Raw genomic sequence first — 128,155 nt, forward strand, 5'->3', positions numbered from 1 at the left:
AAAGTGCTAGGAAGTGCTACACGCCAACCCTATTAACAACACACAACATTGTCACAACATTGCAAATAGGTGGTGAGAAGGTCATGACCACTACAGTGTGGCAACGTTGGAGCAACCTAACGTTGTTATAAGGTACTTTAGCTGGAAATCATAAGGCCCAGATTCAGTTATACTCTGGTTACCCAGAGGTCACAGGGTTTGGCACCCTCTATCTCCATGGCAACCCACCTGGCATATTGAATGATTCTGGGATTACGCCCTCTTCACCCTTCCCCCGGGTATCCTGCAGGTACCTTGGAGACGATAAACGTATAAATGATGATATTTATAGTGTCACTGGAGATGTACAATCTGTTTTACATGGTAAATAACCGAATAAAGATTAAGAGGAAGGTATATCTAGCTGAATAGATTCACGTTCAGCACTTCATCATGTGAAAATAAAACTGGGTGTTGAATAATACATTGATGTGTCCAGAACTTTATGATCTAAATCGGTTACCAAATGATAGTAAAGTTTGTCCCCATACATCTGCACTTAACACATCATTTAGCCTTAAATCTAAAGGGCAGGTTGATTGATGTCCTCTAATTCCCACTGATGGAATAAACACCCAGCCTAGTCACTGTCCATGTGTTGGAGCTGCATGCTCTCCCATGGCACTGACTCTCTAGTGGCAGCGGAGAGTAATGTGTTATCTTAGTGAGAGGTCAATTGGACAGATACTCCTTTGTGTGTGTGTGTGTGTGTGTGTGTGTGTGTGTGTGTGTGTGTGTGTGTGTGTGTGTGTGTGTGTGTGTGTGTGTGTGTGTGTGTGTGTGTGTGTGTGTGTGTGTGTGTGTGTGTGTGTGTGTGTGTGTGTGTGTGTGTGTGTGTGTGTGTGTGCGTGTGTGCGTGCGTGCGTGCGTGCGTGCGTGCGTGCGTGCGTGCGTGCGTGCGTATATTCAGACATAAGGAAGTGGATGGCTGCAAACTTTCTACTTTTGAACTCGGACAAAACAGAGATGCTTGTTCTAGGTCCCAAGAAACAAAGAGATCTTCTGTTGAATCTGACAATTAATCTTGATGGTTGTAAAATCATCTCAAATAAAACTGTGAAGGACCTCGGCGTTACTCTGGACCCTGATCTCTCTTTTGACGAACATATCAAGACTGTTTCAAGGACAGCTTTTTTCCATCTACGTAACATTGCAAAAATCAGAAACTTTCTGTCCAGAAATGATGCAGAAAAATGAATGCTTTTGTTACTTCTAGGTTAGAGTACTGCAATGCTCTACTTTCCGGCTACCCGGATAAAGCACTAAATAAACTTCAGTTAGTGCTAAATATGGCTGCTAGAATCCTGACTAGAACCCCAAAATTTGATCATATTACTCCAATGCTAGCCTCCCTACACTGGCTTCCTGTTAAGGCAAGGGCTGATTTCAAGGTTTTACTGCTAACCTACAAAGCATTACATGGGCTTGCTCCTACCTATCTTTCCGATTTGGTCCTGCCGTACATACCTACACGTACGCTACGGTCACAAGACGCAGGCCTCCTAATTGTCCCTAGAATTTCTAAGCAAACAGCTGGAGGCAGGGCTTTCTCCTATAGAGCTCAATTTTTATGGAATGGTCTGCCTACCCATGTGAGAGACGCAGACTTGGTCTCAACCTTTAAGTCTTTACTGAAGACTCATCTCTTCAGTGGGTCATATGATTGAGTGTAGTCTGGCCAAGAAGTGTGAAGGTGAACGAAAAGGCACTGGAGCAACGAACCGCCCTCGCTGTCTCTGCCTGGCCGGTTCCCCTCTCTCCACTGGGATTCTCTGCCTCTAACCCTATTACAGGGGCTGAGTCACTGGCTTACTGGTGCTCTTTCATGCCGTCCCTAGGAGGGGTGCGTCACTTGAGTGGGTTGAGTCACTGACGTGATCTTCCTGTCTGGGTTGGCGCCCCCCCTTGGGTTGTGCTGTGGCGGAGATCTTTGTGGGCTATACTCGGCCTTGTCGCAGGATGGTAAGTTGGTGGTTGAAGATATCCCTCTAGTGGTGTGGGGTCTGTGCTTTGGCAAAGTGGGTGGGGTTATATCCTTCCTGTTTGGCCCTGTCCGGGGGTATCATCGGATGGGGCCACAGTGTCTCCTGACCCCTCCTGTCTCAGCCTCCAGTATTTATGCTGCAGTAGTTTATGTGTCGGGGGGCTTGGGTCAGTTTGTTATATCTGGAGTGCTTCTCCTGTCTTATCCGGTGTCCTGTGTGAATTTAAGTATGCTCTCTCTAATTCTCTCTTTCTCTCTTTCTTTCTCTCTCTCGGAGGACCTGAGCCCTAGGACCATGCCACAGGACTACCTGGCACGATGACTCCTTGCTGTCCCCAATCCACCTGGCCGTGCTGCTGCTCCAGTTTCAACTGTTCTGCCTGCGGCTATGGAACCCTGACCTGTTCACCGGACGTGCTACCTGTCCCAGACCTGCTGTTTTCAACTCTCTAGGGACAGCAGGAGCGGTAGAGATACTCTTAATGATCGACTATGAAAAGCCAACTGACATTTACTCCTGAGGTGCTGACTTGCTGCACCCTCGACAACTACTGTGATTATTATTATTTGACCATGCTGGTCATTTATGAACATTTGAACATCTTGGCCATGTTCTGTTATAATCTCCACCCGGCACAGCCAGAAGAGGACTGGCCACCCCTCATAACCTGGTTCTTCTCTAGGTTTCATCCTAGGTTTTGGCCTTTCTAGGGAGTTTTTCCTAGCCACCGTGCTTCTACACCTGCATTGCTTGCTGTTTGGGGTTTTAGGCTGGGTTTCTGTACAGCACTATTGACTGTTCAATTAAAAAAAGGGCTGACAAACGTTAAATATTTTTTTTTGTTAATTAAAGGATTTGCTGTGATTGATCACGATCAACTGCAAATTCAGAAATTGCTCAAATGGAGCTGTAATTTAACTCAAGTTAACTCTGACAGCACTCTTTCAAAATCATGTTTTTGTGGAAAGTTATATGTTTACATTCATTCCAGTGGCAAACACATTCACACATGTTCAAATACAAAATAATCCCTTTTAGGCCTGTTTATTAAATGTAAAAAACCATGGACAGCTAACAATAACAGATGCTAAAAATAGCTGGGGAAAAATGGAAGAATTGTCTATCACTAAGCAATCTAGCAGTTAGCAATTATGCGACCATTAGATACAAAGTTCATAAAGAGTAACCTTTTAAAATACATATCATTATCATGGTTCAAATTTACACATATACAGTTGAAGTCGGAAGTTTACATACACCTTAGCCAAATACATTTAAACTCAGTTTTTCACACTTCCTGACATTTAATCCTAGTAAACATTCCCTGTCTTAGGTCAGTTAGGATCACCACTTTATTATAAGAATGTGAAATGTCAGAATAATAGTAGAGAAAATGATTCATTTCAGCTTTTATTTCTTTCATCACATTCCTGTGGGTCAGAAGTTTACATACACTCAATTAGTATTTGGTAGCATTCCATTTAAATTGTTTAACTTGGGTCAAATGTTTTGGGTAGCCTTCCACAAGCTTCCCACAATAAGTTGGGTGAATTTTGGCCCATTCCTCCTGACAGAGCTGGTGTAACTGAGTCAGGTTTGTAGGCCTCCTTGCTCGCACACAGTTTTTCAGTTCTGCCCACACAGTTTCTATAGGATTGAGGTCAGGGCTTTGTGATGGCCACTCAAATACCTTGAATTTGTTGTCCTTAAGCCATTTTGCCACAACTTTGGAAGTATTCTTGGGGTCATTGTCCATTTGGAAGACCCATTTGCGTCCAAGCTTTTACGTCCTGACTGATGTCTTGAGATGTTACTTCAATATATCCACATAATTTTCCTTCCTCGTGATGCCATCTATTTTGTGAAGTTCACCAGTCCCTCCTGCAGCAAAGCACCCCCACAACATGATGCTGCCACCCCCGTGCTTCATGGTTGGGATGGTGTTCTTTGGCTTGCAAGCCTCCCCCTTTTTCCTCCAAACGTAACGATGGTCATTATGGCCAAACAGTTATATTTTTGTTTCATCAGAACAGAGGACATTTCTCCAAAAAGTACGATCTTTGTCCCCATGTGCAGTTGCAAACCGTAGTCTGGCATTTTTATGGCGGTTTTGGAGCAGTGGCTTCTTCCTTGCTGAGTGGCCTTTCAGGTTATGTCTATATAGGACTCGTTTTACTGTGGATATAGATACTTTTGTACCTGTTTCCTCCAGCATCTTCACAAGGTCCTTTGCTGTTGTTCTGGGATTGATTTGCAATTTTCGCACCAAGTACGTTAACTTCACTAGGGTAGGGGGCAGCATTCGGAATTTTGGATGAAAAGCATGCCCAAATTAAACTGCCTGCTACTCAACCATAAAAGCTAAAATATGCATATAATTAGTAGATTTGGATAGAAAACACTCTGAAGTTTCTAAAACTGTTTGAATGATGTCTATGAGTATAACAGAACTCATATGGCAGGAAAAAACCTGAGAAAAAATCCAACCAGGAAGTGGGAAATCTGAGGTTTGTATCGGACACCATCGGACACTGTGGCTGGATTTACAACAAGTGTATCTTTAAAATGGTGTAAAATACTTGTATGTTTGAGGAATTTTAATTATGGGATTTCTGTTGTTTTGAATTTGGCGCCCTGCAGTTTCACTGGCTGTTGACGAGGTGGGACGCCCACATACCCTAGTGAGGTTAATCTCTAGGAGAGAGAACGCATCTCCTTCCTGAGCGGTATGACGGCTGCGTGGTCCCATGGTGTTTATACTTCCGTACTATTGTTTGTACAGATGAATGTGGTACCTTCAGGTGTTTGGAAATTGCTCCCAAGGATGAACCAGACTTGTGGAGGGCCACAATTTTTTTCTAAGGTCTTGTCTGATTTCTTTTGATTTTCCCACGATGTCAAGCAAAGAGGCACTGAGTTTGAAGTTAGGCCTTGAAATACATCCACAGGTACACCTCCACTTGACTCAAATGATGTCAATCAGAAGCTTCTAAAGCCATGACATAATTTTCTGGAATTTTCAAGCTGTTTAAAGGCACAGTCAATTTAGTGTATGTAAACTTCTGACCCACTGGAATTGTGATACAGTGAAATAATCTGTCTGTAAACAATTGTTGGAAAAATTACTTGTGTCATGCACAAAGTAGATGTCCTAACCGACTTGCAGAAACTATAGTTTGTAAACAAGAAATGTGTGGAGTGGTTGAAAAACGAGTTTTAATGACTCCAACCTAAGTGTATGTAAACTTCCGACTTCAACTGTACATGCACTCAAATAAAAGTGAGTGAAAATCTCACTTGTTTTTGAATCGGTCAAAACAATTAAATTATACATCAAAATGACCAGAAAAGTGAACACAGTCTATTTAAACATGTTATCTCTCGATATGAAAATGTAAAAATGATCACAAAACGGGAAACAGGATAAATATAGAAATAGAGAGCAAGCTTCTCTGTTCTTTTCACTGCGCTTCTCCAACGGTCACGAAATATTGTCGAAGAAGAGGCTCGCGCCTACAGAAGAAGCACTCCGAATGCCTTTCCTAGTGGTAGCGCTATGTACTGAAAACACATATATACAGTGCATTCAGAAAGTATTCAGACCGCTTTACTTTTTTCACATTTTGTTATGTTACAGCCTTATTCTCAAATTTATAAAAAAAAAAAAATGTTTTTTCATCAATCTACACACAATACCCCATAATGACAACACCAAAACAGGTTTTTAGAAATGTTGGCAAAAGTATATAAAAAAAACCCGGAAATAACTTATTTACATAAAAATTCAGATCCTTTGCTATAAGACTGGAAATTGAGCTCAGGTGCATCCTGTTTCTATTAATCACCTTTAAGCTGTTTCTACAACTTGATTGGATTCCACCTGTGGTAAATTCAATTGATTGGACATGATTTGGAAAGGCACACACCTGTCTATATAAGGTCCCACAGTTGACAATATGTCAGAGAAAAAAACAAGCCATGAGGTTGAAGGAATTGTCTGTAGCGCTCCGAGACAGATTTGTGTTGAGAAACAGATCTGGGGAAGGGTAACAAAACATTTCTGCAGCATTGAAGGTCCCCAAGAACACAGTGGCCTTCATCATTCTTAAATGGAAGAAGTTTGGAACCACCAAGACTCTTCCTAGAGCTGGCCAATCAGGGGAGAAGGACCTTGGTCAGGGAGGTGACCAAGAACTCGATGGTCACTCTGATAGAGCTCCAGAGTTCCTCTGTGGAGATGGGAGAAACTTCAAGAAAGGCAACCATCTCTGCAGCACTCCACCAATCAGGCCTTTATGGTAGAGTGACCAGAAGCCACTCCTCAGTAAAAGGCACACGACAGCCTGCTTGGAGTTTACCAAAAGGCACCTAAAGGACTCTCAGTCCATGAGAAACAAGATTCTCTGGTCGGATGAAACCAATATTGAACTCTTTGTCCTGAATGCCAAGCATCCCGTCTGGAAGAAACCTGGCATGGTGGTGGCAGCATCATGCCGTGGGGATATTTTTCAGTGGCAGGGACTCAGAGACTAGTCAGGATTGAGGGAAAGATGAATGGAGCAAAGTGCAGAGAGATCCTTGATGGAAACCTGCTCCAGAGAGCTCTGGACCTCAGACTGGGGTGAAGGTTCACCTTCCAACAGGTCAACGACCCTAAGCACACAGCCAAGACAACGCAGGAGTGGCTTCGGGACAAGTCTCTGAATGTCTTTGATTGGCCCAGCCAGACCCCGGACTTGAACCCGATCTAACATCTCTGGAGAGACATGAAAATAGCTGTGCAGTGACGCTCCCCATCCAACCTGACAGATCTTGAGAGGATTTGCAGAGAAGAATGGGAGAAACTCCCCAAATACAGGTGTGCCACGCTTGTAACATCATACCCAAGAAGACTCGAGGCTGTAATCGCTGCCAAAGGTGCTGGAACAAAGTACTGAGAAAAGGGTCTGAATACTTATGTAAATGTGATATGAAAAACTATCTATCTATCTATTGTTTTTGCTTTGTCATTACGGGGTATTGTGTGTAAATTGATGAGGGAAAAAAACTATTTAATCCATTTTAGAATAAGGCTGTAACGTAACAAAATGTGGAAAAAGTCAAGGGGTCTGAATAATTTCTGAATGCACTGTATCACCATGGAGGACTACAATAATTAATAAATCAGTATTTTTAACGCACTTTAATTATTATACTCATGTAGGCTAAGTAGCCTTTTGACAGAATGGCATTACAGAATTTGCAATTCCACATGTGGAAACATTGCTACTGCAAGATGTTAACACCAGCTTGTCACATGTGAGGAGAATAACACTATTTCACCCCCACATCTGAACTTGCAATGTCACATGTGAAAGTGAGATTTGCACATGTGAATCTGCAAATGTGATTTTCACATGTTCATTTTCATATGTGAAACTGCAATTTACAAGTGAGGTGAAAACATGTTATCCTCCCACATGAGAAAAGGTGGTGTTCACATGTGAACTCTAAATTGAATACATGTGAAAATGTGATTTCACATGTGAAATTTAAGCCATTTCACTTTTGAAAAAGGGCTTTTCACATGTGAAACTACACATTTCACTTGTCTGTTTTGAAAGGGTGGTGCTCTCTCACTCTCTGCATGCAACGATACCGGACCAGGCCATTAAACTAACATTAAAGCAAGGAGTTGCTTCATAAATCCAGATAAATCTGTCTTCTAGCAGAGCTCGTGGACTTATTATAGAGACTAAAGTGATGCCAACTGCCACACCCTTTAAAAAGACTACATGGCCATTTCCTCCCGTCCAATTGCTCAGCTCTAAAATGTGTGTGTGTGTGTGTGTGTGTGTGTGTGTGTGTATGTGTGTGTGTGTGTGTGTGTGTGTGTGTGTGTGTGTGTGTGTGTGTGTGTGTGTGTGTGTGTGTGTGTGTGTGTGTGTGTGTGTGTGTGTGTGTGTGTGTGTGTGTGTGTGTGTGTGTGTGTGTGTGTGTGTGTGTGTGTCCAACATGATTGGAGTGTAGTAGAGAGAGGCCAGCAATGAATCGGACTGTATAATAGGCCACAGAGTTACTGTAGGGGTACCACCACCATACGTTACTGTGAAATATGTTCCCTCATATGGTTCAGGAGGGAAAGCAGTACTAGCAGCAATTGAGCTCTGTAGATCTGCACAGAATGGCATAACATTCCTCCCAGATAAGCTTTGACTAAGCATAATTTTGACGCTAAATTGATGCTGAATTGATAGTAATTTATCAGGCGTCATTGTAAATAAGATAAAAACCTTAACTAACTTGCCTAGTTAAAAAAAAAAGATAATATGGCAATTCTTGGCATATCTATTGTGTAACAAAGCCAAGCAATTCTACCTTTAGAATTTGGCTTTCAGCACTGTAGCTGTATTTTAATTAATTCAAAACAATTTCAAAGAGGCTTCTGGCTGTTGGTAATAGTGGAACTAATCAAGGTGTTCTTTGCTTTATCAGTAGCACCCTTAAACACCCTACCTCTTTAAGCCAATTCCTATTACCATAATGAGATGCCCAGTTCTGTTACAAATCCTTTCTGAATAGCTGCGTACCTAGATCTGAGGAAGAAAGTAGGCCTACAAGGCTATACTCATGAAGGCTGTTCACATTGCTACCTGAGGCTGCTATCGTTTTAATCACAGTATAATAATGAGGCCTTATCTCCTCCTAATCAGCCTCCGCCTCTGAGTGTAAGACCATGAATAAAATAATTTATCACAGTAGATATTCTTCTGGTGTTATGCAAAGAATTTAGAACAAGTCAGGACTTGTTTCAAAGTCTCAGCTGCCCCGTGTAGTTCTGGTAATTCTCTTCGCTAAGCCTAGAGCTACGTGGCCTGATGTCATGTGACCTCCGTTTCTTCCACAGTAGGAATTGGCTTAAAGATCTAACTGTAAATTGTTTTGTTTGTTTGTCTCTTCTGCTGGAGTCTCTTTCGGCAGAGACCGGAGACCCACATATAGTGTTAGGCCTGGCCGACTTTAACTGTCTGTCTCACTGAGGCAGTTGGCAGAGTTAGTGGAGAGTCTGAATGACAGGATTAGCCAACACACACACACACACACAAGCAGGCACCCACGCAAGCACACACACACTACTTATCCCCAGCCCTGCCCAGCCCTGCTAGTACACTGACCCATAATCTAACTAGGTGTGTAGATGTTGCTATTCCTGTCCCTGGTCACTTCTGGAAGTCTCCTGACTGAGCTACTTCATTTGCAAGTGTATACAAACAGAGGAGCACTACTGTTGCCAAGTCTGAATTACAACTGAGCTGAGCTTCAATCTGCAGGTTCTCCAATCAACAATTAAACCCCCTCTAAATTGGCCCATTGTTGCTTTCTTTGCTATATGGAAATATTCATAGTTAAGGACTAGTTAATATTACAGTATGTGTTTCTGGCATCAAAAAATTGGCCCATGCAGGTAGTGTACTATCAGTCTAAAGTACACAGGAAATAGAGCTGTAGTACACAGGAAATACACTTACAATGCTGGCCAACAGGGATGTCTGTCCATCTGGGTGTTTTCTTTGTGTGGGGATGAAGATTAAGCAGATTGTGGGTGGGGATTGTATCCCCTGACCCCTGTCCTACTTTCAGTGAGAGTTGCATTGGAACACACACATAGGATTAGGATTGGTGGATATCGGCTCTCTCATTATTACTCTGTGATGTATTGAGAGGCACTCAGGAAGAAGGCCAATTACCAGTTAGTAGCTAATCCAGAGTGTGGGTGTCATCGGCCAACTTCAGACAACTGCCAAGGTGGATAGAGTGTCAGTATGGCACGGTATTTGTCTAATATAGTCACAGTGATGACGACTACCAGTCAATGGGTCAGTGGCAGTGCAAGTGGTCCTGTGTGGCTTAGTCGGTAGAGCATGGTGCTTGCAACGCCAAGAGTTAAGGGGTTCGATTCCCGCTGTGGCTACCGTATGTTAAAATGTACGTGAGCATGACAGTGATAACAGAGTCTGCCAAATGGAATATTATATATCAAATGTGAAGACTCCAAGTTGGCCCACAGTTATCTCATCACAAGGGCATCTTGTGACATTGAGAAGATGGTGGGTGTGTTTCTCTGCCCAGGCATTGCTGACGCATGCCAGATCTTACAACGCCTGGATAAGGTATTTTACGCATCAGCTAATCACATCATATTTTATCACAATCTGGTGACCGATTGCACAGTCGATGATGTGGCACGTGACCATTGACTGATGCATGCAACATCTGAGTTGGCGGAAAGTGACTGGTCGCGTTGATAGGTAAAATGCCTATCCAGGCATTGTAAGATCTGGCATGCGACAGCGACACATGTGCAGAAGAACGCGCTCTATGGCATGCATCTTGATCTGATTGGCTGTCACAAGCCTACTGAGATGAGTTGTAAAAAGCCTACTACCAGTCAATGGGTGTTCTGTACGTGGGTATGCCAAGCATTCAAGAGCTGAAGTCACCACTTCTTTAACAAATAAAGTGTTAAGTTACTTCCCTCTAGTGGTGAATAACATAACATTATTATCATTATGAAATCTAACTCTCATCTAGCTCCTATCATATAATGAATGGACCAATTCCAGATATCTATTTACTTCAGAGGGAAATGTTCTGGGAGTTGCTGCTAGCAAATTCCCTCACCATATAGAGTTAATTACTTTGCAGAATAGATCGTCCATAACCTTCCTCAACCTTTTCGCATCTCAATTCCAGTGAAACGCAGTACTTATCTGTGCAAACGCTGGCGATGGGACTTGATGATAACCTGTCGAACACATCAAATATGTTAATAGATGCAATGTAATTAGAAGAGGTTGATGAGGAGGCGTGTCCCTGAACACAGATTGGATCCGGAGGAAAATGAAGTGTCTGTGTGTTGAACGAAACATTACATTTCCTTCTCATAAAAGCAGTGTTCCCTGCAGAATGTGACTTTCTCTCCTCAACCATATTATAACCAGTGCGTTTAATCTGATAGTGTTTTTAATCAGATGGGTTGTACATGATGACTGAAACTGATCACTTGTTTGTGTGTGTCTTGAAACTTGAAACTTGTCCTCAATGTACAGCATGGGTGCCACCTTGTGGCAACGAGTCCAACATTACATTGCTGTAGCGCTTTTAAATAGTAAGCTAAGGGGATCAGTGGAATAACTTGTTAACCTAACTCTAATGCATGACTTATAAGCAATATATAGATATCCCAGTTGAAGTAGAAATCTACCAATTGGAGAAGGGAAGAGAATGGAAGAGAAGGAGAGAAGAGAGAAAAGCGGAGATAAGGGAAGAGAATAAGAAAAAAGGAGAGAGAAGGGGAGATAAGGAGAGAGAATAAGAATGAAGGAGTGAGAAGGGGAGAGAAGGGGAGAGAAGGAGAGAGACAAGAACACACTGTATGTCCTCAGTTTACCAAACCTCAGTGTTGTTTTCTTAGTTCTACCGCTGGTTACTCCCCCAGTCATTGTCCAGACCACTAGAGCTCCCTGCACTCTGCCAGGGATGAGTCAGCCACTTGGCAAACCTTTTCAACTCAGCTAGAGGCTCTGACCTGTAGCCATGGTTACAGCAAAACACAGGGAGACCGCATTATCTCACACTACAAAAGGTGACATCTCTCTTTTGGAGAGTTACAACGAGAAACATTTTTTATAAACATTTTAAGAGGGGATATTTCACTTGTAAGATGTAAAAAAAAATATATATATAAAAAAATAGCTTTTTACCATAATAGAGGTGGGGTGAGCACTTTCTTATTGTTTCAATTAAGGACTCTTGCTTTAAGCCACAAGTATAACAAATCTGTCTACCAACATCTCCAAGCCATATAATCCAGTTTTGGGGTTAGGTTATTAACACCAGTATCAATAGCAATATTAAAGACGTTGATGGATAGCTAGCCGATGTGGACAAGGAATGACAGTCACACTCACATCCTGGTACTACAACTCCTGCCCAGAGATGACTAGTCAATGGGAGCACGTGATTGGTTGCTTGGCTAGTCTTTACAGAGCCCTGTCTGTTGTGTCTTCACTACTATCCCAGCATCCCCCACCACCGTGGCTCATCATATGCATCTCTTAAAAATGGGAAGTCACAAGTCCACCAGACCCATCAGACCCAATATGAACACAATACTCTATTCTCTTCATCTTGAACTGTATGAATCCTTTTACTTGACACGTGATACACTGAAATAATGATGCATTCATCATTACACCGGTTTGTTTGTTCTCAAAGGATCGAGAGAGAGAGAGAGAGAGAGAGAGAGAGAGAGAGAGAGAGAGAGATTTTTTTTTAATTCTCAGCTCGGCGTCACTTCGTCAACTCTATCACCTACCTGCCCAACAGTCCTGTCAGGTCATTGGATAGAGGTCATATGATATGATCAGATGATTGTTCGGTATTGGGTGGATTTTTCTCTGAGCTCAGCTGAAATCATCTCGAAAAACTCAACCTCCTACCAATAACATTTTCCAGAGCGTAGTTTGTTTTATGCTTAATTACTGAGTTAGAGAGAGAAGAAGTATGAAAATGATAGATCATGGATTTGACTGGATCAGTTTATATAATCATCTGACTACAATGACCACAGACAGTCTTTCAAAGCAAGCAACGCCGATTTCTTCACACAAGAACAACTGTTTTCAGCGGACAATGGTCAACTGTTGTCAGAAGTATGTGAAATATATTTCGGGAAGAGACAAAGAAACATTTATCATGAAGTAAAAAGCACTTTCTCCCAAATGCTTCCTGAGAAGAATGCAAAACAGATGCTGGCCAGAGAGTTGAGAGAGTTCGTGGGAGGGTGAAGTCAGTAGAACAGGAATTCAATGTATTCTGGAACTTGATCAAAACATTTTATCAACCTCTTTTTAATGAAATGGTAAGGGATTATGTTGTTACTGTAGGTTAAGCTTTTTGTAGCTTATGCATACCTACACTTTAGACACCTCAAATTTAGAAGTCTTAGCTCAGTAGTAAATCAACTAAATCTGAGCCCCTCTCTATTTCTGCTCTAGTTAACTGTAACACTTATCAATCCTATAGTTCAGGCACCTATTCATAATGGTGAAACATGACAGCATATTTCACTTTTTGAACATGATTTTTACATGGATGGCTGTGCCTACTTAGTAGTCCGGGAGTGTACCGGGCACACGTCTGGCCAACTCCACAAGTGAAAAGAAATGTGTTCATTAACATGCACAACCATCCATTTCCTCTGAAACAGGCCATTGTCTCAGACATAACGCTGGTGGGGATTGTGGCAACCAGAAGGTCCAAAGTCTAAGAGATCAATACAAATGGCCATGCATAGAAAATCCTCTTTACAATTACAGGTAAAGTGGTTTAATAACGGTGGAGGTTAGGAAGACGTATAGGGGGAGAGGGTGAAAGGCTCTGTTTGTTTTGCCTAATTCGTTTGACAATAGGCCTGTGCGATCATATGAACATTAGATAGCCTATTATAATATAGTGCAATCTAGTGATATCCCTTTCTTACACATCAGTTGTAAACCTGGAAGCTCAAATCCACAAATTCAGCTCAAAGTCATAATGTCATACAAAAGAATGGTATTCAAACAATACTGTAAATTGACCATTATAACATGGTAAAAGACTGGCATAGCCATCAATGGTGAATTCTGTGTAAGAATACAGTGGAGTGAGAGGGTGAAAAAGAGCCTATTGGTCAGTGTGCTGGACTGGCGGGGTGGTTGACCAGAAGCACTAGGCCCTCCCCACACCAACTATAAAAGCCTATACTCTTTGTCCCTCCACAGCCACTACTCACTCTCATCTGCAAATAACCTTTGTTCCAGTCCGAGACACCCTGGTAAGTCAAGATGTTCTACTGTATCTGCTGTTTCTTATTGAGTTGATCTTAAACTGGAGGCATTCGTTCGTGGACTTTGATTTAGGGATTTGTATAGTGTAATGACAGGCTTAAAAGGTTATTTTAAATTGTACGAGTATCTTGATTACTCCCCGCTAATCACTGTGCTGTCCTTTTTTTGTTGTTGTTGAGAGAGAGGTCTGAGAGATAGAATGTCATCATCTGATGTATTGAAGTTACGTGACTGCTTACAGGTGTAGGATCTTCATGTTTTATTCGCCCTGTTGCAGGTTCCTCCAATGCAGGAACTGTAAAACTTGTAGTATTTTTGAGGTTTAAAAATACTTCGGAAATTTCTTATTTCCACTTTGAAATTTCAGACTTGATTTTCCCTGATGAGAAATGTATCAACCCCTACAAAAATGTCCATTAGTTATTATCCACATACTAATTCATATTTCCTGTTGCTGCAAGACTATTTTCCTGCTGTAGCAAACTCAAATGAATTAAGATCCTACATCTGTACCTGTTGTTTATGTCACATACTAGGCCTAGAGATGAATAGCTTTTTGCTCTACTTTGTAGATCACATTACAAACCACAATGACTGACCTGGAGAGTTCACTGGCCACCATCATGGAGGTGTTCCATAAGTACGCAGAGAAAGAAGGGGACAAGCACAAACTGAAGAAAAGTGAACTGAAAGACTTGATCAATGAGGAGCTACCAGCCCTTACAGGGGTGAGTATATCACGACCATATTTTCACTACAATATTTCACACGTCATTGTTTAAATTGAACATGCAGTTTGGATCTAGGCTATGTTTAAATATATTTACAGACTTTGTTGCACTAAGCTCATGAGGCATTTATACATTATTATTCTAGAATCAATGGGTGAAATGACCATAAAACCAGCCCTAAATATTGCGGAATGCACCTTTAGTCAATCAAATATGACCTTATCTATCTACTGTTTTTGCTCTCAGCAAGTGAAGGACCAGGCCACTATGGACAGTTTGATGGAGAGCCTGGACACGGACGGAGACTCGGAATTGGACTTCCAAGAGTTCATGACATTTATCACCATGGTAACTGTCTGTTGCCATGATTTCTGCGAGCACCATGAGGACGAGTAGCTAGGCACCAGTTAAACAAGAGAGAGAGAGAGAAAGCGAGTAAATTATGAAGTAGGAACTTTAGTTTGATAAAAAACTTAAATGTCAATGAAAACTTTGTATTTTTCCTGTTGGTCCCATTTAGTTTCAATAGGTTTCTTATACCCTGTTTGCCTACAAAGGGCTAACGCACTTTGTTTCATTGCCTGTGTCCTGTCAGAGTTGACAAAACCAAATTGGTTTAGTACTGAAACTTCATAGAATAGCTTTTGCCAACAAAGCATAGAGCACTTTCCTTGTTATACTGTAAAGCTAAGAACCAAGGTAATAGATTCATGCATTTCTGCAGCTCTAAATTGATTCAATTGCTATCACTAACAATGCATGTATAATCAGCTACAGTGGACATGGTTTGGCAAGTAAAACAAGTATCCTCCAGTTTTATTTTGACCCCCCAAAAGATGCTGTTGAATTCCAGCCAATATCTTGAATTGAATTCTGTTTTGATGAAAGTGGTTTTTCAAATTGAACTGTGCTTTGTGAGATGCCATTAAAAGTTTAACATAGATAATCAATAAAGATGATCAAATGAATACAAGCACATACTTTTCACCAGTTACACCATGCCCTTTTCACTTGAGATTCATACAATTCATAGTTCTGTCTCCTGTAGAAAAGTTGTGATGTGTACCCCTAAGAGGCAGTGTTGCTCCATGACAAAAGCATTGGCACCTACTGGATGTAAGGACTATGTCAAATATACTGAATCAGTGACACAGAGAATGTATGCATCTTCCTGATGCATCTTCAGTAAACATCTCTACGCTATCATGACTACGTGCCATACGTGCTACCTCTTGATGTCTGTTGCCAATTCTGTGTTTTAACTGTATTGGGAATGAAGAGACAGTGAAAGCAAAGTCTACCGAGCCAATGGCAACCCTCTCCTGGGAGACCATGTTCTCAGAACGTATATACACGACGGCTGGCAACAAGATGAGGTTTTTCTCTCTGGAAAAAAACAGTCAATCAAAACACCTTTTGGAATGGACACGTAAAGGGTCAATAGTTTGGTGACGCGACGGGTGAAACATGGGCAACATTGATCAGTTAACTGTGGTAGAAGCACAATTACTGTAGATAGGTGATGTACAAATACACAAACATGTAGCCACTGAGAATGGATTCTTCTATCACTCGGAATCAATGGTGCTGTCAGCTGCGTCATGCACCCCGATTATCTGAGGGGGGGGGGCAGGAACCTCTGCATCTTTGCTAAAAGCTGCGTAAAAGATTGAAAGGAATGTGAGTCGTATTCAGTACATTTAGTTCTTGCTTGCTTTTCTGAAGTCTACCAACATGGCCAGCTAAGAGAGTTAAACGAGCTAGACACTCTAACTTGATCGTCTGAAATGGCTTATTCCCGTGGACACGACACCGCTGGGTACAGTATACTTATTGTGGAAATAAAATGTAAAAAGTATTTATGCAAGCGGGACATAAAAGCCTCATTTAAACACCATTCAACACAGGCTGCTGCATCTGGTGCTGAACATAATAATAAGGTATAGAGAGCTGCCTCAGCCCCAGTGTGAGACCAGGAAATAAAGGGGATGGGCAGTGCGCCAAAACTCTGAGGGAACATTGTGAGTTGGCAAGTAGCTTGTTTTTGCTCCTCAATAGAAACAGACATTAATGGCATTTGGGAAAAGTTTAATTGGGCTATCAATCTCTGACGCACTTACTCGATGGATTCCTGGTCCTTTGGACACGACTAGGCAAGATGCATGTGTTGAGTATGAGAACAGACAGCAGAATGTTACTATGCACACCGGTGCATCTGTTAAAACATGCATGCACTTGTTGAGCGAGTGCATGATCACAAAATGCATCCTTCTTACTGGTTGTGGCCATCTTAATTGGCAGGGCCTCATTGGATGATGGCCTGTGGTATATCCCTGCTACCCTTTGAGCGGGCGCAGATGGAGAGATCTACGGACGTGGTGCTGTCGTCTCCTCTGTCAAAGGCTTAGTAAACTGCCTATTAAAGATTCTCTCCGAGGTACACTGTCGCGCAGAGCAAAATGACCTTTGAACCAGGAATGCAACAGTATGTGTGTGCCTACGCTGTTCAGATCTGCCTGTGGTGGTCACACCAAAAAAAAAACGTCTGCTTGGCTATGGTGTCTAATGAGTCAGTCCAATTTGGAGCATATTGTTCAATATAAATGGCAATAATAAGAATCATGAAGCTGCTCATCAGTCCCATCAGACCCTTTAACACATCCCAAGGAGCCGCAGGTAACAGGTGGGCTTGAATATTGTAGAGTAGACGTGTTGTGGAAATGGATTGTTGAGACACCAACAGATGGTCCAAAAATAACTCCAGCTGTTTCATTACTTGAGAGGACTGTAATAGACCTTATTCACGTGGGATATTCCCACTGGAATCAGATCATATATATACACTGCTCAAAAAAATAAAGGGAACACTTAAACAACACAATGTATCTCCAAGTCAATCACACTTCTGTGAAATCAAACTGTCCACTTAGGAAGCAACACTGATTGACAATAAATTTCACATGCTGTTGTGCAAATGGAATCGACAACAGGTGGAAATTATAGGCAATTAGCAAGCCACCCCCAATAAAGGAGTGGTTCTGCAGGTGGTGACCACAGACCACTTCTCAGTTCCTATGCTTCCTGGCTGATGTTTTGGTCACTTTTGAATGCTGGCGGTACTTTCACTCTAGTGGTAGCATGAGACGGAGTCTACAACCCACACAAGTGGCTCAGGTAGTGCAGCTCATCCAGGATGGCACATCAATGCGAGCTGTGGCAAGAAGGTTTGCTGTGTCTGTCAGCGTAGTGTCCAGAGCATGGAGGCGCTACCAGGAGACAGGCCAGTACATCAGGAGACGTGGAGGAGGCCGTAGGAGGGCAACAACCCAGCAGCAGGACCACTACCTCCGCCTTTGTGCAAGAAGGAGCAGGAGGAGCACTGCCAGAGCCCTGCAAAATGACCTCCAGCAGGCCACAAATGTGCATGTATCTGCTCAAACGGTCAGAAACAGACTCCATGAGGGTGGTATGAGGGCCCGACATCCACAGGTGGGGGTTATGCTTACAGCCCAACACCGTGCAGGACGTTTGGCATTTGCCAGAGAACACCAAGATTGGCAAATTCGCCACTGGTGCCCTGTGCTCTTCACAGATGAAAGCAGGTTCACACTGAGCACGTGTGACAGACGTGACAGTCTGGAGACGCTGTTGAGAACGTTCTGCTGCCTGCAACATCCTCCAGCATGACCGGTTTGGCGGTGGGTCAGTCATGGTGTGGGGTGGCATTTCTTTGGGGGGCCGCACAGCCCTCCATGGGCTCGCCAGAGGTAGCCTGACTGCTATTAGGTATCGAGATGAGATCCTCAGACCCCTTGTGAGACCATATGCTGGTGCGGTTGGCCCTGGGTTCCTCCTAATGCAAGACAATGCTAGACCTCATGTGGCTGGATTGTGTCAGCAGTTCCTGCAAGAGGAAGGCATTGATGCTATGGACTGGCCTGCCCGTTCCCCAGACCTGAATCCAATTGAGCACATCTGGGACATCATGTCTCGCTCCATCCACCAACGCCACGTTGCACCACAGACTGTCCAGGAGTTGGCGGATGCTTTAGTCCAGGTCTGGGAGGAGATCCCTCAGGAGACCATCCGCCACCTCATCAGGAGCATGACCAGGCGTTGTAGGGAGGTCATACAGGCACGTGGAGGCCTGACATTACATAAAAGTTGGATCAGCCTGTAGTGTGGTTTTCCACTTTAATTTTGAGTGTGACTCCAAATCCAGACCTCCATGGGTTGATAAATTTGATTTCCATTAAAAAAAATTGTGTGATTTTGTTGTCAGCACATTCAACTATGTAAAGAAAAAAGTATTTAATAAGAATAGTTCATTCATTCAGATCTAGGATGTGTTATTTTAGTGTTCCCTTTATTTTTTTGAGCAGTGTATATTGGCGTCTTCTCCATACACAGCTCATTACATGATAGATCTCGTATCCATCCACTTAGACATTAGCTGGAACGTAGAGATGGGCCCTCCTTTTAATCTCTCCATAATTCTTTGCAATCTAGATTACATTATGCTACTCTTGGTAAACAAAGGGATTAGTAACTGTACAGGTGTTTTTGCGCTGGACAGGATCATTATACGCCTTCAATTCCTGTTCTATTCAAAGATGACAAAGCATAAATTCGCAGATAATTTTTTATGTTTATTTACGATACATGAACTGCTGGTGCATTGTGTGTGTGTGTGTGTGTGTGTGTGTGTGTGTGTGTGTGTGTGTGTGTGTGTGTGTGTGTGTGTGTGTGTGTGTGTGTGTGTGTGTGTGTGTGTGTGTGTGTGTGTGTGTGTGTGTGTTGAGCAATACTGTTCCTGATCCAACAATGCGCCTAGCCGGACAATATATTGAGTTCCACTGCAATTCATTCTGGGAGTTGATCTAGGAGAGCTGTAATGGGGACTCTGTGGGGTAAATTGTATGCCACTTAAATTCCCATCAACCCATCTGTTCTGTTTATTACCCCCTGTTGAAGTTTGGACATTGGACGTGACGTTTCAACGCTGAAATACTCTGGAAAAATCATCTCTGTAGAAGCTACCTATAAATATGACAATGACATACTGTGGGATCAAATGATGCAATGACAATATTCCCTGTGTTAATAGGTTGTTAATGGGCTATCAGCATGTCGCAGTATCAGGCTTCTCGCTTTACTTGTGTCCCAAATAGCACCCTATTCCCTATTTAGTGCACTGATTTTGACCAGGGCCCATAGGGTAGTGCACAAAAGAAGTGCAATATGTAGGGTATAGGGTACCATTTGGGACATATCAATTGTGTCTCTGCAAAACATTGTCGTGGCATGACAGTGCATCTCCCCTGTTGGGAAAAGCAAGGTCTAAAGTGTAAATGGGGAGCATTGTCACTCTGGTGGGTCGATTGCTTGTTCCTTTTCCCATAGTCACCAACTGAGGAACCATCTGTTTCATGGAACTAGATTGGTTACCACAATGGGACACAATGACAATTACTGACATAGACTGACGCAGACTGACTGACTGTGGGACTTTAATTAATGACAGTCAGGCACCAATGGTGACTTTCCTTTCATGATGTACAGTATATGTAAAAAAAAATATTAATATTAACCTCTCCAATGCGAGAAATGGTAACAGCGATCCTAAGGAACCAAGAGCATTAAAGAAAATCCTCGGCATCTCCATTGGGTGATGGTATTGTCCATTGGGTGACTGTCACAGATTGGCATTTATTGTCATGAATCTTGACCTGGAGGCAGCTCTGCAGAGTTGTCACTAGCTAGCACAGCCACAAAGTAATACAATTAAGAACAAAAAGCATTTTTACAATATAGCCAATTTTGACTGGCCCATCTAGTTTAAATCGCTCAGGTCTGCCTCCAGGGAAGATTAGTGACAATAAACGTCAAGCTGCCTGTGGGTCCGGCCGTGGAGGATTTGGAAAATGTCAGTGACAACTTGTTACTTTTTTACTCTGGACAAGTCCCCCACTTTATCATCACCACAAAGGTAAAGATTTGTGTTGCAGGTAAGCCGAGTGATTCATTGAAATAATGAGTGACTGACAGATTAAGAAAACATCGCCCCAGGGCAAGCATAACAGTATGTTCCAGTCCGTCCACCCCTGAGACAACATCAATATTATCAAGTGTCAAATATCTTAAGATCTGTTCTACAGGGAGAAGAATACAAATCTAAATCTATTGAATCAAGTGAACATGAACTCGGTTCCCCGTGGACAAAACTGGTCGGAAGGACATCAGTTTGACCAGGCTGCTGTTAGCTTTTAATCCACAAAAAGCGAAGCTTTAGCGAAAAGATAAGAGTCATGGTTAATGACACCTAATCAGTTGCATTCAATGTACAGAGCAATTGCGTCAACATCGAAGCGTATTTGAAATGAATCAACAGGTTTCTGGTTTGAACAATGAATAGTTTTGCACACTGGTTTGGAGGAAATATTTCCCTTTCAGCCACAATTGGTATCTGTTTTTTAGTAAGGGAGAAAATAAAAGTTTAATTTCAAATCGCTATATATCCATTTTCAGAAATGCTGGTAAATTAACTTTTATTGTTTAAAAGGATCCGACCCTTTGTTACTTACAGCCTCATGCTAATCACATTAGCCTATGTTAGCTCAAATATATAGCATTTTACAAAACTAATTCTGAAATGTATGAATAAAAAATCTGAGAACAGTAATATTTTCCACACACACGAAGGTATCCGTAAGCAATAATTTCTGATGAAAAAACACTTTTTTGGATATTGTGTTCAGGAAATAAACTACACTATAAATCCTGCTGGTCCAGTGATAAATTACCAGTATCATCTATCAGCCATGCAGATAGATCTCCAGTGATCTGTAGTGGCCTTGTAAACAGTGCAGCAGATGCAGATGTGGGCCAGAGGACAGTGACAGCCCCAGGTATGAAAGCCACATGGACATTTAAATCCATAATCCTCTAAATCCCTCTATAGGGAGTGACTTTCACAGCAGGGTGGGACTCAAGGATGATCTCTCTTTTTCTGTTTCCAAGGATAATAAAAAAGTACTAAGTCTGGCCGAGGTACAAGGATAAGCATACGATAAACATACATCAGGCCGATCTGCACCAGATAAGACTACTACTGGGGTGAAAATTTGTTTTTTTTTGTTTTTTGTCCAGGGATATGCTTAATCTGGGTCTGGTAAACTCCTAAACAACATTGTTTTCCTGGTGTTTCTGGTACCATTGGAGCTGTTTTGAGAATGATTATAGCCCCTGACAGGAGAGCTATATTTATGTCATTATATTAATTCCATAAAATCATGCATGTGGGTCAGGGTTGTCATCTGGGGACTATGAAGACTAATCATCAAGTTATCGCTGCATTTACTGTAAAGCACTTGTTTTGTGTGACAATTAACCTTTGCTTAGTGGAGTCATCATGGTTTCATTATGTTGGCATGGCCAGCTGACTCTAGGCTTCTGGAATAATCAACCTTTAACATTTGTGTAATGGCATTTTGATGAAAGCTGCAGCAACATCGGTCATTGTTCTAGTTGTGGATCATTAGGATAATATCGCTATCGTGATGCCATTACAGGCATACAGATCTACAGATCATAGACTGTTTTTGTACAGGCGAGAGGACTATATTCTACTTGTTATACTCAGATTGTATGTCATCCTTGAACAAGTACCGATCTATAATCTGAGATCTTGAATTTGAAGTGCACACTGCAAAGCTTCCAAAGTCTGTGTTTAGCCCCACAAACACTTGCTTTAACGTTAAAACTCTGTAGACACATAAACGAATGACTTACATATCTGAGAGCACAGTTGTACCCTTGGTATTCAAACATCAACAACATAGACAAACTAGGTAGACTTTACCCTTACACAATGCAATCTGCTCAAATGTTCCTGTGAGGTTGCAGAGCAGGTGGAATGTAGAGAGTTATGAGGATAGCTTGGCTTCTCTGTGACATTCGTTAATGTAACTGGCGTCCCCCGGGTTTTACATCCAATCTGCAGGTACCAGCCTGAGGCAATAAAGTCCATTTAGACTAAAAGTAGGCTAAAGTTATCTGGACTGAAATTTCAAATTAATAAAACATTAATGACAATATGATTTATCCAAGGTTGGATGTTCAGACTTTAATCAGATAGCAGGTCTTACGAAGGGTCCTATTACATATTATTAATAGATTGTCTATTGAATGGCATGTGTAATGATGATATCGGGGATATGACCTGCCATTATATGATATTCATACATGGAATCAGGCTATTGGACCTCTATTATAAAGGTTTCTCTATATTTAAAATGAATTGAACACTTAGGCAGTGAATGTCTTTGCCACAAGTCCATCAACAGGTTCCTTGCACATCTCCAATATTTGGAGAAACTGTTAGAGGGCCTGGTTGTTGGTTGTACCGTCTCATGTATAACCGACCCATTGGCACATCATGCCTGGCTGTGTTTAAACGAAGGCAACCAAACTGATTGATCAACCGTCCAAATGAAATAATACTGTCTGCTGCTGCTGCTGCTGCTGGGCAGGGTAGTGGGCAGTTGCGCACTGGAGCTGTCTCATGCCCAGAGCGGATCATCACTCATGGCCAGATCATTTCCCCCCTCGCCTCAACTGACAGCTTCTTAGGAACCCAGCCATATTTCACATTACAGCAATGAAATAGTGAAATATAAATGATAATCTGACATAGACATGTGGACATGCACGGGAAGCACACGAACACACACACCTAAAGCTAATACCCACACACAGATTTGTTTGAGGACACAATCTTGGATGTCTCTGGAACGCTGTATCCTGCCCTCCCCTGGGCATCCCCTTCCATCATGCTCTCTCAGTCCTTGGATAAACAGACATCCCGCCAGGTCCGCCTGAAATTGATTGTGCGTTTGCTGAGATTAAAGTGCTCTCTGGGAACTCGACGTGGGGAGGCTATTGAAAAATGGTAATGAAATTAATGGAAGCATGAACATGCACTGTTACAGAAAACTGTCATAATAACGGTATAATCAACAGTAAAAAAAAAAAGCTTAAATGTTTTACTACGGCATACTGTAAATTGTGTTGCATTGTGGGGAAATTGCTGTGTTTTGAATGGTACTGTAATTCTACCCCACAGAATACAGTACCGTATCTGTAGAAGGCCAAAAACCTTCTGACCACTAGTGGGTGCATGGTATTGTTGTTTCTGTTTGATTAACATATTTTGAGGTATGCCTTGTAAGAGGCTATATTTGTTGCACCCGTGAGTGAGAATGCTGTAACCAATTTAACTCATGTGGTTATGGTGCCCCATCAATTTAATATGTATACCGGACAGAGTGGAGTGGCAGCAAGTCATTAAATGGTTGAGAATTGTAATGTGTATGCTGGGAGTGGGGAAGCAAGTACAAGGAGTGCAAATGTAATAATAAATAGACCATAGTACAAAATTATAATCACGAAAAGCGCACAGTCATGAAAGAGAAACAGAGTCGATAACGCCTCAGGAAAGAACCAAGGGGAGTGACAGATATAGTGGAGGTAGTCAGGAAGGTGATGGAGTCCAGGTGAGTGTCATGAGGCGCAGGTGCGTGTAACGATGGTGGCAAGTGTTGCGTAATGATGAGACAACTGGCGACGTTGAGCCCCGGAGAGGGGGAGCGGGACTAAACGTGACAAGCATTTTGCCATGTCCTTTTGGTCTGTTTTGCCCTGTAGCCGCTGCCAGTTTGGAAACCGTTTTTAAGGGCTCTAGAAGTGCAAGTTATATAAAACACCAAATATGCATTAATATGCTGCAATGAGTTAACACTATACCTAGCAGCCAACCTGCATGCACCAATCACTTGTAATTACAGTAAAATACTGTAAAATACAAACTCCTCCCCTAAATCAATTTCATTCATTCATCCATTCATTCATTCATTCATTCATTCCGATTACGGTAGCATTGACTTTTTTTTAACAGTATAATACAGTCAATTTTACAGTATTGCAGTGTGTGTCATTACACAGTACTTGCTTTTGTACCGTATTTATATTACAGAAGGTGTACTGTAATATGAAATACAGAATTTTACTTGCCACCGAGCTGCCTGTAAATGCAAATCAAATCAAATTGTATTAGTCACGTGCACCGAATACAGCAGGTGTAGACCTTACAGTGAAATGCTTACTTACGAGCCCCTAACAACAATGCAGTAAAAAAAAATACAAATAAAATACGAACAATAAGAAGAAATAAAAGTAACAAGTACTTAATTAAAGAGCAGCAGTAAAATAACAATAGCAAGGCTATATACAGGAGGGTACCGGTAAAGAGTTAGGATACCGGTTAGTCGAGGTAATTGAGGTAATATGTACATGTAGGTAGAGTTATTGAAGTGACTATGCATAGTGTCGTGTCTTTGGCATCATTAAAGTGAAGACTTATTTTATGAAATCAATTCTCTGTAGTTATTATTACGTGATTAAAGTAATCATGTAAATGTAATTAACTAGGAAGTCGGGGAACCAAGGAAAATCTTCAGATTACAAAGTTATAATTTTCCTAATATAACTCCAGATATATTAATATCTGATCAATTAGTCTTCTAATTAATGAATTATTGTTTATCTCACGTTAGTCTCATTCCAAACGTCATAAATTGTTGCTTATCTGCACGAACTCAGCCTTTACTATGGATCATCCATACATCAATTGTCTTAATCATTTATTTACTAACTAACTAAATAATCACAGAAATGCATAAACAAACAACACAGTAGATATGGTAACAAGGAAATGATAGGGGAGGTTCCCTAGTGGGCTAAGCCAATATGACGGCTTGGTGGACAAAGGGAAGTGGGTGTGGACTGAGAAGGGCGGGAAAGACAAAAATGAGTCACTACACAGTTTTTTTTTTTTTTTTTTTTTTTTTTTAAATTTTATCCCCCTTTTCTCCCCAATTTTTCGTGGTATCCAATCGCTAGTAATTACTATCTTGTCTCATCGCTACAACTCCCGTACGGGCTCGGGAGAGACGAAGGTCGAAAGTCATGCGTCCTCCGAAGCACAACCCAACCTAGCCGCACTGCTTCTTAACACAGCGCGCCTCCAACCCGGAAGCCAGCCGCACCAATGTGTCGGAGGAAACACCGTGCACCCGCCCCCTCGGTTAGCGCGCACTGCGCCCGGCCCGCCACAGGAGTCGCTGGAGCGCGATGAGACAAGGATATCCCTACCGGCCAAACCCTCCCTAACCCGGACGACGCTAAGCCAATTGTGCGTCGCCCCACGGACCTCCCGGTCGCGGCCGGCTGCGACAGAGCCTGGGCGCGAACCCAGACTCTGGTGGCGCAGCATAGCACTGCGATGCAGTGCTCTAGACCACTGCGCCACCCGGGAGGCCACGAGTCACTACACAGTTGATAATTATATTAATTGAAATGCTAATCCTTTGCACATGGACGCTCACTCATTCGGGAATAATTGCAATCAATATATATTTACGCTCAGTGTGTCATCGTGATCTCTGTTGGAATCGTCGGTCTTTCTGTTGGAAAGTTAATCTAAGCTTCTCTCTGCTTCCCTGGAGTCTTTCGTGGTTAGAATGGATACTTCAGAGTACCATTCAGAAATGTTCTTATAGTATACTTGTTTCGGCGGTTGTCGGTCTTTGCATGTCAGGTTGACATCATTTCTAGCTGCAGACGAGTAATTAGTATCGAAGATTTGCTCTTATTCTGTCGGGATCGATAGTCTCAGAGTTTAACCATTTCCCGCCGTGTAGCCAATGCTCCACGTGGTATGGTTAGGAATTCAACAACCATTACAACCTTAGCTTAAACAGAGGTTTTTGTGGTCTCTACTCAAACCTTTGCCCCTCAGCTGACCGAGGTATGCATGGTCTCAAGAGGATTTCTTCAGGTGGGTTTTTTATTCGTAACAGTAGAAAAGGGCTGTCCCATGAGCCAGATCACGTCGGTGCTCATGGAGGCATGCCAATGACTTAGTTAAACTTTAAAGGGAATACAATTCTTTCACATTAACAGTTTAAAATCACATTACATCATTTCACAAATAGTTTCATCTATACTCATTCATTTTATACAATAATTAGATGCAAACCTCATAACGGAGGCTCCTGTATTAACAGAGTTATGGTAATGTGGCTGTATTGTCTTTCATGAGGTCACAAACATGAAACAAAACGGACCGGGTTGTAGCTGGCTTCTCCAACGACCGTTTACACATTCTCCAAACATGGATATTGTTCAGTTCTCAAGTTCTGTGATGTAGAAGAAGTGAATTTGTTCTCTCTATGTGTCTCTTTCTGCATGGCCAGGAGGAGAGAGTCTCCTCCAGGAATTTACGACCTTGTAACGGCAGATTTCCTCCTCTTCGTCTGAAGATGGATCGGACCAAAACGCAGCGTGGTAAGTGTCCATGTTTTAATAGAATCAACTGAACATGACACAATACAAAATAACAAAGTGAATCTAACCGAAAACAGTCCCGTGTGGCACAAACACTGACACAGGAAACAAACACCCACAAACCAGCAGTGAAAACAGGCTACCTAAATATGGTTCCCAATCGGAGACAATGAAAAACACCTGCCTCTGATTGAGAACCATATCAGGCCAAATGACAAACCTAAACATAGAAACACAGAACATGGACTGCCCACCCCAACTCACGCCCTGACCATACTAACTAAAGACAACACAAAGGAAAATAAAGGTCAGAACGTGACATACCTGAGATAACAGAACCTGGGTGTTGGAGGAAGAGAGGGGGAAGCCACTCACTATAGCCAAAGAAGGCCACGTCATGACAATAGATAATAACAGAGAGTAGCAGCAGCGTTCTAGGTGGGGGGTACAATGCAAATAGTCTTGGTAGCCATTTGATTAGCTGTTCAGGAGACTTATGGCTTGGGGGTAGAAGCTGTTTAGAAGCTTCTTGGACCTAGACTTGGCACTCCGGTACCGCTTGCCGTGTGGTAGCAGAGAGAACAGTCTAGTCTGACTAGGGTGGCTGGAGTCTTTGACAATTTTTAGGGCCTTCCTCTGACACAGCCTGGTATAGAGGTCCTGGATGGCAGGAAGGTTTGCCCCAGTGAGGTACTGGGCCATATGCACTACCTTCTGTAGTGCCTTGTGGTCAGATGGCGGGCAATTGCCATACCAGACAGTGATGTAACCAGTCAGGATGCTATCGATGGTGCAGCTGTAGAACCTTTTGACGATCTGAGGACCCATGCCAAATCTTTTCAGTCTCCTTAGGGTGAATAGGTTTTGTCGTGCCCTCTTCACGACTGTCTTGGTGTGCTTGGACCATGTTAGTTTGATGGTGATGTGGACACCAAGGGACTTGAAGCTCTCAACGTTCTGCACTACAGCCCCATTGATGAGAATGGGGGTGTGCTCGGCCCTCTTTTTCCTGTAGTCCACAATCATCTCCTTCGTCTTGGTCACGTTGAGGGAGAGGTTGTTGTCCTGGCACCACATGGCCAGGTCTCTGACCTCCTCCCTGTAGGCTGTCTTGTCATTGTTGGTGATCAGGCCTACCACTGTTGTGTCATCGGCAAACTTAATTTGTTGAAGTCATGCCTGGCCATGTAGTCATGAGTGAACAGGGAGTACAGGAGGAGACTGAGCATGCACCCCTGAGGGGCCCCTGTTTTGAGGATCAGCGTGGCGGATGTGTTGTTACCTACCCTTACCACCTGGGGGCGGCCCATCAGGAAGTCCAGGATCCAGTTGCAGAGGGAGGTGTTTAGTCCCAGGGTTGTAGTCAATGAATAGCATTCTCAAATAGGTGTTCCTTTTGTCCAGGTGGGAAAGGGCAGTGTGGAGTGCAATAGAGATTGCATCATCTCTGGATCTGTTAGGGAGGTATGCAAATTGGAGTGGGCCTAGGGTTTCTGGAATAACTGTGCTGATGTGAGCCATGACCTGCCTTTCAAAGCTACAGATGTGAGTGCTACTGGTCAGTAGTCATTTAGACAGGTTACCTTAGTGTTCTTGGAAACAGGGACTATGGTGGTCTGCTTAAAACATGTTGGTATTACAGACTCGGACAGGGAGAGGTTGAAAATGTCAGTGAAGACACTTGCCAGTTCATCAGCGTATGCTCGCAGTACATGCCCTGGTAATCTGTCTGGCCCTACGGCCTTGTGAATGTTGACCTGTTTATAGGTCTTACTCACATCGGCAGCAGAGAGCGTGATCACACAGTCATTCCGGAACAGCTGGTGCTCTCATGCATGTTTCAGTGTTATTTGCCTCAAAGCGAGCATAGAAGTAGTTTAGCTCATCTGGTAGGCTCATGCCACTGGGCAGCTCTCGGCTGTGCTTCCCTTTGTAGTCTGTAATGGTTTGCAAGCCCTGCCACATCCGACGAGTGTCAGAGCTGATGTAGTACGATTCGATCTTAGTCCTGTATTGACGCTTTGCCTGTTTTTTAAATTGATTTATTTAACCTTTATTAAACCAGGGAAAGCCCATTGAGACGCAGCGTCTCTTTTTCAAGGGAGACCTGGCCAAGAAGGCAGCAACAGTCAATACATTACATAATTAAAACATACAAAAATACAATACAACAACATGATCCAGCCTAAATAAAGCATTTACACTCCTCTGTAACAGAGTTTCCCATCAATATTTTAAATTAATGCAGTGGCACTAACATATCTAGATGCAGCATGGATTGTAGATTATTTCATGCGTCTGGTGCACAAGAAGAGAAGGCAGTCTTGCCTAATACTGTGAATGTTCTGGGGACTTTAAGTAGCAACCACCTAGCAGACTGGGTATGGTAACTGCTGGTGGAGAAGGAGACCAGACTACAGAGGTAAAGAGGGAGTTTACCCAAAAGGGGTTTGTAGATGAACACATACAAATGTATCTTTCTGCGCATATAAAGTGAGGTCCAACCTACCATTTGTTACAATGTGCAATGGTGGGTGAGTGACTTGGCATTTGTAATAAAGTGCAAGGATGCATGATATACAGAGTCCAGTCTCTGTAAGAAGGAGGAGGTTGCATGCATATACAACAAGTCACCACAATCAATTACAGAGAGAAAAGTGGCCTGAACAAGCTTCTTTCCAGCCATAAGCGGGAAGCAAGCCTTGTTACAAAAATAAAAACCCAATTTCAATTTAAGCTTTGTCACAAGATTATCCACATGAACTTTAAAGGACATCTTGTCATCCAACCAAATACCCAGGTATTTGTAGGATGACACTTTTTCAATGGATAAGCCACCAGATGTGACAATGCTAACGTTCTCTGGAAGAGTTCTAGCTCTGGTAAAGGTCATGAATTGAGTTTTTTGTACATTCAAGACCAGTTTGAGACCATAAAGGGAGGCCTGCAGTGACTGACAAGCAGTCTAGAGCTCTTCAACAGCCTGAACCAGAGAAGGAGCACATGAATACATAACTGTATCATCTGCATATAGATGTAACTTTGCTAGTTGCATCCCATTTCCCAAATCATTAATACAAATTGAGAACAACACAGGAGCTAAAATGGAACCCTGGGGCACACCTCTATTAATCTCAAGAAAGCTAGACTTGTGATTGTCAGAATATACACATTGTATTCTGTCAGAAAGATAGTTCCTAAACCAATTTACTGCCCCTTCACTGAGAACAATGTTTCTGAGTCTAGCTAGCAACAATTCATGGTGACCTGAATCAAAGGCCTTTGATAAATCCACAATAAGAGCAGCACAACGTTGGTTTTTATCAAGTGCATTAATGATGTCGTTTGCCACTGCCGTAGCTGCAGTTGTGGTGCTGTGCCCCGATCTAAAGCCAGACTAAACCCCGCTCAGTATGATGAGCTTTGAGTGCACTATTCTATTAAATTAAGAAGTTTTTAAAACTGTGAGTTCGGTAGAGATTGCATGGGATCTACCTGCCCAGGGTTTGGTCGCACATTACCAGAGATAAACAATAAAAGAATTACAATATATCTCAGTTGCCCAATGCGTGAGGACTTGTTGGAGACAGCACCATTGTCAATAAAACGAGTCTTTTGACACAGAAAAAAGTCATTCAATAGTTTGAGATTTTGGAAGTATGCCATCAAGTGTATGTCCAGTTGCGTTTGAGAGTGGTACAAATGTAATTGCAGAGAGACACCAAGTTCCTGGTGGTATTCACATGATGGTCAATACCACCGGTGTTCGCAAATTGTAGGGCATAAGGTGAAGATAATTCACTCACCCATTGATCATTCAGCCTATTTAATCCAGGATGACATTGAGTAAAGAGCAGGCACAGTAACAGATACATAATGCCGTTTTTTTTCTTCCCAATCCAATAACCGCTTCTCCTTTCCTAGCCTTCAGTGCGTACCTGCGCTTGCGTAGCAGGCCTTGCGCGCAGACAGATGCTCCTGACACGGTCGAGCTCCAACTCCAGAAAGGTGTCGAAAAAAAATAAAGGCCTTCTCAATCTGAAATCTTTGAAAAAGTCAATTTCGTAAAATAGATAGTGAGATCTAAAAATAATAGTTGTTACATACAGCATCCACCTTCACATAAAAGGTATTTGCTTCTGTAAACAGGATCAGGGTCATTAAAACATAAAAACTCTTTCAACTCTGATCTCAAGGATCACACATAAAAAAGGAAAGACTAATTGGCTACCATCTTGGATTTGAGAGATCCCTCTGCCAGGCGGAGGGGTTTATCATCATCATCTGAGAGGAGGGGTTTTGATGGTTCGTCGGAGGGCATAGCGTGATTTCTTATAAGCTTCTGGATTAGAGTCCCGCTCCTTGAAAGCGGCAGCTCTAGCCTTTAGCTCAGTGCGGATGTTACCCGTAATCCATGGCTTCTGGTTGGGGTATGTAGGTACGGTCACTGTGCAATGCACTTATTGATGAAGCCAATGACTGATGTGGTGTACTCCTCAATGCCATCGGAGGAATCCTGGAACATATTCCAGTCTGTGCTAGCAAAACAGTCCTGTAGCTTAGCATCTGCTTTATCTGACCACTTTTTTATTGATCGAGTCACTGGTGCTTCCTGCTTTAATTTTTGCTTGTAAGCAAGAATCAGGATAGAATTATGGTCAGATTTGCAAAATGGAGGGCGAAGGAGAGCTTTGTATGTGTCTCTGTGTGTAGAGTAAAGGTGGTCCAGTTTTTTTCCCTCTGGTTGCAAATTTAACATGCTGATAGAAATTTGGTTAGACCGATTTAAGTTTCCCTGCATTAAAGTCCCCGGCCACTAGGAGCGCCGCATCTGGATGAGCGTTTTCCTGTTTGCTTGTGGCGGAATACAGCTCATTGAGTGCGGTCTTAGTGCCAGCATCAGTCTGTGGTGGTATGTAGACAGCTACGGAAAAAAACAGGTGAAAACTCTCTAAGTAGATAGTGTGGTCTACAGCTTATCATGAGATACTTTACCTCAGACGAGCAAAACCTTGAGACTTCCTTAGATAATGTGCACCAGCTGTTATTTACAAAAATACATAGTCCGCCACCCCTTGTCTTACCAAACACCTCTGTTCTATTCTGCCAACACAGCGTATAACCAGTCAGCTGTATGTTGATAATGTCGTCGTTCAGCCACGACTCCGTGAAGCATAACATATTAGAGTTTTGAATGTCCCGTTGGTAGTTTAATCTTCTGCGTAGGTCATCGATTTTATTCTCCAAAGATTGCACGTTTGCTAGCAAAATGGAAGGCAGTGGGGGTTTATTAGATCGCCTACGATTTCTCAGAAGGCAGCCCGCCCTCCGGCCCCTTTTTGTCCGCCTTCTCTTCACGCAAATGATGGGGATCTGGGCCTGTTCCCGGGAAAGCAGTATGTCATTCACGTCATGCTTGTCGGACTCGTTAAAGGAAAAAAAGGATTCTGCCAGTTCGTTTTAAGTCATAAGAGACGGTAGCAGCAACATTATGTACAAAATAAGTCAAAAAATAAGTTGCAAAGGAACAAGCAAAAAAACACAATTGGATAGGAACACAATTGGATAGGAACACGTAAAACTTCAGCCTTCTTCTCCGGCGCCATCCTGTGAAATTCAAATTCATGTCAATCCCTTTACAGTGTGGGTCCAGCTTTTGTCAATAGAGAACATTAGAAATAAATGCTTTGGACTAAAGCGATTCTTAGTCAGAGAAATCACATTGTCTGGCTCTACTGAGACTGTGACGTCTAATATATTAGCAAGTGTCGACTCTAATTCACTCAGCAAAGTCATGTTATATCAGTAACAAAATAGAGGTCGATTGGAAATGAAGATGTGGAGCTATGTGTTGATGAACTGTTTCTGACAGACTTCAATTAAATAATTTTTATGTACAGACAAATAAATAGGCCAAAAGTCAATGGTTTCATGTATCGACATGTTGAACAATACAATGACCTCTATAGACGGTAATTTCTATAAGAATAACAATCATCCTTTTCGGAGAGTCTTTCTTTAGTTACCTGTAATGTTGGACATGGGCTCGCAGTAAATGCGTCATATAGGTATATTCTGCTCTCCTTGAGATCTGTGGAAGGAGAGAGGGAATGAGATGTAGCGGAAGGATTTATTTCTCCGGTCATCATTTATACCATATGAAGCACGGGCAGGATCCAGGGCCCTGAGGCAAGGGCAGAACACACCTGATATGAGGAAGAAGGTGGGGAATTCAAGCTGACAGTAGAGGCCGTGGGAGAATGAAGGAGTGGAGGATGGAGGCTCTCTTGTTCAGCGGCTGAGCCGATTTACTGAGTGACTGCTGACTTCCACAGGGCCACTGATATTTTGAAAGAGAAAGCAAAGTACTTTAAGCATATGTTTTCCTTTCAGTCTCCTCCATCTCCTCTAACCGAAGCTAATTATATGGATTTTTTTTCTGTTAATAACGTAAAATTAACAGCCACACAGAATGACTAATGTGAAGGTCAAATTACAGAGGAGGAACTTCTTGATGCAGTTTAAGTCCAGGAAAACTCCTGAGCTGGATGGCATACCAGTTGAGGTATACCAAACCTTTTTTGATGTACTCAGAGGACCATTATTAGCATGTTTTAACCACTCCTATATAAATGGTAGATTACCAGACACACAACAAGAAGGTCTGATTTCATTATTAATGAAACAGGATATAAGTGGGAAATATAAAGATCCAGTCCATTTTAAAAATTGGAGGCCCCTTACACTTCAGTGTTGTGATGCAAGGAAAGTGGAAGGGGGAAAAAGTAAGGAACTTGTCTGTCGGCCCTGCATTAAAGACCAAAATTGTTTAAATAAAATTGTGATAAATAAAAAAGTATATCAGTTTCATTTAAGGGCCAAAACATTGACAGCCGTGCCATATAGATTGCAAAATAGTTGGGAAGATATTTTTGATGTACCGATTCCATGGCACATGATTTATGAACTGATATACGCAAAACTTATACTTTTTCTATTAACATTTTTATACAGAACACAATACTAATGTTTTAACTTAGGAAGAGTTCAGAAATCAATATTTGGTGGAATAACCCTGATTTTCAATCACCGCTTTCATGCATCTTGGCATGCTCTCTACCAGTCTTTCACATTGATGTTGGGTGACTTTAGTCCACTCCTGGCACAAAAATTCAAGCAGCTCGGCTTTGTTTGATGGCTTGTGACCATCCATCCTCCTCTTGGTCACATTCCAGAGGTTTTCAATGTGGTTCAGGTCTGGAGATTGGGCTGGCCATGACAGGGTCTTGATCTGGTGGTCCTCCATCCACACCTTGATTGACCTGGCTGTGTGGCATGGAGCATTGTCCTGCTGGAAAAAGACAATCTTCAGAGTTGGGGAACATTGTCAGTGCAGAAGGAAGCAAGTTTTCTTCCAAGAAAACCTTGTACGTGGCTTGATTCATGCGTCCTTCACAAAGACAAATCTGCCCGATTCCAGCCTTGCTGAAGCACCCCCAGATCATCACCGATCCTCCACCAAATGTCATAGTGGGTGCGAGACGCTGGCTTGTAGGCCTCTCCAGGTCACTGTGAAATTTGACCAGTTGTCATCTTCTGCAAAGAAAATGCTCAAAATTACAATATTCTTATTTGGAATTTGGGAGAAATATTGTCAGAAGTTTATAGAATGAAACAAAAATGTTAATTTTACCCAAACACATACCTATAAATAGTAAAACCAGAGAAACTGATAATTTTGCAGTGGTCTCTTAATTTTTTTACAGAGCTGTATGTGGGTGATACAACCTTCCCAGCTCTGCAGATTTTGCTGCGAAGAGGCAGAATCATTAGATCATAGTTTTGGTACTGTCCATATGTAGCTTGTTTTTGGTCACAGGTCCAGCAATGGCTGAAGAATTGCAATATTTACTTGGAGCTAACCCTGCAGATAGCACTACTGGGTGATCTGAAAAGTCATAGTCAATCAATCAATAATATAATAATACTTTTAGCAAAAAAATATATTTTCAATTTACAATCTGTAGAACAATGACAATAGAAAGGTTCAGAACTTTTGTGAAACATCACAGCACAGTCGAAAAATATATGGCAACTAGAAATTCAATACGGATGGTGTTAAGAGATAGATGGGAGGGGTTGAATGGAGCTGAAGGTTGGGACTAATAACAAAAGATAACTAATGTAAAAAAAAAAATACTGTGCCCGTAAAACGTATATAGGTTAAGAACTTTTTTGAAAGAGCACAGAGATATGGCAAATAGAAATCAAACCGGATGAACAACATACATACAGTGGGGCAAAAAAGTATTTAGTCAGCCACCAATTGTGCAAGTTCTCCCACTTAAAAAGATGAGAGAGGCCTGTAATTTTCATCATAGGTACACTTTAACTATGACAGACAAAATGAGAAAAAAAATCCAGAAAATCACATTGTAGGATTTTTTATGAATTTATTTGCAAATTATGGTGGAAAATAAGTATTTGGTCAATAACAAAAGTTTATCTCAATACTTTGTTATATACCCTTTGTTGGCAATGACAGAGGTCAAACGTTTTCTGTAAGTCTTCACAAGGTTTTCACACACTGTTGCTGGTATTTTGGCACATTCCTCCATGCAGATCTCCTCTAGAGCAGTGATGTTTTGGGGCTGTTGCTGGGCAACACGGACTTTCAACTCCCTCCAAAGATTTTCTATGGGGTTGAGATCTGGAGACTGGCTAGGCCACTCCAGGACCTTGAAATGCTTCTTACGAAGCCACTCCTTCGTTGCCCGGGCAGTGTGTTTGGGATCATTGTCATGCTGAAAGACCCAGCCACATTTCATCTTCAATGCCCTTGCTGATGGAAGGAGGTTTTCACTCAAAATCTCACGATACATGGCCCCATTCATTCTGTTCTTTACACGGATCAGTCGTCCTGGTCCCTTTGCAGAAAAACAGCACCAAAGCATGATGTTTCCACCCCCATGCTTCACAGTAGGTATGGTGTTCTTTGGATGCAACTCAGCATTCTTTGTCCTCCAAACACGACGAGTTGAGTTTTTACCAAAAAGTTATATTTTGGTTTCATCTGACCATATGACATTCTCCCAATCTTCTTCTGGATCATCCAAATGCTCTCTAGCAAACTTCAGACGGGCCTGGACATGTACTGGCTTAAGCAGGGGGACACGTCTGGCACTGCAGGATTTGAGTCCCTGGCGGCATAGTGTGTTACTGATGGTAGGCTTTGTTACTTTGGTCCCAGTTCTCTGCAGGTCATTCACTAGGTCCCCCCGTGTGGTTCTGGGATTTTTGCTCACCGTTCTTGTGATCATTTTGACCCCACGGGGTGAGATCTTGCGTGGAGCCCCAGATCGAGGGAGATTATCAGTGGTCTTGTATGTCTTCCATTTCCTAATAATTGCTCCCACAGTTGATTTCTTCAAACCAAGCTGCTTACCTATTGCAGATTCAGTCTTCCCAGCCTGGTGCAGGTCTACAATTTTGTTTCTGGTGTCCTTTGACAGCTCTTTGGTCTTGGCCATAGTGGAGTTTGGAGTGTGACTGTTTGAGGTTGTGGACAGGTGTCTTTTATACTGATAACAAGTTCAAACAGGTGCTATTAATACAGGTAACGAGTGGAGGACAGAGGAGCCTCTTAAAGAAGAAGTTACAGGTCTGTGAGAGCCAGAAATCTTGCTTGTTTGTAAGTGACCAAATACTTATTTTTCTTTTTTTTTTAATTCATTAAAAATCCTACAATGTGATTTTCTGGATTTTTTTTCTCATCTTGTCTGTCATAGTTGAAGTGTACCTATGATGAAAATTACAGGCCTCTCTCATCTTTTTAAGTGGGAGAACTTGCACAATTGGTGGCTGACTAAATACTTTTTTGCCCCACTGTATGACAGACAAGAGGTTGAGGAAGGACAAGGGTTAAAAACAAACAAAATACGATTACCATCTGCCTCTGATTGAGAACCATATTAGGCTGGACATAGAAACAGACAAACTAGACACACAACATAGAATTCCCACCCAGCTCACGTCCTGACCAACTAAACACATACAAAACAACAGAAAACAGGTCAGGAACGTGACATATATATATATATGTGTATGTCTATGTATTTGTATATGTACAGTATGTATTTATATGTGCATGCATGTATACATATATATATATGACTTGGCTCCCACAAACATACATCTGTAATCTAACTGTACTGCCCTACAGTTGACACGACACTGATAAACCTTTCAAATATCCTGCATATTTCAAAGTTAAAGACTACAGAACTGCTGGTTTAGAAGTTCAGAGAGTGCTACTTCAAAGTGGCTAGATGCACATTACTGCTGGAGTAATTATACGTTCTAGTGAGGGAGGTCACCACCCAAGATAGTTTCTGAACCTTGACTGAAAGGGAATGACACAATAGATGAATTCATTAATCTTTCCTGCCCTCTGCACCCTCCTTCCACTCGTCTGTCTTGCCTTCAGCTTTCCTGATACAGAAATGTCAACAGTGTTGGAGGCTCGAAGGGAGGGGACACTGAGGGTGAGATCACAAAGATGGCAATTCATCACTCCTCCAAACCGATAGATATCTATCACGTTTCAGGTAAGACCCAGATGCAGACAGTGTCGAAGTAACAAAAGTGTATTACTAGTACAGGGACAGGCAAAACAACAGGTCAAGGGCAAGCAGGGGTCAGTAATCCAGATAGAGTGCAAAAGGTCCAGAACGGCAGGCGGTCTCAGGGTCAGAGCATGCAGGGGTCAATAATCCAGTGCGGTTTGGCAAGGTACAGAACAGCAGGCAGGGTCAGGGCAGGCAGAATGGTCAAAACGGGGATAAACTAAAAAAACGGAACTATAACAGACAGGAGCAAGGGGAAAACCGCTGGTAGGTTTCACGAAACAAAACGAACTGGCAACAGACAAACAGAGAACACAGGTATAAATACACTGGGGATAATGGGGAAGATTGGCGACACCTGGAGGGGGGTGGAGACAAGCACAAAGACAGGTGAAACAGATCAGGGTGTGACAGATACCTTCCCCCCCGGACACTGTCTGTCTGAGTGGAGGGAGACCGAGGCAGATATCTGTGCAGGGTCTAAGTACTCTCTGCCTTTCTTAATGAAGGAATTCCAGACCTTTGTCATGGTTGAAAAAGCTGGTTGTATAGACCCCTTTCTGTGTTTGCAAACAGAGCCGCACGAGGGTGATGCGCGCAAGTTGGTGACAGAACACGGGGGAGTTCTTATAGAACGGCAGCAAAAAAAAGCCTCTATTCACATGTTGCTTATGAGTGCATTTCACACTACTTTTGGTTTATAATTGGATATTAAGGCTCGTATGAATGTCCTGCTTAATATAATGTTTGTGTCATCATCAAAAATCAACTGCATTATACTTAATGGCTCTTTGGCTAGCTTTTGCTACTGTAAATGTTGTTACAGTAAATGTTGTCAGCCTATGTCAACGAATGTCAGCGTTCTAGCTAACAACTGCAGATCCAAAATTGTTATTTTGCAAAGACCACAACAAAATATAATCTTAGCGACTGTTCAAGTAATAATCCAAACATTATTGTAAGCATATGAGAACCCCCCAAAAAGTTATTTTGTGATCAAAACATACGGGAGCAAATGGCGATGGCTTTCTTACTGCAACCAAAAGTCGCTCTCATCTGAGCATGACTTCAGTGTGCTGTGTACTGAAAAGGGACCTGTGGGTCATTGGTACCCCTCCTATGGGTTTTATTTTCCAAAAATAGCCTGGAGATTGTGGAGACACTCAGAGAGTGTAGGACAATGTGATAAACAGGAAGCGAGGTGCTTAGTTTGTCTTTTATCCCAAACCATTGTTTAAATGACAGTCGGAGACACATTGACACGTTGATAAATGAGCACATCTGAAAAGCAAATGAGGTGCGGGACACATATCTAAATGAAGGTCATTTGTTAAGGGAGCATAAGGCGTAGGCAATAATTGCTTCTGTGCACCAATGTTTAACATGAATATTAAGATGGGACCTTATCTTAACTAACTTCGAGCATAGTCGTCCCTGGTTATATATAAGATGAAACTCTATGCAAATAGGGACTGTAACGTTTTGATGAAAATAAACAAACTGATTGATAGGCATTAACCTTGAAAAGGTTTCCTTCCAATACTTTTTGCATACGATTGCAACTCTCAGTTCTGTCTTTTCTTTGAGTGAAAGGGTCAGCCCAAAAATATTGCAAGAATAATGTATTTGCCTTTAATATTTTGCACAGTATGGCAGTTTCCAAAAACATTGAATTGTTGTTGCTGCTATTTAGTAGAGGCACGTGTAAACATTCTTACTGTATATACTGTGCACATTTTTCATTTAAGAAGCCTGATCTGCAGGAGGAACATGATCTTGTAATGGCTGGAGAACACTGAGACACAATGTCTGTCCTCAGAAAGGGATTTAGTGGCCAGGGTCACAATCCTACTGTCGCCATGTCCTCTCCACTGGTCTCTCACGTCATCTGAAACTAATTTGTATCATCCTCAGAGATTTGGATCTAAATGCACTATGTACCCTCTGGGACAAAATGCATTCTTCAAGCAGAACTAATGAAGACGCATCACGGAACAGACCACCTTACTGGAAAATGTATTCATTCTTGGAGAGTCAAGTGGCAATGCTATCCTCCCATTTCTTGCAAGTGATTATTGACCATTGTTTCAGTAAATTCTTAAATAGGGCATCATGATACATGATCGAAAATGATTAAATATGTTAATCCAACTTCAACTAAGCTCAGGGAATGTGATACAAGCTCTCAATTTTCGTGTGCATAACAGTACAACAATAGTCAATAATGAATTTTGGGGCCGTAGAGGTTTCCTTTTCAGGCATCCGACATCTTTTCAGATTCCAGCTGTACAAGTCCCTCTGTCTCTTAGGCAGGTATGTTTTGATTTGTTAGATGACACAGGTGAAGGGTTTGAAATGAGAAATGTGTTGGCCCTCAGACACGGGTGAATAAAGCAGAGAGAATTTGCTGGGTCAGTGGAGCAGGGAAACGATGTCTGATGGCTCACCTCTCTTAACCCTTGTGATGGATTGGATCTCTTTCAGCACTAAACTGGTTTTGAACAAGTGAGTTAAGTTCTATTTTTATACAAGCTCACTGACAGTGTTAGTAATCACTCAGTAATCACTTCATTAGTGTGACTGTGTTGATTTGACTATGTTGGGAGGCATTCAAAAACAGTCCAAAGACAGAAACATGAGTTTATTCGCCTAATTCAAATATTTTTCAGCATCATGTCCTTTTAGCTTGAATTATTGTCCAACATTTATCCAGCGCCGCCACAATGTACCGTCTTACTGTGGCCTCTTTGTAAGGTTGTCTGCTTGTTCAGATCTGACGGCGTCTCGGGTTCATTTATCATTACTGATTGATTGAATGTGACTTTGAAACCACAGACAGTATTTGCTCCCCATAGTTAGCCTGACCACCTCAGATTCTAATTGTGCCATGGCCTTACCAGAAGAATATCAAGAGAACATTGAGATCTAAAATTAGGCATTCACGGGATGCCTGAGCTCAGCACAAATGTTTGTCCCGGAATTCTTGTGTTTCATATTCCATTACTGGCGTTTCTGAATTTGAACAATATTTAAACCTAAAATGGAGTTTAAAAACTTCATGTATGTCATTTTGAGAGTTATTTGTATTTTATACAGAGGGTTTAAAGATAAGGTTTTTCATGTATGAACAGAAACGTGATCATGGCATGTCTTATAATGCATAATAACTTCAACACAATGCATTACAGTACATGCAGGCTATACGTAGTGTTACTACATGTTCATAATACACGATTTATGATAACCTACCCCTTAATCCTTTAGCTGAGTTGTTCAGCTGCATCAAAGATCCCAGCCATGAGACCAGCTATAAGCTGACGAAACATGACTATATAGATAAGATGTAGAATGGCTTTCTGCTTCAGCCCAGCTCACATTTCTCCAAGCTATTACTGAGCAATCTTGTCTCTCAATTGCCTCAATCTTGAGCAATCAGGCACCAGAAGGGTACAAGTCTAGCTGATGATGGCTAGCTACATTTCTAATGACAAAGAAAATGAACAGAGAGAGAGACAGGGGATATGTTCCAAATGACACCCTATTCCCTATATAGTGCGCTACTTTTGATCATAGCCCTATTGGCCCTGGTCAACTGTTTTTTTCTGAAACATATACATAGGATGGATCATGGAGGGTATCACACTAATCTCTACAGTGAAGCAAAAGTATCATGGATGGACATGTCACTTTATGACAGGTCTTCTGTTATGTTTACAACTGTAATGGAGGTGGTTTGTCGATCTACACTAGCATTATGGGTAGCCTTGACTGAGTAGACTGAGACCTTGTAGACTTCTGTTAGCTCCCTGAGGGTTTAGCTCCCTGACGGTTCCCCTTCGATCATACAACAACCACATTATTGTAAAATAAGACGTTACTGCATTGACTAGCACTACATTCTTCGAGAAAAAGGGTTCCAAAAGGGTTCTTCAGCTGTCCCCATACTAGAACCCTATTGTGTTCCATGTAGAACCCTCTGTGGAAAAGGTTTTACCTGGAACCAAAAAGGGTTCTTCAAAGGGTTCTCCTATGGGGACAGCCGAATATCCCTTTTAGGTTTGTAAAAGGGTACTAGTCTGTGAATCTTTCCATAATCTAAACCAGAGCTTATCTATTCACACTATCTAGTATACATCTGTAAAGCATTCTGGCACAAGGAATAGGATGTTTTCCACCTAAATCACGGAGGCAAAATCTGCCCTCTGTAGTGCCTTGTGGTCAGAGGCCAAGAAGTTGCCATACCTGGCAGTGACGCAACCAGTCAGGATGCTCTCGATGGTGCAGCTGTAGAACCTTTTGAGGATCTGAGGACCCATGCCAAATCTTTTCAGTCTCCTGAGAGGGAATAGGCTTTGTCGTGCCCTCTTCACGACTGTCTTGGTGTGCTTGGACCATGTTAGTTTGTTGGTGATGTGGACACCATGGATCCTGAAGCTCTCAACCTGCTCCACTACAGCCCCGTCGATGAGAATGGGGGTAAGGAGAATTAGATTAAGGTTAGGAAGGGTTAGAAATAGTTAGCTAAAATTCTACAGTTGTCCCCGACACAACTCGAACAGGCAACCTTTGGATTGTTAGACGGTCGCGGCATACGCACACCCATCCTCCTACTTTGGTTTCTGTCTAAAGTAACCAGACCATTAGTACATATCATACATGTTGGAGGTGCACACAAATACGTATAATATCCTTCATAAGGATCTGAGGCCAGCCTGAAGCAGGAACAAGCAGTAATATATTGTATGTAAGGACAGCAAAAGTCATGGATAGGCAGGAGAGGACATTTTCTGTTTTCCCTCCTTTGTGGGATTCTTGTGGCCAATATTTGGAGAGAACCACACTGCTGTGAGGTTGTCCTTTCCCAATTACAAGCCATCAGGTGAAAGTGAACCTCACAAAAACACAATCTCTACAAGACTTTAGAAAACAATAATAATTGGTTGCTGAGAACAGACTGCCTCAAAGCAACTAAAAACAATGCCACTGTGACCTTTATATAAAATACTACTTATTTTCCCCTTATATTTGCACCTGATCTGATTCACAGCCAATCTTCTACAACCAGTGAGATATGTCAAGGGCAGAGCAGGGTAAAGTATGAATTTAACATATTGAATGCATTTACAGTGGCTTGCGAAAGTACTCACCCCCTTGGCATTTTTCCTATTTTATTGCCTTACAACCTGGAATAAAAATATATATATTTTTTTGTATCATTTGATTTACACAACAGTATGCTTAGGGTCATTGTCCTGCTGGAAGGTGAACCTCCGTCCCAGTCTAAAATCTCTGGAAGACTGAAACAGGTTTCCCTCAAGAATTTCCCTGTATTTAGCTCCATCCATCATTCCTTCAATTCTGACCAGTTTCCCAGTCCCTGCCGATGAAAACATCCCCACAGCATGATGCTGCCAACACCATGCTTCACTGTGGGGATGGTATTCTCCGGGTGATGGGAGGTGTTGGGTTTGCGCCAGACCTAGCGTTTTTCTTGATGGCCAATAAGCTCAATTTTTGTCTCATCTGACCAGAGTTCCTTCTTCCATATGTGTGGGGAGTCTCCCACATGCCTTTGGCAAACACCAAACATGTTTGCTTATTTTTTTCTGGCCACTCTTCCGTAAAGCCCAGCTCTGTGGATTATACGGCTTAAAGTGGCCCAATGGACAGATACTCCAACCTCCGCTGTGGAGCTTTGCAGCTCCTTCAGGGATATCTTTGGTCTCTTTGTTGCCTCTCTGATTAATGCCCTCTTTGCCTCATCTGTGAGTTTTGGTGGGCGGCGCTCTCTTGGCAGGTTTGTTGTGGTGCCATATTCTTAAAAATGTTTAATGATGGATTTAATGGTGCTCCGTGGGATGTTCAAAGTTTCTGATATTTTTTTAAAAACCAACCCTGATCTGTACTTCTCCACAACATCGTCCTTGACCTGTTTGGAGAGCTCCTTGGTCTTCATGGAGCCGCTTGCTTGGTGGTGCCCCTTGCTTAGTGATGTTGCAGACTCTGGGGCCTTCCAAAATAGGTGTATATATACTGAGATCATGTGACACTTAGATTGCACACAGGTGGACTTTATTTAACTAACTAACTTCTGAAGGTAATTGGTTGCACCAGATCTTATTTAGGGGCTTCATAGCAAAGGGGGTGAATACATATGCAATCACCGACCTTTCAATTATTATTATTTTTTTAATCAAATTTTTTGAAACAAGTAATTTTTTTCATTTCACTTCACCAGTTTGGACTATTTTGTGTATGTCCATTACATGACATCCAAATAAAAATCAATTTAAATGACAGGTTGTAACGCAACAAAATAGGAAAAACGCCAAGGGGGGTGAATACTTTTGCCAGGCACTGTATTGAATGCTCATTCACCAGCCTCAGATGAAGGATCTTCATTTGATCACCCCGTTGCAGGAGAACATTCCTGCAATGCAGGACTTCAAACGTGTAGTTTATTTGACATTTAAAAAGGCTTCTGAAGTTTGTAATTTCCACTTTGAAATTTCAGACTTGATTTTCCCTTAAGAAAACCATCCCCAACAAAAATATCCATGAACATAATAATTCACATTTCTTTGTAGCAGGTTACTTTTTAGAATAGTTTTTTTTAAATATTTATGTTTTTGCATGCACATTGATTGATTAATTGATATTATACTACACGATCTGTAATTGGTTGGACTTATCTCACTCGTTATTGATATGGTTTTGTCAGTTTAGACGGTTTAGGTAGTCCCATTTATCAATCTTCTCTACCTTGGCAATCATTCTAACTGTGATTAAAAGTTCAAATTGTTTGGATTTCCCAACTCTAGTGATGAGAAACCGAGGGTTTCTGAAGGCTTCAGGGCTTTCACCAAATTGTGGCGAAAAACGGTTCATTACTCTGAGCTTTATTATCTGTTCACAATGCACATTAGTGTCGTCTGCTGATCAGCAGTAAATAGCAGCGTGTGATTATCATACATATTCTTTTCTCTACTGTTTCCATTAGAACTTTGTGATACAGCGGTAAGTCGTCGGCAGTAGTAGCCTATAATCAGTTGCAATACCAGGTTTCTATACCAGTTTATACCAATACTATTTTTCAAAAACTGAATCTATGGCATTATTTAGGATGCTTATACTATACTAAATGAAACAAATGATTTGAACAACAGTGCAGAAAGTGTGGTTTCAAATAAAAAACATTTTCTAAATAGTGTGCCTTCAACAGGATTTGACCTCATACCCTCACATCCCTGAATAGTCCATAGTTCTACCAGCTACCAGTCAGGTGAACCTTTTTGTCCAAATTCCTAACTATATTTATAAGTACAGTGTCCCGTAGTGGTCGGTGTTTGAAAGCAGAACTGAAAAAAGCACTGGAACCTCAGCGAAATCAGTGGGATCTTGCATTTTTCCACACACAGTCTGAAAGCACGTGATCAAATGAAGCTTCGGACATCGTGATGACGTACTTCTGGTAAAGTGATACACGCATCAGCACACTGCTTCTAAGTTAGCTGCTTAGCGATTTCGACACATGCCTTGGAGCTCCGGTATCAAACGTAACATCACTACCTAACTCTGGCTGGATTCCAATAGGAATTATATAACACTTTGCAAACCAGCATAATATGACTTGCCGATGTGGCCAGCAAACCATGAGTTTCAGACCACTGTGTTATGGTACAACTAGGCTGAAGAAGTATGGTAATGTCCAAAAATATAATAAATAATTACATTTTTATAATAAAATATTAACTTAGGTGCTCACTTGGGGAAGGCTAGAGAACTGAAAGCTCTCAATCCAACAACCATGTCTCTGACCAACAAAACCATGTCTCTGACCAACAAAACCATGTCTCTGACCAACACCCCAAAACGAGTTACTTTAACACCATAGATATTAACACTGAGAATGTGTAACAGCATCAGCTCTAATAAAGTATTAATTTATGTCTGAATTTGCAAAACCCATGGTGTTAGTGGCCCAACAATCTTGGGGTGTTCGTTTATCAACACTTTAAAAAGTGTGAGTTTAACCCAATTTTGGTGGGTTCATATATAATTACTAAGAAAGTGTTAAATGTGCTGTGTAGGAGTGCTTATTCATACTGACTATATGACAGTATAAGCCCATGTATATTACTAATTCTACGCTGTATGCAGAATACAATTAATCCTGGTCTTCTCTGACATCCTGACCTCGGGGGATTAAATCTGCCATTGGTATTTGAATATCGTAAAACCTGTCTCATAGGAAAGAAGACAGTCTTCTGTTTATGTGTATGCATTGTATATTTTCTGTACATTTACTCATCTACTCTGCAGTCTTTTGGGACAGTGAATTTCTAGATGTTTATAGAGGTTTTATAGATGTTTACATTATTTTTGCTGTCCCAAAAAGTATTTAATTTTTCAGTTCTGTGTACTTTTAATTGGAATTTGGGAGACAATAAGACCACGTATCTACTGTTGTGTAACAGACCAGGTAACGTCATTAAAAAGTTGTGATTGACACTCTAGTAAGTCTAATAAGAACGGCACAGGATATGAACAGATCTCCAAAAAAGCACAATAACATGCCATTATCAGAAGTATGTTAAGTAATCAAATTCCTAACAACATCGTTGGCATGCCAATAACTGTCATATGTCACATATAATCTATCTTTACCGTGATTTAATTGGATTCAGTTATCTTTTGTATTAAACCTGAAACTAGTCCTTCAAAAGTGCCTCTAAATTACATGAAAACACAAGTAATGAACAACAAAACGTATTTGGATGGATGGCGTATTTGTCCTGTCCAACCTGAGTTGGTGAACATAGAATAGTTGTTCGAAACCTTCCATCTGGCCTTCCAGGGTTATGGCTGCATGCTACCCACAGAAAACAGATGTTGTCTGGCCTTGCCAGTGCCTTGCCAGGCAACCCAACTGAACACTGCATTATGTTATCTATGGAACAATGCTCTTATATGATCCAGGATGTACTTCAGTGTGTGTGTGTGTGTGTGTGTTTGTGCGTTTAAAAATGTGACAACAACACAGCATGGCAGCAACACATGATAACACAGCATGGTAGCAACACAACATGACAATAACACGGTAGCAACACAACATCGCAGCATCACAACAAGGTAGCAGCACAAAACATGGTGCAAACATTATTAATCACGGAAATGTATTTAATTAGATATTTCATGAGAGAAGAAACCAAAAGTATACATGTACAGAGAGAGCAGCAAGATCTGAAATAGTATCGCAAATAAGTGATTAATAAACAAAATGACATGATTTATGAATGGTTTTTAGACCATCCCATTTCAAATGGATACTGTTATAGGATGGATAACATAACATTCAGTCCAAATGACCTTGCTGGATGAATGGTGCAGAGATGATATGAGATAGATTAGGATTAGGTTTAGTGTATGATGACTAACACGTTACAATGCAATAATCTGTGACAGGCAATCACAATCAAATGCTAAGCAGCGTCTAATTAAATATAGGCCTGATGGGTTTATTATGGCATCTGAACTGAACAATCTATACGCGTCAAAATTGTTGGTCTCATGTTTTGACGCTATAGCGTGAAAGCACAGCGGGATATGCAAGCCCTGGCATCGCTTGGACGCGCGTGGAGCTGTCTGTGGTGCTGAATCTCTTTCTCTCTCTCGCTCTCTTTCTATCTATTTGACGCTTACTCTCTCTCTCACACACACACACACACACACGCGCTTGCAAATGAAGCAGGTGAGATGCTCACTGCGTGCTCAAAATTCTGATTGATTTCCCATTGGAGTCGCGACGATGCTAGTGCGTCGGAACGCACCAGAAGTAACCAGCAATCCTTGATGAAGAACGTAAAGCTATTGTCCTTATAAATAGCGACTTTTGATGATTTTGAAACAACGTCTTTAAGATGATATTTGTGAGAAGGTCTCTAAGATTTAATAACATGGCTTTTACAAAAATATATCGAGGATAGAGCTGGAAAGCCACAGGAACATTCTGAGCGGCGGCGCGCACACGTTTGGACCTATTTTCTGGAGACCACCGGCAGATGCTGTAACGCAAATTGGATAAAATGCCTGCTCTGTTGGCGAAAATGAGCTCGAGAAGCGCCTCGTGGTTCTATGCATTCAGTGTCATTGTTTTGAGTATTTGTGGATCCACACATGCAGCAAGTAAGTCAATTGCAAGTATGTTTACAGTAGACTAGCCTATTCGATATCGGTGTTTAAGGTTGCCAAATATATCGGTCACACTCTGACACTCATCCAACTCAACTTTTGGTATGATATTTGAGAGGTATATATCATTTCCCCCATAATGACTCCGGTGAGCTATTGTTTTAACACATTAGGACACTTGTTATGTGAGGCTAAGAAAATGCATTTGGTGTGCTTTGAATTCATATTCAATTGTCTTGTATTCAATTGCATGGTGTCTATGTTGACTTCAAATTGACAGGTGTTAAATGCTTATTAGGCTACTCAATGTAGCTGTTTTGGAGAAGGCATAGGGCGGCGCGCAATTGGCCCAGCGTCGTCCTGGCTAGGGTTTGGACTGTGTAAGCCGTTATTGTAAATAATAATGTGTTCTTAAAACTTCTTCGGGATCGGTGTCCCGTCATTGTAAATAAGAATTTGTTCTTACTGACTTGCCTAGTTAAATAAAGGTGGTTTGCTGGGACACTCCCTCTTTCCATCACCTGGTGGCAGTGTTTCACACTATTGTTCACGCACGGCATAAAATAACCACGATCCTCTTTCAGAAAGTTGTAATGGCCCATTGCTATCAGTTTTGCCTGAGTCATCCTTCAAAAGCTCTTCAACATCCTCCAACAGTCAGCTGCCTCACTCTGCCAAGCTGAACAGAAGAGAGGGTAAGTATTGCCACGTTCACTGTAAGCAAAATATTGTCAGATCTAGTGAGGGATTTGGCTGTGTTGGCCTGCATTATTAGAATCAGAAGATTCGATTCCGATTGAGAGATTCAGAGTGTTTAATAGTCACGTGTACAGGGTTGCAGGTGTGATTGCAGGGTAAAGTGAAAATCTTAGGCTCCGAGCTCCAATATACAGGACCAAGTGAAATAAAATAATGAAAACGGTCCTAAAAACAACAACAATAGAAATTGCACTATATACATCATAACTCTAGCAGTGATGAATACATAAATGTCCATTGGGGTGGAGGCAGAGTAAAGACTGTTGAGAGTGAGGGGGGGTGACCATAGGGGGAGCAGCATGACCACTGAGTGGGTGTGAGGACCAAGTGAAATAAAAACAATAACAATTATTCTAAAATGAAATGCATCAATAATATACATATTAACAACTGCAACAGTGATGAATGTCGTTGTTAATTGTCACAGAGACACACACACACACACACACACACACACACACACACACACACACACACACACACACACACACACACACACACACACACACACACACACACACGCACACACACACAGACACGGAGAAACACACACCTATTGTACCCTTTCCTGCTCCAGGAGAGGGTGGCTGGGCCCCGGAGCGGTCAGACAGACAGCCGTGGCTCCAGCTGGACCTCAGGGAGAAGATGGAGATCACGGCCATCGCTACACAGGGCCGTTCAGGGAGCTCTGACTGGGTGAGCAGCTTTATGCTGCTGTTCAGTGACTCTGGCCTGGCTTGGAAGCAGTACGGACAGAGCGAAGACACTGAGGTGAGGCTCTGCCTGTCTGGCAGGTTGATGTTTATTGTCATGAGTCTTGCACTGGAGGCAGAACTAAGCGGCTTTTCCCTCTAGAGGGGCTAGCTGCAAAGTCAAAATTGTCTATATCGTATAAATTCATGAAAACTACAATGTCACCATGTCACTGGATTTAGGTTAAAAGTTGGGTGAAAAAAATATGAAAATCCCTTATGTTAATTACTAATTGTCATGTCCCTTCAAAAAGCATAATAAGACAAATTATATTTGTGTAAGTCATAAGAAGTAGGGATTCATTTCAGGTCTTAAGGGGAATCCTTCCGTGGCAGATATTATAAGACATTTTAAAGCTGTAAATGAGAGGTTTTGGTTAAGTACAGCAGAGAAAAGTATTGGAAGAAAATAGAAAGAAAGAAAATAAGAAAGAAATAAAATGTCACACTTCTGAAAATACCAAATGTAAACTTTTGTTTACCTCATCAACCCCCAGCTATTTTCTGCTCTCTGTACTTGAACGCTCTCATCCCAGATGCTTCGGGTGGCGGCTTAAGAGTTACAAAGAGCATAAAACACAGTCTTTTGGCCTCTAGGGTACAAGCTTCCTTTTTGCTTGACTTGAATTACTTTATTTTGGGGGGTTTGAACTTTTGAATTGATTTCTGTGGCCACTGGGCCCACCAGAGACAGAGGTCGCATTGCTTCTTCTCATGCTGAAAGGCAAAACAAATGGGCTCAGATGGGCTTAGGCCTCCACAGAAGAATCAATACAAGTCATGAAAGAGCTTCATCTTCGCCTTAAATCTCATGTTCCTCCTCGTTCTTCTCAAAAGTTGTGAGGAAGAAATAGAGAAACTGCATCTTGACACAAAAGCAAAGCCCTCATTTGCCCTCGTTGGTATCATTGACTGTCTACTATTCCTGGCTTTTTTCAAATTACCTTTGAATGAATGATTACTTTCCATGATCTGTTACCAATTGAAAAAAACTTTGATTTGAATGTGTTTGACCAATCTAGTAAATACTGTATCTATTCTCCCTCTCCTCTTCCCAGCAGACATACAGAGGGAACACTAACTCAGAGGGTGTGGTCCAACACAAGCTGCTCCATTCCATCACAGCTAGGTTCCTGCGCTTCATCCCAGTGGACTGGAGCAGCACAGGATGGATCGGCCTCAGAGTGGAGGTCTATGGCTGTGTATACAGTGAGTGGATCATCACATCAGGCTGTCTCTAGTCAGGATATTGTTTGTGTTAGTGATGCGCGGGATCAGCTGTTTGTTCACCCGCAACCGTCCGTGATAAAGTGAAAATCGGAGGCCCGCACATTTTTTGACAGGCCTTGTTCCTCTCTAGGTTTCTTCCTAGGTTTTGGCCTTTCTAGGGAGTTTTTCCTAGCCACCGTGCTTCTACACCTGCATTGCTTGCTGTTTGGGGTTTTAGGCTGGGTGTCTGTACAGCACTTCGAGATATTAGCTGATGTACGAAGGGCTATATAAAATAAAATAAACTTGATTTGATTTAGATAGGTCTATGTTTCTGCTTATGATTTCCGACATTTTTGTATGTTATTTGTTACTCGACTTGTCTATAATTACGTACAACTGAAGTCGGAAGTTTACATTGACTTAGGTTGGAGTCATTAAAACTTGTTGTTCGACCACTCCACAAATTTCTTGTTAACAAACTATAGTTTTGGCAAGTCGGTTGGGACATCTAGTTTGTGCATGACACAAGTAATTTTTCCAACAATTGTTTACAGACAGATTATTTCACGTATAATTCACTGTATCACAATTCCAGTGGGTCAGAAGTTTACATACACTAAGTTGACTGTACCTTTAAGCAGCTTGGAAAATTCCAGAAAATGATGTCACGGCTTTAGAAGCTTCTAGGCTAATTGACATAATTTGAGTCAAGTGGAGGTGTACCTGTGGATGTATTTCAAGGCCTACCTTCAAACTCAGTGCCTCTTTGCTTGACATCATGGGGAAATCCAAAGAAATCAGCCAAGACCTCAGAAAAGAAAATTGTAGACCTCCACAAGTCTGGTTCATCCTTGGGAACAATTTCCAAATGCCTGAAGGTACTTCATTCATCTGTACAAACAATAGTACGCAAGTATAAACACCATGGGACCACGCAGCCATCATACCCCTCAGGAAGGAGACGCGTTCTGTCTCCTAGAGATGAACGTACGTTGGTGCGAAAAGTGCAAATCAATCCCAGAACAACAGCAAAGGACCTTGTGAAGATGCTGGAGGAAACAGGTACAAAAGTGTCTATATCCACAGTAAAACGAGTCCTATATCGAAGTAACCTGAAAGGCTGCTCAGTATGGAAGAAGCCAGTGCTCCCAAAACCGCCATAAAAAAGCCAGACTACGGTTTGCAACTGCACATGCGGACAAAGATCGTACTTTTTGGGGAAATGTCCTCTGGCCTGATGAAACAAAAATAGAACTGTTTGGTCATAATGACCATAGTTATGTTTGGAGGAAAAAGGGGGAAGCTTGCAAGCCGAAGAACACCATCCCAACCGTGAAGCACGGGGGTGGCAGCATCATGTTGTGGGGGTGCTTTGCGGCAGGAGGGACTGGTGCACTTCACAAAATAGATGGCATCATGAGGTAGGAGCATTATGTGGACATATTGAAGCAACATCTCAAGACATCAGTCAGGAAGTTAAAGCTTGGTCACAAATGGGTCTTCCAAATGGACAATGACCCCAAGCATATTTCCAAAGTTGTGGCAAAATGGCTTAAGGACAACAAAGTCAAGGTATTGGTGTGGCCATCACAAAGCCCTGACCTCAATCCTATAGAACATTTGTGGGCAGAACTGAAAAAGTGTGTGCGAGCAAGGAGGCCTACAAACCTGACTCAGTTACACCAGCTCTGTCAGGAGGAATGGAACAAAATTCACCCAACTTATTGTGGGAAGCTTGTGGAAGGATACCCGAAACGTTTGACCCAAGTTAAACAATTTAAAGGCAATGCTACCAAATACTAATTGAGTGTATATAAACTTCTGACCCACTGGGAATGTGATGAAAGAAATAAAAGCTGAAATTAATCATTTTCTCTACTATTATTCAGACATTTCACATTCTTAAAATAAAGTGGTGATCCTAACTGACCTAAGACAGGGATTTTTTTGTAGTATTAAATGTCAGGAATTGTGAAAAACTGAGTTTAAATGTATTTGGCTAAGGTGTATGTAAACTTCTGACTTCAACTGTACATGCAGCTTCTCTTCTGTCATTATTTGTTGCCCTGGAAGAGTAAATAAACCCTTGCTCACCAGAATAATGTAATAAATTGATAGAATAATGCTTCAATCTAGTTGACATCACTAAAGTTTGTTTTCGCTTTCCTCTTTAATCTCTGCTTCTCTCGTGCAGCAAAGACGTTTAGGGACCGGGGAGAAAATGCAATAATAAAAAATGTAAAACTGGAAAGATTCAGTTTGAATGAAAATGGTGTGTATTTGGCTCGCTACAGTTAAGCCCTAAAGCTTATGTTTAGGCTTTGCACTAACGCCAGATAAAATAATGAAAGAAAAACCTTAATGTAGCCCATAGATAAGATTTGCACAAGAATTATACATTTATGGATTTTTAATGCTCTTTATTTAACCTGCCCGCCACACAATGTTAAATTTAAGTACTTCGTAACGACCAAACTAGTGGGAACTGAGCTGCCACCAACTTGAAGGAGACGATACTTTAACTTTGCTGGAGTATTGAAACTCATCATCCTGAGATGTTTTGAAACATTAATTTATTTATACATTTATTTATTTTAACATATATTTATAATGTTTTGAATCCTGTCGAGTGCATAATTAGATCCCTATTTCTGAAGTCTCTTAACGTTTTATGTTGTTTTAAATATTTGCCAGTTTATACCATTTTGGCAGACATTGCCAGGCATAGTGTTCAAATCACCAGCAGTAGCTGTAGGTTGACCTGAAAAAATTGAGGATTCTGCTCTTGCCTCTTCTGTTGACAACCAGGTTCTTCTTCTTATTCTTTGGTATTATGGCGGTACGCAAAGAAATGTTATGGGTGCCTACCGCCACCCACTGTATCGGCTGTGTATCAGCCAACTAGTTGGTAGTATAAATTCATTACACTTTGTGAAAAAATTGCACTACCAACTAAACCTACAACCATTAAAACCTCACCACTACTTGGCCCAATCGGATTATTTTGGTAAAATGAATAGAACAAATCATTGAAATGACTTGAGGTATTTTGACGACTGCTATGAAATGACAGAGGGGATACAGCTATGTAGGAGAAACAGATTGAAGGGAGCGTGGAATTTAACCCCGGTCTTCGGTGGGGAGAGGGGTGACGTGTCTAAGCCAGCTGCGTTAGGCCTACAGCTATACCACGGGCTCTGCACGACTTGCATTCATTTTTATTAAGTATGGTATATAGTGCATTCGGAAAGTATTCAGACCCCTTTCCACATTTTGATACGTTACAGCCTTATTCTAAAATGGAATAAATAGATTTTTTCCCTCATCAATCTACACACAATACCCCATAATGATGAAGCAAAATCAAATGTTTAGATTTTTTTTCAAATGTATGACAATGAAAAAATGAAATACAGTGATCCCTCGCCACTTCGCGGTTCACTTATCGCGGATTCGCTATTTCGCGGATTTTCATAATGCATTTTTTTTTTTTTTTGGTGCATTGTGCTCTGCATTCTGATTCGCTAAAAACTCACTCCCGCTTCTTGTATCAAAACATGCTACGAATTGTGCTATCATTTTGTCGTCTCGTGCAGTTATGTGTACGTACATAAAACAGCTTGGCAAATTTACATTAAGTTGGCCAAATTATCTTGTAATTTCGAACATCTCCTAAACCCATAATGTCGACGAAACGGCCTACACGTGAGTCACTGTATTTGTATACATGTAATAGTTGCTAATTGTAAAAAAAATAAAATTTTCTATTTCGCGGATTTCACTTATCGCGGGTCATTTTCGGAACGTAACCCCCGCGATAAACGAGGGATTACTGTATCACATTTATAGAAGTATTCAGACCCTTTATTCAGTACTTTGTTGAAGTACCTTTGGAAGCAATTTCAGCCTTGCGTCTTCTTGGGTATGACGCTACAAGCTTGGCACACCTGTATTTGGGGAGTTTCTCCCATTCTTCTCTGCAGATCCTCTCAAGCTCTGTCAGGTTGGATGGTTGTCCTTTTGGAAGGTTCTCCCACAGAAATCTCTCCACAGAAAAACTCTGAAGCTCTTTCAGAGTGACCATTCGGGTTCTTGGTCACCTCCCTGACCAAAGTCCTTCTCCCCCAATTGCTCAGTTTGGCCAGATGGCCAGCTCTAGGAAGAGTCTTGGTGGTTCCAAACTTCTTCCATTTAAGAATTATGGAGGCCAATGTGTTCTTGGGGACCTTCAATGCCGGATACATTTTTGGTACCTTTCCCCAGATCTCTGCCTCGACCCAATCCTGTCTTGGAGTGCTACAGACAATTCCTTCAACCTCATGGCTTGGTTTTTGCTCTGACATGCACTGTCAACTGTGGCACCTTATATAGACAGGTGTGTGCCTTTCCAAATCATGTCCAATCAATTCAATTTACAACAGGTGGACTCCAATCAAGTTGTAGAAACATCTCAAGGATGATCAATGGAAACAGGATGCACCTGAGCTCAATTTCGAGTCCCATAGCAAAGGGTCTGAATACTTACTGAATGTAAATAAGGTATTTCAGGTTTCTATTTGTAATACATGTGCAAACATTTCTAAAAACCTGTTTTCGCTTTGTCATTATGGGGTATCGTGTGTAGAATGATGAGGATAATTTTTTTGTTTTGTCCAGTTTAGAATAAGGCTGTCACGTAACAGATGGGATCTGTTGGGAGGGATCTGAATACTTTCCGAATGCATTGTATGTTGGTTGTTTTTTTGAGTCAATTTCAATTCACCCCGGAATAGTTTCTTACAGTGTGGCTGTGTGGTTGAGCAGGTAAAATTCAAATGAAATGTATTATGTTATTGCCTCTCCCCCTGTTTCTAATCTGTCCAAATAAAGCGTTGAAAAAATAAAGGTGTAATTCCACCAAAAAAATTACCCATAGGCCCTTATCATCAATCAATAAACCATTGATTGTATGAGAAACACAGTTTTTGTGTTTTGGTGCTGCCTTTTACATGCAAGGAAACCCCCGAAATTGTTTTCACAACACTGTCTTAAAAACACCAATATTCAAGTTGAAGAACCACTTTGGGTGTTTCAGACTATTTTGTTTCTGTTTTAGAACACATTCTGTGTATTAAAACGCTCGCATTGGGTTTACATTCAAACACCCCCCAAACACCAGATCTCAGATTTACATTTACATTTAAGTCATTTAGCAGACGCTCTTATCCAGAGCGACTTACAAATTGGTGCATTCACCTTATGATATCAGATAAGGTGCATTACTTTTCATGGTTATTTTTACAGTGCACCTGCCCTTCATCCATACAATATTTGTGTGTGTGTGTGTGTGTGTGTGTGTGTCTGATTTACACTTAATGTATTATAAAGCTTTAGCACACATTTGAACGTTATGCTAATATTCTGTATATGGGTAATCTGACCGTGCTTTCTTCATGTTTATCTTCATCCACGATTGGTTCACAGAGTCAGATGTGGCAGACTTCAACGGCAGGAGTGCTCTGTTGTACCGGTTTAACCAGAAGTCCCAGAGAACGGTGAAGGATGTGATCTCCCTCAGGTTTAAGAGCTACGGGGCAGATGGGGTGCTTGTGCACGGGGAGGGACACAGAGGAGACTACCTGACATTGGAGCTGCACCATGGGACCCTGGCTCTGCACCTCAACCTGGGTAAGCACAGGCCAATGGTCTCATAGAACTACTATAAGGGAATGGTGCTATCATTATGACAAAATCAAATATACAGTATAAGATGCTGATTCTGAAGACTCATTTAACCTACTGTATCTGTGTTGTACTCTTCTTCTTCCCACCTCCTCCTCCTCTTCCTCCTCCTCCTCCCTCTCTGCAGACGACGCTAAGCTCTACCCCAGCAGTGGGAATGTGTCAGTGGGCATGGGCAGTCTCCTGGATGACCAGCTCTGGCACTATGTCCTAGTTAAACGCTCCAACAAGCAGGTCAACCTCACTGTGGACGGGCACACACGTCACCTCAGCACCACAGGTGTGGAAGACTCACTGGAAGTGGACTATGAGGTGCGTCATCACTCATTAATGTACTGTATTTCATTAGAGCCACTGCAAATTATGCGGCATAATTAATTATGCGCCATCAATCATTCAGTCATTCATCCATACATTACTGAATGATATACTGTATATTTAAATGTTTTTTTTTGTGGTGTAATCAATCAGTAATATTTTGTTATGAATCCATTCTCTTTGTGTCTCAAAGCTCAGCTTTGGAGGAATTCCTATACCCGGTAAACCAGGAAGCTTCCTTAGGAAGAACTTCCATGGCTGCATGGAGAACCTCTACTATAATGGAGTCAGCATTATCAACCTGGCCAAGCGACGCAAGCTCCAGATCCACAGTGTGGTAGGGATCTATACTATACATAAAGCATACTGAATGTACACTGGTCTAGCATACTGTATGTACCCCATGAAAAAAAAACTACAAGGCCCCTAACACAGAAATCAGAATGTTTCAGATTAAAATAACGTACTGAGCAATATGTGTTATTAAATGTACTAACTGTGAGCTTCTGCTGCTCTATACTACAATTGTGCATATTCTAGGTTCTACCTTCATCCTTTGCCTATATTTTAACAGTATTGCAAACATTTTTGGTTCCTAATGTCAACAAAAGCTGTCTGCGTCATGAGATTTTTATGATGCTTTATTATAAATAACTAAACAATTGGTGACTTATTTTTTTATATATGGTATTGTAGTCAGTTTTAATGAAGAAATTACCAATGATCCGTGTTTAAGATTAAAGAATGTATTACCAATTCTTATAAACAAGGCTAACCCTCTTCTGCCCTATGCATAATTCCTAAATATATACCTAAATAACACACCCAAAATAAAAACAATTCCTTAACTATGTGGACTGCAGGCGTAAATGTGGTACCTACAGAGAGCAAGCATCTGTGAAACTGCAACTGTAGTGTCGAGACTTTATGTGGGCATTCCTGAGTAAGTTCCATACGAGATAAACCATAGATGAAAATACTCTGAAACAGTATTTTGCCCATCCCCGGGCAGGCTTGGGTAGAACAGTTTAAGGCATTTGTCCTTGTGTTTGTTCCCTGTAAACAAAACTGCACCAAGAGCCCAGCGTCAAGCCTTCTTGTTTATAATGTCTTTAAAATGACATTTTCTAGCTAACTGGTTTTCATTTGAAAGGATGGCAAGGCTTTTCAACCTGCCTTGGCACATTGCAGATCTTAGATTGTTCGTTATAAGTTTCAGCTTACTGAAGGCAGGTTCACCTCCAGCAACTGTTACAGGCATTGTACAGAAGATTCGCAGTGCAATGCATATCTCTCAAAAAAATGCTCTGTGGCTGCATCTTATGGATGCCATGTAGGAGCTCTACAGGAGAAAGACCATCTGAGAAAGTGGCACCATATATCATCTTTAGACGTCGCACTTCATTTTCAAATCCATCTGTGAGATCTTTGGAGTACTTGTTTCTCAATTTGTGGCAAGATACACACATTTGGTTTTGGTGAAATCTCCTCGCGTATAGCTGCAATCGCGTGGAACCGCAGGCACTGTGTTGCGAAATCCAGTGTCTGACTTCTGTTCATTTTGCTATGTCATCTTCAGTCTCATCAGGGAAACGTTTTATTTGTTTTCTGTCGGCTCCTCTGTTCACTGTGAAACTGAGTAGTTCCACCCCTTTCATTTGCCACCGCCAAAAGAGGGTCACCATTGATTACGCAGAACCTGTATTTCTTCCTGTAGTGCCTTAATGCGAGCTGCTTCAGTGTCCACAGAAATATTTCCTGACTGCAAAAGTAGGCTTCTATTCTCAATACACTGCAAAACTCTTACCCGGAAAGTGAGCAGGAAGATTGCCTTGAAAGACATTAAGTAGCTTTTCAGACCTTTTGCCTCAGATTTGGCTTCGTTTGTCAGGCTGCAGCTAGCAAGAAGCATGTCTAGGGCCTTGGTCTGACCACAGCAATACACCCACTCCATCACGTCTCTGAAAGGCGGTTAAGACAGCAGCCAGTCTTTTCTTTGAGAATGGCCCATCGCTCTGGGCTGGCACTGAACAGATTGTACAGACGATTCACACAGACAAAAAAAGGTTGATACTTCTGGGCACGACATGAGCTGCATGTACACCCACAAGAATAAGAGTATGCAAGGCACAAGGTGAGTATGTGGCCAGTGGATTCTTTTGCAGTATGTGTGCCTGATCTCCCTTCACTTTCCCTGACATATTTGCACCGTTATCATAGCCTTGACCACGGCTATCTGCTATGTCAATACCATGCCCTTCCAATGCACTCAAATCATTTCAGACGCTTCACTGCCTGTTTTTCTAGCAAGGTCTTTAAATTCAAGAAAACGTTCAATTATTTCCCAGTCACCTGTTCTCTGAACTTTATCTTTGTGTACATATCTCACCAATAATACATTTTGCTCAGAATGGGAAATGTCTGGAGTTGCATCACATATGACCGAATAATAGATTGCATCTTCTCTTTCATAAAGTACTGTTTTCAAAACCCTTTGACCACATATTCCTATGAACTCGTTGTGGCTCTCAGATCTGAGGTAATGAGACTGTCGTGCTCCTTTCTTTTTGTCTGCGACTTACTGTAAGTGCTCACGTAATAGCGGGTCCTAATTTGACAACAGTTCAAGGAAGCCTAAGTAACGTCCATTATGCACGTCGTCAAGATTGAGTGATTTCCCTCAGAATGGTAGATTCCTAGATGCTATGTACAGTTTCACATCCAAAATCCTTTCTACAAGTGCTCTGTTTTGATAAATTCCTGACTGGATTTGTTTCTGCAGCTGACTGTCTATACCTGTAGCTGTTGTTACGGTATGCTGCAGATTTTTCCATTTCCAGTAACAGTTCTTGTGAGACACCATCCTCATGCTCTGGTAGTTTGTCATGCATTCTCCTCCATTTCACTGATGATATCTTATAGCCATCCTTACTATTCAGAGAACTGGGTGAAGGTTTACTTTGCTCATGAGAAAAAAAGAACACATGGAATGCTATATAATGCCTTTACACTCTTACTATAAATAAGCCAGTCTCTCTGCACCTTTTCTCTTCTGTTTGCTGACTTAATGTAAATAGTTGGGGAATGGCTTGCCTTCTGAGTCTGGGTGCATGATTTTATACAGTTCTGTCTCACCACACCAGTTGGCTAGTCTGTGAACAATAGCTTCTCTTTCAAAACCTCATCTTCCTCACTTCGAATCTGTCCATTCTCTTCCTTTCCCTTATTACTTGCTTGTTCAATCTCTTCTGTCACTCCTTCACTGGCACTGCTGCTACTCTTTAACTCCTCTTCATCCTCCCTGCTCTCCTCTGCATCAGAGTCTGTCTGACAGCTTTCTGCTGACCTGGGGCTCTCTAGGCACTAGGAAGTGAGTAAACAAAGGGAATTTTAGGTTTAATGTTCACTCCTACAAAGGTTACCATACTAAAAATCTACTACTAAATGAAAAAACGATTTAATAGTATACAGTTGAAGTCAGAAGTTTACATACACTTAGGTTGGAGTCATTAAAACTTGTTTTTCAACCACTCCACAAATTTCTTGTTAACAAACTATAGTTTTGGCAAGTCGGTTAGGACGTCTACTGTGTTGATGACATAAGTAATTTTCCCAACAATTGTTAACAGACAGATTATTTCACGTATAATTCACTGTATCACAATTCCAGTGGGTCAGAAGTTTACATACACTAAGTTGACTGTGCCTTTAAGCATCTTATAAAATTCCAATTTACAATAAAAACACGTGTCTAGTTAAGCTGCTGCTGCTATAAAACAACTGCCTCACCTCCAAGGTCCACTTTTTCAACTTCATGTGGTAGACACATGTTGGGATCTTTGTCTACGGCAGTAGTAATACTAGAATCTACAGTATGGATAGGTAGACTACATGTTAGGTTTTAATTTTAGTCTTGCTAGCTAACAAATATCACACAATGTTGTGGAATACAGTTATAATAATATCTAAATAATAGCTAATTAGCTAGCCATAGCTGGTAGTGGTAGCTCATCATCATCATGTTAATAATTACTGCTCTGACTGAGCCGAGTGAGTCAACGGTGGGCAGTTACCTGTAGCTAGCAAGCTATCAAGCTAGCTATATTGGCTAGCTTAGGCTACTCAGTTCGGCAGGCCGTCTACACTGACTTACCACTCAAATCCTTCTCTTTTTTTTCGGTGAAAAAACATAGTGAGTAATTTTTTTCACTGAATTGTGCTTTATCCATCTCTGTTTCCTTTCTTTCCTTTTCTGGAAACCCGATTTCGTTTTTGAGGGGGACATAGCGGTTATCTCTCGTGACTGCTTAGGCTACATGCTTGAGCAACTGTCAGATCAGAGGTATTGTTTTTTTCTCCTCGGAGAATGGACCAAACCATGTGCATTATGAGGGGGTACAAACGGGATGGTTGGGGAGAGATGCCTGATCTGATTATGGTTATACGTTTTAATTTTCATCACAGATTTTTTTGTCTAACATTTTTTAAATGATTTTCTAATCGTTTATGGGCCCCTACCAGGCTAGGGCCCCATGAATCATTCATGTCCCCCCCCCCCCCCCCCCCTTAACAACGCCCTTGTATGTACATACTACAATCCAACTGAATAAACTCCAATAAGAATGACCAGTAATTAAAGTCATTCTATACATTATGCCTAAATGACCCAGTATGGATGAATGTGGGGTGTTTTGCATTAAAAACCAGGTGGTTCGAGCCCTGAATGCTGACAGTGTGAAAGCTGTGATATATCAGACCGTACCATTGGTATGACAAAAATATATATTTTTACTGGTCTAATTACGTTGGTAACCAGTTCATAATGGCAATAAGGCACAGCGGGGGTTTGTGATATATAGGCAATATACCACGCTTAAGGGCTGTAATCAAATCAAATACAATTGTATTTGTCACATACACATGGTTAGCAGATGTTAATGCGAGTGTAGCGAAATGCTTGTGCTTCTAGTTCCGACCATGCAGTAATATCTAACAAGTAATCTAACAATTTCACAACAACAAAGGAATGAATAAGAATATGTACATATAAATATATGGATGAGCGATAGCCAATTGGCATAGGCAAGATGCAGTAGATTGTATAGGGTATTGTATATACATATGAGATGAGTAATGTAGGGTATTTAAACATGATATAAAGTGGCATTGTTTAAAGTGACTAGTGATACATTTATTACATCCAATTATTCATTATTAAAGTGGCTAGAGATTTGAGTCAGTATGTTGGCAGCAGCCACTCAATGTTAGTGATGACTGTTTAACAGTCTGATGGCCTTGAGATAGAAGCTGTTTTTCAGTCTCTCGGTCCCAGCTTTGATGCACCTGTACTGACCTCTCCTTCTGGATGATAGCGGGGTGAGCGGGCAGTGGCTCCGGTGGTCGTTGTCCTTGAGGATCTTTTTGGCCTTCCTGTGACATCGGGTGGTGTAGGTGTCCTGGAGGGAAGGTAGTTTGCCCCCGGTGATGCGTTGTGCAGACCTCACTACCCTCTGGAGAGCCTTACGGTTGTGGGCGGAGCAGTTGCCGTACCAGGCAGTGATACAGCCCGACAGGATGCTCTCGATTGTGCATCTGTAAAAGTTTGTGAGGGTTTTTGGTGACAAGCCAAATTTCTTCAGCCTCCTGAGGATGAAGAGGTGCTGTTGCGGCTTCTTCACCACGCTGTCTGTGTGGGTGGACCATTTCAGTTTGTCCGTGATGAATAAGCCGAGGAACTTAAAACTTTCCACCTTCTCCACTACTGTCCCGTCAATGTGGATAGGGGGCTGCTCCCTCTGCTCTTTTCTGAAGTCCATGATCATCTCCTTTGTTTTGTTGACGTTGAGTGTGAGGTTATTTTCCTGACACCACACTCCGAGGGCCCTCACATCCTCCCTGTAGGCCGTCTGGTCGTTGTTGGTAATCAAGCCTACCACTGTAGTGTCGTCTGCAAACTTGATGATTGAGTTGGAGGCATGCATGGCCACGCAGTCATGGGTGAACAGGGAGTACAGGAGAGGGCTGAGAACGCACCCTTGTGGGGCCCGAGTGTTGAGGATCAGCGGGGTGGAGATGTTGTTTCCTACCCTCACCACCTGGGGCCGTCCCGTCAGAAAGTCCAGGACCCAGTTGCACAGGGCGGGGTCGAGACCCAGGGTCTTGAGCTTAATGATGAGTTTGGAGGGTACCATGGTGTTAAATGCTGAGCTGTAGTCGATGAACCGCATTCTTACATAGGTATTCCTCTTGTCCAGATGGGTTAGGGCAGTGTGCAGTGTATCAAGGCACCCCGCTTTGTGTCGTGCATAGAAACAGCCCTTAGCTGTGGTATATTGGCCATATACCACACCTCCTTGGGCCTTATTGCTTAATTATACATTTGGTTTTGTTTCATGAAGGTTCACACCTCTCAAAATACATTTTAAAAACTACAATGCTGGAAGATGATGCATATATAAAATTAAATGGTGGTTAGGAAGAGGCAAAGTAGGTGCAGTTTTCTGAGTCCATTACAGAACGCCTCTGCTCTGTCTATTTTAATATAATATTGTTCAGCTGTCTCTAGAACCCTTTGGTGACCAATTACAGGCAGGCGCTGAGCCATGGACACCCACTTCCTCCCAGTCTACGGTGAGCTCTGTCTGTGGAGGTAATGTGTATGTCCCAAATGGCACCCTATTCCCTATATAGTGGTATACAAAAGTAGTGCACTATATAGGAAATAGGGTGTCATTTGAGACACACCCAATATGAATATATGGTAGATAGACATGTTGAGGAGGCAGCATTAATGAGAAATGAAAGGAAGCCACTGTTGTCATTATTTTCAGCCCAACTGGGCATCTGTGCAGAAGGCGTACCTGGCACATTGCATAGTTGCCATGGCAAATGTTCAGGTATTAGATCAAACAGAAAGTGCTAAAATGTTCTGTTTGATTTAATACAATACTTGCCCATTGTTGGCCCTCTTTGTCATTCAGCTGAACCCATTACCATCCATGTGAACTGTGGAAGCTAATGAAAGAGACTGTAAAGGTATTTGAGATGCTGCCTGGCAGAGAGTCTGTAATATGTTAGGGGACAGTTTCAGATTTGTATTAGTATTTATTATGGTTCCCCATTAGCTGCTGCCAGGGCAAGTAGTGATGAAGTCAATCTCTCCTCTACTTTGAGCCAGGAGAGATTGGCATGCATATTATTAATGTTTGCTCTCAATGTACATCCAAGGGCCAGCCATGCTGCCCTGTTCTGAGCCAATTGCAATTTTCCTAAGTTCCTCTTTGTGGCACCTGACCCCACGACTGAACAGTAGTCCAAGTGGGACAAAACTAAAGCCTGTAAGGACCTGCCTTGTTGATAGTGCTGTTAAGAAGGTAGAGCAGCGCTTTATTATGGACAGACTTCTCCCCATCTTAGCTACTGTTGTATCAATATGTTTTGACCATGACAGTATAATCCAGGGTTACTCCAAGCAGTTTAGTCACCTCAACTTGCTCAATTTCCACATTATTTATTACAAGATTTAGTTGAGGTTTAGGGTTTAGTGAATGATTTGTCCCAAATACAATGCTTATAGTTTTTTTAATATTTAGGACTAACTTATTCCTTGACACCCATTCTGGAACTAACTGAATCTCTTTGTTAAGTGTTGCAGTCATTTCAGTTGCTGTAGTAGCTGACGTGTATAGTGTTGAGTCATCCGCATAGACACACTGGCTTTACTCAAAGCCGTTAGTAAAGATTGAAAGGGCCTAGACAGCTGCTCTGGGGAATTCCCGATTCTACCTGGATTGTGTTGGAGAGGCTTCCATTAAAGGAGACCGTCTGTGTTCTGTTAGACAGGTAACTCTTTACCCACAATATAGCGGGGGGTGTAAAGCCATAACACATACGTTTTACCAGCAGCAGACTATGATCGATAATGTCAAAAGCTGCACTGAAGTCTTACATAACAGCCCCCTCAATCTTTTATCAACAATTTCTCTCAGCCAATCATCAAATAATTTGTGTAAGTGCTGTGCTTGTTGAATGTCCTTCTCTATAAGCGAGCTGAAAGTCTATTGTCAATTTGTTCACTGTAAAATAGCATTGTATCTGGTCAAACACATTTCTTCCTAAAACTTTATTAAGGGTTGGTAACAGGCTATTTGAGCCAGTGAAGGGGGCTTTACTATTCTTAGGTAGCAGAATGACTTTGGCTTCCCTCCAGGCCTGTGGGCACAAACTTTCTAGTAGGCTTAAATTGAAGATATGGAAAATAGAGTGGCAATATTGTCCACTATTATCCTCAGTAATTTTCCATGCAAGTTGTCAGACGCCGGTGGCTTGTCATTGTTGATAGAGAACAATCATTTTTTTACCTCTTCCACACTCACTTTACGGAATTCAAAATTACAATTCTTATCTTTCATAATTTGCTCAGATATCCTTGAATGTGTAGTGTCCGCGTTTGTTGCTGGCATGTCATGCCTAAGTTTTCATATCTTGACAATGAAAAAAACATTAAAGTAGTTGGCAATATCAGTTGGTTTTGTAGTGAATTAGCCATCTGATTCAATGAATGATGTTCAGTTTGCATTTTTTCGCAAAATTTCATTGAAGGTGCTCCAAAGCTTTTTACTATCATTTTTTATATCAATCATCTCTGTTTCATAGTGTAGTTTCTTCTTTTTTTTATTCAGTTTAGTCACATGATTTCTCAATTTGTAGTACGTTAGCCAATCGATTGTGCAGCCAGACTTATTTGCCATTCCTTTTGCCTCATCTCTCTCAACCATACAATTTTTCAATTTATTAATCCACTGGGATTTAACAGTTGTTACAGTCATTTTGTTAATGGGTGTATGCTTATTAGTAACTGGGATAAGTTATAAATGTGTCAAGTGCAGATAGACAGCCAGCACCTGAGTTCTGTTCTCCTCTGTGGCAGGCAGCGGGATCGATGATGTATCCACAGCTAAGCTGAGCATGTGTATCGGACAAATACTGAAATCTGTATTCACTCTCACTGCTCCTTCAGTCTCCCTGGGACACGAAAGCTGAATTAGTGATAACATTTGACATTTTTATGGCCTTTCCACTCAGATGACCATGAATAACATTGTATCTGCTAGTGTGTGTGTGACGTACAGTATGTCAGTGACGCATGCACATTCATTCTGTACATGTCACAGGAAAGGACCCATGACTCAAAGGACTCCAGAACAGTCACACAAAAGGAATGACTTCCCATACTGTATACAATTTCCATCTCTTTGAACAGTTGCTAATCAGCACATCTCAATAAATGACAGTAGTAGGCTACCACTGAATGGGTATAGTATTGATCCCTACTTATCCTTTCCTCTGTTCCCCAGGGCAACGTGACCTTCTCATGCTCTGAGCCCCAGCCTCAGATGGTGTCCACCACCTTCCTGTCCTCCAGCAGTAGCTACCTGTCTCTACCCCTGGAGCCTCTTGGGGTGTGGGGGCTGGACGTACACTTCCACTTCAGAACCTGGAACCAGGAAGGACTTCTGTTCTCCACCGGCCTGGCACAGGGATCACAGCACCTGGTGTTGCAAATCAGCAGAGGTCAACTGCACCTAATGGTCCATGGAGCTGCTGAGCAGAAAACAAACATTTCCATAGGTTAGCAGCTAGCTAGCGAGAAAAAGCCACCTAATGGCATGTCACATTGAATTTGCGGTCGCTAATGTTTGCTAAGTTTGCAGGTAACAATGAACTGGCAGCATTATGGGACTGCAGTAAATGTAGCCTAACCAATGCTGTGTTTTTCTGTGTTCTGTTTTACTAGAAGTCAGTGTAACTGATGGACTGTGGCATTCTGTTAGCCTGAGCTACAGAGATCTGATCGTTTCTCTGGTCTTGGACAATGAGCCAACATCTACCATGGACGTACAAAGTCATGCAGACTCAGGCAATAGTGTATTTTTTGGAGGTAAGATGGCAGTCTTTTAGCTATTGCTTATTGTTGGTGGAAAATTGGTAATGACTGTCTTAAATTATGCTTGAAATTTTTAAGTGTGTGTTTTAATTAGATCAGTGTTTCATCAAAATGTGTTTGGTGACTATTTCTGGAATGATTTAGCAATACAAATATTGTCATGATTTCCAACAGGTTGTCCCCAATACAGTGGTGACTGTAAGAACCCTACTGTGGCCTTCCAGGGGTGCATGCGTCAGATCCTCCTAAACAACCAACTTATGGATCTACCCCGTGTGCAGCAAGGACTTTTGGGTAATTACAGCAAGCTTCAGTTCGACATCTGTGGGATCCGCAACAGGTATGCTCACAAAATCTCAACAATTCATGTTTTTATATCTTGTATTTAGGCTACAGTATGTCATTTGTGACACTGTTCTATACAATATACGGGAAAGTATCTCTGTTTCTGTCTCTTCAATCTATCAGTATGACATGTGTATGACCTGAGATCAGATATAAGGACTCCCATTACAACAGACAGTATGACATGTGTATGACCTGAGATCAGATGGAAGGACTCTCATTACAACAGAGAGCGTTTTCCTTTGTGAATCCTAAATGGCACCAAAAGTAGTGTACTATATAGGGAATAAGGATCCATTTGAGATGCATCCCCCTGGACTGTATGCCTGTACTGTCACACTGCCAAAGCCAGAAACATCCTCTGAATAATTTGTTCCCATCCCTCTGAGGCAGCTGTGTGTGTGTGTGTGTGTGTGTGTGTGTGTGTGTGTGTGTGTGTGTGTGTGTGTGTGTGTGTGTGTGTGTGTGTGTGTGTGTGTGTGTGTGTGTGTGTGTGTGTGTGTGTGTGTGTGTGTGTGTGTGTGTGTGTGTGTGTGTGTGTGTGTGTGTGTGTGTTTGTGTGTATCTCTCCCATCCCTCCCTGGGCATCTATCCCTGCCAGTATTGATTTGCCTGTGTGCCAGCTCTGACTATTAGGCTGAGTGAGAAATATGTTGTGGCTGTGCCAGAGCAGGCAGCAGTGATTAGGTTGACGCGCTCCAGGAGTCACACTCTGTTTCCTCCCTAAGCCTGCTCAATGGAGGAAAGGAGGGGTGGAGTGATGGAGGGAACAGGCAGAGGAGACAGCACAAACAGTGGCTATATCGAGGGTTATAGACAGTGGATATGCAAGGACACAACACTATGATAGAGGAACTGCCTTATATATCTCTTTTATCTTCTATTAATGGATTTTCATGCTACTGTATGCAGCTCTGCAGTCATGAGTTATGTTCGGGGCTTGAACATGCCTCTCTCTCTTTCCATAGATGTCTGCCTAATTTTTGTGAGCATGACGGACGATGCACCCAATCATGGGGTACTTTCTACTGTGACTGCTCAGGGACAGGCTACACTGGAGAAACCTGTCACAACTGTAAGTCAAACTGTCACAACTGCGGCCCAAATGTAATGCCCGTGACAAATGTGGGCTGACTTTGGATATCCTATGGGGCTAGTTAGAGACAATCGGTAAAATACACAAGATACATGGATAAATGTGTTAAAATTCCAATAGCTCCAAATTTCAAATGCTTAAAAACCTCAAACCAACAATACATTTTAGAAATTCCTATACAAATATTGAAAGCATTTACTGAGAACTAAAAGGTGTGTAATATGAAAATATTGTCTCATTTACATTGTGTAATTTATTGATGGTCTCTAACTAGCCACAGGGATAGGCTATCCAAAGTCAAAACCAATTTTGCCATGGTCGCACACCAGCCTGCTAATGCTAATTGGCTAAATTATTTGGTTAACTCTTCCCACTAGCGAAGACACACAAGAGACACCCACATCAAACTACACCCCAAAACCAACTCACGTTTGAATTCAGTCATGGCCGCTAGCATTTCTTAATGAACCAATTCTTAAACGAGGCCAAATCAGGAAGTGCAGTCGCCCTTTAAACTGGCTCCTTCATGATAGTGAAAATCTTCACATGTGAAAATATACAGTACAAATACACTCAGTGGACAGTTTATTAGGTACACCACCCTGTTCGAGAAAATGGTTCGCTCCTACAGACAGTGAGTCACGTTGCCGTGGCTTGCTATATAAAGCAGGCAGACAGGCATCGAGGCATTCAGTTACTGTTGGATTGAACTTTAGAATGGGCAAAATTAATGACCTAAGCGATTTTGAGCATGGTATGAGCGTCGGTGACAGGTGTGCCAGTTCCAGTATCTCAGAAATGGCCGGCCTCTTGGGATTGTCACACACAACAATGTCTAGGGTGTACCGAGAATGGTGAGACAAACAAAAAACATCCAGCCAGTGGCAGTCCTGTGGGCATAAACAGCTCATTGATGAGAGGATCGAAGGAAAATGGCAAGAGTCATGCAAGCTAACAGGCGGGCCAGAAACAGGCAAATAACGCCACAGTACAACAGTGGTGTGCAGAATGGCATCTCGGAACGCACAACTCGTCGGTCCTTGTCACGGATGGGCTATATGCAGCAGACGACCACACGAAGTTCCACTCTTATCAGCTAAAAACAAAAAGAAGAGGCTCCAGTGGTCACGCGATCACCAACACAATTGAGGGGTGTAAAAACATTGCCTGGTACGACGAATCCCAGTTCCTGTTGCGTCATGCTGATGGCGGAGTCTGAATTTGGTGTAAGCAGCATGAGTCCATGGCCCATCCTGCCTGGTGTCCACCCGGTACAGGCTGTATTGGTGTGGGAAATGTTATCCTGGTACACGTCATGTCCCTTGATACCAATTGAGCAACGTTTCCATGCACAAAGAATTCAGGCTGTTCTGGAGGCAAAAGGGGTCCGACCCGGGTGTACCGGTACTAGACGGGCCCCTGAGTGTATATTATGTTTAATATACTGTATAGAGTGACTAAAGTTACATTAGTGTTTCCACTATTTCCCGTCACTGAACTCTCATTGATATTCCCATCAGGGTGCCATAAATTGTGAGGTGGAGGGAACTTTACTGACTGCTGAATTATCAAAGCTGCCGTGGCTTTCTACTTCACACCGATACCGTTCACACATTTTGCATGTGACAAGAAAATGTAATTGAGCTAGTGCTCTTGGCATACTGCGACACACGTATGGGCTATTGATATAAGTACTGGTCTTGCTTCCTACAGCTATTTATGAAGCGTCGTGTGAGGCACACAGACAAATGGGGAGTGCGTCTGGCTACTTTTACATTGATCCAGATGGGAGTGGTCCTCTAAAGGCAGCACTGGTCTACTGCAACATGACTGGTGAGCTCATGGCTTGGCATAGTCTGGTTAAACCAGACTGAATTGTAGTGAAACAATGGTGAGCACAGCGGTTGGTAACCAGGCTAGGCCAGGGAAGCTACTGGTGCAGTTTTGGACATTCTCAATTAGATCATATGAGGCTAATACGATTAAGTGTGTCCACCACTTTACACTTCTTTGTTCATCTCTGGTGTACTTTTCATACAGTTGACTAACCTGAATTAAATTAATAATTAGAAATGTGAAGGACACCTATCTTGGGAAAAAAATTACATTCTAGTAGTCTTTCTCATGCTAATATGATAATCTGGATTATCCACTGTGCTGTTAACCAGATTATCCTGTATATAAAGTAAAATGCCTGCTCTGTCTTCCCTATAGAGAAGAAGGTATGGACAGTGGTGGGCCACAACAACAGTGGGTCTGTGAATGTGACTAGAGCCACAACAAAGAAGCCATATGTGATGCGGTTCAACTACACTGTCTCCCTGGAGCAGCTCCGCACTCTGATTGGACGGTCTGAGCACTGTCAACAGGAAGTGGTCTACAGCTGCAGGAAGTCCCGTCTCTTCAATAATTGGGGTGAGTCTTATTGGAAGCCTGATAAGTGCAAACAGTATACAGAGAGCTCAAATTTAATTCAAATTACATAATGGATTTCTGCCAAAAAAGAGTGAGTTCTAAGTATTGCCGAACCCTCTGCTCCCTTTGATTCCAACTCCCACTGTGAAAAAAGCCTCACTGATTTATTTGGCTGTCTCGCCTGGGGATTTTTTGTTTCTCATATGAAATATTGATGCAGACGGTCTTGTTTTAGATACAGGCAAGACAATATTTCAAGACAAGATATTTCACCAACTTCAGTGGAATTGCCTACAAAATCAATTAGTCTCCCTTGGCAGACGTTTGCCTCCCACAATGTGCGTATGGTCGGGTTTACAAGACTAAAAATCAATCATGTGTTTTCTATGATGGCAGAAGATAAACCTCTGTGTGTGTAGTAGGTGAACATGTCCTATGTGCCAAGTAGACCACATTGGCCAGACAAAGAGTATAGCTGATGATGTAATAAATATTTGTATTTTCGTAGAGATTGCATGATGGAAATAAATGTGCCTTGGTTGTAGATGGGAGGCCCCTGTCATGGTGGCTGGACCGGAGTGGAGAGAAACAGACCTACTGGGGAGGCTCTGTACCTGGGGTCCAACAGTGCTCCTGCAGCCTGGAGGAAAACTGCATCGACATGAACTACTTCTGCAACTGTGATGCAGACACTCACTTGTGGTACAGTGGATGCCAATGCATTTATATGTTTTATGACCTACATTAACAACATTTATGTGTTTTTCCAATCAGTCTTTCCTTCTATAAATGTATAATTTCTTAGAGCTTTGAGTGCATCTTTAAATTGAGTAAACTGAGGTCATGTCTAAAATGATCGAGACTTTTTCCAACAGGGTAAACGACACAGGATTGCTGTCCTACAAAGATCACCTACCACTGACTGAGATTGTAATAGGAGACACCAACAGGACAGGCTCAGCAGCTGTATACAGAGTCGGCTCCCTTCAATGCAACGGTGACAGTAAGTTTAGTTCAGTTCATATAATTATCCCAAAAGCGAGTGTGCCAATAATAATTATATTTTATGTTCATACAGAATATGCCAACAAAAATTCTGTAACTGTAATTTTTAACACCGGGGAAGAGTGGAGCAAGTTCTGTATTTTTGGAACAGTAGGGGGGAGTGGGGTAAATTGTCCCAGTTTTTACATTTTCAGTTACTTTATTTTCCTACTGTACTTTCCTCTATTTGCAGGGTTCCTGTGGAATGCAGCCTCTTTCTATCCTGGGTCATCATCCCTCCACTTCCCGAAGTTCCAGGCTGAGCTCAGTGCGGACATCTCTCTGTACTTCAAGACCACAGCTTCCTCTGGTGTTCTCCTGGAGAACCTGGGGACCGCTGACTTCATCACCCTGAAGTTGACCAGTGAGTTTGTCTCTCCCTGAATCCCAAATCAACCAAACCCTAATCCCTCCCTAGGCACTTGTGTAAATGATAGATGATCACCTCAAGTTGAAACCTTTTCTGTTTCTAGATGAAAGATGACTTGGTATTTGATTAGATAGTTCTGATAACATTATGGAAAACTGTGCTTGAGTGGGGAGAATACATTGGTTCAGGAGCCAAAGACTACAAGCCTGAGACAAATCCATCTTAAACAAAAGTGGGCCATGTTTGAACTTGAATTTCTGTCTGTCTGTCCCCCTCAGCTCCCTCAGCTGTAACATTCATCTTTGACGTGGGGAACGGCCCGGTGGACTTGACGGTGACGTCCCCTGTCCCCCTGAATGATAAGCAGTGGCACTACGTTAGGGCTGAACGCAACTTGAAGGAGGCCTCCCTGCAAGTGGACCAGCTGCCCCTACACACTCTGGAGGCCCCCTCTGAAGGGCACTACCGCCTGCAGCTCAAAAGCCTACTGTTCATAGGTAGGCACTAGACCCAGGTCAAACCACAACAACACTTTCTTTGCATATTAGCTACTGTTTAGTTCCACATTGCAAGTAGTATTCTTCTATTTCTAGAGCAGTTTAAACATACTGTTTATACTTCATGTGTTTCCTACTTCCTACTTCCTGCCAGGAGGATCCACCGTCAAAGAGAGCAGTTTCCTGGGCTGCATCCGTGCGTTGACCCTGAACGGCGTGACCCTTGACCTGGAGGAGCAGGCCAAGTTGACCCCAGGAGTGACCCCAGGCTGCCCGGGCCACTGCAATGGCTCTGCTAGTGTCTGTCATAACAGAGGGCGGTGTATGGAGAAAAACAGTGGATATGTCTGTGACTGTACACACTCTGCCTACAATGGACCACACTGCAAGAAAGGTGAGTAACCCCAACAAACAACAATAAACTAAAAAGATTGAGAGAAGCTGAGTTAATGGCTGTCTTTGGGGTTAGGAAAAGTTAGCTACAATATTTTAAAGTATGAAAATAGATTTAGAAAAGTATTATTTCAAAACATTTGGGAAATGTATTTGATCAAAGGAGTGATCAAAGCATGTATTAAAAGGATCAGAGATACTTTCTTTTCAATCCCCATTGGCTCATTCATTTCCATAAATCTGAAACTAATATCACGGGCCAGGACATATTTTCTGTTGGATTGAATTCCATTCAAAAGCTGTGTTCATGCTGGCCTGGCTGACACACAACAGGACTCCTGCTGAGACTACACCACCCATTATGGATGAATCCTGTATTCATCCACTGGCATCAAAGCAGGTTTTATCACTTCAGATATAACCTATTCACAGCATATTGAATGAGGTTTCTGGACAGGGTCGTGCTTTAGGGGTAGGGGCACTTGGTACCGCAGAGAATTTGTGACTTCTGTTTGATCCATTGATGATCTAGCCATGTTCTTTGAGTTTCACTCGTTCAAGCATCCCTTTTGTTCTGACCCATTCAACATTCAGATAAGCCGGTTCTTGCAAATGCTGTCTGAATCAGTGTCTGAGATCAACAGCACAATACAGCACTACTGAATAGGAGCCTTCTACACTAATAACGACATCCATGTTTGTATCCCTGTAACAGAAGTGTCAATGTCCTTTGAGAGTGGCTCCTCGGTGACCCTTACCTTCCAGATGCCTTTTCCAGTCATGCACAACAGAGACAGAGGTAGCCAGTCATCTAGCAGTCAGCCAATCCATAGCCAGTCCTCAGCCATCTATGCCCACAACGGCGAGTCCAGAGAAAACATTGCCTTCAGCTATCTGACGACCCACACCCCTGCCATGTTACTCTGTGTCAGCACCTACCATCAACAGTACTTGGCTATCATCCTCGCTAACAATGGTAGCTATCTTTTTCTATCTCCATCCAATATTGTCTCTGTCTTCATCTCTCAACAACATTGTAAGATTAGAAGCTTTTTCTGACTTTCAGACTTTCTTAACTTTTGTAGGGAGTCTGCAGATCTGGTACCGTCTGAACAGAGAGAAGAGAGCAGAGATCTTTACTCCCAAAGTCTCCAGCCTAGCCGATGGGCAGCTCCACCGTGTCCAAGTACACCGGGAAGGCAAAGACCTTTATGTCCAGGTGAGTGATCTCTATCTGAATCTATTTCAACATAGCAAAGCATTATGCTTACAGCATAGACAGTCAGCCCACATTGATGGCATGTTCAAGTGTATTTGGAAATGTTTGCTTTTTTCTTAAACCAGATTGACGAAGACATCGACCAAAAATACAACCTTTCTTCTGACATGAAGATGAACACACTACGATCTCTGACTTTAGGTAAAGTCACAGGTACATCAGCAGGACATGCTGATTTGGATGAGGAAGTGCTTAGGGCAGGATCCAAGGGTTTCATTGGCTGCCTGTCGTCTGTCCAGTACAATCATTTGACACCGCTGAAGACAGCCTTTCTGAGTCGTGGAAGCTCAATGGTCCATGTTCTTGGCAATCTAGTTGAATCGAACTGTGGAGCCTTGGCTGATAGTACAACTTCACAATCAGCATCTGGTGAGTTTAATAGCATTGATGTGAATCATGTTCGGCTTCACAATATGGATTTTATTTATGTAATTTTATTAGCATACAGTGCATTCGGAAAGTATTGAGTTTTTCCACATTTTGTTACATTACAGCCTTATTCGAAGATGGATTAAATCGTTTTTCCCCCCCTCATTAATCTACACACAATACTCCATAATGACAGAGCAAAAACAGTTTTTTTTACATTTTTACAATATTCAGACCCTTTACTCAGTACTTTGTTGAATCACCTTTGGCAGCAATCACAGTCTTGGGTCTTCTTGGGAATGATGCTACAAGCTTGGCACACCTGTATTTTGGAGTTTCTCCCATTCTTCTCTGCAGTCCTCTCAAGCTATGTTAGGTTGGATGGGGAGTGTCACCGCACAGCTATTTTCAGGTCTCTCCAGAGATGTTCGATCGGGTTCAACTCTGGCTGGGGCACTCAAGGACATTCAGAGACTTGTACCGAAGCCACTCCTGCGTTGTCTTGGCTGTGTGCTTAGGGTCATTGTCCTGTTGGAAAGTGAACCTTCACACCAGTCTGAGGTCCTCAGCACTCTGGACAGGTTCTCATCAAGGATCTCTCTGTACTTTCCTCCGTTCATCTTATCCTCGATCCTAGTCTCCCAGTCCCTGCCGCTGAAAAAAATCCCCACAGCATGATATTGCCACCACCATGCTTCACAGTAGGGATGGTGCCAGGTTTCCTCCAGATGTGACGCTTGGCATTCAGGCCAAAAAGTTCAATCTTGGTTTCAACAGACCAGAGAATCTTGTTTCTCATGGTCTGAGAGTCCTTTAGGTACCTTTTGGCAAACTCCAAGTGGGCCGTCATGTGCATTTTTACTGAGGAGTGGCTTCCGTCTGGCCACTCTACAATAAAGGCCTGATTGGTGGAGTTCTGCAGACATGGTTGTCCTTCTGGAAGGTTATCCCATTTCCACAGAGGAACTCTGGAAATCTGTCAGAGTGACCATCGGGTTCTTGGTCACCTCCCTGGCCTATGCCCTTCTCCCCCGATTGCTCAGTTTGGCTGGGCGACCAGCTCTAGGAAGAGTCTTGGTGGTTCCAAAACGTATTCCATTCCAATGATGGAGGCCACTGTGTTCTTGGGGGCAGAAGTTTGTTGGCACCGATCTTCAGATCTGTGCCTCGACACAATCCTGTCTCTGAGCTCTACGGACAATTCCTGTTTTTTGCTCTGGCATGCACTGTCAACTGTGGGACCTTATATAGACAGATGTGTACCTTTCCAAATCATGTCCAATCAACTGAATTTTCCACAGGTGGACTCCAATCAAGTTTTAAAAACATCTCAAGGTTGATCAATGGATACAGGATTTACCTGAGCTCAATTTCGAGTCTGAAAGCAAATGGTCTGAATACTTATGTAAATAAGGTATCTCTGTTTTTTATTTGTTATAAATGTACAAAAAATTCTAAAAACCTGTTTTTGCCTTGTCATTATGGGGTATTCTCTGTAGATTGATGAGGGAAAACATTTATTTAATACATTTTAAAATAAGGCTGTAACGTAAAACAAAATGTGGAAAAAGGGAAGATGTCTGAGTACTTTCCGAATGCACTGTAAATCCAAATTATACAAAGGGTTGTAACGGCTGCAAATATCACAGAGTGGGTCTTTAATGACTCATTAACTTGACCTATCTCTTTTAGGTTTCGACATGAGCAGACATAATAACTAAATGAAATTACTCATTGATTGAAATGCCTTTATAAATTCCACGTAGCCTTTCATCGTCCACCGAATATAATTGAAGGTCATGTCTGACATCTCCTTTGTTTGCTTGCTTCCTTTCTTCTGAAATAAATCCTTCAGAGGGTGTCGATAGGGGCGTAGATCGACTGAAGAAGACAAGAAGTGTTTCAGCGGTAATTGGAGGTTAGCCAGAAGATCATCCCCAGTTATCTGAGTTTCTTCACATTATAAATTATGTAGCAAATTATTTAATTTCTGTCAGTGTACAGCCATTCTCCCTGAAACAGATACTTTTTACATTTGGCGCAGTAGGCAGGATTGGGATATTCATGTTTACCAAGTAACCCCCAGAATGATTAACTTTAAAGTAAAAACAATGTTCTCTGTCTCTGGCTCTCTCTTCCCAGCTCTCATCACAGCTGTGTTCCTCATCACCCTCTGTGCCGTGGCCGTGACGTCATGTTTCCTGTATCGCCGCTGCAGCCACACCCACACCCACCCCCAGGAGAAGGCCTCCATCTCACAGAAGAAGGATCCCATACACAGCCCGGAACACAGCTACCCTGCAGGCCTGGAGAACAGCTATCCTGTAGACTTGGTCTTGGATCTAAACCTGGACCTGCACAGCTCTGTGAGTCACAGCAGAAAGGAGTACTACATCTGATGCCACCATAGCCTTCTTTGCCCAATTTCCTGCCTCCTGTTCCGCGCACTGTTCTGCCTGGCCTCAAATACAGAACAGGCCCCTCTGGGTAGAGCAGCCATTCATCACAAAACCCAGTATTAGTCACCTGACTGTTCCTGGGCTTTCTAGGAGCAGTGATCATTGGTGATCCATTCCCTGTGTGGCTACAAGAATGACCCAATGGAGGATGGTCATGCCGCAGTTTTGTATCTCAAAGGCTGTTTATTGGCGCATGGGAGCTGTACCACTTTTGATGAGCAATGGCAATTGGAGAACATTTATTATATATCTACTTCATATTACATTGCTCTAAAGTCAGGAGACAAAAAGCCTCAACGAATCGGATCCACCCCAGTGACTTTATAAGCCCGCTATAAAGCCTTCCATTCTGAATGTACAATTAAAGGGATTTATTCATTTGGGGTTGGTTGGGCACCAGTACCCTAACTCACTTACTTGTATTCACTTGTGGATTCTAAATGTGATAATGACTAATTAATGATGTTCGACCATCTGCCAAGGCAAGGTCTGGGCAAGCAATGCATCTGTTCTTGCTCCCTGGCTAAACCACTGATCAAGTCTCACTGAAAAGCATTGTGACTATGTGCCAAGGACTTTGTGGCTGGCCCCTTTTGTTCTCTGAACACATCGTTTTTTCTGTTCCCAGTATGTTTGTTGCGCCCTCACTGCCAGGAACCGTTTTGTTCTTTCTGCATCCACCATCACCGACACCCTGCGACATGTTATGCTTTTATGAATCACCAAAGAGTGGTACAGTAAACGGATACGAGATGTCTGAAAGTCAAAATGTAGTACAGTACAACGTTAAGTGATTGTGCTAGTAACTTTTGAAATGAATTATCTCTAGACCTGAAGAAGATAATCAGAGGGAATCTAGGGTATAAAGGTAGGTTCATTCTCAGGAGAGCTCTTGTCCTGGTTGTTGTTGTGAGTTTTGTTGAACGGAGAAGTACAGTATTGTACAAATTTGCTACAGTCTCCTCCACAATCCATGTTACTTGCTCTTACATTGTTAAAACGGCAAGGCTTTATATTTTGCACAAATTAGCAAACCAACAGAACAAGTAAATTGTACAACAAATCTGTTTAGCAAGCTTGCTATACAAAGGAAACATGTATTCAGGGGAGGATCTCCTGTCATGAAAGACGCACGATAAAGGATTGTTATTGCCTGGTTATATTATTTCAAGTGCATTAGGTAATTCATCTACATTATTTTATTGTAAAAGATGTACAAACATCACTGACACAATTATTGAATACGATTAATTTAAATACTGTATTTATTTTGAATTTGTTTTATAGAATTCTTCAGGTATATTGTAAACAAATGTATATTTAATAAAGACATTTTTACAGCTTCATGTGAATAGTATGTGCTGTGATTTGATTTGAAATGTGTTATTCTCATCTCGCTTTCCCAAATCTGTTTTGCCTCTTCCAGCTGAGCTTGGGTCAGTACAAAGTTCACACTTTTATCTGTCATATTGTCTTAAAAACATTTATTATCAACGTCTGACATTGTGATTTATCCACAATATAATTGACCCCACACTATCACAAACCAGAAAAAGAAAACTCCTAAAAAAGTGCGGGTAGAACATATTTATGAGTAATGCTCTTATACGGCCATTCGTTTCTTTTTTTTTGTTGCCTTCAAGGCAAGCTTTAGTTTTAGGAGACTAGGGAAAAGTGGGGTGGTTGGATGATTGAAATGACTGGTGTTATCATATATCACTGGGGAAGAAGCGGTTCTAGAGGCCCAGAGTGATGAAGTAGACCATTACCCTCTCCTCTGCCCTCAGCTAGTTAATAATACAATTACAAGCTGTGGGCTGATCCTAAAATCAAAACGGTGCTGTTATACTCTGGTCCACATTCAATGCTGTTGTTCTCCTCTCTTTCCTCCTATCAAAATAAAATGGCATGCAGTGGGAGAAGAAGGCTAGTTCAATACTCAAAAGGTGGTACTAAGCGTTTGCACATAAGCAAAATTCGCACCTCCTACTAGTTCAACTTATTATCAAGCAAAAGGAAAACATTCAAATAAATGTAGTCTGGATGTTGAGAAACAACAAAGCCAGCAACATTAGCCTCAGGTTGGTTACAGAGGCAGAAAATAATAGAATAGTTGACTGAGTACTGCTGGGACATGCCGGTAATGAGACTATATGTCTTCCTCTAGCTGTTGTGACAGCTACAGAGATAGACATGCTGAAGATGACGATGCCACATTAACTGAGAGCTTTGTCTTCCCTAGTTCTCCACCTGTCTGATTAGGTACTATCTATCTAAAGAAATTATCATGACTGCAAAAATGGATTCATTTGTTTATTACATACATTTATTACAGTCAGGAACTTGTGTTTTTCACAGTAAAAGTTATGAATTCATAGTTTGTTAGTAGGCCATTTTCAGTCTGTTGCTAGACTGAGTGAAAGAGGAGAACAGCATGGCGCTTAGTCTTTGACTGTAATGATGCAGCAACCCGCATCCATTATGCATCGCGCCATCTCTGTCCTGCTCTCCTCCGCTCCCTCATTACACCAGGTTAACCTTTCCCATAAGCTTCCAATCTATCCATCTACCTATCCACAGACTGATGAGGGTAAGGGAAAATGTGACTACTTCAATTCTACTTCCATTTGCAAACTAACGGAATACATTGGCCTCTTTGAGTGATATTACGGAATGAGGACATGTCTAACGTGGAATGTAATGGGTATAAAAAACGGACAAAAAAAGGAGAGAAAGAAATGGGCATTGATGAATGTGCCGACCTTGTAGACAGGATATGAAACCTAAAAATAACCGGAAAACAAATATGGCATGTCTAAAGCGTTTAAGTCAAGGTGCGGGCAGCAGACAGTCGGGTCAGAGGAATAAACAACTTGGCCAACAAAATTACCAGCTGTCACTCACAGCCTGTAGCGAAACATGGACCCTCAGATCTTTCTCCAGGGACACTCGTGAAAAATATCCCTAAGATTCAGCTACTGTAGCTGTGCCACTTAACACTCCTTTCACACCAGAGCCACATGACATCAATTTCCTAGCGAGCGGCTAATTTCTTTGAGACTTGTCAAATAAAAACGACAATAACAGTGATCAGTGGGACCTTTCAGGCTCCTGGGTGAGGGTTTGAGATTTCTTCCTCGGACCCGAAGGGCTAACTCTAAACCTTGTGATGGAATGTCCGAATTATCTGTGTCATCTCTGGTCCTGAAATAGCTCATGGAGAACAGAGATTGATAAGGAAGTACTTTGAGCTTCAATGGGTGTAGCTGTTTGAACCAAAGACTATTTGCTAAAGGGAAACACAAGAAAACCTTTATTTGTAAGGTAGGCTAGGAAGTTGAGCCTCTGTGTGGGAGGATAATAATATTCTGCTCTGTCTCTCACCGCTTCCATGCAGTAAATTGCTTGTCATGGCATATTTGCACTTCCAGCCAGCCACAACATTAGGAGAGGCAAGTGTATCTCAACCTTGTGCGTGGCTGTGCATAGGTGTGAAGAGATCATGAATAATTATTATTATACACCATACAGCTATCTTAATTATAGCTTTATAGTGTTTTTGACAACATCAAAGTAAATCTAGCAAAAAGAATGAATTCATAATAAGACTCTTTTGAAGGTAGTAATCAAGAGAAATTGACTGTGAAGAGGCACATCTCGTACAGTATGTTGATTACCAGTCTTGAAATTGCTCAGGTACAAAGAGGCCTAGATGTTTTTCTAACGCTTAACTACCCCATCACAGCCTCTTCTCTGTGCCATCATCAGTAATCAGAACATCTTGTCATTTTCAGCTTGATGACAGATACTCTTCAAAGTAGCTAATACTTACTGTATAATCAATTCTGGTGAAGACCGTAGTGAGCCACTCTCCCCTGGAGGGAGCGAGCCTCCTCAATATTTTCTCAGCTGTGACGTTTACCCTCAAGACCTCGATGCTATGGCAGCCTAGCGGTGGTCAGGCTCTCATCAACACACATGTATGCACACACACACACACAACACAACACAACCCACAACACTGTCCCATCCAGCCTGAACTGCATAGTCAGCCAATCAATACGTTGATGTGATTATGCCGCCTTTTTTCTGCCTGTCAAATACGGAACTGGATTTCAATTCTAGTCTGTAGGCTACTTATTATGTAGGTAATTGACTTCGTTTAAAATGACAATTTAAATGATTAAACACACTTGTGATTAAACCTGCCAAGTGGGCATTTTCATCTTTGTTAAGTATGTAGGCCCATTCCACAGGTAAATGTTTGTCTTTGTAATCCATGTAATTGCCTATACAACTGAGCACCATCTGGCCCCCCTTAGAAACGGTTTGTTTAGCATCGGCAGACATGACAACCAACGTTAGCTTCAGTTTCACTGAGAAAGGGGTGGCGATTAAAAAGTCATTATGTTTACAGATCACCTACCCACGACTGCTGGAGCAATACTCAACTAGTCACAGAGGGCAACCATGTGTAATAACACTTAGTTGTTCTATCTAGTTTCGAGGGAGAGATACAGCTTAGTTCTAAGAGTCTGTCAGGAACTCTTACATGTCTTAGCACTGCCTAGCTGTCCAGACTAGGACTGGTTCCATTTTTCTAAACATTTAAGTCATTGAGTAGATGCTCTTATCCAGATCAACTAGTGCCTTGCTAAAGGATAATGTTGACCATTTTTTCACCTAGTTGCCTCTGGGATTCAAACCAGACACATTTTGGTTACTGACCCAACTCTATTAACTGCTAGGCTACCTGCCGCCAGTCCACCCAATAGGTCTCAGTCTTCCTGTGTGTGTCTCTCTTTCTCCCTCCCTCCCCTCCATAACCCTAGCCCTCACTCTATCCCAGAACTCTATCCGTGTGACACTATCACTCTACACTATAGTAGGTCCCAGGCTTCCTGTGTGTGCCTCCACTCCTCCCTATCCCCTATCCCCTAGCCCTATCCATAACCCTATCCCAGCCAGTTCTATTGTGTGAGACAATCACTCAGCAGCTGTGGCCCATTTGTAAAAGGGAGGGGCCTGCATGCTTAACTCGTAGCTACGCAAGAGACCATGTCTACCAGGGGAATTAGCAGATCAGCTCACAGAGCAACAGATGTGGCCCACACCCATTCAAGGGAGAGAGAAAAAAACACATTGCGCATGGGTCTCCAACTTAACAATACTGTCAACTTAACAGCAAAACAGTTGCACAAATTCATCAAGGAAAGGGAGTTAAAGGAAAACGTATTGCTTGACTTGGAATTGGTGAGTTCTGCATTTCTTGCCTGTTATTGTTTCTATTAAGGAGTTTGTATTGTCGTCCTATGATAGACTTTGTAGACAAGTTGCACTGTGAGAAGGACAGAGAGGAAAAAGTGACGAGAGCTTCAAGCCGACGTCCTTAACATCTGGATCAATTCTGTCATATCAGTGATTTTCAGATTGAGGAATAATCCTGATGATGCATGTAGTCATTGGTGTCATTTGTGTGGTTTTGAATAGTGAAATGCCCACTTTGACTGTATGAGAAAATCTCCACTCTGTTAACTGCTATAAAATACTTAACCACCTGAAATATTGTACATGTAAAAGGGGAGACGGCTATGTTTAATTTCAGAAATAACACATTCACTATTTCTCTGCATTCTGTAAATCCAGTATTAACTGACATCATCATGAAAGCATCAACCACAGCAGGTCCGGCAATACCCATGACATCGGCAGAAACATTCGAACAAGGAGTCATTGAGGTCGTCACCCATCTGGTCACACAGAATGTCCCAGAATACTTCACACAACCCTTCAGAGCTGGTAAGTGTACCATATTCTTCTACACGTGATACTCTCCAGTGGTATTTAGGGAAGTGCTGGACTAGACAAGAGAGGACAAACTTGGCTTGGACCAGCTGTGAAGACGAAGCTAATCCAAAGGCTTGTATCCTCTTGGACAAAACCTAAAACAAATCTTTATGTAGATAAAAAGGATCCCGCGCAATCCTACTACTATCCTCCTAAGTAATGTTTCATGCACATTCTATGCAAACCCATTAGGAAATACAGGTATATTAATTAAATGCCACATTGTTCTGTGTGCATCCCAAATGGCACCATATTCCCTATATAGTGCACTACTGTTGACCAGAGCCCTATGGGCCTTGGTCAAAAGTAGTGCACTGCAAAGGGAATCAGGTACCATTTGGGATGCACACAGAATCTACGCCAATATTGTTAGAGGTTCAGAGCCCAGAGCAGGTGCCTGAGGAGGTTGGAGGTTGCCCTAGAGATGGTCCTCTATATGGGGAGAGGAACACCCCCAAATGAGAAGACAGACCATGCATATGAATGATATTGTAATGGGTGCGTGTTGGTGGCAGGGAAATCAGGCGCAGGAGAACGAACTTGGTATAAACGGAGTCGTTTAATAAGTGCTGACCAAACTCCAAAAAACAATATATATAAAATAACAAAAGTGGGTACAAAACCCGTCGCACACCAACATATACTAGCACAATCACATACAATCAAACAATCTCCGACAAGGACATGAGGGGAAACAGAGGGTTAAATACACAACATGTAATTGATGGGATTGGAACCAGGTGTGAAGGAAGACAAGACAAAACCAATGGAAAATGAAAAATGGATCAGTGATGGCTAGAAGGTCGGTGACGTTGACCGCCGAACACCGCCCGAACAAGGAGAGGAGCCGACTTCGGCGGAAGTTGTGACAGATATGGCTACTGTGATCAATCTCACTGGGAATATTTCATCACATGATAAAGAATGCTACCAAATACCCAGTGGAAGTCTTTTGTATTAATCAACTGCGTACAAGTTATTGAATTATAGTTTGTGTAGGGGGTGCGTACTGGCGGCAGAGAAGTCAGGCGCAGGAGAGAAAAAACTGATTTACAACGGCGCAGTTTAATAAACAAAACCACCGTAAACAGAACAATAAATCAATGGGTAAACAAACCCGTACACACCAGCATAACGTGCACAAGCACTACAATAAACAATTCCGGACAAGGACATGGGGGGAACAGAGGGTTAAATACACAACATGTAATGATGGTATTGAAACCAGGTGTGTGGGAAGACAAGACAAAACAAATGGAAAATGAAAGGTGGATCGGCGATGGCTAGAAGACCGGTGACATCGACCGCCGAACGCCGCCCGAACAAGGAGAGCGACCGACTTCGGGGGAAGTCGTGACAGTTTGAGTGTATGAGAAGTAGATGAGTAAGATAATGGAAACAGGAAAAGGAGAAGAGAGCTCTAGACAACAGGAAATGTCTTCCTCAGGAAGACAATATCGCTTTGAAACAGTGAAGATGGTACGAGAGAGAGAGAGTCTCCAGACAGTGTTAAAAGGGAGTATCACCCTATGGACCTGCAGATTATAGGGAGTGTCTGTTTATCAGCCAGCTGCAAACCCAGAGAGGAGTCTGGGTAAGAACACCTCTAGCACCACAGGTCCTGCTCTAGTGACAGGCTGACTGGTAGCAGCTCAATTTCACACTCTCTCTCTCTCACTCACACACACACACACACACACACACACACACACACACACACACACACACACACACACACACACACACACACACACACACACACACACACACACACACACACACACACACACACACACACACACACACACACACACACACACACACAAAAGAGCACCCTCACATACTCTGAAAATAAAATGAGCATCTGACAACCGTGTGGATAAATACAGATGTTGGATCTTGATTTGACCACCCTTTTGCAGGGTTCCTTGCAACTTCCTTGCAATGCAGGAAATGCAGGAAATGTAAAACGTTTAGTGTTTATTATACTTAAATAGTAGTATTAAGTATATAGGCCAATTATTTTGGGAATTGGCCTATATGGATAGGGCAAACATTTTATGTTTTTTACAGGTTTAAAAGGCTTCTGAAGCTTGTAATTTCCACTGAAATTTCATACGTGATTTTCCATTACGAAAAATGGATCAACCCCTACAAAAATGTTCATTAATTATGATATTTAAATGATAGGAGGCCGTCTGCGCTCTTTAAAGGTTACTACTAAATCTTGTTGGTTCCAGGTGCGTAGGCGTTCAAATAAGAATACTGGAGGAGATGGAGATCCAAAACTGAGGCTTGAACGCAAAATAAAGATGCTAATTTGAACATCATTGTTCCCAAAATATCTAAACAGAAGTTTCGGCCTCAGGCCAACCTCAGTATAAATGGTCGGCACACACACCTGTTTTATTTCAAGGATAATTACATGTCTCATGATCAAGCAAGAAAATACATCAGAAAATCTGTAGTCAGAACCTAGTACAATAGAATGCATGATCTACATTATATACAAAAGCGAACAGAGAAATATCATAAATTATTGCTACTATGATTTTTTTAAAGAAACTATGATGTTCAAATAAACAGCTTTCTGTGTGGCATGTAGACTAGCGATTAAGAGGGTTGGGCCACTCATTGAAAGGTTTCTGGTCTGAATCCCAAAGCTGACTAGGTGAACAATCTTACAATGTGCCCTTGAGCAAAGCACTTAGCAATAATTGTTCCTCTGAGTCGCTCTGGATAAGAGTGTCCACTAAAGTACATGAAATCTTTATTTTGCATTAAAGCCTCAGTATTGGATGTATTCCTTTTTTCAGACAGTGTGCGGGTCTCCATCTCCTCCATTAATTATAATTTCATGCAGGATCCTTTTCCTGCTGTAGCAAACTGACTCAAATTAAGATCCTACATGTGTATTGGCGCAGAACTTGCATGATATATATATATATACAGTGGCAAGAAAAAGTATGTGAACCCTTTGGATTTACCTGGATTTCTGCATAAATTGGTCATCAAATTTGATCTGATCTTAATCTAAGTCACAACAATAGACAAACATAGTGTGCTTAAAATAATAACACACAAATTAATGTATTTTTCTTGTCTATATTGAATACACAATTTAAGCATTCACAGTGTAGGTTGGAAAAAGTATGTGAACCCCTAGGCTAATGACTTCTCCAAAAGCTAATTGGAGTCAGGAGTCAGCTAACCTGGAGTCCAATCAATGAGACAAGATTGGAGATGTTGGTTAGAGCTGCCTTGCCCTATAAAAAACACTCACAAAATTTGAGTTTCCTATTCACAAGAAGCATTGCCTGATGTGAACCATGCCTCGAACAAAAGAGATCTCAGAAGATCTAAGATTAAGAATTGTTGACTTGCATAAAGCCGGAAAGGGTTACAAAAGTATCCCTAAAAGCTTTGATGTTCTTCAGTCCACGGTAAGACAAACTGTCTATAAATGAAGAAAGTTCAGCACTGTTGCTACTCTCCCTAGGAGTGGCCGTCCTGCAAAGATGACAGCAAGAGAACACACAATTCTCAATGAGGTCAAGAAGAATCCTAGAGTGTCAGCTAAAGACTTACAGAAATCTCTGGGACATGCAAACATCTCTGACGAGTCTACAATACGTAAAACACTAAACAAGAATGGTGTTCATGGGAGGACACCACAGAAGAAGACACTGCTGTCCAAAAAAAACATTGCTGCTTGTCTGAAGTTTGCAAAAGTGCACTTTGATATTCCACTGAGCTACTGGCAAAATATTCTGTGGACAGATTAAATTGAGTTGTTTGGAAGGAACACACAACACCATGTGTGGAGAAAAAAGGCACAGCACACCAACATCAAAACCTCATCCCGACTGTAAAGTATGGTGGAGGGAGCATCATCGTTTGGGACTGCTTTGCTGCCTCAGGGCCTGGACAGCTTGCTATCATCGAGGGAAAAATGAATTCCCAAGTTTATCAAGACATTTTGCAGGAGAATGTCTGCCAATTGAAGCTCAACAGAAGTTGGGTGATGCAACAGGACAACGACCCAAAACACAGAAGTAAATCAACAATAGAATGGCTTCAGAAGAAGAAAATACGCCTTCTGGAGTGGCCCAGTCAGAATCCTGACCTCAACCTGATTGAGATGCAGTGGCATTACCTCAAGAGAGCGGTTCACACCAGACATCCCAAGAATATTGCTGAACTGAAAGAGTTTTATAAAGAGGAATGGTCCCAAATTCCTCCAGACCGTTATGCAGGTCTGATCCGCAACTACAGAAAACGTTTGGTTGATACTTATTGCTGCCAAAGGAGGGTCAGCCAGTTATTAAATCCAAGGGTTCACATACTTTTTCCACCCTGCACTGTGAATGTTTAAACGGTGTGTTCAATAAAGACATAAACACGTATAATTGTTTGTGTGTTATTAGTTTAAGCAGACTGTGTCTGTCTATTGTTGTGGCCTAGATGAAGATCTGATCAAATTTATGACCAATTTATGCAGAAATCCAGGTAGTTCCAAAGGGTTCACATACTTTTTTATTGCCACTGTATATGATAAATATATGTGTTAATCTATTCAAGTTACTGGCTCTTAACCGCTAGGCTTAACCGCTGCTCTTAACCGCTAGGCTATCTTCCGCCCTACCAATTCAAATGTGGTCTAAAATTGTTCCAAAGATTTCCCAAGAAAGTAACAGTCTCCCAATTAAACCAGTGTTTCCCAACTCCGGTCCTTGAGTCCCCCCAACAGCACAGATTTTTGGTGTAGCCCCTGATTCAACTTGTCAAGGGCTTGATAATTAGTTGACAAGTAGAATCAGGTGTGCTTGTCCAGGGGCCATAACAAAAATATGTACTCGTGGGGGTACTGAAGGACCAGAGGTAATTGTGCTCTCCTTGTTTTATAAAGGGTAGGAAAAATATTGCGAGACAGTTTAAAAAAATAAACAAATGTGTCTTTCTGTTTCTCTCGTGAAATCTTTGGAACAATTTTAGACCACATTTGAACTGAATTGTGAACAAGCAACTGACGAAGCTTTGTCATTTTAAACACAGTGTTATGAAGAGATTATCTTACAACAAGGAGAGAGTCACTTTCTCTCACTGACGTACATCACGTACATGAAAACATTCCTCTGAGAATCTTCTCCCCTCATATTCCCCTCGGTTTGTTTGATAAAGAACAGCTATCACAGTGCCATCCAACACAGCATGTCACACCAGCCAAAGTGACCGAGTGAAACCCTTAGCTCTCTCCCCTCTTCAGTGACGGGATCCGTGTATGTCTGCATCGAAGTGACTCTGTACTGTCGTTGTTGTTGACGAGCCACTATGACAGGCTCAACGTGATGCTGTCTGAGAGGAAGGCAATACTACCTGAATACCAAAGGGACGCAGCATGCTTTGGACTGTCATAACAGCCTTGGGAGACAGTGAAGAAGCAAAGAGATCATTCTAGAATGCACTTACTGGTTAGAGTAGAATTGTAATGCAGTAATTTTGTATTTTTTGTGAGGGAGAGTTCATTGAGGTGAGACAATCAGATGTTGATTAGCAGGTGTGTGACTATCCGCTATATCCTTTATGCATCTGTTTCCTGTTGACTTAGATGCTACCAATGTGTCTAAAACTAAGTTATGTTGTTCCCAAGAGAGCAGTACTGAACATCAGCTATTAAAACATAGTTTACATTCATCAAGCTAATGGACTGAAGACAAGTATAACTTTTTTGCAACCAATTGTGTTCTAACTAACTGAAGTAAAAAGAAAAAAGGACAACAGGTTTAAAATAATATATAAAATACATGATAAATTCCACATCCGCTACCACTGTGGTATGTGGATCCTAACTTGCCTTCCTGTCAAAAAATCTCACTATTTTATGTTACCATTCTGTGTTAATTAACCCTCTACACTCGTGGGACTTGGCCTATATGGATAGGTCTTACAGAAGAAAGCATCTGCATGAGCATGGTAGCAATTTAAAGCGAACAGCTTGTAGATGATCAAATCAAATCAAATTGTATTTGTCACATGTGCCGAATACAACAGGTACAATAGACCTTACAGTGAAATGCTTACTTACAAGCCCTTAACCAACAATGCAGTTTTAAGAAAATACCCCCCCAAAAAGTAAGAGATAAGAATAACAAATAATTAAAGAGCAGCAGTAAATAACAGGGGGTACCGGTACAGAGTCAATGTCAATGTGCGGGGCACCGGTGTCGAGGTAATTGAGGCAATATGTACATGTAGATAGAGTTATTAAAAGTGGCTATGCATAGATAATAACAGAGAGTAGCAGGGGGGGTGCAATGCAAATAGTCTGGGTAGTCATTTGATTAGCTGTTCAGGAGTCTTATGGCTTGGGGGTAGAAGCTATTTATGAGCCTCTTGGACCTAGACTTGGTGCTCCGGTACCACTAGCCGCGCGGTAGCAGGGAGAGAAATCTATGACTAGGGTGGCTGGAGTCTATGACAATTTTTAGGGCCTTCCTCTGACACCGCCTGGTATATAGGTCCTGGATGGCAGGAAGCTTGGCCCCGGTGATGTACTAGGCCGTTATTTGAAATTATTAGACCAAAAATGAGGACACAACAGTTCACCTGACAAGAGTGAATCCAAACATTACACTGTTGATTTTATGTGCATTTTACATTTACTGTACTTTTCACTGCATTTGTCGATAACAAAATCTGAAAATACTCTGGATACATTCAGTAACATGATAAGAATATTCCTGGAAAATGTGGAGTAGGTGCAACATAAGACAACAATAAAAAATGACAAGGGTTTGAGTGAGAGGACTAAATGGTGTCTCCAAGCGGCCTAGAGCAAGCACACGTTTGTTTTGTTTGGAACTCAGCCCTGCATCCCCCACCATCACACAATTACTTTTGTTGTTTACGCAATCCAAGAAAGGCCCATTATAAATCGCAATCTGGGTCAGGTGGGAATCATTTGAAAGCTTGTTCTATTGCCAAGTTATAAAACACGATCACACAGTGTTACGCTTTACACAGGGCAAGTCAGAGAAATCGTCATTTTGGTGAGCATAGATAGGAATCATGAGTGCATTCAGGTGCGTGTTCCACTGCACATTTTCGTCACAATAGGAAAACATAGGCTCATCAGTCAAAACCCATACAGCGCTGTGAAGCTCTGAGTTCCGACATCATGTATAGAATGTTATTGTACAGACACTGTGTTCCAATTTAGGCGCTTATCAGTGCCCAAATCTGCTATTTTCAATTGTGTACATGTACAAATGTAAAGGGCTACTCAAACATCTCAGTATGATCATTCAGTCTCATTAGTCCTTCCTGCCTGTAATCTTGCACCAGCTCAATGACTCACTGAGGTTTGAACCTGAGGAGTCAAGTCTGGGTCCACTGCCTCAAATTAGACCTGTTTCCTTTCTCGCCCTATCCCCCCCCCCCCCCCCCCCCCTCTCCACTCTCTCTCTAGCCTTGTTTATACCTGGTTCTAACATGCATCCTTTGTCCTGATTTGATCCACATTCTGACTATGCCCACATTGTAGCCGTTGCGTCTACAGATGGTAGTAAGATGTGTCTCTCATCCATGTACACTGTGAATGCATTGTGACCAGATATCCTGGCCCCTCCCTGTATGCAAATTATTTGACAGTTATTCTTTCAATATTTATTCATTTTAAGACACATATTGATGCAATAAGTCAATGGTGTCACCTGTCAATGATTCTAGAGGACGGGACGGTGATGCATGAAATGGTTTCACTCTCGAGATCGGTCTACACTGGTAAGAAATTCAGACATAATGCGTGTCTGACTACCTCCGGAGGTGGTCAGGAAGATCTGATCGCCATCAGATCCCAATGCATCGTTTAATCATCTACACCTGTCTAAAAATGTGGGCAGAATCAGAATCAGGACAACGAGACGCAAGTTGGAACCAGGTATAAACGGGGTTTCTCTCTCTCCCCACTTCTCTTTCTCTCTTCACACCTCTCACAAGTTAATGAGAGGAAATAAAGCATCTGTCAGGCATGTCAAACGGCCTGGACCCAGTAGACCAGGCAGGGAACTCAAGGTCACCTCATTGGCTCAGAGCAGCACCGTAGTCAGGTCTTGGAAGAGTGCCTGTGACACGGCCTTCGCCTCAAACTGCTGCTTTGACAGCTGGGAAATCAGAGTAGAAATACATGTATAAAGCTAGGGGAGCAGGAGGAGATAGAACGACCTGCTGCCATCTTTATCAGAACATGGGTTGCGATAAGTGTCGTAGCCTTGATAAAGGAACAGCCACACACCTATAGGTAGCGCCTTCACAAAAGTTATAGGCGTTATGTTGATCCAAATTCAATAGCCAGACCATTGTGATGCTTTTAAATGCTTTAACGTTTGAACGACCTTCTCTCATGAGAAGGGCAGATACTATTGATGTTGCTGGCCTTGGGGCAGTCCTATAGGGAGAGTCACCGTAGCAGAAGGGCAGATACTATTGATGTTGCTGCCCTTGGGGCAGTCACTATAGGGACAGTCACCCTTGGGGCAGTCACTATAGGAACAGTCATCATGGCAGAAGGGCAGACACTACTGATGTTGCTGCCCTTGGGGCAGTCATTATAGGGACAGTCACCATAGCAGAAGGGCAGATAGTATTGAGTAACTATAGCATAAGTGATACATATATAGTACAAATACATAGGCCATACAGTATACTACAGCCTAGCCCACTTACTGAGCTGGGCTCTGACTGTACTATTGCATCATGGATGATGTCATTGAGGGGGAAAGGATGGGACTGTGTGTTGAGACCAGTTCTACACTAATCCTCCTCCAGAACACCTGGCGTGCGGACGAAGACATAGTGGCCGTCATGTACGGGACTGGGTGTGGGGAGAACATTTGCTTTAGAATGGTTAAATATGCTGTAGGAAATTGTTTAGGGAAAGGGTCTAAGATAGTGTCGTTGACTTTTATAGAGAAGTACTCCCAAATGGCAATCATTATTGTTTCAGCAAATCTCTCTCGCTCTTTCCATTTCTCTGACACCCACATGAATGCATAGACGTCCTTATTTTAATCAGCTGAACATTTTCTTAGCTGAACAACCCCCTCAGATGCCCTCTAGCCCATATCCCCCCAAGCAATAATATACTTCTCCAACCTCTTAAAGCCATAACAATAAGTGAATGCCCCCTGCAGCACAAGGAAGCCCATACTTACAGTACATTACACCGCTCTCCTTCATATGAGGCTCTCTGTCTGTACCTCATTAACTACAGAGCGCTGGGCCAGAGCCCCAAATGATCTCACTACAAAGCCATCTCATCTCACCCTCCTCTCCAAGGACTGCTGCTTCAAAACAAAATAAATGTAAATTACCGTCATTTTGGCCCCTGCCTGGCCTATCAACCACTCTATACCCCTGGGCAGCTGAGGGGAGGTCAGAGAGAGGGGAAACATCAGAGGGATATATGGGGGAATGTTACAGTCAGCCATCATTCCTTTATCAAAAGACCAACCGACTGCCTGGAGTTAACTTGGGAATCTGGGACGCCCTCGTGAAAAGAACCCAGCTAATATCAAAGCAAAGCTCGTACTCTACCTTTCCATTGTAGTGATACTAGAGAATATACTCCCCTATATGTCATATTTGCATCAGCATTGTCTTGAAAATATTCAATTTAACAATCTGATGCGGACTGGGTCAAGGTTTGAATCGAGAACAACAACAGTTTGTACTGTACTAGAATTGAACTAGAATTGCCACGTACAACTCCCCACTGTATTTAGTCTCCCCACTGTATTTAGTCTCCCCACTGTATTTAGTCTCCCCACTGTATTTAGTCTCCCCACTGTTTTGATCTTACTCTGAATAAGGTCATGGAAAGTGAAGTAGGAGACAATCTTGTTACTATCGATGAACAGGAAACTATTACCCCAAACATAAATAACGCAACATGAGGGCTGAAACCAAAATATTGTGTTCGGTTCCAGGTTGTATGTTAATTCTAAATAATCCCAGAGCAGCAACAATGCTTGTTTTTAAAGCACTATCATCATGTAGCCTGACATTAAGCTGTGGGGCAGAGGAGATAGGAGATATGATGCCCTTGCCCTGGCCTCGTGGATATACCAGCAGAGTTCAAAGCTGTGCAGGCAGCATTCAGGTAAGCTCTCCTTTTGGGAAATGATTCTGTTCTCAGGCACATTTAGTCCGCATACAAATATTTGTATCAGTCAGTCAGTGGGGCTGTGGAGTCTATTTTGTGCCATGCCACCAACTACCGGCTCAGTCCCCGTGGTTGGGCTCCAGTGCCACTTGTTCCCTCCCAGGGGGGACATCCTGTGGACGGAGTTCTGCTCTGTCTTGGGGAAACAGCTGTTTTGTATACAGAAACAGTATAAGAGGCATGCATACAGCATACTGTGTCTCAAATGGCCCCCTATTACCTATTTAGTGCACTACTTGAGACCAGAGCTCTATGGGCCCTGGTCAAAAGTAGGGCACTATATAGGGAATAGCGAGCCATTTGGGATGCTGAAACTCAGCAGCAAGGGGAACCAGCAGAGTCCCACACGTGTAGCACTTTATCAGAAGTACGTCATCAATTGCATCCGAAGCTTCGTTTCATCGTGTGTTGCAAAATGCGAGATCCCACTTATTTCGTTGTGGTTTCGGTGCTTTATTCGATTCCAAGCTGCTTTCAAACAGTTGCATTGCTTCAGTATGGAAATGCATGGTTAAACATAGGCCTCTACTGTACACCGTACTTACAAATATAGTTAGGATTTTGTACATGTAGTTTCACTTGACTGGTAGCTCAGCAGGTAGATTAGGGAACTATGGGATGTTCAGGAACTTGAGGGTATGGGGTCAAATCCTGTTGAAGGCACACTATTAAGAAAATAGGTTTATGTGAAACCAGACTTTCTGTACAGTTGTTCAAATAATTCATTTCATTCAGTATAATATAAGCTTCTGTCTCAACTTGTTTGGGATAGGGGGCAGTATTTTCACGTCCGGATGAAAAGCGTGCCCAAAGTAAACTGCCTGTCACTCAGGCCCAGAAGCTAGGATATGCATATAAATAGATTTGGATAGAAAACACGCTAAAGTTTCTAAAATTGTTACAATTATGTCTGTTAGTATAACAGAACTAATATGGCAGGCGAAACCCCGAGGACAAACCAATATTTACGTATTAGGGTACCTAAGGTTTGATTATAAACGTTGTTTGACTTGTTTGGAAAAGTTTATTAGTAACGTTTGGGATGCATTTTGATGGAGGGAAACTGGATGGATTATTGACTGAAGCGCGCCAGCTAAACTGAGTTTATATGGATATAAAGAACGACATTATCGAACAAAGGACCATTTGTGATGTAACTGGGACCTTTTAGAGTGCCAACAGTTGAAGATCATCAAAGGTAAGGCATTTTATATATCGTTATTTCTGACTTTCGTGTCGCACCTGCCTGGTTGAAATATGTTTTTCATGTGTTTGTATGCGGTGCGCTGTCCTCAGATAATCGCATGGTATGCTTTTGCCGTAAAGCCTTTTTGAAATCTGACACAGCGGCTGGATTAACAAGAAGTTAAGCTTGTATTACACTTGTGATTTGATGAAAGTTAAATATTTATAATACTGTAGTTTGAATTTCGCACTCTGCAATTTCACCGGATGTTGTCGAAGGTGTGCCGCTTTCCCAAAGATTAAGCATCCTAAATAATGCCATTCAGTTTTTAAAAAAAAGTCAACTTGAAGGCAAAAAAGGAAAGCATGATGTAAACCTGGTATTCCAACTGATTTTAGGCTACTACTGCCAACGACTTGTCTTGCACATATTCAAGGCCCCCAGTACCAAAGCAACCCCATTGGTCCGCAGAACATTTTTCATTGGTCCACAGAGCATATTCACCGGATTTGGGGTTGTTCAGGTGGGGTTATGCAAAGTGCAATGGGGCTTTCTTTCGTCTCTTCAACAGTACAGTATTTTGTGTTTGTAGCTAATGTACCTTTTTACTATGTGCTTGCTTTCGCAGGAGTTCTGACAACAACATCTGCAGATATGACTGAAACAACCTCAGCTGCTTTTTTAGGTAAGTATATTAATGTCTTCAGAAATCACACATTGATACAGACAGAAGGGGGAGAGAGAGAAATGCCAACACGTTGTCTACACCAAAGTGTGAAGATACCTACAGTGGCGGACAAATATATTGCCAACATTGCACTTTTCATTCATATTTCCCTATTTCTTTAGAACTCTGTCCCTGATGGGGCTTGTCGATTCACCTCTGTGTCCAGTCTGCCAAAAAAGACTTTCCTGACACTCACCTCCACGCATTCTGGTTTTGTCCCATCATTCAGAATTACTGGGGGGAAAAAGTTCTGAGCATTCCCTCAGTCGTCCTCCATATTACCATTCCTGCATCCCCATCGCTCTGCATACTACACTACATTGATGATGGCGTCCCCTGTGTTTCCTCTATGTCCAAGGACAAACAACACTTCCTATTGATTCATTAACAATCGCCCAAAAAGTGACCCAGACAACATCAAAATGGCACCTCCTACCAGGGACCAACACTCTATGGGTGTTAGTTTGTGAACACTATTTCGGTGGATCACATATCATTTCTAAGAAAGTGTTTAAAAAAAATAGGCACCTATGCGATGTTGCTAAACCAGTCTTGATTAAGGGGAGGGTAGGCTATGTTTGGTTTTAATCAAATGAAACGATTAATCAAATTATGTTTCTAAATATGAGATTAACCGGCACAAAATGCACATCTCTCTTCCATGAGCACCGTGTGTCATGGCTAGACTGACTGCACTTCCGGCTCTCAAACCCATTCCATTATCAGCTGCATTACCATTAAGATTGTCTTAAAACTTCCCATTAGCGCTGAATGAAATTGTCACTTCTGCTTGTGTTTTAAAAGGTCATGAATGGTCAAAATCATCTTTTGCATGAAATGTTATGATATTTGGACGAGACATTGATAAAGTTGGATCATAAAGTTACTGGTCCCCTCCCCATGTCAAACACTTGGATTCAGGAAGCGGCATTGTTAAAGGGATTGGCTGGCATCATCCTAATTCTCATTTTAACACCCACCAAAAAAAAGAAAGAAAGGAAATTAAAATAAATGGTATGAACAGAAATATTGGCCCCCAGGAGCTAATACTTCGGTAATACAGCCTTTGGCAAAGACACACTACCTGACCAAAAGTATGTGGACACCTGCTCGTCGAACATCTCATTCCAAAATCATGGGCATTAATATGGAGTTGGTCCCCCCTTTGCTGCCATAACAGCCTCCACTCTTCTGGGAAGGCTTTCCACGAGATGTAGGAACATTGCTGTAGGGACTTGCTTCCATTCAGCTACAAGAGCATTAGTGAGGTCGGGCACTGATATGGAGTGATTAGGCCTGGCTTGCAGTCGGCGTCCAATTCATCCCAAAGATGTTCGATGGAGATGAGGTCAGGGTTCTGTGCAGGCCAGTCAAGTTCTTCCACACCGAGCTCGACAAACCATTTCTTTCTGGACCTCGCTTTTGCACTGGAGCATTGTCATGCTGAAACAGGAAAGGGCCTTCCCCAAACTATTGCCACAAAGTTGGAAGCACAAAATCGTCTCTAGAATGTCATTGTATGCTGTAGCGTTAAGATTTCCCTTCACTGGAACAAAGGAACCTGGCCCCGAACCATGAAAAACAATTATTCCTCCCCCACCAAACTTTACAGTTGGTACTAGGAAATTGGGGCAGGTAGCGTTCTCCTGGCATCTGCCAAACCCAGATTCGTCCGTCGGAATGCCAGATGGTGATGCGTGATTCATAACTCCAGAGAACACGTTTCCACTGCTCCAGTGTTCAATGGCGGCAAGATTTACACCCCCACAGCCAACGCTTGGCAAAGCGCATGGTGATCTTAGGTTTCGGTGTGGCTGCTTGGCCATGGAAACCCATTTCATTAAGCTCCAGACGAACAGTTCTTGTACTTATGTTGCTTCCAGAGGTAGTTTGAAACTCAGTAGTGAGTGTTGCAACCGAGGACAGACTCGGCGGTCCCGTTCTGTGAGCTTGTGTGGCCTACCACTTCGCAGCTGAGCCGTTGTTGCTCCAAGACGTTTCCACTTCACAATAAGAGCACTGACAGTTGACCGGGGCAGCTCAAGCAGGGCAGAAATTTGACGAACTCACTTGTTGGAAAGGTGGCATCCTATGACGGTGCCACAAGTCTCTGAGCTCTTCAGTAAGGCCATTCTACTGACAATGTTTGTCAATGGAGATTGCATGGCTGTGTGCTCTCTTTTATACACCTGTCAGCAACAGATGTGGCTGAAACAGCCAAATCCACTAATTTGAAGGGTGTCCACATACTTTTTTGTATATTTAGTGTATTTGTACTGTACACTTTGAAGTAGACAACATGTTGGCATTTCTCTCTCCCAACAGTAATATTTACCAATAAAAAAGGCTAAGATCTTTTCACTCATATGGACCAACTCCATATTAATGCCCATGATTTTGGAATGAGATGTTCGACAAGCAGGTGACCACATACTTTTGGTCATGTAGTGTATGTATAAATATAAAAAGGGAGAGGTATGCAAATTAGGCTACAGATGTTGTAAGAACACGCAGGGGGTATGGACATGACAAGGCTAGGTGTGAACAGACAGAGAGCGAGCACGAGCAGTCTCTCCCTGTGTGTGTGTGTGTGTGTGTGTGTGTGTGTGTGTGTGTGTGTGTGTGTGTGTGTGTGTGTGTGTGTGTGTGTGTGTGTGTGTGTGTGTGTGTGTGTGTGTGTGTGTGTGTGTGTGTGTGTGTGTGTGTGTGTGTGTGTGTGTGTGTGTGTGTGTGTGTCAGACAGAGAGAGCAGCCTTTCTCTGAAGCCTACATGCCTTACCATCATGTCTCTGACCTCAAACAGTGAGAGTTAATAAGGCCTGTGAACTCTCCTCTCCATACTCAAACATGTATTCTCTCAGTACTGACACACACACTACTAACACCTCTTACCCTCTTACACCCCGGGTAGCTAGTCTTCTGAATGCAGCAACCTCCCACTCTCAGCTCAACCTCCGTCATGTCATCCACTACATTTGTGCCCCTGTACAGGGAGGGTGGTTATCGGCGCATGTATCTTGATAATGACTTGGTGTGTGCAACATTCACTATATAGTGTGCTACTTTTTGACCAGAGCACCAGGGGCCATGGTCAAAAGTAGTACACTATGAAGGGAACAGGGTGCCATTTGGAACGCAGCCTTGGAAGGGGTTGCACATTTTACGAAATTGATTAATGAATCATTAATGATAGATTTACTCCTCTGATGAAGCAGGTAATTAAGCGTTAATGAAGTACTGAAGAACCACACACTGAAGCGTCCCAGCACACTTCTTTTTTTTTACTTGGCACTTTTGAAATGTGTGCCATTTTTCCCTACACACCTGCAAGTTGTTCTGGGAAGTGTGTGTGTTTGTGCGTTGCACTGTTGTCACGTTCTGACCTTAGTTCCTTTTTTATGTCTTTATTTTAGTTTGGTCAGGGCGTGAGTTGGGGTGGGCATTCTATGTTGTTTTTCTATGATTGTTGCCTGTGTTAGTGTTTGCACCATACGGTACTGTTTCGGTTTTCATTTATTCTCTTGTTCTTTTGTATTTTGTATTCATTCTCAATTTAAATTATATTATGGATATGTACCATGCTGCATTTTGGTCCTCCTCTCCTTCCACCAACGAAAGCCGTTACAACTGTAAGATAGGTTGAGCTGACACACATTGAGCTGATTGGAGTGTGTGTCCCCCCCGGCTAGATTAAAGTCAAGGTGGATTGGACAGCTGTTCCATTGCAATAACTTATACTTAGCATCTCCTTCATCACTCTTTATTTAGTTTCCCTTCCTCTTTTGTCAGGTAGAAAGGCACCTTCTACCTGTCACTGTTTTAGTGAGAGAATAACATTCAGTCAACAGGCCCTGCGCTAGACTAGCGTCCTGTCCAGGGGGTGTACTTGTACGTCAAGCTGCCTCCACGCTTCAGACACAGGAGAATCAGGAGATAGTGTCACGCCCTGACCTTAGAGATCCTTTTTATGTCTCTATTTTGGTTGGTCAGGGCGTGAGTTGGGGTGGGCATTCTATGTTTTGTTCTATGTTGTCCGTTTCTATGTGTTTGGCCTGGTATGGTTCCCAATCAGAGGCAGCTGTCAATCGTTGTCTCTGATTGAGAACCATACTTAGGTAGCCTGTTCCCACCTGTGTTTGTGGGTAGTTGTTTTCTGTTTTGTGTATTGCACCTTGCAGAACTGTTCGTTTGTCGTTTTGTTGTTTTTGTTCAAGTGTTTCGTATTTATTAAAAGTAATATGGACACTTACCACGCTGCACCTTGGTCCTCTTCTCCTTCTCCCGACGACGTTCGTTACAGAACTACCCACCAGCAAGGGACCAAGCAGCGTGGAATGGACTCCTGGACATGGGAGGAAATATTGGACGGAAACGGACCCTGGGCACAGCCGGGGGAGTATCGCCGTCCGAAAGAGGAGCTGGAGGCAGCTAGAGCGGAGCGGCGACACTATGAGGAATTGGCTCGAGGTAAAGTGCACGAGAGGCAGCCCCAGAATTTTTTGGGGGGGGCACAAGGGGAGATTGGCGGAGTCAGGTAGGAGACCTGAGCCAACTCCCCGTGCTTACCGTGGCGAGAGAGTGACCGGGCAGGCACCGTGTTATGCGGTGAAGCGCACGGTGTCCCCAGTGCGCACGCATAGCCCGGTGCGCTACATCGCAGCTCCTCGCATCTGCCGGGCTAGAGTGGGCATCGAGCCAGGAGGGATGATGCCGGCTCAGCGCATCTGGTCTCCAGTCCGTCTCCTCGGCCCGGGTTATACTGCACCAGCCCTACGCACGGTGTCCCCGGTTCGCCAGCACAGCCCCGTGCGGCCTGTTCCAACTCCCCGCACTTGTCGGGCTACAGGGGGTATCCATCCAGGACGAGTTGTGCAGGCTCATTGCTCGAGACCTCCAGTGCGCCTCCACGGCCCAGTGCATCCGGTGCCTCGGCCAAGGAAAGGCCTCCTGCATGTTTCCCCAGCCTGGTGAGTTCTATGCCTGTGCTAAGCCCTAACCCTCCTGCATGTCTCCCCAGCCTGGTGAGTCCTGTACCTTCTCCCAGAGCCAGGCCTCCTGTGTGTCTCTCCACTCCAGTGATGATCCATGGCAAGAAGCCTCCAGTGATGATCCATGGCACGAAGCCTCCAGTGAGGATCCATGGCACGAAGCCTCCAGTGAGGATCCATGGCACGAAACCTCCAGTGAGGAGTGATGGCACGAGGCCTCCAACGCAGGCCGTCAGTCCGGAGCCTCCAGCGTCGCCCTCTAGTCCGGAGCCTTCAGCGACGCCCACCTGTCCGGAGCAGCCAGAGACTCCCTCCTGTCCGGAGCAGCCAGGGTCTCCCTCCTGTCCGAGGCCCGCTGCGAGGGTCCCCGTCCCGCACCAGAGCCGCCACCGCGGATAGATACCCACCCAGACCCTCCCCTATAGGTTTAGGTTTTGCGGCCGGAGTCCGCACCTTTGGGGGGGGGGGTGTACTGTCACGCCCTGACCTTAGAGATCCTTTTTATGTCTCTATTTTGGTTGGTCAGGGCGTGAGTTGGGGTGGGCATTCTATGTTTTGTTCTATGTTGTCCGTTTCTATGTGTTTGGCCTGGTATGGTTCCCAATCAGAGGCAGCTGTCAATCGTTGTCTCTGATTGAGAACCATACTTAGGTAGTCTGTTCCCACCTGTGTTTGTGGGTAGTTGTTTTCTGTTTCGTGTATTGCACCTTGCAGAACTGTTCGTTTGTCGTTTTGTTGTTTTTGTTCAAGTGTTTCATATTTATTAAAAGTAATATGGACACTTACCACACTGCACCTTGGTCCTCTTCTCCTTCTCCCGACGACGTTCGTTACAGATAGGATACTTAAAGTTAACAGTTTAGCAAAATTGGGGGTTCTTGGGGGTGGGGAATGGAATTAATTTCTTCTTTTTTTTTTATTCCTGTGGGGGTGGACTGTGGGAGGGGTCTTGAATGGTTGAGGGACAGCTATTGGGGAACTGTGGGGGGATCTTGGAGGGTTCGGGCTTCACAAGATTGTGATCATGAAAAAGGAAACTATGACATATATTTTATATCAGTATCATGCACACGCACCCTGACACACAAGGATGGCTCTGTTGCGGAAAGACTGATACATGTTTGATCGTGTCTTGATGCTGTATTGTTTGTCCTTCATGTTCTAATACTTTAATGTTACCCCTTCCTTGTGTTTTTTGTAATAAATAATTATATAATTTTTTTTAAATTCAAAAACAGTATAGCTTCACTCAAACCTATATCATATACTGTAAACACAACTCTGTCAGTACTGTATAGTCTAAACCAGATTCAAACTACAGAGATAAGCAATGCATGCAAGCATCAAACAAGCTAGTGTAATGAAGGTATGGTGAAATCTGTAATGATAAAACAGTAGGTACTGTACATGTCTGTGTGTTGACTACGAGGCTCTGTCTCTCTAATGTCATTATCGTGTTGTCTGTTCTGGTGTCATTGCAGTGGGAGCCGCCAACGTAGATGATGGATCCTTTGAAGCCATTTTCGGAGGTGAGAAATATATCAATCACAATGTATTTATAAAGCCATTTTTTATATGAGCAGTTGTCACGATGCGCTTTACATTAACCCGGGCCTAACCCCTAAGCTTGAGAGATGGTTATCCAGATGTGGACGCATTATTGTTCTCTCTGTAGTCTGAGAATGGAACCAATGCTATGAGTATTACGTAAATGGAAAGTCCTTTCTGGTTTCACCTACCTAAATTGTTATAGTTTCCCTTGTCATGCTGAGGAAACCACGTTCAGCCATCCATTTTTACTCTATCAAAGAAATGTCATGAACGTTACTTACATTTGACGTCAATTAGCAGGTGCTCTTATCCAGAGAAACTTACAGGAAGTGCCTCGCCCAAGGGCACATCGACAGATTTTTCACCTGGTCAGCTCAGGGATTCGAACCAGCGACCTTTCGGGTTACTGGCCCAACCATCTTAAACGCTAGGCTACCTGCCGACCCAACCTACCTAAAATCAATGAACTAAAATATAAAAATAGAACGTTGCTTTGACGTTCTAGTTCACGATTACTACTATGATAACGTGTCTTATGATAAAACATATTACACTTTAAAAGAGTACTCTATATTTTCAGAGACGATTCTCCTCTCTCAGTCAGTCTAATTTCTACTCGTCTCTCTCCCTTCCCAGGAGTCATTTTTGCGCTGCTCCTGGCGCTGCTCCTGGCGTTGCTGGTACTGCGCTACATTGTCAAGCGTAAGGGCACTTACCACACCAACGAGGCCGAGTGTGGTGATTCTGCCGACAATTATGGCGGTGACTCTCAAAGCGAGCAGGTTCAACTAGAGATTTTGGACAAGGAGGAATAGAAAGAAGAATACTTCATTTGAAACAGGATTTTTTCCGTTTCTAAACCAGGGCCAATATCTTCTATGGAATTGGAAATGCCTATGACGGTCATCTAATTTCAAGACAACATTTATATGGGGCCTACAACCATCTCAGCTCTGCAGATTTTGCTACGAAGAGACAAAATAATTAGATCACTTATTTTTGTATTGCCCATATAGTATATACACTATACTGTATATGCAAAAGTATGTGGACACCCCTTCAAATTAGTGGATTGGCTATTTCAGCCACATTACAGCCTTATTCTACAGGTTTATTTCCCTCATCAATCTACACAAAATCTCATAATGACAAAGCAAAAACAGGTATTTATCAATTTTTGCAAATGTATATAAAAAAAAAATACAGAAATATTGCATTAACATAAGTATTCAGATCCTTTACTCAGTACTTTGTTGAAGCATCTTTGGCAGTGATTACAGCCTTGAGTCTTCTTGGGTATGACGCTACAAGCTAGGCACACCTGTATTTGGGGAGTTTATCCCATTCTTCTCTACAAATCCTCTCAAGCTCTGTCAGGTTGGATGGGGAGAGTTGCTGCACAGCTATTTTCAGATCTCGGGTTCAAGTTCGGGCTCTGGCTGGGCCACTCAAGGACGTTCAGAGACGTGTCCCAAAGCCACTCCTGCATTGTTTTGGCTGTGTGCTTAGGATCGTTGTCCTGTTGGAAGGTGAACCTTCACCCCAGTCTAAGGTCCTGAGTGCTCTGGAAAAGGTTTTCATCAATGATCTCTCTGTACTTTGCTCAGTTCAACTTTCCCACGATCCTGACTAGTCTCCCATTCCCTGCCACTGAAAAAAATCCCCACAACATGATGCTGCCACCATCATGCTTCATCGTAGGGATGGTGCCAGGTTTACTACAGACATGACACTTGGTATTCAGGCCAAAGAGTTCAATCTTGGTTTCATCAGACCAGAGAATCTTGTTTCTCATGGTCTGAGAGTCCTTTAGGTGCTTTTATTGGGCAAACTCCAAGCGAGCTGTCATGTGCCTTTTACTGAGGAGGGGCTTCCGTCTGGCCACTCTATCATTAAAGCCTGATTGGTGGAGTGCTGCAGAGATGATTGTCCTTCTGGAAGGTTCTCCCATCTCCACAGAGCAACTATGGAGCGCTGTCAGAGTGACCATCGGGTTCTTGGTCACCTCCCTGACCAAAGCCCTTCTCCCCGAGTGCTCAGTTTGGCCGGGCGACTAGCTCTAGGAAGAGTCTTGGTGGTTCCAAACTTGTTCCATTTAAGAATGATGGAGGCCACTGTGTTCTTGGGCACCTTCAATGCTTCAGAAATGTTTTGGTACCCTTTCCCAGATCTGTGCTACGACACAATCCACAATCTCGGAATTCTATGGACAATTCCTTCAACCTCATGGCTTGGTTTTTGCTCTGAAAAGCACTGTCTATCGACAGTGTATAGACAACTATAGACAGGTGTGTGCCTTTACAAATCATGTCCAATCAATTGAATGTATCACAGGTGGACTCCAATCAAGTTGTAGAAACATATCAAGGATGATCAGTGGAAACAGGATGCACCTGAGCTCAATTTCGAGTCTCATAACAAAGGGTCTGAATACCTATGTAACATTAGAGTGTCTAGTTTGAGAAACAAACGCCTCACAAGTCCTCAACTGGTAGCTTCATTAAATAGTACCCGCAAAACACCAGCCTCAACATCAACAGTGAAGAGGCGACTCCGGGATGCTGGCCTTCTAGGCCGAGTTGCAAAGAAAAAGCCATATCTCAGACTGGCCAATAAAAATAAAAGATTAAGATGGGCAAAAGAACACAGACACTGGACAGAGGAACTCTGTCTAGAAGGCCAGCATGAAAATTTCCTCATCACTGTTGATGTTGCTCAGTTGTGCACCAGGGCCTCCCACTCCTCTTTCTATTCTGGTTAGAGACAGTTTGCACTGTTCTGTGAAGGGAGAAGTACACAGTGTTGTACGAGATCTTTAGTTTCTTGGCAATTTCTCGCATGGAATAGCCATCATTTCTCAGAACAAGAATAGACTGACGAGTTTCAGAAGAAAGTACTTTTTTTTACGGACATTTTGAGCCTGTAGTCAAACCCACAAATGCTGATGCTCCAGATATTCAACTAGTCTAAAGAAAGCCAGTTGTAGTGCTTCTTTATCAGAACAACAGTTTTCAGCTGTGCAAACATAATTGCTAAATAGTTTTCTAATGATCAATTAGCCTTTTAAAATGAGAAACTTGGATTAGCTAACATAACGTGCCATTGGAACACAGGAGTGATGGTTGCTGATAATGGACCTCTGTACGCCTATGTAGATATTCCATAAAAAATATGCAGTTTCCAGCTACAATAGTCATTTACAACATTAACAATGTCTGCACTGTATTTCTGATCAGTTAGATTTTATTTTAATGGACATTTTTTTTTGCTTTTCTTTCAAAAACAAGGAAATTCTAAGTGACCCCAAACTTTTGAACGGTAGTGTATGCTCAAAGTATTGACATCCCAAAATACTCTATCGGTGACTAAATGTGGTCAAGTTTATGTTGAAGATAATGCATGTCTGTGGTTTTATCACCTGAAAATGCCATTCGATTAGGTGTGGGTATGTATCAAGCTACACATTTGATACATTTGCACAGTCATGGATTAAATCAGCCAAACTTTTTTCCCAATTAAGAGTTTACTTGTATACCCAGTCGAAAAATCGGATTATTCAACACAACATCTGGGTTCAGGAAACCAAGATACAGGGGCAAATGTTTGCACTTCAATAGTGTGTGTTAATGAGATTTAGAAGCTTATAGAGGATTTTGTGTTTTCTATATTCATCAAGCTAGTATAGAGCGATGCACTGCCCGAGGCTGCTGAAGGGCAGTTCTGAATCCTTGAGTAGCGCCAGGCAGCGACATGTGGGTTTAATGCAATTCGAACAACCCCAGAAACGTTCCTGCAGAGCTGAGCCAGCACACTTTGCAAAAAAACCATTGTGCCTCTGGGAAATCGTTTTACTCTAATTGCGTATTATTCTTGGTTGGGATACAAGACAATACAAGCCAATCTCAAGATCATACATCACCTGATCTACGAGCTGGCAAAGAGCACTTACTTTTGGCCATTTGATTGCAAGTTGAAAGTATTTATTTCCATTTGTCTTCCTAATCAAAGTATGGGACAATTGCTAACCTTTCTCCAAACAGATTTTTCCTTCAATTCTCTAATCAAGTCCAACTTCAAAGCCAGTGACTCAGCGCGTTTGAGTGCAGTGGCTTGAGTGCTCTGTCTGATTGAGGTAAAGACAATAACGCCATTGAGACATCTATCCAACTGCCGTCCTCACCGACAACATATCAAATCCTATTGATCAGAGAGGAAACCACTGACAAAATATGTGCCCCAAATGGCACCCTATTTCTTCTTTAGTGCACTAGGCTACTTTTGACCAGGGCCCTATGGGGGAATAGGGTGCTAAATAGGGAATAGGGTGCCAATTGGGACTCGACCGTGACTTCAGCAGGGCCACTGACACCTCTCAATGAGATTAACAACTTTTCTAAAAGAGTCATTCCAGGGTCACAGAAGCCATAGCTTGGCCTAGACAGCTAAACACAAGCACCAGGCGCTTGAAAGGCAATAATCAGGAAGTCAGCCTTGCAACCAGCAACCAGCAACCAGCCGCACTTCCCGGTCAATGTATTTTTATTATTAGAAATCAAATAACAGTTCAAAAGACACCCATCGTGATCTCTTACAATTGTATCCCAGCTTTCCTCCTGGCCTTGGTGTGCAGAGAACATACTTTTTTATTCCGACAATAAGCCATACTTTGATATGGCCCTGAAGGCATCAACATAAATTAATTTCATCTCGACTGCTCTGTGAAGCTTGAACAATGGCAAAGCCAAAGCTGGTGACTTTTCCATCTCTTCTCCTACTGTCGACAAAATGGCATAAAATACAAATACGTGCTAGCATTCTCCATGGATGAATGCGGCATGGGACTGTACTCACCTAAAGACATCAACGATGAAAACACATTGAATTTCTTTTGAGCAACGTAGCTGCCTCACTCTCTTTGAGTTGTAGCTAATTCCAGTAAAAGAGGATACAGTACATGAATTCATGAATAACTTGACTTGGAAGCCCATGGTACCGTAGTCTGAGTTGTGTAGATTATCTCCCTTGTTAGACAATAGGCTAAGTATTGTGTGCGTCCCAAACAGCACCCATAGAGCTCTAGTCAAAAGTTGTGCACTGCAGAATGTACAGGAAATAGGCTGACATTTGGGACAGAGACCTGGATGTGTTCAGAAAAATGGAAGAAGAATGGGAACAGGAAACTCATTGAATCATCTTGTTAGAATATCCCCATGGCTTACAATAGGCGCGGTCCCAAATGCAACCCTATTCCCTGGTCCCTGGTAAAAAAGTAGTGCATTGAGTAGGGATTAGGGTGCCATTTGGGTTGCACCTTTAAGGTTCTGGGGCTCTTGAGAAAGGAGAGTTTTGCATAATGCAGCAGCAATAAAACAGAAAATGCTCAATTCCAGCTCATCCAAGTGTTGCTCTATTCTATTCTTCAGCGAATATCCTATGAAGATATAATGAAGATATGTGACTTAGCCCCTGACATGGCAAGCTTCCTAGGAGAAAGGACTTCCATTCCAGACTCAATTACTATTTCAATACGTTTCCGCTATGGATATTGAATATTGCAAGATAAGCAGTTCACGCAAAATTGCTAGCACAAAGTCTGCGCCGGGGTTTATGTTAAGGCTTTTTACGCTTCTGTTCAAAGGTGCAATGGGAAGGTTATGAAGTACATTTTTGGGGGGGTCAGGGTTACAGGAATAAATAATACAGTACCTGCCTGTGAAGATGGATGCTACATTGTTACAGCCAGGAATAGTTCCTGCACTCAGCACTTCCCCAAAGAAGTGAATGTCAAACTTGTGAATGTCAAACTTGCAGAGAGAGGGGATCCCCAACAGAGCAGCGTTAGAGAACTGTTAAACCAACTCAGTGTTAAAGATGAAATCCGCATAAGTTGAAACAGTGCCATTGTTAGCCCTCAGTGCATATGTCATGATTTTTGTTCTGCTGATGAAACGGAGGAGGAGCATCCAGTATCGTGGTCCCCCAAAAATATTCCAGCACATACTCTGTGTTCTATCGCGTGTGCAACGATGTCAACGGTGGAAAAAAACTGTTAGTTGTTTGAAGTAACGTCTTCGTTGTTGTAATATCGCAAACGGACGTGGCAGTTTCACCGATTACGAATTCCAGCTTTAAAACAGTGTTCAACCAATGCAGTGTTAAAACAGTTTTCAGAAGAATTCACAAGCTTGTAATTGCAAAACTAGGCAGAAATGAAGAAGAGAAGTGATTCGGAAAAGAGGGAACAAACGGTGTTATGCTTTGAACTGCTTTTAATGAAGTCTGTTCCTTTCGGTTTACTTTGATGAATCATTGTTTCCCCATTAGGCTCACTGTACCAACGAGAGCTGCATCTCCATAAAACTAAAGGGGACATCATCCCCATTCATAACTGTTACTAATGTATATACCTATAGTTTGGTTTTGAAAGATTCATACAACACAAGAACAGTACACTGCCCTCTGATCCCAGAGATCATAATAACCTTGTCTCACTCCCACTATCCAACATGCATTTACTGTCCCCAAGGAGGCTCCCTGCCTGTTTGCCTGCCTATATACCTGCCTTCTTGCCTTGCTGCCTGTGTGGCTGGCTTCCTGTACAGATAGCCTAGCAGGAGGGAGCCTGCCTCTGCCTGCTTGACTCTCTGCCTTCCTGCCTCTCTGCCTGCCTGCCTGCCTGTCTGCCTGCCTCTCTGCCTGCCTGCTTGCCTCTCTGCCTCTCGGCCTGCCTCTCTACCTGCCTGCCTCTGCCTGCCTGCCTGCCTGGTGCGCTCAACAGTAAGAGGTGATATAGGCCTAATCATTATTACTCTATAATAACTGATAAATAATCTTCATATGAACGGTCACTAGGGGAAATTGGCTTTTGTTATTTCATGTGTAACCGCATTGCACCTGCAGAAGCCCGATCAGCAAAACAAGTCAGCCAGCACTGAATCATCTGCAGGTAGTCTGCTAGGCTATATTGTCATTAACAAACTACTGGAATTGTGTTTGTGTGTATATGGATGGGTCACTTTGGGTCCTATGTTCACTTTTTTCATGTACTGTAGTTCCATCCTATTTAAAAAATAAATACAAAATTACAGTTTTTTTAATACAAGCAGACCATTGAAAGGTCTCTGTACTTTTTTTTTCTCTCTCAGTGTGAGAAGCCAGTTCCGAGTTCCAGTTCCGAGTTCCAGTTGTCTTTCCAGACTTAGTTGTTGTGACAAACTTTTGACCAGATAATTCAGTTCCCTGGGTGTAATTACTCAGTTGACTGCAGGCACATTTAGATTTAATTAAAAGTGAGAGCCCAATATCACTTTTCATTGCACCTGACACCCTGGCGTTAACTTTGCAGCTTTGCATTCATTAGAGCAGGCAGTCATTTTGTCACATGGAATTTGGAATTACCTAAAGTTGTATCTTATTTACAGCATAATCCTATCAGAATATAGGGTACATCCTTAGGCATGAAAGTAACAAAACTGAGGTGTGTGTGTGTGTGTGTGTGTGTGTGTGTGTGTGTGTGTGTGTGTGTGTGTGTGTGTGTGTGTGTGTGTGTGTGTGAAGCCTGTAGCCACAGCACGGCTGCAGCTGACGCAGTGAACCTGCACACACACACACACACACACACACACACACACACACACACACACACACACACACACACACACACACACACACACACACACACACACACACACACACACACACACACACACACACACACACACACCTCAGTTTTGTTACTTTCATGCCTGTGTGTAAGTGTGTAAGTGTGTAAGTGTGTTGGCAGAGACCTTCCAGGTTCCCCACAGTCATAACACGGTAGGAGCATGGCTGTGTCTTTGCACTGCCAATTATCACTCCGGAAATTCACTAAACAGACTAACTACATCACACACACAGTGTGTGGGGTGATTGATATGAGAAATCTGCTTTCAAGCTTTGTCTCTAATTAGATGAAACAGGACAAATAGATCTCACAAAACATCTTGCTCACCTTACGGCCTCTGCCAGGTTTTGCTTGAAAGGCAGAGGCATCTCCAGCATCTTTTCGACACTCTCTTAGAAGGCCAGATACATTTCCACTGTCATTTCTGATGTGGACTGCCTCAATGTTACAGGATTGTCAAAATGTAATTGAATTCTTTAGAACAGATAGCTACAACTCTTCAGGGAAATATCCAGAGACAATATACAGTCTGTACAACAGCAACAAATACAAATTAATAAAGATAGTGCTAAAGTAACTATTCCTAATATCGAGTACATCCCAGTGCTTAATGGTAAACACAGCATCTTGATGTGTGATCTGCTTTTTTATTAACACTATTTTCCTGTGGACAAAGAGAGTTATGCCTTTAACTGGACCAATAGCCTTGTTTGGTATGCAGGTCCACCGGAGGCCCCAAACATAACAATTCATTGGCTCTAGTTCTCCTTTGTGTCAGATCCCACATTTCAACTCAATTAAACCCCATTTTATTACAGAGCTGCATCTGCGGCATGAGTGTGACTAATTGAAAAGTGAACGGAAAGGAAAAGCAATTTTCTCACCTAGAAATGACTCACCTACTCATCACACAATGCTTTCTCAAATCGAACAAATGGTTCAAGCCTCTGCTCAAACTTAGGAACAGTGAGCCTCATTATCACGTTGGAAAGGTAGATGACTGATGCCTATTTATCCGTCATTATATATCATAGGGCTTTCTCTCTTTGTGCTCATTCGCCATTAGATGAGAAAATAAGAATTACATCATTTCACACAGACAGGGCAAATACAGTTAATTGTTCAAGTGTTATTGTTAAAGCCTCTTAATCCTAGGATTTAAGAGTGATTAACATTTGTTCCATAAGATTTAACAATGGACTAAAAGCTGTCATGTTAATCACAAGACATTCTTATAAGCTAGGATAATTTGTTATTTTATTTCATGGTTAGCACCAATCAGTGCTCAAAGACTTGCACTCTCCTGGATAAGCTCTTGAAGTCCATTCATAAAAGTAAATCTAATTTTACTTTGCCTTTGAGTCATTCCATTGGACCACCTCCACTAAGGAGTTTTTATAACTAACCCAAGATAGACAAGAGCCTGTCGTTTCCAACGGGAGCAAATTAATCATAGCGTGCAGAACAAGCAAGAAGGTGGGCAGAGCAAAACACGAGCTACTGAGATCTTATTGGCGCGTTATTTGCATATTTCAGTTAGGGAACGCCTACTCCGTGAGGTGCGCGTGTGCATTCTAAACAACGCACTTTTTTTGAAACTTTGGCAAAATGCAGTCAACTCTGTTTGTTACAGATTTTAGTTTGGAAACAGAAACCTGTATGGAGATCAAATGTTTCATCGATGAGAAAATTAGCAGAAATTCGGCCAAAGTCCATCTCGCTTGATATTCTCCCATTGTCGGCCACTGGGCTTCCATACTAGTGAGTGGAAATGCCAACCGGATGCTTCACGTTTATGCGTCCAGTTTAATATATGGCTCATCGTTCTGTCTGTGGTATTAGATTTTCTGTGATAGTGAGACACTTCCCTCTTGTGGTGAAAAGGATACTGTAGTTGTATGGAAGTCAAATGTTCTGACTGCGCCACCTAGTGGTCAATTATAAGTACTGCAATGAGAATACTGGAACACTGGTGATCAACATTCATTCAAAACAACCACTCCTTATGAAAGTAACGTGTCTGTGCCATCAAACCCCTACAACTCATCCAGAACGCCGCAGCCCGTCTGGTGTTCAACCTTCCCAAGTTCTCTCACGTCACCCCGCTCCTCCGCTCTCTCCACTGGCTTCCAGTTGAAGCTCGCATCCGCTACAAGACCATGGTGCTTGCCTACGGAGCTGTGAGGGGAACGGCACCTCAGTACCTTCAGGCTCTGATCAGGCCCTACACCCAAACAAGGGCTCTGCGTTCATCCACCTCTGGCCTGCTCGCCTCCCTACCACTGAGGAAGTACAGTTCCCGCTCAGCCCAGTCAAAACTGTTCGCTGCTCTGGCACCCCAATGGTGGAACAAACTCCCTCACGACGCCAGGACAGCGGAGTCAATCACCACCTTCCGGAGACACCTGAAACCCCACCTCTTCAAGGAATACCTAGGATAAAGCAATCCTTCTGCCCCCCCCCCCCTTAAAAGATTTAGATGCACTATTGTAAAGTGGCTGTTCCACTGGATGTCATTAGGTGAATGCACCAATTTGTAAGTCGCTCTGGATAAGAGCGTCTGCTAAATGACTTAAATGTAAATGTAAATGTGTTCGACAGAGACGTGACAGTTGGTGATAGAGTGGGGAAATTACTAGTGAGAAGCATCCTTTTCAGTCAACCTTAAAGTTCAATTTTCATTTTGATGTGCTGTGCAGAGGTTAGGTTTAGAGTTGAGGTTAGTTTAGGGTTCGAGCGGTTAACATAGACTCTGGCCATGGGAACTTATTTGTACATTTGAAATGTATGTTGTCCTGTTATGACCCATATGACTGTGTTGAATATCACTCCCTGACCACATTTTATAAAGTGCCTGGGGAAGTGAGGGCCTCCACCGTGGGAGATTTATGATATGGATTTATTTTATTATCAAGTAATAAAAGTGGTCCCAACATCTGTTTTATTACTTTTATAAAACAGGGGTGCCAATACTGATGGAGAATTACGAGGCGATAGACTGATTTACTGGACATCAGGACTTACTGCTGACTTGTAAGTCCTGACGTACTTCAAAATTCCAAGTATGGCAGTACCAAGTACCTCAAGTAAGGAATGCATAATGGATACCATGCCAAACAAGCAAAAGCAAAAGGCTGTTGTAGGCTCAGAAAAAAAGTGTTGGCAGCAAAATACAAAGGACGCTTTATGTTGCTCTTTACCATCGAGCAAAACCCAGCAGACCAGTCTAGCCCAATTTAAGTCTTACCCTGAATTCAGAGGTATACTCTGCCAATAACAGAGTGGGCTAGACTGGCAGAGACGGTGTGTTTGTTTCTTGAAATAAGGGTGTTTTGGATGGGCACATTCTGCTAGTATTGATAAACAGGTCTGTTGGCAGGCGACTGATGTGGGCAGGGGTTTGAGTTAACTCAGGCCCAGACGCTCAGACCGTTCTGTTGGAGGGACGCCAGTGAAATTCTCTGGCCCGCTAGAGGCAAACGATTATGTGAAGAAGAAGAGTGGTCCGGGCCGCCAAGAGCATCATTTCCCGTTAGAATGGGAATTAGAGGACCACACACTTAGTTCAATCCCATCAGTCACTAGGAAAACGGATCGATGAATGAAGGATGGACGAAGTGGGGTGCACAGATGTGCTGAGTCACAGGCCATTGTGACATCCCTTCCTCTGTCTCAAAACAACAAAGATCCATCTATGTGGTCCAAGCCAGGCCAAAGGATGATTTCAGAGAAGAGGACAGAGGGGGTAACATCCATGGGATGGAAGAGCGAGGACAGGATGGAGGACTGGATGTGTTGGGATGAGGTAAAAAAATTCCCTCACTCTGTCTGGACCTACTGTAATAAGACAGTTATTGTTAACACATTACACACACACACCGCCGGAGGACATCTATTTTCCATCCTCCTCTGGCTACATTGACTTCTATACAAAACCTAGGAGGCACGTGCTCCTCACCCCCTTTCATAGAACTTCCGAAGGACGTCCTCCAACCAATCAAAGCTTTTGCAGTATGAACTAACATGTTGTCCACTCAACCAAAGGATCAGAGAACTAACCTAGTACTACACATGTGTGATTTAGAAGCTCGGTGACTTGGTAACATTGTTGGATAGATTGAGATAGTGAATAGTGATAGATGATCATTTTTAGGTTACTATTCAATTCCAATTAATTTCTACAGGAGACGTAGGAGGTAGATTAATCCTTGCTTGGACATACACATTCTTAGCTCTTCTGTCTAACTGTGTTGTGTCATTGTTTTTTGTCTTCCCTGTTAAATCCTGTCCCACCCTCAGTGGAAGAGTTGAGCTCTCCAACCGCATCCATCTGTGATGAGCATGTCCTGCACTGAAACCTAGCCACTGAACACCTCTACCCCTGTCCTGCACTGAAGCCTCTGAGCACCTCAAACCCTGACCTGCACTGAAGTCAAGCCTCTCGAACACCTCAACTCATGTCTTATAACCTCATTCAGTCACTGCTGTGATCCCTTCCCAACACTGTGTAAGTATCAGCATTCAACATCAACTTTCATTCCCATTTTACAAAATTATTTATTTATTAAATCTTAGGGTTAAAATATTTTGTCTTTGATGATTTTTTAAACACGCTTTGTGGACTCTGTGCAGTCTGTGACTATACTGTGGGTCTCCCATCCTCCTACATTTTCACTGTCACCAGCCTCCACTGACACCCAGAATCATATTAAACCTCCATACAACCAGAGCCTCCCAGCCTCTGAGGCAGAATAATTCAGATGTGTTAAATAGTAAATAAAAAGGAGGATTAAAAAAGAGCAAATTAAAACATCCAATGAGTTTACTGACCTCTCTCTGTCTGCCCCAATCCCTGCAATCCCCTCTCCACAGGAGCAAATAACAGCTTTATGAATACCGCCACACACACACACACACACCGCCAAGTCTTGAGTGAACTGAAACACTACATGCCAGCTTTACGAATGCCACCAGAAAAAAAGTAGCTAAGTAGCTTACTATGCAGAAAGCCGTTTAGTGCTCATTGTTATTTCTGGATACTGTGAGAAAAAGTGCCAGAGGCAATTTAGGCCATTGCCTTTGAGTGGCTGTGTGGTCACTTGTTTTTACGACGAGTCTGAAGCAGTGAAATAGTACATAATGATGTCTGGTTTGAGTAACAAACAAACACACACACACACACACACACCACTAAGAGCCAAGTCCTGAGTGAAGTGAAGTGAAACACTACTACTGGACTCCTGATCAGATGACCGGACCTTTGAAAACTCATCAAGTCTGCCAACGCCTGTTACTGTTCAAACAACTTCTCTCTCATTTTCCACCCAGATCATCTTGTCCCAATTTGACACATTACTTGCGATTTCACTTTGAGGTTGGTCCCATACTGGCAGTTGTTTTTTCTGGGCCAAATCAAACAATAGCCTGATCTGCACTTTGTAATGCAATAGGGGCAGGGTTTTTAAAAACGTTTTGTGTGGTGCTAGTGAAGTTCTCCACCTAATTTATTCCCTTCAGCAAGCTTATAAAACTTAAAGCATTTTGACTAATTTAACACTAAGAGGATACAGGTCTAAAATGAAACATAGAGGCCTTTGATTTCTTAAGATGACCCAGAAGATGACTCTTTGGCTCTCTAGGACTCTAGGAATCTTTGGCTCCTATAAGCAGCATAGCAGACCATTGATAAATGTCCTTCATCTCACTCAGTTTTGAGTGAGATGTTCTTCCAGGTCACACCAGTTGAGGCCGCTCTCAGTCATTTCTACCTGGATGTCTCTCTATGGGAGAATCTCAATTGCATACTTCTCGAGTCCTCTCTCATCTCTCCTCACCTCCTTCTCAAAACCCATTGGAGGAGAAGGTCATAGGGGAGGGACCTCTGGCTTTCTCATCCATTGGTTTGTGAGAAGGAGGTGAGAAGAGAGGAGAGAGGATGCGAGGGGTATGCAATTGAGATTCTCTCCGAGCCTTTCTGGGCCGAGAAGATACGTCATGAGGTACAGAAAGACAGTTAAAAAATGCCACTCAAACATTTCATAGCTCTACATGCTTTCAGAAAGAATAAAAATCACTGTCTCTGAGCAAGTTTATGAAATGTGTTTCACATTAGGGTTATATGAATGTTTACTGCAGGCTTAGTGCCAAATTAGATTTACAGAACTATCCATAATCGAAAGCTGTTAAAAAGTGAGCTAAGTGCATAATTGAGCAAACACTGTAAAGCTGAGGATGCATCAATGGAACATTCATCCACACCTGGACTACCACCAGAGAAACTGTCTGAGAAGTGTTTCTCTCTCTCTCTCTCTCTCTCTGATTGGTTAACTGACAGAGGTTATAAGGGCACCTCTGGCCACCTAGAGAGACAGGCACGATTCAATAAACGTCTTCCTCAATTTGTCAAATAGTCGGCAGTAGGCTACATGCCAAGTTCAACTGGGCTAACCCAAATAGCTAGCTACACTCGTAGAAAAAAAGTGTTCCAAAAGGGTTATTCGGCTGTGCCGATAGGAGAACCCTTTTTGGTTCCAGGTAAAACCTTTTTGGTTTCAAATAGAACTCGTTTCGTGTAGAACCCTGTCAGGAAAGGGTTCTACCTGGAACCCAAAGTGGTTCTTCAAATGGTTCTCCTATGGAGACATCCGAAGAACACGTTTAGGTTCTAGATAGCACCTTTTTTCTAAGTGTATAATAGCTTGTTAAATAAGAGGCCTGTAACGGCTGTCAATGTCGTTCTCCTCCTCAGACGAGGAGGAGCATGGATCGGACCAAGATGCGGAGTAGGAGGTATTCATGATTTTAATGGCAAACCAACAAACACTACAAATAAACAAAACAACAAACGTGACTAACCTGCAACAGTCCTGTGTGGCCCAAACGCTAACACAGGAAACAAACACCCACAAAACACCAGTGAAACCCTGGCTGCCTTAGTATGACTCTCAATCAGAGACAAACGATACACACCTGTCTCTAATTGAGAATCATACCAGGCCGAACACAAAACCCAACATAGAAATAGAAAACATAGACTGCCCACCCAACACTCACGCCCTGACCAATAAAGACATACAAAACAAGAGAAAACAGGTCAGGAACGTGACAAGGCCAAACATTTCATGAAATGTTGTTACATACAGCATTTCATATATCTTCTCCATTTTACCAATATTTTTCTTGCTTTTACCTGTTCGAGGTTGGCTCACTGCCGCTCTCCCTGAAAACTCCAGTCAGGTTTTGGGCGATTTCACATTTGAATTCACTGTTGTCACACGACTTCCGGTAATGACCGTCTTTGGCTTTACCTTGAAGACCGCCTCCTAGACGTTGAACTGATGTGCCCAGTGGGTAGCTAACTCAGCTTGCTAGCTGTGTTGATGGACGTATACAGAAAGTAAACAAAGAACTGTAAAGTAAGTTAAGGACAGATAAACAAACACACAAAGAAATGATTGAAAACACGGTACATAAAAGTTTATGCTTTTGGCTCAGTATATGGAGGGCCAAAATGTATTTTCTCTCTAACATGATCGATATTATGAAATGACCATCAGCCCTTTTAAGAGAGAGGTTTTTTTTTAACTGCTGTGCGTCTAATCTAGTAGTTCCGTCTTCCTCCTCTTTTTCAGCCCAAATAGTTTCAACATGCTCATTATTGGCTAAGTCTATTGCAACCATTATTCCGTATATATTGCCTCATTAATCTAATGTATCCAACCCTTTGAACATTTGAATAAATTGTTGAATATCCAGTTAAATCAGAAGAAGACATATTTCCCATATATTAAGAGTAGTGATAGAATGTGGGATATCCAAAAATCCAATTGTAAATTGACCTCAGAATTTGTTTTGCAATTTAGGCCCACACCGTGCCTCTCTACACATACCCAGCTGGCTTTCATCCCTCTAAGAGAAAAGAGGGGAAAGACTGCCAAGAAAAGCACGGCCTAACCATAATTCACCCTCTGCATTGAACAATGTGATGGTTGATTAACATTTGACTTTTACAAGTCTGTGTGTTGAACAGCGGTCCTATGCGTGTGAGTTTTGGAAAAAAAATGGACATGAGCAAGTGTTCAGTGATGCAGAGGGAAGGGCCAATGGAAATGGAAACTGTCGTGTTTCCAGGAAAAATATTTCCCAGTCAGCGACCATAGTCCCATCCATTGAAATGCATGGATGAAGCCAATGGGCATGGAGAGAGAGCAAGAGAGTGCAGGTCTTTAGCGAGGAATTTGCACTTTAACTCACACGTCTTATCAGATCAATTTAAGCAACTAAAGTAATAATGACATCCACTGATTAATTATGAGATTGTATCTTTACATAATGTTGCTGTCTGAGAACATCGTAACAAAAAATGTGCCAATTGTAATTTTGTACATTTATTAAAAGCATAAATTCCCCTCAATGTACTTAGAACATTTCATAACTAGGACCAAGATTTAAAATGTATTCAAAATAGCTTCTGAAGTTTAATGGGAAAATATGCTAATTTTTCATTTCCTGAAAACTTTTTGTATTGGAGTTAAGACCTTTTCATCAGACAGTGACGTAATGAAAACCAAGGTTAAATACCCAAAGGAAACAAAATGTGACATTCTAAAAAAAACTAGGCTATATTTCCACATACTGTAGGTATAATGTATTTACTGTAAAATGTTTTCGACAAGGATGCTGTTATTGGATGCAACAGGAAGTGTTTTCTGACAGGTACTCAAAGCCACATGGTATAGTACACATGGTTATATCCTTCCTGTTTGGCCCTGTCCGGGGGTATCATCGGATGGGGCCACAGTGTCTCCTGACCCCTCCTGTCTCAGCCTCCAGTATTTATGCTGCAGTAGTTTATGTGTCGGGGGGCTAGGGTCAGTTGGTTATACCTGGAGTACTTCTCCTATCTTATCCAGTGTCCTGTGTGAATTTAAGTATGCTCTCTCTAATTCTCTCGTTCTCTCTTTCTTTCTCTCTCTCGGAGAACCTGAGCCCTAGGACCATACGTCACGGCAAACCAGGCATGATGACTCCTTGCTGTCCCCAGTCCACCTGGCCTTGCTGCTGTTCCAGTTTCAACTGTTCTGCCTGCTGTTATGGAACCCCTACCTGTTCAACTCTTAATGATCGGCTATGAAAAGCCAACTGACTTTTATGCCTGATTATTATTTGACCATGCTTGTCATTTATGAACATTTTGAAAATCTTGGCTCTCTCTAATTCTCTCCTTCTCTCTTTCTTTCTCTCTCTCGGAGGACCGGAGCCCTAGGACCATACGTCAGGACTACCGGGCATGATGACTCCTTGCTGTCCCCAGTCCGCCTGGCCCTGCTGCTATTCCAGTTTCAACTGTTCTGCCTGCGGTTATGGAACCCCTACCTGTCCCAGACCTGCTGTTTTCAATTCTTAATGATCGGCTATGAAAAGCCAACTGACATTTATTCCTGATTATTATTTGACCATGCTTGTCATTTATGAACATTTTGAAAATCTTGGCTCTCTCTAATTCTCTCCTTCTCTCTCTCTTTCTCTCTCTCGGAGGACCTGAGCCCTGGGACCGTGCGTCGGGGCTGCCGGGCGTGATGGCTCCTTGCTGTCCCCAGTCCACCTGGCCTTGCTGCTATTCCAGTTTCAGCTGTTCTGCCTGCGGTTATGGAACCGCCACCTGTCCCGGACCTGCTATTTTCAACTCTTGATGATCGGCTATGAAAAGCCAACTGAAAATTATTCATGATTATTATTTGACCATGCTTGTCACTTATGAACATTTTGAACATCTTGGCATAGTTCTGTTATAATCTCCACCCAGCACAGCCAGAAGAGGACTGGCCACCCCTCATAGCCTGGTTCCTCTCTAGGTTTCTTCCTAGGTTTTGGCCTTTCTAGGGAGTTTTTCCTAGCCACTGTGCTTCTACACCTGCATTGCTTGCTGTTTGGGGTTTTAGGCTGGGTGTCTGTACAGCACTTCGAGATATTAGCTGATGTACGAAGGGCTATATAAAATAAACTTGATTTGATTTGATATAGTGTAGCAGCTGACTATGGCATAGTACCACATGCTTGCTACTGTAACACAACCTCAGTTATCAAATCCATCCCCTATCAAACCAATAATGACAAAATACATCAACAAATATGACAGACAGCCTCGTATACAACAACATTAGCATTAACAGGGATCTTTTATCGCTCTCTGTTCTGCTTGAAGTGAGTGTTAACTGCTAGTTCTGAAGTGTTTGATTTTTTCATTCACTACAAGGGGATGCATGAGTTCATGGGAAGCCGTCATGTTTATCGTTGTGAGTGTAGCCTGGGCCTCGCTAGGCCCATACCTCATGTCAGCGCTGGGGAATCAGGGAGAAACCATCGACCGACCGATGCCCTAATCAACTACAGATGAGTGGAGGGACAGAGCCCGGCCAAGAGCAGAGGAGGCCCCACTCTTCAATAACATTAGAAAAAGCAGACGGGCTGGGAGGCTGTGGATGGCGGGTCCCAATGGGCCAGAGAGGCCTGGCCCACTCTCAGTTTTTCAGCTCCAGCGTCACAGTCTTCTCCTGAAGTCACCACCTGAGAATGCTGGGACGCGGGGCCCCACAGCCCCTCGCGTGCGAACACAGTTTTTCCGAAGGAAGGGGCTCACTCTACCCACATAGAGTCAGGTAGCCCGAGCCGAGACAGCCTCAACACCAAGAATCTGCTGTTGACTCAATGCAGTCGCCTCTCCTCTCGTGTCCAGGCTACAGTAGGCCACAATGCAGTGAGGCACTGCAGCACACTCATATATGAAAAGGCAAAGCCGCAGAGGTTAGGAACTTTGACTTTGTGCTGGTCACAAATAATACAACCACATGTTTGTGTTCTCAGTATAGAGTAGTATACTACTATCCAAACTCCAAAAGAGACTCCAAAAGAGAATTTTCTCAAAACAGGTCACATTGACATTGGTTTCACAAAATCAAAACATATCAAAATCAAAACATCCCACAAAATCAAAAGTATAGACATTGGTCCCACAAAATCAAAACAGTAATGACTTCCTGTACAAAACGGGTCTTGATCTGAGTTCTTGTAGATGTGTTACGAAACACACTGAAACACCACACATGTCCATTAAAACGCATAAGGCAAACCCACATAATAGATCCTTAAGTAGTCGGACGGAAAGTGTGGTGTGTAGAAAGCCCCCAAACACAAGTGTTCCCCTTTTGGAGTGTTCCCATCTGTTGGTCAGGCTGAGGGGGAGAGAATTCCTTCACACATATTTATTTGTGCTGGCTTTTCCAACTTCTGATTAGCCATACTGATTACTGGGCTTATGTGAATGAATGGAAAACAAGGCGTTGTTTCGACTGTAGCTACCAGCGTTAAACAGTAGGCCTACTCTTCAATGGCACTGCTGCTGCATGCTAATAGAACAAACATCGTAAGTGACATTTGCAGATATTGTTTGACATTTTTTCTCTCTGTAAATATATTTGATGTAGTTGCGGTTGATCCTTAGGGGCCTCCTTAATTGCATTCTTCGTTGGAAACATTTACATGATTCTGTAAGGTGGTGTCCATGCCTTTCGTTGCACCACAGCATACAGTATCTGTGCCTATGCTACTTGTCCAGAGTGAGTGGTGGTCATCAGTTTGGAAAACCCAAAGATTGGGGATCTAGGCCAGACCCAGGTGTCATAAACCCGATGCCCTAGGACCCAAGGTGAGCTGTTTGTCTCCCTCCAAGATCACTGTAGTGCCCCACCTGCTGGATGCCACAGTTATCAGACGGTCAAGTTGAGGAAAGTAGATGTCTGAAGACTGCTGGATTATATATTACTCTGTTATTTATGTCTGGGAGATAACTGCTTACATTTTTTTTACCGAAATTCCAACTCCGATCTTGAAAACACTTCCAGTCAGATAAGCATGAGAGAAGAACATTCCTCATAAATCCCATCATCCTATCTCTCCAAGATGTGCCAGCCAGGTAGACGTGATATTCAATATAATGAATCATTACACAGCGGAGCTTGGCAGTAGGATCAAGTGGAGTTTATTATGGGAGTTCATTATTTTGGGAACTGGGAAAAGAAGATAGGCCTATCCCACTGGGCACACACTGGTTGAATCAACGTGGAATAGACGTTGAATTGACGTCTGTGCCCAGTGGGATGTTGTTGCCCTTAAATTCTGATAGTGAAGAAAACTATGCATATTTTCTTCATAATTCATGTGAGTCCATCAGAACTTTTATGGAGTTGAGTGAAGGAAGAAAGGGGACTTTCAAATCAAATGTTTTTTGGTCACGTACACATATTTTGCAGATGTTATCACGGGTGTAGTAAAATGCTTACATTCCTAGCTCCACCTAACAATACAAAACAATACACACAAATCCCAAAATGAAAAAGAAAGAAATTAACAAATATAGAAATATTAGAACGAGCAATGTCAGAGTCCGGAATATAAATATATAGTATTAGGATGTGGTGTATAGACGGTATGAACAGTATATGAATAGAAAAGGTGTTTACAGTCATGGCCAAAAGTTTTGAGAATGACACAAATATACATTTTCACAAAGTCTGCTGCCTCAGTGTCTTTAGATATTTTTGTCAGATGTTACTATGGAATACTGAAGTATAATTACAAGCATTTCTTAAGTGTCAAAGGCTTTTATTGACAATTACATGAAGTTGATGCAAAGAGTCAATATTTGCAGTGTTGACCCTTCTTTTTCAAGACCTCTGCAATCCGCTCTGGCATGCTGGCAATTAACTTCTGGGCCACATCCTGACTGATGGCAGCCCATTCTTGCATAATCAATGCTTTGAGTTTGTCAGAATTTGTGGGGTTTTGTTTGTCCACCGCCTCTTGAGGATTGACCACAAGTTCTCAATGGGATTAAGGTCTGGGGAGTTTCCTGGCCATGGACCTAAAATATCGATGTTTTGTTCCCCGAGCCAGTTAGTTATCACTTTTGCCTTATGGCAAGGTGCTCCATCATGCTGGAAAAGGCATTGTTCGTCACCAAACTGTTCCTGGATGGCTGGGAGAAGTTGCTCTCGGAGGATGTGTTGGTACCATTCTTTATTCATGGCTGTGTTCTTAGGCAAAATTGTGAGTGAGCCCACTCCCTTGGCTGAGGAGCAACTCCACACATGAATGGTCTCAGGATGCTTTACTGTTGGCATGACACAGGACTAATGGTAGCGCTCACCTTGTCTTCTCCGGACAAGCTTTTTTCCAGATGCACCAAACAATCAGAAAGGGGATTCATCAGAAAAAATGACTTTACCCCAGGCCTCAGCAGTCCAATCCCTGTACCTTTTACAGAATATCAATCTGTCCCTGATGTTTTTCCTGGAGAGAAGTGGCTTCTTTGCGGCCCTTCTTGACACCAGGCGATCCTCCAAAAGTCTTTGCCTCACTGTGCGTGCAGATGCACTCACACCTGCCTGCTGCCATTCCTGAGCAAGCTCTGTACTGGTGGTGCCCCGATCCCGCAGCTGAATTAACTTTAGGAGACGATCCTGGTGCTTGCTGGACTTTCTTGGGCGCCCTGCAGCTTTCTTCACAACAATTGAACCGCTCTCCTTGAAGTTCTTGATGATCCGATACATGGTTGATTTAAGTGCAATCTTACTGGAAGCAATATCCATGCCTGTGAAGCCCTTTTTGTGTAAAGCAATGATGACGGCATGTGTTTCCTTGCAGGTAACCATGGTTGACAGAGGAAGAACAATGATTCCAAGCACCACCCTCCTTTTGAAGCTTCCAGTCTGTTATTCAAACTCAATCAGCATGACAGAGTGATCTCCAGCCTTGTCCTCGTCAACACTCACACCTGTGTTAACGAGAGAATCATTGACATGATGTCAGCTGGTCCTTTTGTGGCAGGGCTGAAATGCAGTTGTCACGGCCGTCGTAAGCAGGAGACCAAGGCGCAGCGTGGTAAGCGTACATTCTTCTTTATTTAAAGAACGAACACTGAACAAAACGAACAAAATAACAAAATTAACCGTGAAGCTAATATGGATAGTGCAGACAGGCAACTAAACATAGAATGAGAACCCACAAAACCAAAAGGGAAAATGGCAACCTAAATATGATCCCCAATCAGAGACAACGATAAACAGCTGCCTCTGATTGGGAACCAATTCAGGCCACCATAGACTTACAAATACCTAGACCTACTAAACCCCTAGACTTACAAAAAACCCTAGGCAATACAAAATAAGCATACCCACCCTCGTCACACCCTGACCTAACCAAAATAATAAAGAAAACAGAGATAACTAAGGTCAGGGCGTGACACCAGTGGAAATGTTTTTTGGGGATTCAGTTCATTTGCATGGCAAAGAGGGACTTTGCAATTAATTGTAATTCATCTGATCACTCTTCATAACATTCTGGAGTATATGAAAATTGCCATCATACAAACTGAGGCAGCAGACTTTGTGAAAATGTATATTTGTGTAATTCTCAAAACTTTTGGCCACGACTGTACAGCAGTAGTTATATAGGATGAGCCTCAACTAGAATACAGTATATACATAGAGTAAAAAAATATTACTATTGTTATTAAAGTGACCAGTTGTTTAATGACTATGTAAAGTACATTGGGCAGCAGTCTCTAAGGTTCAGGGTAGAGTACCGGGTGGTAGCCGGCTCGTAACTGTGACTAAAGTTCAAGGCAGGGTACTGGGTGGAGGCCGGCTAGTGGTGACTGTTTAAAAGTCTGATGGCCTGGAGATAAGGTGAGTCTACTGCCCAATTTGCACTTCATCAGGTAACCAAAAATTTGCGGTAATGTTTTTCAATCTGAAAAGCATGATTACACACATGCGTTATGTTATGATACATAGTATCACTAGGAATTCCGTAGTTGCCAAAGCACCGCGATGGCAGCCTTGGATGATTACTCCTGTACATTTACTAGTTATTCACTGTTTAAGTGTTTTTTTTAATGTCAACAATTGTTCGATTTAGGAAGCTGATTAAGGGTAGGTTACTTTGATCTAGACAATCGGAGAATATATCAGTCTGATTCGAATTCGCTCAACAATGACAACCTGCACCTAAGTGATTATAACATGCGTGGGAGTCTATGGGGTGGCCCATGGAAGAGCCTGAAAGTGCTGCAGCCTTATATCAGTGACCAATGGGGCTTTGTCAGACCTAAGCCTCCCAATCCCCCTTCTCAACTCAAAGCACATGTGGAGCTAGCCTCATTCGGTGCGCAGCTCCACTCATCATTAACATGTTTATTTTCTCACACTTGTAGAGAATTGAGCATTAGGAGTGGTGTGACCCGGTGGGAGAAGGCTAGCCTGGGTGTCAGCAGTCAGACCTGTTAGCTACACTCAAACCCAAACTATATGGTACCCAAACTTCAGTGTTGTAAAGTACTTAAGTAAAAGTACTTCTTAAGTAATTTTTGGGGGTATCTGTACTTTTCTATTTTTAATCTTTGCCAACTTTTACTTTTACTTCACTACATTCCTAAAGAAAATAATGTACTTTTTACTCCATGCATTTCCCTGACACCCAAAAAGTACTCATTACATTTTGACAGGAAAATGGTCCAATTCACACTCTTATCAAGAGAACATCCCTGGTCATCCCTACTGCCTCTGATCTGGCAGATTCACTAAGCACAATTTTTTTTGTAAATTAGTTTGAGTGTGCCCCTGGCTATTTGTCAATAAAAATATTTTATCGTGCCGTCTGGTTTGCTTAATAAGGAATATTAAATAATTTGTACTTTTACTTTACTTTTGATACTTAAGTACATTTTAGAAATTCCATTTACTTTTGATACTTAAGTACATTTTACTCAAATAGTATTTTACTGGGTGACTTTCACTTTTACTCGAGTCATTTTCTATTAAGGTACTGTTTCTTTACTTTTACTCAAGTATGACAATCAAGTACTTTTTCACTTGATTCACAAAACTTACCCCTGCCCTTATACCTGTGGGGTACAGACTGGAGTTTACAATTTAGTTGGCCCGCCATTTCCCAGTAGGTTGGACAGCAGAGATATCCCTTAGATCCCAAACCAACTCCTATCTCCTACCTCCTTGGCACTTGTAGAGATCTGAGATGACTGGATCCGTGCCCACTTCTACCGTCAGGAGACCCAGTGTGTGCGCCCATCATCTACTCACAGGAGAGAAACGTACTTTAGAGCCCTTCCATCTACACCGTAGAGGACAAATAACACACCCGAGCCTGACTATTCAAAACATGTCAGCTAGGTAGGCACTTAGGAGTACTCTACCTCACACACTGTTTAAATAAATGGTGGTCTTCAGTTTCTGTTGAAAGTATAGAGGCGAGGCTAAAGTGAAGGCTGACTTCGGTGTTTGATACAAACAAATCGTTTCCTGAGTAGGAATGAAGACTACAGTCCTAAAGCCAACTCAGTGCTCTGCGTGACAGTGAGCATAACTCACTACCCTCGCCTCCTTTAAAAAGTTCACAGCTAATAATCCCTCATCATAAAAAAACAAGATGAGAAATGGTACCAATTTGTCTTCCAAAAGGCCAACCTAACGCCCACAAGGGTTAAGTCCCTTCCAATAAACCCAGTTGTGATTCATTGGGCTGGAGAGAGAAAGAGTTAGAGCTGCCATGGAAAAAGCCATGACCAGACGGTAAGGTAAAGTTTATACAATGACCCGACCGACCAACTCTTCCCCACCCTCCACCTTGTTTTGCACACACACACACTATGTCGACTATGCCAACATCTGTCCGCAATCTCAGGTCTCTCAAATCAAATTCAAATTCAGGATGACTATATGACTGAAAGTGTGTGTTTGTGTATGTGCGCGCGCGCGTGTGTGTGTGTGTGTGTGTGTGTGTGTGTGTGTGTGTGTGTGTGTGTGTGTGTGTGTGTGTGTGTGTGTGTGTGTGTGTGTGTGTGTGTGTGTGTGTGTATGCGTGTATGCGTGTGTTGGTCCAGGGTCCAGGCCTGGACTGAGTTTGAAGAATGAGTCTCTATCAGGTTTGATACTTTAAGGTGGAGATAGTGTGTCATTTTCATCATGTTTCATACATCTATACAAGACTGAGAGGAACATTGAGAGGAACATTGCAAGGTCCACCACCGGGCTGAGTGCAGAGAGAGTGCAATACTTTATGATTTACAGCACCAGAATGACGACAGATATCCTCGAAGCATATACTCATAATATATTCAATATTATGTACAATGATACATTACTGTACCCATAAATATAACGATGAGAGCGCAGAGAGATGAAAGAACTTCACTGGGGAGAAGACTTGTATTTCCTTGTACACTCTTTATTTTCTTCTTCCACAGGTCAAGTGCTTGGCTAGATATGGCTACTCGGATCTGAGTAAAGGGTAAGGGCCACTTCTGGATTTAACAATGGATTTAATCCCTTCCTTTCTCTGTGAACCAGACAACCCCGGACTTCCCCTCTCTGCTTCAAAGAGAGGTAAACACAAACAACTTGTAGCAAATGAAACGATGCCAAATCGCAACCTTCGGCAGCCATTTTGATTGGAGGTAAGCTCCTGTAACTGTTCCCAGACCTATGTGATAGTATCAGATTTAGCTAGGTTGTTGCTGTTTTTCCACTAGTGCTGCACCCTTATAATACAGCACAAATTGATGGCTGGACAGGGCGGCCATCCAACAGCTTGAGTTTTGAACTTCGAGCCAGTTCAGTCTTTTGAAGATCCAGTGCTTTATTCCGTGTTTTCGTCAAATGAAGGGCAAGAGCAGAGAGAGACATTATGCTCAATTCAAAACAGCATCATCCACGCCAACTCGTCCGACTAGACTCCAACACTGTCAGACGGCATCAGTATCAGGAAAACAGCAATGCTGTGAACATGAATAACCATGGTCAGTGGTTTTCAGATATACATATAAATGGATTGTGTAGAATGGTCATAGCGCCAAATTCCTCGGCCTCTGTTCTTGTAAATTGCTGACCTATCCTACAAGGGTTCTGGTTTTCACCTCTAGGGGCAGAATTCCTTGCTCTAATAAGAATGTAATATCAGTCAATAACTGCAGCGTGAGCAGAGGGAACCAGGGTGGTAGCTATTACTTGAGGGTAGAGACCAGGCAGCGAAGGTACATTTTCCACCCACTTCATGCCTCAAAGAGTATTGTACTGGATACAATCAGCAAATTTGTTTACATTTCCCATTGTGCAACCTAAACTGTCCTTGGTTACGAAACTCACAAACAAGTATATCTTAGTCTCTTCATGCCAACAAATACTTTGAGAAGGCAGATGACATATAAATGGCATTTTCGTTTGTTTTTCCTTAAAAGCACATCAGTTTTCTGAAGCGCTATATCATGGATTCAGGTACAGAAAGATGTGATAATTGAGAAGAATGCAAAATGACACAGCGCTCATTTCACTTTATGAAGCTGGTTATAGAACTAAATGCTACCCAGTAAAAGTTCAATGGGTAACATTTAAAACTGTTTTCAACAGATTTACTAGTGTATTAAAATCATCTCTGCGTGTCTTGTTAAACACTATGGTAACAATATTTGATTTGCCATCTAGAACTGGGAACTAATCGCAGTTTCACCCTGTCCCTGCCAAACAATATAAACATCTCTGAATTGTATAACTCTAAATGTGTAATTCTTTGATTAGCTCATGTTAAGAGTGCAGTTTTGTTAATGTTGCATGTTTATTTCTTGACATGTCAGATAGAGCTAAACTGAATTCTACCTTCACAATAACCCTATAATTTGTATCATACTACAGCTATTTTAACAGCATTTTATAAATCATATTTCAGATTGAAGTAGAATTTCAGATCTGAACTCCATCATGACAATATTGGCACCGTGCTTCAAATGAATGTCAAAACAGAGAGGGTTTTTATAAACTCCATTTGTTCTCACTACAAACAGTCGATTCTTCATTTTAATTCATACAATTTACACTCCCTCTGCAATCTACATAATTACAGTGCTACCAAGACAACTTCACTAACTAAGGTCTGTGTGTCAGTTTCCTGTATGTTATCCGGACAGATTTTCTTTATTTCAAGTCAAACTTTAATTTAACTGGATGTATTTTGGACCGTAAAAGTAATTTAATGGTGCCAGATTGTGGTATATCATAAATAGCTGCTTACTTGTTACTGGTTT

General features: G+C 42.3%; 3 protein-coding genes and 1 long non-coding RNA gene across 4 annotated transcripts; all 4 read left to right on the forward strand.

The window, feature by feature from the left end:
• Positions 1-13,748: 13,748 nt before the first annotated feature.
• Positions 13,749-15,593, forward strand: s100b (S100 calcium binding protein, beta (neural)). The gene is made up of 3 exons (XM_071329362.1): positions 13,749-13,881; positions 14,467-14,622; positions 14,872-15,593. The coding sequence occupies exons 2-3, from the start codon at positions 14,485-14,487 to the stop codon at positions 15,019-15,021; spliced, it is 288 nt and encodes a 95-aa protein (XP_071185463.1). The 5' UTR covers positions 13,749-13,881; positions 14,467-14,484; the 3' UTR covers positions 15,022-15,593.
• Positions 15,594-47,285: 31,692 nt separating this feature from the next.
• LOC139532150 (contactin-associated protein-like 5) lies at positions 47,286-78,173 on the forward strand. The gene is made up of 23 exons (XM_071329363.1): positions 47,286-47,840; positions 48,431-48,541; positions 49,183-49,376; positions 50,416-50,566; positions 56,033-56,236; positions 56,418-56,602; positions 56,802-56,945; positions 65,965-66,238; positions 66,405-66,548; positions 66,729-66,894; positions 67,868-67,974; positions 69,709-69,828; positions 70,210-70,410; positions 70,956-71,112; positions 71,286-71,413; positions 71,648-71,818; positions 72,103-72,321; positions 72,476-72,715; positions 73,430-73,690; positions 73,800-73,933; positions 74,059-74,362; positions 76,218-76,280; positions 76,505-78,173. Exons 1-23 carry the CDS (start codon positions 47,741-47,743, stop codon positions 76,759-76,761), a joined length of 4,035 nt encoding a protein of 1,344 aa, XP_071185464.1. The 5' UTR covers positions 47,286-47,740; the 3' UTR covers positions 76,762-78,173.
• A 3,730-nt stretch (positions 78,174-81,903) lies between these two features.
• On the forward strand, positions 81,904-106,736 carry LOC139532151 (cell adhesion molecule 1-like). The gene is made up of 5 exons (XM_071329364.1): positions 81,904-82,074; positions 82,468-82,620; positions 94,705-94,761; positions 101,273-101,320; positions 101,979-106,736. The coding sequence occupies exons 2-5, from the start codon at positions 82,485-82,487 to the stop codon at positions 102,155-102,157; spliced, it is 420 nt and encodes a 139-aa protein (XP_071185465.1). The 5' UTR covers positions 81,904-82,074; positions 82,468-82,484; the 3' UTR covers positions 102,158-106,736.
• A 2,275-nt stretch (positions 106,737-109,011) lies between these two features.
• LOC139532152 (uncharacterized) lies at positions 109,012-121,582 on the forward strand. Its single transcript, XR_011666512.1, has 3 exons — positions 109,012-112,810; positions 113,305-113,512; positions 117,986-121,582. It is a non-coding gene; the product is annotated as an uncharacterized lncRNA (long non-coding RNA).
• The last annotated feature ends 6,573 nt before the right edge of the window (positions 121,583-128,155 follow it).

This window comes from Salvelinus alpinus, chromosome 10 (genome assembly GCF_045679555.1).
Source record: "Salvelinus alpinus chromosome 10, SLU_Salpinus.1, whole genome shotgun sequence".
Taxonomy (NCBI): Eukaryota; Metazoa; Chordata; class Actinopteri; order Salmoniformes; family Salmonidae; genus Salvelinus; species Salvelinus alpinus.

Excerpts from the sequence above, each read along its gene's own strand:
- LOC139532150 (XM_071329363.1), top strand. The coding sequence starts at position 47,741 with ATGCCTGCTCTGTTGGCGAAAATGAGCTCGAGAAGCGCCTCGTGGTTC. Across the intron at positions 49,377-50,415 it reads GACAGAGCGAAGACACTGAG|CAGACATACAGAGGGAACAC; the intron begins GTGAGGCTCTGC and ends TCCTCTTCCCAG. Across the intron at positions 71,414-71,647 it reads CCTTCAATGCAACGGTGACA|GGTTCCTGTGGAATGCAGCC; the intron begins GTAAGTTTAGTT and ends CTCTATTTGCAG.
- LOC139532151 (XM_071329364.1), top strand. The coding sequence starts at position 82,485 with ATGAAAGCATCAACCACAGCAGGTCCGGCAATACCCATGACATCGGCA. Across the intron at positions 82,621-94,704 it reads CACACAACCCTTCAGAGCTG|GAGTTCTGACAACAACATCT; the intron begins GTAAGTGTACCA and ends TTGCTTTCGCAG. Across the intron at positions 94,762-101,272 it reads AACCTCAGCTGCTTTTTTAG|TGGGAGCCGCCAACGTAGAT; the intron begins GTAAGTATATTA and ends GTGTCATTGCAG.
- s100b (XM_071329362.1), top strand. The coding sequence starts at position 14,485 with ATGACTGACCTGGAGAGTTCACTGGCCACCATCATGGAGGTGTTCCAT. Across the intron at positions 14,623-14,871 it reads AGCTACCAGCCCTTACAGGG|CAAGTGAAGGACCAGGCCAC; the intron begins GTGAGTATATCA and ends TTTTGCTCTCAG.